Source organism: Sminthopsis crassicaudata, chromosome 3 (genome assembly GCF_048593235.1).
Source record: "Sminthopsis crassicaudata isolate SCR6 chromosome 3, ASM4859323v1, whole genome shotgun sequence".
In the NCBI taxonomy this organism is placed as follows: Eukaryota; Metazoa; Chordata; class Mammalia; order Dasyuromorphia; family Dasyuridae; genus Sminthopsis; species Sminthopsis crassicaudata.
In genome coordinates this window covers 642,596,266-642,735,955 of record NC_133619.1, presented here as the reverse complement: position 1 = coordinate 642,735,955, position 139,690 = coordinate 642,596,266, and the positions used below count along the sequence as shown (strand labels likewise).

Sequence of the window (139,690 nt, the reverse complement as noted above, 5' to 3'; positions counted from 1 at the left end):
GAACAGGGAAGATTGGGATTCATCTTCTGAGGAGAATATTTTAGTAAAAAAAAAAAAAAAAGAAAGAAAGAAAGAAAAAAAAAGAAAAAGAAAAAAGCTTCTACCTCAAAGATTAATGTGAAATGGCTTCCTGTTGAGAGAGAATTTATAGAAGAACTCAAAAAAGAATTCAAAAATCAAATGAGAGACATTGAGGGAAAACTAAAGAAAAAAATTAAAATCATCCAAGAAAAACAAGAAGCTAGCTAATGAGAAAAGGAGGTACAAAGTCTCAAAGATGAAAATAATATTTTGAAAATTAGAATCGGGCAAGGAGATGCCAGTAAAGCTATGAGAGACCAAGAAATAATAAAATAGATTATAAAGAATGAGAAAACAGAATAGATAACAGAAAAACAACAGATCTGGAGAACAGTTCAAGAAGGAAAAATATAAGAATTGGATTGCCAGAAAGTTATGGTCAAAAAGAGAACTTTGAAAAAATAATGCAAGAAATAATCCAAAAACATTGTCTGGAGTGATAGAACTGAGGGGAACAGTAGAAATAGAAAAAGTCCACCAAATACCATCTCCAAGAGATTCTGTGTGGCAAATAGAGAGGAACATTATTGCCAAACTTCAAAAAAAAATAGATCAAATAGAAAATTTTGCAAGAAACAAGAAAAAAACAATTCAAATATGCTGGAGCTATAACTGGAATTGTACAAGACTTAGCAGCTACAATAAAATACCACAGGTCCTGGAATCATATCTACTGACAATCAAAAAAACTAACCCTATGGCCAAAAATATCATATCCAGAAAATTATATAAAATCCTGAATGAGAAAAAATAGACATTCAACAAACTTGCAGATTTTCAGGACTTTTTATCAACCAAACCTGAATGTAACAAAAAATTCAACATATAAGAGCTAATATGAATGATCAGTTTTAAGAAACAACATGGACAATTTGTTTAACATGGACAAATTATTTCTTTTTTATAAGTGTGTGTGTGTGTTTGTGTATGTGTGTGTGTGTGTGTGTGTGTGTGTGTGGAAAGAGCCAGAACTCTGGAGAAGTGTACTTGAAAGAAGTATACTTGAAACAGGTGTTAACTCAAAGGATTTGATGAGACAATTTAGTTTACATATAGTTAGTACTTAGCATAGTGATGTAATAGCTCTCTAATTCACACATAATCAATATGCTGTAATGATGTAATTGTAATAGAGTATATAAAAAGTGGGGACAGGAAGGTGTACTGGCAGACTGGCAGAAAGCTTGAGGAGACTGGGTCAAACTATGACAGACACAGACTGTATGAGACAATAAAGACTTTGGACTTTATTCCTGACTATTCTCATGATGATTATTCTGCTGAGACCAAGGGCTGTCTGAAGGACCTCCAGAAAGCTATCTCAGACATTACATTTATGTATGTATATAAGAGTCACATCACTAATAGGGTAGCTCAAAAGAAAGATTGGCAGAGTTAAGGTAAAAATAGTAATTGTTATACAAATGAGGTGCAGAGGAAGAAAGAGACATTAGAGGTGGGAGGAGGGCTCATAGTTCTGAAAGCCTACTCACTTCAGAAATGGGTTCAATAGGTAACACAACATATATGCTATGTAGGATATGGCACCCTCCAAAATTTATAAAGAAATAAGGAGATGAGCAGATGTGGATGCCAAGGATGAGGGAAGAAGGCAACAAAGGAGGAATCCTTGGGTGGAGGGAGGAAAAGAATTTAATTAAAGAGGCAGCAAGGATAGGAAAGACATGTGTTTGAATGTGGGGTGGGTATGAGTTATAGTGTCTTTATGTAGCTATATATGTATACATAAATATATCTTTTCTTAAATGTAGCTTGCTTCATGTGGTGGGGAGGATGAAAGAGGGAAAAGATAAAGTAAATAAGGTAACAGACAACCAAGAAAAAGTGTGTGTGTGTCTGTATACATACACACACACACACACACACACACACACACACACACACACTTTTTTTGTATATGTATATGTATATATATATATTATATACATATTATATGCATATATTCTTTCTTGATCTGGTAATTTGTTGTCATATATTCTGAATCTTTCTGATGTTCTGCTGGGCACATGACAATATTCTCTTTTGTTTTGAATTTTTGTTTTCCTTTTTTTTCTTACTCTCTTTTTTTTTTTTTTCAAATGAAAGAAAAAGCAGTGTCTTCCTCTTCTTGGGTTCTTGTTGCTACTTAATGAGGACACAAGATTATCATATATTCAGAGTTGCTTATTATATAGTCCCTCTAGCAAGATAAGTAGAACACAAGGGAGTCTCTTGGTAAATGGCTTTATCCTTTATGTCTGCCACATTTAAAAGTGAATCTGATGGGGAATGATGGGGAGCATCCAAGATAAACTGCAACTAACTCTCCACAGGAAAAGGAATCTGAAGAGGAACCGTGTGTACCAGTTCAGCAGGATATGGTTGTACTTCTGCTCTTGCTATATCTTAATATTCTCAGTGACTATTTCAATTGCAAAAGCTAATGGATGATGATTGTTTAACAATAATAATCAATACCCATAGCTGTTGTCATTAGGAACTACCTCTGGACACAATGCCCAAATCAGCCTTGGAAGCCCCCTCCTACTCTGCCCTAGGAGCCAAAACAACCAGACCTGATCTCCTATCTCCATGATCCTCCTTCAGGAATCTTAAAGGTATATGTGTGCCATGGAAACTGACTCAGGGATGGGGTCTTGATGGGATTTTGATTGTTGCTCCAACCTAAATCTGACCCATCCTCAAGCCCCACAGAAATCATTAATCATGGGTCTCACTAGAACAACAAGTAGGTTAAAATATTCTGTTACCACATCACCTGGTTACCACATGATAATTACTACAAAACATAACGCAGAAATCAGTCAATAAGAAAGAAGTACCAACAAAAGGCAGAAAACAATGTTGGATCATAAACCTTTCCCCCAACATGGCACCTGAATAGTTCTCCTTCTTTGATGCCCTTGAGTGAACCTATGCTGATTATAATATCATTAACATACATTAATACTACCCTAAGTGAGTTTTTCTGTATGCATTTTGGGTAACTGTAAGGGTTAAAAAGCCTCTAGAAGTAAGGAATGCAGTTTAAGGCATGTGGGAGGACCTGAGGGATGAGAGGTTCTGAGGCAAAGGGAGTACTATGTGGAGGTGGGGCATAGCCTCAAGAGGCGGTGTCTGACTCCAGGTACCAGGCCTCCCTCCTTAATGTTTTCAAAGCCTAGCACGCCTCCCTCCTTCTTCTCAGGCCAATCCCATTATGCCTCCCCTTTCCCCCAGATCCTCAGGAAGGTATAAATATGTGCTATCTAAGATAAAGTTCTCTTTCACTTCACCCAGACTTCCTGGTGGTCTGTCTCTGTGGGATCTGGGTTGGTGCCCGAAGACAAATAAGTGTGGCCTAGTCATGCTGTCGATGGACGGGTATTAAGAGTAGCTCTAAGGGGAGCTACCAAGTTAGAGTAGTCCATAGGGGTGTAACAGGTAACCATATGAACAGTTCCACCTAGACTTTAGGCCTGGACTGCTGACTTCTTCAGAAAGCATGGTCCACCCACTAAGTGGATAAAATCTCATTAAAATGACTTTGCTTGGGTTGAAGACTAAGTCTTGTTTCAGAGGTGACCCTGCAACATATATTTAATATTTTAACAGTCTCGTTCAGCTAATATTTGTTGTTCTGATTATATACTGTTCTTGCCAATTGATGCTAAGTGAAATGAGCAGAATCAGGAGATCATTGTACACAGCAACAATAATATTACATGACAATCAACTCTGATAGATGTGACTCTTTCCAACAATGAGATGATTGAGGCCAATTTCAATGGTTTCATGATGAAGAGAGCCATCTACATCCAGAGAGAGGACTGAGGGAACTAAGTATGGATTATAATATAACATTCTCACTCTTTTTGTGGTTGTTCATTTGCATTTTGTTTTCTTATTCATTTTTTTCCTTTTTGATCTGATCTTTCTTGTACAGCAAGATAATTGTACAAATATGTTTACATATATTGGATTTAACATGTATAACATATATTAGATTGCTTGCCATCTAGAGGAGGGAATAGGGAGGAGTGGAAAATTTGGAACACAAGGCTATGCAAGGATCAATGTTGAAAAATTATCCATGCATGTTTTGAAAATAAAAAGCTTTAATAATGTTAAAAAAAAAAAAAAGGGGGGGGGGGGAGTAACAAACCAAAGAAATAATCAACAATATCATCCAAGAGAATGACAATGAGACAACACACCAAAATTTATAGGATGCAGCCAAAGCAGTTCTTAGGGGAAATGTTGTATCTCTAGATATTTACATGAATGAAATAAAGAGATCAATGAATTGGACATGCAACTAAAAAAAGCTTTTAAAAAAAATACAAATTTAAAAAAAAAAACAATTAAATACCAAATTTGAAATTCTGAAAATAAAAGGAGAGATTAACAAAATTGAAAGAAAGCTATGGAATTAAAAGTTGATTTTGTGAAAAAAAACCTCTAGTTTATTTGGTTATTTAATTTGATTAGAAAAGGAAAGAAGAAAATCAAATTATCAGTACCAAAAATAAAAAGGGTAAACTTACCACCAATGAAGAGAAAATTAAAGTAATAATTAGGAGCTATTTTGCCCAATTGTATGCCAATAAATCAGATAATCTAAGTAAAATGGATGAACACTTACAAAAAACATAATTAGCCAGGTTAACAGAGGAGGAAATAAATTACTTAAATAGTCTCATTTAAAAAAAAAAAAAAAAAAAGAAGAAGAAGAAATTGAACAGGCCATTAATGAACTCCCTAAGAAAAAATCTCCAGGGCCAGATGAATTTACAAGTGAATTGTACCAAACATTTAAAAAACAATTCCAATATTGTATAAGGCGCTATTTGGGAACACGGGGAAGAAGGAATCCTATCAAATTCCTTTTATGACACAAATATGGTGCAAATACCTTGAAACAGGAAAGGCTAAATCAGAGAAAGAAAATTAGAGACCAATTTCCCCAATGAATATTGATGCCAAAAATTTAAACAAAATATAAGCAAAGAGATTACAGCAATTTATGACCAGTATAATGCATTATGACCAAATGAGATTTGTACCAGGAATCAATGTTGGTTCACTATCAGGGAAAAAAATATCAGCATAATTGACATATCAATAATAAAACTAACAAATAACAAAATAATTATATCAGTAGATGCAGAAAAAGCATTTGACAAAATACAACACCCTTTGCTGTTAAAAATACTAGAAGGTATAGGAACAAATTGAGTTTTCCTTAAAATGGTAAATAGCATCTATCTAAAACCATTAACAAGAATTATATGGAATAGGAATAAGCTAGAAGTATTCCCAGTAAGATCAAGGATAAAACAAGGTTGCCCATTATCATCACTATGATTTAATATTGGATTAGAAATGTTAGCTTTAGCAATAAGAGAAGAAAAATAAATTAAAGGAATTAGAGTAGATAATGAGGTAACAAAATTATCATTCTTTGTATGTGATATGATGGTATACATCGAGAATCCTAGAGAATCAACTAAAAACTACTAGAAACAATTCACAACTTTAGCAACATTGAAGGCTATAAAGTAAATCTACATAAATCATTGGCATTTCTATATGTTACAAGTAAAGCTCAGCAGCAAGAGATAGAAAGAGAAATCCCATTTAAAATATCTACAGATAATATAAAATATTTGGAAATCTGCCTGCCAAGACAAAGCCAGGAACTATATGAATAAAATTACAAAATACATTTCACACAAATTAAGCTTGATCTAAATAATTGGAAGAGTATCAAGTGCTTGTGAGTAAGCTGAGCTAATATAATAAAAATTTTGGGCAAAAATTACTTTGTAGAACTAAAATAATAATAATAATAAAATTCATCTAGAAGACAAAAGGTCAAGAATTTCAAGGGAATTAATGAAAAAAATGCAAAGGAAGGTGGCCTAGCTGTACCAGACTTAAAACTATATAATAAAGCTGCAATCATCAAAGCTATTTGCTACTGGCAAAGAAATAGAGTAGTGAATCAGTGGAATAGATTCCACAAGATATAATAGTCAATGACTATAATAATATAATGTTTGATAAGCTCAAAGACTCCAGCTTTTAAGATAAGAACTCACTATTTGACAAAAATTGCTGTGAAAACTGGAATAGTATGGCAGAAACTAGGTATTGAACATCTAACACTATACCAAAACAAGGTTGAAATGGGCTTATGATTTAGACATAAGAGGTGATACTCTAAGCAAATAAAAAGAACAAAGTATAGTCTATCTCTCAGATCTGTGGAGAAAAGAGAACTTTATGGCCAAAGAAGAACTAGAAACATTATGAAATGCAAAATGGATAATTCTGATTGCATTAAATTAAAAGGGTTTGGCACAAACTAGACTAATGTAATCAAGATTAGAAAGGAAGCAGAAAGCTCAGGGGAAATTTTACAACCACTGTTTCTGATAAAGGCCTCATTTCTAAAATATGTAGAGAATTGACTCAAATTTATAAGAATACAAGTCATTTTCCAATTGACAAATTATTGAAGAATATAAAGACAGTTTTCAAAGAAATTAAAGCCATTTCTAGTCATGAAAAATTGCTCTATATCACTATTGATTAGGAAAATGCACATTAAGACAACTCTGAGATACCACCTCACCCCTCTCAGATTGGCTAAGATGACAGGAAAAGATGATAAATGTTGTAGGGATATGGGAAAACATTAAAGCATAGTATTTTCATCTTTTGTTGTTATTGTTTGGTTGCTTTTTTTTTTCCCCTTTCTCAGATCCTTTTGATCTTTTTTTTTTTTTTTTTTTTTTTTTTTGCACAGAATGACAAATAAACATATTTAGAAGAATTGCATATGCTTAACCTATGTCAGATTGCTTGTTTCTTGGGGGAAAGAGAAGGGGAATAGGGGAGCACAAGGTTTTGCAAAGGTGAATGTTGAAAACTATATTTTCATGTATTTGGAAAAATGCATGCAAATAAATTGTCAGTCTTAAAAAATATATATATGTGGAACAAGGTTTAACTCGTATCAGCTGCTCTGGAACTCCCTGACTAGACACCTTGTGCAGAACCCTTCTTTTTGTTGTCCTCAAAGAGAACCAATAACATCAAGATTGATGTCTTGACTTATGCATAAATTGGATTTCAGTAAGACAGAAACCATTATAGCCAAGCCTTAGGAAGGAATTGCTTGGGGTGGATAGAAAAGCCTCTTTCTTCTCTCCACCCTTCCTCATTGACCAAGAATGACCTTCTGGCTTAAAAGGTCAGAAGATTAAGGATTTTCCATGAGTATCATAAATGTCCCCAAAACAGCTGATGGCAATTGCATTGAGAACTGAATATAAGCCAATCAATAAACATTTCAGTACCTACTATGTGCCAGGCACTAATAAATTGGGCACACTGTGGAAAGCATCCCCAGAATTCTAGAAGGATCCTAGCAAAATCTCTATTATCTTCAAGGGATCCCCACAAATTTATGTTTACTAAGTTTGACTCTACTTTCCCCTGGACTATATATATGCTTTGGGAGAGTGTACCCCTTGTTTGAGGAGTGGAGGAAGTGGAAATGTTTATATCTACAGTTCTTATTCTCTACCCTTAGTAAATATTCCCTACTGATTGATACCAACTGATAATCAATCCCAGTGTACCAGTAAGGACTCATGGCCTATCACATTAGAAAAAACAAAACAAAAAAACTCCCCTATACCTCAGTTATACTTAGAACTCTATATTAAAAAAAAAAAAAATTAATAGTATTTTATTTTTCCAAATACTAGTAAAGTTAGTTTTCAACATTCATACTTGTAAGATTTTGAGTTCCAATTTTTTCTGCCCCTCTCCCTGAGATAGCAAGCAATCTTATAGATGTTAAACATTTAATTTTTTGTGTATGCAACTGACTTGTTATGGTTAACTGTCAATTGTTTTGATAAGTCTTGGCAGGTTCTCGGTTTTATCTTGAATACATGGCCCAAAAAGATAAAGGGCTTCTCAACTGCTGTTATCAGATGGATCAATAGCAACAACTACCTTGGGATCCCTGAGAAGGAAACCCTCAACTACCAACCACCTGATTCTCTTCTCCCCTTTACAATATGGCTTCTCACCTAAGAGCACAGTGCTTGGTATGCCACAAGCACTCATTAAGTGCTTATGCATTCCTCCATTCCTCCATTCATGCTGTGGTTCCACTAGCAGCTGCCTTCTCCTCAGAGTACCACCCACATTTTCTCTTTAGGAGGAGTCTCAAACCTAGCTTGAAGCTCTGAGTCTACAACTGTCCTGTCCTTTCCCCTCTGTGTAAAACTCCCATCTACTCTCTTCCTTTTTTTTTTTTTTTTTGACCCCACTGGAGCTTCTTTCCTGCTTCCTTGGGAACACTTCATTGGCCCTAACAATCTGGAAGACACCCTAGGTCCCCTTCATCTTCTCCTCCATAGGAAGGATCAGCCTGCACTTGGAGCATGGAGACCCCATAGACAACTACTCCTATTTGGTAAAAAGGAAATTTTCAGTTTTACTCTTTTAACTATGTATGGGTATGAGAACTTGGCCCAAAGCATTATTTCCCTTTCCTCCATCTTAAGATCCATTTCCCTTTTCTATTGTTCACCTCGACTGACTTCACTGCTAGAGGGAGACACCCTCCAATTGTTCCACTGACCTTTCCTCATATTCCTTGTCTGGCTAACAATTTCCTCCCTTCCCTTCCTGGGTGTTTCTTCTTCGGAGTCTGACTCCTCAGTCTTCTAACTTAGTCCTCCTCATCTACATCTCTTGGTTTTTCCAGACTCCTTCAGGTTTTAACTAAAATGCCTTCTACACTTAAATAGAAAAGAATGCTTGAAGACCATATATCACTCAGACAACTACAAATTAACATTGTCTTTTTATTATATGTTATTTGTTTTGTTTAACATTTCCCAATTGCATTTTAATTTAGTTCAGCCCCACTGTTGAGTTTAATAGTTCTGTTCTACAGGAAGTCTTTCCTAATCTCTCCTTCATTCCTTTTTTCAAAGAGAATCAATGACCTCATGGGCAATGTCTTCTTCCTTCTGTTGATTGACTCCAACTTAGCCTGTAGATAGCTCATTTGTCCACAGTTATTTGCATGTTGTCTTCCAATTATATTGTAGCTCTTTAATGGTAGGAACTGATTTTTTTGTACTTTATGTCCTTTGTATTTGCCTAGCACACAACAGGTGCTTCATAAATGTTTTTTTGTTTTGTTTTGTTTTGTTTTTTACTGACTTGATCTTATTCCTTCTCCTTCAATCCATTCACAGAAGCCAGAAGTATTTTTATTCTGATAATTTTTTTTCCAATTTCACCCAAATTTCCCCTCTCCAGCTTCAATCTGGATTACCTAGCCATCCTACCTCTCAATATACAAAGTTCCATCTAATCCAGCCCATCTTAACATACTTAACAGCCAGTCATCCAGTCTTTCATAGGTACCTTTGGTATCAGGGCACCCACTATCCACCCAGATAACACTCCATTTTTTTCTGGATGTCTAGCTTTTAGTGTTGGAAGCTAAATCTTGCTCTTTGCAGCTTCCATGCATTCATTGCTTCCAATTTTACTCTGGTTGGGTGTATAGCATGATGTTTGGGGAAGAACAGTACCTCTAGTGTAACTCACTAGAAAACAGTGATGGCTTTCCAACTTTAGTGCCTACCTGATTCACCCAAATCTCACCTGTGCCTTCAAAAAGCTATAGCAGGCAGAGCAGTCATACTCCCACTAAACCATTTTGCAGATAGTGAGTCAAGAGGTTGTCTACCCAAAGCATGTGAAGTTTGTTGTATTCCATAAATTAAAAATAAAATAATTTTTAAAACTCAATTTATGCGCAAATCAGAAGACCTCACTCATAGCATTTTATCATTTTTACCTGCCTCAAAGTCCTATGCCAATGAGCAAGTAATGAAACAGCAGGTACAAATACAATGGGAGCTGAATATAGGTGGTCCAGGCCCGGGCCATTGTCTTCTCACTGGACTGAAGCAACAGTGGCATTCAACAGCCCTCTGGGTGTCTGAGCAGCCTTTTTTTAAGGATCTCCCTGCTCATTTTCTGGTATGATGAAGGGGCTAATTGTTTCATTTAACCATGGTCTGCTTTTCTCAATAGGAGGTATACCATCCTGTGGTTAAAATACCAAAAAAAATGTATGAAAACTTTCACAAAGATGATTCCCCTCATCATTGGTACATGGAATGTGTACACACATATAGACACCCCAAAATCTAGGAGCTGGTGTGTTTTGCAACCAAAACTAATCTAGTCAACAGCTTGTATGCCTCTCACGGGAGCGAACGACAGGCTCATGACAATGAGATCACCACTTGCACCATTATCAGTGCCTATGCTCCCACCGTGACAAATCTTGATGGAAAATGTTATGGAGGCCAGAATCCTCCTTTACCCTTAAAGTGCCAGAAGAAGATAAGCTTATAATTCTGGGGGACTTTAATGAAAGAGAAGGTACAGTCTTCAAGATCTGACAGGGAGTCTTTGGAGGGGTGAAGTCAGAAACACACAGCAATAGCAACAGACACTTACTACTGATGACTTGTGCATGACTTCATCACCAATACTGTCTTCCATTTGCCTAAATGCAATAAAACTTCATGGATACAGCCTCATAGCACAGGCATTTAATAGTCTCTGTGATTGTTAGAAGAAGCAGACAGGATGCGAGAGTGACAAAGGCAATGTGAGGCGCAGAGTGCAGAACTTCTGATCACAGACATGCTCTCCAAGCTAAATATTTGCATTTGAAAAAATGTAGCAACCCCAGAGCAAGACAACTCCCAGAAAGTTAATGTCAAAACTTCATGTAGTTCTCCAAACAAAAACAGTTTGTTGTTAACTTGGAGTGAACGCTGAGCCAACACGTGATTGGCAAGAGTGGTGGTGTACAACACCACATTTACTCATCTGGGCTAGAATACCTGAAAACATCAAGACTCATTTGACGAAAAAGATGAGAAAATTCAGAAACTGACAAACTAAAAATGAGAACTCCCCAGGTTTACCAGCAGGATAGTTAAAACATCTCTAAGGCAGGGTTTAACTCCATCAAAAGTAAAGTGCAAGTGAGCTTAGAAATGCAGGATTCCGGGCTCAGCAAGAAGGCAGTTTTATACTGTAAAGAACAACCTAAAGTGCTTTTATGATGTCCTGAGGGTTATTGATGCGCCACAGACATATGCCGTATCTCATCTTCTCAGTGCTGAGGGAGCCACATTGATTAGTAATAAGGAATAATGCTGAAGAGAAAGGCTGAACACTTCCATAATATTCTCTGAAGCCACCAACTGGTTATCTCTGGTTCAAGTCAAGACCTCTCCCGCAAAAATTTCAACTGAAGAGTTTTCAAATGCCATTAGGATCCTCTCATTTGGCAAGGCACATAAAGGTGATTCTATTCCAGTTGAGATTTACAAGGCAAGAGGTCCATTGCTCAATGAAAAGATGACTGAAATTTTCTGGGTTATATGATTGTCCCCCAGGAGTTCAGGAATGCCTCCATTGTCCATCTCTATAAAGGTAAAGGAAATAGGTTGTCTGTGACTGTCATTGATGGCCACACTCCTCTTTGATAGACTGACCTTTTACCTGGAAGGAAATCTACCTGAGAACCATTGTGGTTTCAGAAAGGACCAAGAGAGGGTCAATATGATTTGTGGTCCAGCGACTTCAGGAGAAATGCCAAGAGCAGAGCAGAAGTCTATACACGATGGCCAAGTTACTGTCGGTCTTGAGGGCTTATGAAAACTGTGTCAGAATCTGGTTGCCCAGAGAAGCTCATCATCAGTATTGATCATCAGTATTGTATGTCAGTTTCATGATGACAAGCTTGCCTGGGTTCTGTATGATGCTCTCAACACTTGCCAGTCTCCAGTGAAGTGTGCTTGCTCCTATGCTTTTTAGCATGATGTTTCCATGCTAAAAAATTTTCAGTGATGCCTTCAGCAAGGGTGAAAATGGCACCCAGGTCAGGCCCCTCACTGCCAGTAAATTATTTAACTTGAAAAAGCTCCAAACCAAGACTAATGTGGAAGGAGATTTGGAGCACAACTTTTGGGTTGTTCCGGATTGCACTCAGTGTAGACTCTGAAGCTAAGATGAAACAAAGGATGGATTACTTCTCTTCCTCTTGTGCTAATTTTGGCCTGACAACACAAATAAAATGTAAGTTCTCCACTAGCAAGCACCATGCCATCCACATGTAGACCTATTAATTAAAGCAAACGGAGACATTTTGAGTGTGGTAGATAAGTTCATCTACCTCCAGGAGTGTCCACATATGGCCAGAGCTAGCTCAGTGTTTGGGTGACCTCAAAGGAAAGTGTGAGCAAGAAGACATATTAGGCTGCCTACCAAACTGAAGGTCTACTGAGCCCTTGTACTGACCTCGTTGTTGTACACCCATGAAACCCGGACCATCCATCAACGCCGGGCCAGAAAACCTAGTTGCTGCCATTTGAATTGTCTTAGGAAGATTCTGAAGATCGCCTGATAAAGTGCCAGACACTGAGGTGCTTCCTGAAGCTGAACTGCCAAGCCCGGGCACTCTACTGCAGAGAGGACAGCTCTGAGGCTGGTCACTTGGTTTGAATCCCAACATACATTAGCCTAAAAGCCTTTAACAGAGAACTCACAAAGAGGTCAGAAGAAACAGCAGCAGAACATGCTCAAAGTCTCTCCAAAGGACTTTGGGGCTGATTGGGTGACATGGGAGACAGTGGCAAAGGACAGGCCAGCATGGAGTGCCCACATCAAAGGAGCTGTGCTTTGAGCAAAGCAGAATTGCAGGAGCTCTGTAAATGTGGAAAGAGCTCCATTCCAAAGTTCATCTGGACTATTTGTTCCCGACTATGGCAGAGCACTGGGAGCTCTTATTGGTCCGATAAGCCAGTTGGATACTATGCCTGGACTCCAACACGGTGCCATTTTGGTTTTAAAGAACTACCCAGCCGGAACCAGTGACCAGGCAGAACAAATCTAATTCCTTTTTCTCACTGTAACCTGATTCTTTCCCTCTCCTTACAATCATATGAGCAAAATGCAAATCTATTATTAAAAGGGCAGGGACAGGAGTACTATCAGAGAATTAAATGAATTATCCCAAATATATATAACACATTTTATTAAGTGGGTTTAAAAAGTGAAATGGATTTTACTTCCTCTGAGCAACATGAACAATAAGAAATTATCAGAAGACAGATCAAATGTATTACTCGTAAGTGTGAATGGTTTAAATGCCACCATTAAATGAACAAGAGCCTGGCCCCTGGCAGCTCACAGACTGTCCAGCACATGGTAGGCTTGTTGTCAACACTTGTTGATTGAAGATGCTCTTTCAGAAAACACATTGCCGCAGAGATAAAGCTGGACTAGCTTAGACGTGGCTAGCTTTTCTCTCTGGAGTGAATCTTTTGATGACGGGTTAGGTTGGTGCTCCGTGTGAAGGTTTTCCCACACTCTTCACAGCTGTAAGGCTTCTCCCCGGTATGAATCTTCTGATGTTTACTGAAGTTCGAGTGGTGCCGGAAGGCTTTCCCACACTCACTGCATTCATAGGGTTTTTCTCCAGTATGAATCCTCTCGTGTTCAACAAGCTCTGACCGGTGACTAAAGGCCTTGCCACACTCTGGACATTTAAAAAGCTTCTCTCCACTGTGAATCTTGTGGTGTTTAATGAGGCTGGACCACTGCCTGAAGGCTTTCCCACACTGGTCACACTGGAAAGGCTTCTCCCCCGTGTGAATCCTCTGGTGCTGCACCAGGACGGAGGATTTGCAAAAGGCTTTCCCGCACCGCTCACACGTGTAAGGTTTCTCTCCCGTGTGGATCCTCTGATGGACGATAAGGTAGGAGCTACTGCTGAAGGCTTTCCCACACTCGGTGCACTGGTAAGGCTTCTCTGCAGTGTAAGTTCTCTGGTGCACAACGAGTTCTGAATGGTGGTTGAAGGTTTTCCCACATTCGCTACATTTGTGGGGTTTCTCCCCCGTGTGGATCCTGTGATGTACAATGAGGTAGGAGCTGTTGCTAAAGGCCTTCCCACATTCAGTACATTTATAAGGCTTCTCTCTTGTATGAATCCTCTGATGGACAGTGAGGTAGGAGCTGTTACTGAAGGTTTTCCCACACACACCACATTTATAAGGTTTCTCTCCTGTGTGGATCCTCCGGTGGACAGTGAGAGCTGAGCGGTTATTAAAGGCCTTCTCACAGTCGCTACATTTATAAGGCTTCTCTCCAGTATGGATTCTCTGATGCACAGTGAGAGCTGAGCGGTTATTAAAGGCCTTCTCACAGTTGGTACATTTATGTTTCCTTCCCATGGGGACTGTATGATGTTTGACTGTTTGCTTCATGTGTCTCTCCTCCCCCTGAGGTCTCACCGTCTGGCTCCCACATTCCCCATCGATCCACAAAACAGATCGGTGAGCACGCAGTCTGAGGCTTTCCACTGGCCCCTCGCTGGACATTTCTTCTGCAGGGAGATTCCCCTTTGAACCTTTCTCCTGGGTCTTGTGCCTAATCTCCCAGCCTAAAAGAGAATAAAATGAAGGGTGAGGATCCCTGGTGAATTGAACTGGGCAGCTTGGATGAAGTAAGGCAATTGTCAAAGGTGAATGAACATCCCAAAACATGTCCTTTGCTCTCTGGGAGGAGAATGGGAAAGGGCAAGAAGGGGAAAGTGAGGACAGCCAGAGAAAATGCCCAGAATAAGAAAAACAGCAGACCACCTGAGGTTTAGGAAATTGGTTTTGGTGACTGAATGGAAGATGGACTGGAGTAAGAAATGCCTGAGGCAGGCAGACCAATGACCCTGTCAGGCTATCCCAATAATCCAGATGGTAGGTGTTAAATGATAAGGGTCTACACTAGGGTGGAGGCAGCCAGAAAGAAATGATTCAAATATCATGGAGTCACGTCAGGATAACACAAGACTTAGCAGCTTCTACACTAAACAATCTGAGAGCTGGGAATGCAATATTCCAGAGAGTAAAGATTACAACTGAAGAATCGCCTAACCAGAAACATTGAATATAATCCTTCAAGGGGAAGATGGATATTCAGTGAAAGAAAGGACTTTTTTGATCAAAAGACCACGGCTAAACAGAAAATCTGACTTTCAAATACAAATGCAAATGGGAGGAAGGAGAAGGAGCATATGAACCTTACTCTCATTAGAAATGGTTTAAACATGGCCCTCTTCAACAATGAGATGAACCAAATCAGTTCCAATAGAGCAGTAATGAACTGAACCAGCTACACCCAGCGAAAGAACTCTGAGAGATGACTATGAATCACTGCATGGAATTCCCAATCCCTCTAATTTTGTCTGCCTGCATTTTTTATTTCCTTCACAGGCTAATTGTACACTATTTCAAAGTCCGATTCTTTTTGTACAGCAAAATAACTGTATGGACATGTACACATATATTGTATTTAACTTATACTTTAACATATTTAACATGTATCGGTCAACCTGCCATCTGGGGGAGGTGGAGGTGGAGGGAAGGAGGGGAAAAGTTGAACAAAAGGTTTTGCAATTGTCGATGCTGAAAAATTACCTATGCATATATCTTATAAATAAAAAGCCATAATCAAAAAAAAGAGAGAGAAAGAGAAAGAAATGGTTCAAAAAGGGAATAACCTACCCACTCAATTGGGTGTAAAATTCTATCTTTCCCTACAAGGAAGTAGAAAGATAAATGCATGAGAGGAAGGTGAAGGGGAGGTGGGAAAAGATAGAAGGGAGAGGGATTGAGGTAAAAATAAGAAGCAAAACATTTGAGGATGGACAGTAGAATAAACAGGAAGAAAATAAGATGATGGAAAATACATAATAGTCATAACAAAAAATTTACAGTATTTTTCTCTGAGAAAGGTCTCATTTCTCAAATATATAGAGAACTAAGTCACATATAGAAATAAAATCAAAGAATATGAAGTAACCAAAGCTATCTATAGTCATATGAAAAATTTCTAAATCATTACTGACCAGGAAAAAGCAAATTAAAACAACTCTGAGCTACATTTTCACCCTTCAGATTGGCTAAAATGGCAAAAAAAAAAAAAAAAAAAAAAAAAAAAAGGGAAATGATAGATGCTGAATAGATGTGAGAAAGCTGGGACATTAAAACTCCACTGTTGGTGGAGTTGTAAACTGAGCCGACCATTTTGGAAAGTAATTGGAACTATGCCCAAAGGCCTATAAAACCTTGTGTTCCCTTTGACCATGCAATACTGTGACTAGGTAGGTCTGTGACCCAGAGAGATAAAAACAAAAAGAAAAAGGATCTATAAGTACAAAAATATTTAGAATAGTCATTCTCCTAGTGGTGGCAAAGAATTGGAAATTGAGGAGATATCCACCAGTTGGCAATGGCCGGACAAGCTGCTGTATCTGATTGTGATGGAATGCAATCAGAAGAAATGAGGAGCAGGCAGATTTCAGAAAAATGACTTATATGAACTGTCGCAAAGTGAAATGAGCAGGAGCAGAACACTGTCTGATGACCACTTATGAATGACTTAGTTATCTCAGCAATACGATATCTTCAAAGAAAGATAGAGTCTAAATGCAGATGGAAGCGGACTTTTTCTTGAGAGTTTTTTGTCTGTATTTTCTTTTACAACGTGACTGACATGGAAATACATTTTGCATGACTTCACCTATAAAACCTATGTCAAATTGCTTGCCTTCTCAATTAGGAGGCAAGAAGTGGGAAGAAGGGAGAGAAACTGGGAATCAAAAATTAAAAAAAAAAAATGTTAAAAACTGTTCTTGCTTGTAATTGGGGAAGAATAAAATATTAAATGTGATGTACAATTTGAGAGCCACCTTTTACAGAAGATATGACCCCCTGGACATGTATCTGTATAATACAGCCAAAATTCTATTTCATTTTCTATGTGTACATATATGTATTTGTGTATCATTCACAAATACATTCAAAATTATACTTAATCTTCTGTATGTGTAGGTACATATGTATGACACAGCATGACATGGCCAAAATTTTATTTTATCTTCTGTGTATTTTGTTTTTCTTGTGACACTCTCAAGAATAGATGCTCCTCCATAGCCAGAGCTGTTTCATTTTTGCCTCTGCCTTCTCCACAAAGAGCCTCTGACACACACACACACACACACACACACACACACACATACACAAAACCAGATAGGCATGAATGCATGCAAGCACATATGCACAGGAATGAAAAAACAAATGAGAAAATTCCAAAATCAAGGACTAAAAACTAATAACTGAAGCTGAAAGAATTTTTCCATAAAAGTTTGCAATAAAAGCAATCCCTAAAGTAATAGAAGAACTTAATGAATTTATAAATTCTTCCTCCAAACAAAAAACTTGTTACTTACAAGGCACACTCATCTAACTTACAAAAAAATAAAAGTAAAATTGAAGCTGTTCACCCATCTACGTCAGAATACTTACAAACATCAAGATGTATTTGAAGAAAATGATGCACAAATTCAGAGTATGCCAAATGAAAAACAAGAACTCCACAGTGTGTAACAGCAGAATAGTTCATTCATCTCTAAGAAAGAGCAATTAACTCCATCAAAAGTAGCACAAGTAAAGCTACGAGAGATTCTTGGCTCAGTAAGACCTATGAAATTCCATTTTCTGCTGAGAGTAATAATCCAAAGCCTTTTTGTGACGCACTGACGGCTATTTATGGGCCAAAGTTCTGTGGTGCATCTCAACTACTCTGTGCTGATGGAGCCACATTGATGAATGGTAAGTTCAAGATCCCAAAGAGATGGACTGCACACTTTTTATAGTGTAAGAAACTGAAGCCACTGACCTTTTACCTTGAAATCAATCCCTCCCTTAGCTGAAGTCCCAGCTGATGAAGACGGTTTGAACATCATTAGGCCTTATTCCGGCCACAAAGTACCTGATGCTGATTCTATTCCAACTAAGATTTACACGACGGGGGGGATCTATTATTCATGCAAAAGCTGACTGAAGTTTTCCAGATTGTATAGCAAGAGGAGGTCATCCCCCAGGAGGCTAAGGATGCCTCAACTGTCCACCTCTATCTATACAACATGGGGGAAATGACCTAGCAGTACTGATTGGATTAAATTAAAACAATTCTGAGTTGTTACCACGTACCTATTAGATTGGTTAATAGTACAGAAATTAGATTGTCTTCTCTCTTACTCAATGATCGCAAGATTCTTACCAGGCAGATCCTACACCTGGAAAAAGGTCATCTACCAGAGAACCAGAGAGGCTTCAGAAAAGGCGAGGAAATGGTCAAACTGGTATCAGAGAAATGCCAGGGCAGAACAGCTGCACGTACTTGCACACACACACACACACACACACACACACACACATACACACACACACACACACACACAAATACATGCCTATGCATGTGTGTGCATGGAAACACACACAAGCACATATATGCACATATACACACATGACCAGAATACGGGTTTGAATGGCTGCTTCCCCCCAAAAAAAGAACAAACTCAGGTAGAGCTAGGTCTGAAGTCTGAGGACTGGGAGATACATATATCCTGTAAATAAAAAGCTATAATAAAAAAAAAGAGAGCGAACCTCTCCCTCTCCAGAGGTTGGGCTAGTCACTTTCAAGAGTCTTTAGGTTCTGAGTATATGTGTGGAGAGAGAGAGACAGACAGAGACAGAGACAGAGACATAGAGAATACCCCCAAGATACCTCTCAGACTCTACATACGCACAAAAAAAGATGATCCTAAATCTACACACACACACATATGCCCACTCACATCTGGACCTCTACTCCAAACTCAGCCTCCTCAGACTCCCAGTCCTGCTCCTAGACAGGAAACAAAGAGCAGCAGATATTGAATTATGGGACCAAGGGGAGAGGGGCTGCCTTACCCAAGGAGACAAGGTTCTGGTAGGTCTCCAGCATCACGTCCTGGTACAGCTGCTTCTGAGCGGGGCCCAGATGCTCCCACTCCTCAAGGGTGAAGTCCACGGCCACATCCCTGAAGGTCACGGGCTCCTGAAAAACAAGCACATGCCTGCTAAGGGAGCACAGGAGAAAGACTTCTAAGTCTTTGGGGCTTCATTTCTTCCTTTTATAAAATGTGATGCCATGCAAAGTCCCTGCCCAAATGGATAAGCTAAGTGAGAAATTAAGGCTGGCACTTACAATGGAGGGGTCTGGGAAAGGTCTCTTGAACAAGATGAGATCTGAAGCAAGTCTTGAAGGAAAAAAGAAATTCAAGAGTTGGAAGAGACAAAGCATTCCAGACATAGAGGATAGCCAGGACAAAGGTATGAAGGTGAAAGGTGGAGAGTCATGTGAGGACAGCAAGAAGGTGAGTGTTGCTGGATCTTGGTACCTACAGAGAGAAAGAGCATGTGTGAAAACTGGAAAGGTGGGAAGGAGTCAGAGTAGGAAGACCTTTAAATTCTAAGCAGGAAAGGTGGTCAAGAACTTGGTGGATAAGAAGTAGACATGATAAGATCACTCATGGCTGGATGAAAAATGGACTGAAGAAGGGAGAAACTTGAGGCAGGGTGGGAGCCAATAGCTCTTTCTTTTTTTTTTTTTTTTTTTTCCCCTGAGGCTGGGGTTAAGTGACTTGCCCAGGGTCACACATCTAGGAAGTGTTAAGTGTCTGAGACCAGATTTGAACTCGGGTCCTCCTGAATTCAAGGCTGGTGCTCTGTCCACTGCACCACCTAGCTGCCCCCACCAATAGCTCTTTCAATAAGCTAGGTGTCAGGTGATCAAGGCAAGCACCAGAATAGAATCCATGTCAGAGGAAAAAAGGGGAAGCACTGAAGAGATGCTGCAGGGGTGACATGGACCAGTGATGGTGAGGAGGTGACATGGACCAGAGATATAATAGAGGTGAAATGGACCAGAGATGCTACAGAGGTGAAATGGACCACAGATGGTGTGGCGGTGATATGGACCAGAGATGGCGCAGAGGTGACATGGAATAGAGATAGAACAGAGGTGAAATGGACTTTAAAGGATTCTTGATGAAAAGACCAGAGCTTTTTGAAATTTTGACTTTCAAATACAAGACTCTAGAGAAGCATGAAAGGGTAAAACAGGAAAGGGAAATCATAAGGGGACTTAATAAAATTTAATTCTTTACATTTCTACATGAGATGATACTTGTAACTTCTAAGAACTTTTTCATTATTGGGGCATGAAATATATATAGACAGAGGGCATAGGTGTGAATTGAATGTGAAAGGATGATATAATAAAACACAATAAATAAACAATAAAAAAGCAATTAAAGGGGAGATGGAATGTATTGGGAGAAAGGAAAAAACAGAGGTATAATGGGATAAATTATCTTACATAAAATAAGCAAAAAAAAAATTTAATAAGAATTGGTTCAAAGAGGGAATCATACACACACTCAATTGGTACAGAAATCTATCTTGTCCTACAACAAAGTAGATGGGGAAGGAGATACAAAAAGGGGAAAGATGATAGAAGGAATGGCAGATTTAAGGAGGGGATGGTCAGAAGCAAAACACTTTTGAGGAGGGATAGGGTGAAAGGATAGAGAGAATAGGATAAGCAGAAGGGAAATACAATTCATAAGTGCTATTATAGGAAGACAATTGCAGAAAATTTTCTGATAAAAATCTCATTTCTCAAATATATAGAGAATTGAATCAAATTTATAAAAATAAGATCCATTCCCCAACTGATAAATGATTTAAAAGATATAAATAGTTTTCAAACAAATTAATGAAAGCAATCTATAACAACAATGCCCTAGCAGTACTGATTGGATTAAATTAAAACAATTCTGAGTTATATAAGTACCTATTAGATTGGGTAATAGGACAGAAAAGAAAAATGAAAAATGGTGGAGGGGGATGGGGAAAATGAGACATTAGTGCAGTTGTGAAATGATTCAATCTTTCTGTAGAACAATTTGGAACTGTGTCCAAAGGGCTATAAAATCATACATGCTAACCTTTGATACAGCAGTGTCTCTATTGGGTCTGTATTCCAAAGAGATCATAAAAGGAAAAACAGGGCAGATAGGCAGTGGATAGAGCATCAGCCCTGAAGTCAGGAGGCCAGATGTCAAATCTGGCTTAGACACTTAACACTTCCTAGCTGTGTGACCCTGGGCGAGTCACTTAACCCCAATTGCCTCAGTGGAAGGGAAGGGAAGGGAAAGAGGAAGGAGAAAGGAAAAGGGAAGGGGAAGGGGAAGGAAAAACAAAAAAATGTTTGTGGTAGACCTTTTGGTAGTGGCAAGGAACTGGAGAGTGAGTGGCTTCCCATCAGTTAGAGAATGGCTGAATAAGTTATGATATATAAATGCTATGGAATATTATTGTTCTATAAGAAATCAACAGGATGATTTTAGAGAGGCCTGGACAGATTTACATGAACTGATGCTGAGTGAAGTGAGCAGAACCAAGAGAACATTTTACACAGCAACAAGAACCAATGATCAGTTCTAATGAGGTGGCTCTTTTCAACAATGAGAGGATTCAATTCCAATGCATTTGTGATAGAGAGAGCCATCTAAGATGCATCCAAAAAGAGGACTGTGGGAACTGAGTGTGGATCACAACATAGTATTTTCAGCTCTTTTGTTATTGTTTGCTTGCTTTTTAAAATTTCTCCTTTTTTCCTCTTGATCTGATTTTTCTTGTGCAGCATGATAAATGTAGAAATATATTTAGAAGAATTGCCCATATTTAACTTATATTGGATTACTTCTCTCTAGAGGAGGGGGGAAAGAGAAGAGTGAGGGAGAAAAATATGGAACACAAGGTTTTGCAAAAGTGAATGTTGAAACTTCTTTGTATGTATTTTGAAAACAAAAAGCTATTTAATTTTTTTTAAAATCATGCATTACTTTTGACCTAAATACCACTACTAGATCTGTATCCCAAACGAATTATTTTTAAAAAAGGAAAGGACCTATACATATTAAAAAAAATTTTAAAAGCTCTTTTCTGGGGCAAAGAATGGAAATTTGAGAGGATGCCCATCAATTGGGAAATGGCTGAATAAATAGTGGTATGTGATTATGAGGGAATACTCTATTGTGATGGAATCCATTATAAGAAATCATAAGCAGATTGCTCTCAGAAAAAAGGGGAAGGCGTTCCATGAGCTGATACAAAGTAAAGTGTTCTGTGTACAAAGTAATGGCAATAATGCCAGACGTTCATGTATGAAGCTATTCTCAGTGATACAATGATACAAGGTATTTAGTATAAAGCTATTCTCAGCGATACAATGATGCAAGATGTTCAGTGTAAGCTATTCTCAGTGATACATTGATGCAAGATGTTCAGTGTAAGCTATTCTCAGTGATACATTGATGCAAGATGTTCAATGTAAGCTATTCTCAGCGATACAATGATGCAAGATGTTCAGTGTAAGCTATTCTCAGTGATACATTGATGCAAGATGTTCAGCAGTGAAGGACTCAGCCACTCTCAGAGATACAATGATGCAAGAGGACAGACTTCTGATGAAAAACACTGTCCATCTCCAGAGAAGGATCTGGTGCTATCTGACTACAAACTGAAGCATACATTCTTTTTACTTTATTTTTCCAGAGGTCTTTTTATGGGGGGAGGAGGACAGGGGTCCATGTTTTCTTTTACAACATGACTTATTTGGAAATGGTGTGCGTGGCCTGAATTGCCCGGCCTACTCAATGAGGGGGGAGGGAAGGAATTAAGGAAGAGGATCTAGAATTCAAAGTTTTCAAAATGAATGTTAAAAATTGCTTTTACCTGTAACTAGGAAAAAGCAAAATAATAAAGAAAAAGAAAAAAAAATGACGTCTACTGGATGCCCAGTTGGAAAGGTCTGAAAGACTGCTGGGAGTCTCTCCAAAAACACAATGATGAATTCCTCAGAACCAGGGAGGTCCCCAAGAGAGCAAACACTGAGCCCTCAGCTTGGCCCCTACAAAAACACACAGATGCCCAGCTCCAAGCTTTTGTTCACACCATTCTCCCCACTACAAGTGCCATCCCCAAAGCCTTCCTTGATTGCGTGGCAGCCCTTAAACCCAGTGCCTGACCCTTGTTTGCCCACCCATGCTTATATTTGGGCTGCCCTCCTCCTGGGCTAAAGCCCTGTCTCTCCGGGGAGATCACAGCTCCCAGAAGACAAGGGCCAGCCCTCCAACCCTCCCTCTGAGGCCCACAGAAGGAGTGGGATCTGTGGAAGAGAGGAAGGAGGAGCAGAGTGGAGAGAGTGGGACCCAATCCTTACCTCTGTGCGAAACAAAATTCTGAACCCCAAAATGGGCGCACATTCACTAAGGGTGAGTGGAGCAGTTTAAACTCCCTGGGGGTGAGACAGAAAGGAGAAGCACCTTTTCTCCTCTGGCTCAGTCCTACTCCTCCCTTCTGAGGCCTGGCCCAGCCCAGCCTGCCAGCCTTCCTCCTCCCCCCCTTCCAGGCAGCTCTGGCCAGACCTCTCAAGGTCAAAGACAGCCTCTCTCCTGGCACGGCTTCATAGTGTGAGGTTCAGGAAGCTTCTCATTTGCCTCTAGTTCTGCCTCTGAGCCCAGCCAGGCTAGCAGCTTTAGAGCTGGTGCCCTTAGCAGAAGCTGCAGCCGAGCTAGCTCCCAGACTCACCAGGGGTCTGTCTGGGGGGAGACTGCACCCCCCACCCCAGTTCTTTACAAAGTTTGGGGAAACCTATCAACATTTCTTGCACCCTCAAGGAGTGTCCATTCAGACAGGTGGTGACCAGGGATGGATCTATCTACACACCAAAGCCAGAAACCTACCTGGGAAGGGACTGCTCCATCCTGCTCCTCTTCTTCCTCCTCCTCCTCCTGGGCTGGGGCTGCACCCTCAGTGGGCAGAGCTAGGGGAAGACATGGGAGTCATGGGTGGGAGGCCAGACCTGGGCAGTACTAGCTCCTGAGGCCTCCTCACTCTTTGTTCCCCCCTTCCCCTTCTCCCCTTTCTTCCTCCTCCTCCTATTCTTCCTCCTCTCCCTCCAATGGGTTATGCCCTCAGTGAGCAGCACTGGAGAGGGACCAGGCCTTGCCAGTGGTGGCTAGCTGTCCTCCCCCTCTCTCTTCTTCTCCCTCCCCCTCTTTCTTTTCCTGCCCCTTCCTTCTCTCTCTTCTTTTTCCTGCTCCTCCCTTCCCCTTCCCCCTCTTCTTCTTCCATCTCTAGGGTACCAAAGGAAGAAAAGGAAGCCTGGCCATAGCCCTACTCCACCAGTGGGAAGAACTATTGGGGCTACGGTGTAAGGAACCCTAATAAGAAATCCTAAGTGAGTCCGGGCCATGCCTTTTGTATAACTGTTTGCTGAGAACATGAGAAAGTGCTTGTGATACCCGTAGTGGTCCTTTCAGATGGATTTATTCCTTTCTGATTCCCAACCCCTCCTAGCTGATCCATTCAAGAAGCTAGGACTTTTGATTCACAAATCCTGGTCAAAAGCACCCTTTTGAATTCCAACCCTAACCCTAACCCAACTCTAGATCTCATCACTTGCAACCATCTCACAAAATGCCAGGGAAGCACCCAAGAACGACCGGCCACCTTTGTGGTGCCATCGTCAATGAGCATCCTTTATGACCAGCCAGGGTTTTTACCCTGGAAACCTGGCCAGTGTCTTGAGTAAACCCAGTTCTCCTAAAGTAATCAACGCATATTCTCCTTGGTGGGCCTTTTGTGAGGGAGCAGTCCCTGGAAGGCCGCTTGGTCTCAAGGGTAATGTATCAAAGGAGGACATTTAGCTCAGAGCCTTCTTTGTTCTCAGCCTGTAAAAACCCCTTAGTGAAAGGGACTTTGAGAACTCAGCTAGAAAGCCTTAGACAACTTGTCTAGGGACATTTCAACATCTCTCACTTGAGATGCCAGGGACTCAGATGTTGGTACTTCCTCATGGCAGTGATGGTATCTGTTGTATGGTGTGTGTTTGTTAGTGTCTTTATTGTGACCCCTGTAGTTGTTAATTTTCTATTACTTTTATGCTTAATGGTGATGATGTTTATTTATTTTTTGCTTTTTAGTATCTTTATTGTGGCCATTGTGGTTGTTAATTTTGTATCACTTTTATGCTTAATGTTGATGTCTATTGGACTTGTTTGTTAGTGTCTTTATTGTGGCCACTGTGGGTGTTAATTTTGTATCACTTTTATGCTTAATGGTAATGATGCCTATTTGTTGTTTGCTTTTTAGTATCTTTATTGTGGCCATTGTGGTTGTTAATTTTGTATCACTTTTATTCTTAATGGTGACATGTTGTACTTGTTTGTTTGTGTCTTTATTGTGGCCACTGGGTGTTAATTTTGTATCACTTTTATGCTTTGAGTTTCCTCCTCCCTTATTTCAATCAAGGCTCGGAGCAGTAATAAACTTAGACCCACATTTTTTAAGACTAGGCCAGCTGAAATTCGAATCCCACACCTAGATTAAATTTACACACAAAGATGGGGTGGGAATAAACCCAGGATTTAATCCCAAACTTTCTGACCCCAAACTAAAGCTTTCTCTCCGAGTCCCAGGCTCCTGAACTGGGGAAGAAGTGGGACAAATCTGCTACTAGCCCTAGAGAAGGGACAATTCCCCCCTATTCCCACCCAGAAGACAAACAGGAAACAGAGATGACTCACATCTCTACAGCCTCAGGAGGACCATCCCTACCTGAAAGATAGGGAAATCAAGGCCATGCCCCAGAAGGGAGGGACCTTTCTATGCCCTTAGGTTGGAAAGATAGGAGTGGGAAAAGAGGGTCAAGGCCGAGAACCAGGGCTCCCAGAATGAGGAGAGCCCCTTCTTCCCAGGAGCCCTTCTTCTTCTCCTTGTCTCTGTAGTCATAGGCCTCTGAAATCCTGGAGGCCAGCTCAAGCAGAAGAGGGAACCTGCTGGGGGCCAACCCCCAAATTCCCTTCTTACCCCCCTCCTCCAACATTGGGGCCACCTGGGCAAAGCCGCCCTCAGTGGGGGCTCAATCCTCAGGTAGTCCTAGGATCCCGGGTCTTGGGCGGCTACTCTGCTTACTTCTGGGGGTCCACACACCCTGGGGTTCTGGGGATTGTGCCTTTGAGGGTGGCTGCTGTGGGCAGAAGTACAGAGACATCAGTGAATCAATACACCAACATACATTTATTAAGTTCCTACTGTGTGCCTTGGCCCTTTGCTAACAGCTTGGATTGCAGAGATAAAAACAAGCTTACCCTGGCCTGTGAGGCATAGGAAGCTGGGAGAAGGAAGAGCAACTCTAAATACCAAGGAGGGAACGCTTAGAGTTCATTATGGAAGCAGGCAAGAGCCCCAGGAGCTTCCAGAATGAAGAGGGGCTCTGGTTTCAGCGATAAAAAAAAGAATTTAGAGGGATCTGAATGGCCAGGAGAAAATAAAAGCTCGTTCCATGCAGATGATCTGAGAAGGTGCTTCAGGAATCCTAGCTCATCCAAAAGCCTTCTGGAAATGATCCCCAGCTTTCGCAAAGCTGCAGGACAGAAAATACCCCTTCCCCCCAGATCAGCAGCATTTCCATATGTGGCCCACAAAACCTGGCAGCAAGAGCCGGAAAAGGAAATTTCACTTAAACTACTAGAATGAAAGGGGATCATAACCAGAAAGTGCTTTGGTGGGCAAATGGGGGACAGACTGGGGGGGGGCAGAAACCCACCCCCAATAGCTCCTGAAATGGTCCAGGTGTAAAGTGATGATGGTCTGAGGGAAGGGGAAAGGGCAGTGTCAGAGGAGAAGAGGGGGCCAGAGAATGAGGGGAAGGCAGTGACAGGGGAAAGGAGGGAGCCAGGATGGAGGGGGCAGTGACAGAGCAGAGGAGGGGGCCAGGGGATGGAGAGGTGGGGCAATGTCTGAGAAGAGGCGTGGGAGTTCACAAAGAAAAACAGGCCAGCCCATCACCACTTGACCAAGAGGCGGCCGGTACCTTGGACAGAGACCGGGGTCAGCTGGAGCTGCTCTCAGAGAGGTAAGGGCTTCGTGGGTAGAGCAGGGCGTACCAGGAGCCTGCAGGTCCCAGGGAGGGCAGGGTCACACATGCCCACAAGGGAGGTCCGAGGGAGGGCGCTGAGAACCCCAGGACTTATGGCATGGGGCTCCTCTCTACACCCCAGGGAAACAAGGTGGGCGCACTGTCTGGGGTCCACAAGAAGAGACTGAGGGTCAGAGGGCACCACCTGCCCAGACTCCCGGGGCCCGGAACTCCGATTTGGAGGCGCGCATTCAGCCTGGGTGAGAGCATATTAAGCGCCTGCTGCGAGGCCGGGCATTGGAGACCACCGAGCCCCAAAGACTGGTGACGTCGCCAACCCCTCCTCCCTCCCTGGCCCTCTCTACCAGGGGCTCCGGCGGCGCATTACTTTCCAGAGCCCAGCTTCTCTGCCCGGGGCCCTAGCAACAGCTGACGTCACCTCCAGGCACGATCCCGCAGCAGCAACGAGTGACGTCACCCAGTCACGTCCCCTCCCCGGGCGCTGGGGCTCCTCCCCTCCCCATGCCCCGGACGCTAAGCACTAGCCAAAAGAATCGGGGTTCAGAGACGCCGGGGTCCGCACGTACCGGCTCCGAAGGCGCTGCCCCGGGGTGCGGGGAGCCAGGCACGCAAGGGCCGCCGGGGAACGGGCGCGCAAGGGGCGGCCTGACAGGGCCAGGGCCAAAATGCGTGCATCCCCAGCCGCCGGGAGCACAGTGCGCCTGCGTCCTGAGTCCCTCCAGAGGCCCACCCCTCGCCGGGATGGGGGCGGGGCCTTCCCACGGGCTGCCCAATCATAAGCCGCATCTGAGCCCTCGCCTGTCTCTGCCTAAAAGCCTACCACCCCGCCGTTCTGTCTCCATGGCAACCACCGGCGTGACTCTTCCCCAGCTCCGCCAACCCGGAGCCCAAGGATTCGGCTGGGCCAGCTTCTGGAGCGACTGGGGATCCTCTTCTCCCGCCCCGGCTTCCCTCCCGCGCTCTCCCCAGATCTAAGATCGCTCAGAGATCCCCCGCGTTCCCAGCTGGTCTAAGAGTGCTTGAGATCCCCCCAGCTCTCATGGAGGCTAAAAGTGCTCAGACATCCCCCAGCTCTCAATGGGGATGAGCGCTCAGAGATCCCCCGCGTTCCCAGCTGGTCTAAGAGTGCTTGAGATCCCCCAGCTCTCATTGAGGTTAAAAGTGCTCCGAGATCCCCCCGGCTCTCATTCACACTGCAAAGAAATTTTGTCGTGGGGGAAAGCCTCCGGTCAGTGCCCCAGCCTTATTCAACATCAAAGGATCCCTATGGAGAGAAGCCTTATAGACGGGATGAAGCTCCTGGGCAGGGGGCTCGCCTCAGGAGCCGGCCCTGGCAGGAAGAGAGAGTCCTGGGAGCGGGGTGAAGAGGAAGAGCAGGCCCCCTGGCCCCCCTGCTCCCCATGGACCCCGGGGCCAGGCTTGCTTCCGGCTTGTTGGATTTCTGTCTCCACTGAAGCAGGGGCTGTAGCCAGGGAGAGAGCTGGGGGGGGGGCGGGGGGGTGGGAGGTCAGGCTGAGCAGGAACACTAAGCAGAGGAAAGGCCCACCGGTGGGAGATTAAAGCTGTCCAGCTTTCTCTGACTGCTACCAACACATGGGCCAAGGGCTGGGGGTGTCCCCGGGGTTTAGTCTTGGCTCTTGTCTCTCTGTGCTCTTTATGGCCTCATCGGCTGCTCTCTCCTGGCCTCCCTGGGTTGCTTCCCAGCCCCCAGCCCTCATCAGCTCTCTTTTATCTGCTTCTGGACACTAAGGGGGCCATTCCACCGCTGAGCCCCAAGACCGGCCGCCTCTCCCCTCTGTGCCATCACTCACAGGAATAGCGGTGCCAAGGGACCCTCCCCAGAGGACCTCTCCTCCTTCACTCCACAATCAAGGCAATGCTGCCTCCCTGCCTCTCCTCTTCCCTCCCCACACTTGACCTTCCTCCAGTTGCCACCATCACATCCTCTGCCCTCCTCTCAGAGGAAAGTGGTCTTTTGCTGCCAGTTCCAAGCCCATCCATCACCACTGTGGGGATAGAAGGTATCCTCTTCAAGAAGGAAGGACCAACCATTGTGCCAAGTATGGTGCCCAACTGGGGATACCAAGAGTCCTTGCCCTTGAGAAGCCATAATCTAATAGGGGAGAGAATGGTACACAAATATACTGAAAGCAAGCTCTCTCTGGGCTCTACAGGATGCGGAGGCAGATGGGGATTACCTGAGGTGAAAAGAGGTCTCCGTCTGATTGAGGGGAGGCCCACCCAGTAATTAAAGCTAGGTAAGAAACGAGCCAGAGAAGGAACTCGTCTACCCAGTCCAAATGGACGTTTCTGGCCACAACAGAAATACTTGCTTATTTAATGCCCTCCGAGGAGCCCGACAGTGACCAAGGGACTATTGTTGGTCAGTTGATAAAAGCCGGAGTGATTTGGACTTAAGACATGATCCTAGGCTCTAAATCTCAAGATATCTTATGAGATTTCAGCAATCAAAGTATACTGTGCTTTGGGCTGAGCGCCTGCAGGTAAGGGAATGATATCTATGTGGACAGAGGGAAGGGAGGGGAAGAAGAGCTTTATAAATGCCCTTTGGCCGGCCTGCTACAGGATAAGTCCTTGTCCTGGGGACCAAAAGATCACTCCAAGAAGTCCTTCCTTTCTCTTCTGCTCACCCAGGACACTGAGACATACTCCAGACCTTATGAACTCACAAGAGTGAGGACTATACCCCCTTCACTCATCATTGGGAGATAGTCATTGAGCTTCTCCAAAAGCATGGAGACAAAGAGGAAACATGGAGCTGACAGGCTGTCCAGCTACCACTTCTTCACCAGGAGCATCAGTGAGAGAATATCTGCACTTCCTATAAATATCATTGTGACTCTCCCAGAAGCAGGAAGCAGCCAGAGCAGCCTTCTACCCCATTTACACATTTAACAAGCCTCTCTCCTGGTTTTCCCTCTACTTCTCTGACTGCTCCTTCTCGATCTGGCCTTCTGGGTGACCCATAAATCTTTTGGCTCCCAGAATTCTCTCTGGCCATTTCCCTCTTCACTTCTCTCAGTTCTACCTTTTTCCCAGTTCTTTCAGCTACAAGTATCCTTCCCTGTGAGATTATTTTCAATTGATCCACTTCAGCACGCCTGTTTTTATGTAATGGTGTGTTTGTTCATTAATTTCTTCCAGAGCAGGGACTGTCTTTTGTTTTTACATCCTTAATTTGGATTCCTATAGTGCCTAGTACACAGTAGGCATTTAAATAATGCTGCAGACTGACTGAAGGCCCCTCCTTTTTGAATGTTTTCATTGATGTTTATTTTTTTATCACTGTAGTTTCCCCCAGTATTCCTTTCCTTCTGTCTCCCAGAGAACCATCCCACTTAATAGTATGGTGAAATCAGCGTAACAGAGTAATACAACAAAAAAAGTCAAAATGTATACAGCCAGCAATCTCTGTGACCTCCAACCTCTGACCTCAGAAGAGTGGGAAGATGATGGAAGCATTGACTTTGGATTTTTTTTTTAAGTGGTTCTTTCAACCTTATCTCTCTGTGCATCATTTTCTTGGCTCTGTTGACTTTACTCTGTGTCAGTTCATGCTTTCCTAAGCTTCTCTATACTACTTTCTTCTCAGCAGTTCATGGAACCTATACAAAAATTGATCATATACTAGGGCATAAAAACCTCAAAATCAAATGCAGTAAGGCAGAAATAGTAAATGCATCCTTTTCAGACCATAATGCAATCAAAATTACATTTAATAAAAAGCCAGGGGAAAATAGACCAAAAAATCATTGGAAACTAAATAATCTTATACTAAAGAATGATTGGGTAAAACAGAAAATCATAGACATAATTAATAACTTCACCCAAGAGAATGACAATAATGAGACGACATACCAAAATGTGTGGGATACAGCCAAAGCAGTAATAAGGGGAAGTTTTATATCTCTACAGGCCTACTTGCATAAAATAAAGAAAGAGAGGGCCAATGAATTGGGCTTACAATTCAAATTGCTAGAAAAGGAACAAATTTAAAACCCCCAGACAAACACAAAACTTGAAATTCAAAAAATAAAAGGTGAGATTAATAAAATTGAAAGTAAAAAAACTATTGAATTAATTAATAAAACCTAAGCTTCTCTAATACTGATCACACACATCAGTCACATCCTGTGATATATTCATGGACACCCTTTGTTTAGAAATTCCCCAATTGCTGGGCAACATCTTTGTAACCAATTTTTTTTTTTTACTATAACAAAAAGTGTAGCTATAAATGTTCTGATGTAAATAGAACTTTCTCCTAATATCAGTGGCCTCCTTCCAGGATGGTTTCTGCTGTGGAAAGTTCTGGCCCCAGTGGGAGACTGAGCTCCCCTACGGATGAATGGAGTCACACACACAGTCCTACCCACTTCCCTCCATTTCTCAATGATCTGAGTGAGCCTCTTTTGACTCACTGAAGTGTTACCACATTTGAATTCTTGGTGACTTGGAGAGTGGAAACACCTGAAATTGCTTTGCCTCTCAAACCTAATTCCTATTGGAGTGAAATTGTTTGTTCCTTCATTTTGGCAATCTTCTCAAGCCTTCATTTTTTTTTTGAGTTGTCATGAAAACCCCCTCCCTACTTTTATGAAACAAATTATGTGAATAATGTTAGTAATTCAAATTTTATTTTAAAATTTGTAACAGACTTAGAGTAAAAATACACATTGATTTAATGCTTTATCATTCAGTGAAACACTTTTGAAGAAAGCCAAGGTGATAAGAAAGAATGGAATAAATGGGGAAAGTGAAGGGAAAGATAGCAATAGAAACTGTGAAAAAAAATTGAAGCAAGTTTCTTCAATAAAGGCCTCATTTCTTAGACATGTATAGAACTGAGTTGAATTTATAAAAATAAAAGCCATTTCCCAACTGATAAATGATCAAAAGATATTAACAGTTTTTAGATGGAGTAATCAGAGTTATAGTATGTCCAAAAAAAAAAAAAAAAGTACCCTATTGATTGGGGAAATGCAAATTAACAAATCTGTGGTACTGCCTCATAACTACTAGATTGGCCAGTAGGACAGAAAATGACAAATGGTTGAGGAGATATGGGGAAAATGAGTCACTAATACTGTTGATTGAGTTGTGAATTGATTCAATCATTCTACAGAGAAATTTGGAACTGTACCCAAAAGACTGTAAAACTATGCATACCCTTTGACCCAGCAATATCACTATCAGATCTGTATCCCAAAAGCGATTAAAAAAAAAGGAAAAGGACCTATATGTACAAAAATATAGCAGCTCTTTTCTGGGGATAAAGAATTGGGAATTGAAGAGAGGGCCATCATTTAGGGAATGGCTGGATTGTGATATGGAATGGTTTGGAATACTGTTGTGCAATAAGAAATGAGTGGAGCACTCAGAAAATCTCTGAAAGACTTCCATGAACTGATGCAAAGTGAAATATACTGGCTACAAAGAAACAGCAATATTGCAAGATGTTAATCTGTGAACAACTTTGCTACTCTCAGCAACACAAGTAGGCAACAGAACTCTGAAGAACTAATGATGAAAGTGCTGGCCCTATCCAAAGAATTGATGGCATCTGATTCGAGACTGAAGCATACTTTTTACCTTTTTTTTGAGGGGTTTTATTTTGGGGGGGTTAATATTTTCTTTAACATGACTAATAAGGACACACATAGCAGGGTGGGGATGCCAGCAAGATGGAGGGAGGACATGGGGACATGAGGGAAGAGGGTCCGGCACAGGGGAAGAGAGGATAGGATGACAGAGGCACCAGGAGGAGGGAGGACATGGAGACAGCATGAGGTGCTTAAGCATTCAAGGAGGTAGAGGATGGGCCCAGAGCTCAGGGGCTCTGGACAAAGAATGACCTGGAGGATGGTGGGGGAGTGCTCGGAGGCCACCATCCCCTTGCTCCAGCCAGGAAATCACATTTGGTTTAGAGACTGGCACCCCTGATTTGAAGGGAAAAGGAGAAACCTTGATTTGTGCTACAGACCAGACCCAGCTTCCACTGGACAGCCCCAGGAAACCTGTCCCCAGGAGGCTGAGCCTCATCCAAGCTCCTCTTTCTGTGGAGCCAATGGAGAGTGCTCAGGCCCTCAGGGTGTCAGGAACCCATGGGGGGGCTGGCAACCTCTGGAAACTGCCCACCCTCCATCCGCTGATACTGAATGATGGGACCAAGGGGCGGAAGGGGGCACCTCATCCAGAGCAACCAGTTCCCGTAGGTCTCCAGCATCACATCCTGGTAGCCGCCTCTGAGCCGGCCCAATCACCCCCACTCCTCAGGGGTGAAGTCCACAGCCAAGTCTCAGAAGGTCACAGGCTCCTGGAACACCAAGCACACACCTGATGGCCCAGGGACAGCCAGGCAAAGACTCCCAGGGGCCCTGGCACCCCCAGGATGGGCCTAGGCTGAGCCTTTAGTAACAGTCTCCTGTGGGGAATCCCAGGGTCTGCCCTGAGGGGCTGACAGACTTCTTATGGGAGGGGAAATTCAGCCAGAGAAACCAGACTGGATACAACGACTGGCCTGAGGGGTGGGAAAAAAAGACATGATTGCCTAGGATTTTCTTGGCTGGGGGGGAGGGGGGAGTGACCTTGGCTATTGTGAACCACCAGGATAAACAGCAGTTAAGGGAGCCTGGGAGCAGCGTGGGGGACAAGGAGCCTCTTGTGCTCTCTCCCCAGGTGAGCAGCCCCTGCTCAGGAGGCAGGGGATAGGCAGGGAAAGGACAGCAGGGAGTCATAGGGCCTCCAAGATGTCCATCACCCTCTAAAGGTATCCACGGGGAGCAGCAGGGGCAGCTGTGGGGCCCTGAGACCTGTCGACATTTCATTAAGGAAGAAACAAAGCCCAACTCACCTTGGAAAAGGCCACTAGGAACCCAGCAGGGGCCATGCCTTCATCCACTTCCTTCCCTGGAATATGGCTGAAGACTGTGCCCTCAAAGAACAGAGCTGGGGTAGCACAAAGGGAGCATGAGGTAGAGCAGCCCAAGACCCACCTGCCCTTCCCTGGAGTTCCTCCAAGGGCCTGGCTCGGTAACTCAAAGGCGGGGACAAGGAGGGGGGACAAATAAGATGTCTGAGGATGGGAAAGTCTAATGAGTTTATGGGCTGCCCCAAGGGAAAGAGATTCTGGAGTCACTAAATCCAGACAGAGAAATGTAGGCCTAGAAGGCAACTATTTCACAGATGGGGAAACTGAGGCTTAACATGAGCAAATTACAATGCTAGGCCACAGGACCAGACTTTGAGACCAAGGCCTGGCCCTTCCCATGATATCTTGAGGTCACCAGGTGGAGCAAGAAGTAGCAAAGGAAGGTCAGGAGAGAATCACTTACTGGCACCAGAGTGAGAGAATACCCTTGAGAGAGACCACCTTGGTCCCTGCTGTGTTTTCCCCTTCCCAGACCCAACCTGGCTAATGCTACCCAGACCCTAATCCAAGGTCAAAGTCACAAAAGCCACAGAAAACCATTCCTCTTCTCTGCTTTCACCCTTATTGTCCTATTCTTTTGGAAGTCTGATGATGAGCTCTGATAAGGAGATGTATCCCCCTATCTTGGGAAGTAACTAGAGTCAGGGGCTCATGACCCACCACTGGATGGGCTGAGGCTTTTCCCCATGCTTTGATAAGCAATTCTTCCTGGAAAGTGGTGGCCATCCCCTTAGCTGTTCCATCAACAAGAACCCTCTATCTCTCTCTGGTCATCCTTCCTACCTGGAATGTTCTCCACCATTTCCCTCCACCTAACATTCTAATAAAAACCTCACCTTTGGTAGAAAACCTTTCCCAATCCCCCTTAAGTTCAGCGCCTTCCCTCTGCCAATTCTTCCATCTACCTTGGATAGAGCTTGCTTTATGCATGTGTTTGTCCACTATTTTTTGCCTCTTTTTGAGTCCCCACAGCTTTACACGGTACCTGGAATATAGCAGGTGTCTAAAGATTTCTTTTCTTGCTTTAATGACTGAAAGTATTCTCTTATCTGATTCTCTGATTATCTTATCCATCCTTCAAAGTAGTTGCCATTATTATCCCTGTGTAACAGATCAGGAAACTGAGGTAGATCAATGATTGCCCAAGGGTGCCCAGCTCTCTGGGCAGAACTCAAGTACAGATCTTACCAATTCTTGGCCTAGGACTATCTACTGCACCACCAGCTCTCTCAAAGCCAGGAATCCTCAGGGGATGGGGAGAAAGGGGTACACCCACCAAATGGTGAGACCTGAGGCCATAGCAGATGGTCAAGAAGACTATTTTTGCCTCTTTTTGTATCCGCAATATGTGCCTGGAAATAGTAAGCACTTAATAAATGTGTAATGATTAACTGAAACAAAACATTTTGCATATCGTCCTAGAGGCAATAAGAATCCATTGATGTGAAATGGACTAGAAATGTTGCAGAGATGAAATGAAACAAAGATGGAGCAGAGATGAAATGCATCAGAGATGAAACATAGGTGACCTGGAGCAGAAATGCTACAGATGTGAAATGGACCAGAGATGATGCAAAAGTGAAATGGACCAGAGATGGTACAGAGGTGAAATGGACCAGAGATGCTACAGAGGTGAAATGGACCAGGTGATACAGAGGTGAAATGCATCAGAGATGAAACATAGGTGACCTGGAGCAGAAATGCTACAGATGTGAAATGGACCAGAGATGATGCAAAAGTGAAATGGACCAGAGATGGTACAGAGGTGAAATGGACCAGAGATGCTACAGAGGTGAAATGGACCAGGTGATACAGAGGTGAAATGCATCAGAGATGAAACATAGGTGACCTGGAGCAGAAATGCTACAGATGTGAAATGGACCAGAGATGATGCAAAAGTGAAATGGACCAGAGATGGTACAGAGGTGAAATGGACCAGAGATGCTACAGAGGTGAAATGGACCAGGTGATACAGAGGTGAAATGCATCAGAGATGAAACATAGGTGACCTGGAGCAGAAATGCTACAGATGTGAAATGGACCAGAGATGATGCAAAAGTGAAATGGACCAGAGATGGTACAGAGGTGAAATGGACCAGAGATGCTACAGAGGTGAAATGGACCAGGTGATACAGAGGTGAAATGCATCAGAGATGAAACATAGGTGACCTGGAGCAGAAATGCTACAGATGTGAAATGGACCAGAGATGATGCAAAAGTGAAATGGACCAGAGATGGTACAGAGGTGACATGGACCAGAGATGGAGCAGAGATGACCTGGACAAGCTTTGGCACCATGTTGGATATGTGTAAAGGGCTAGAACTGAGCGGATGTACTTGACCTAGATGCAAGGTAACCAGCACCTAGGGCTAATTACCAATTGGTCAATTCTCTATTAACATGTTTGGAGGATGACCCTACTCAACTCTAGCTAGCTCGATCTGTGGGTGTGGTGAGAGAAGGGAGGAGAGATCAGCGGGTGGAATTGGAGGAGGAGGATCCTTCTTTTGGCGGTGGGGAGAGAGGAAGGAGATGGAGATTGCTAGATCTAATCCCCTGAAGGCGACCCCAAAAGAACAAGAATAAAGACTTTTGCTTATCCTGACTTCTGCTGAATCTGATATTACAACAGATATGGACAGTAAGAGTAAAGGGTGCAATGTGATCCTGAAGGATTGGAAGAAGGAAAGTGTCTGCTACAATAATTTAGCAGACAGATGGCAGGGATTGGGGAAGAAATAATGGGTTCTAATTTGGACATGTTGAATTTAAGGTGTCTGTCTACTGGACATCCAGTTCAAAATGTCTTTAAGATAGTAAGAGATTCCAGATCAGCGGGGAGGTTGAGGCAGGAGAGGTTGTTTTATGTATGTATGCTGTTATGATGTATCAAGCATAGCAGTGGTAATTTAATTCATGAGAACCAACCAGGTCATCAAGTGAGATAGTATGGAAAAAGAAGAGAAGAGAACCCAGGGCAGAGCCCTGAGGGGAATGGACAGGGTCTGGAGAAGGACCCAGCAAAGGAGACATGGAAGGAATAAGTAGTCAGAGAGAGAGAGAACCAGAGAAGAATGGATGTCCTGAAGATCTAGAGAAAAGAAAGGACTCAGGATGAAAGAGTGACCAACAGTGTTTAATGCCACAGAGCTGTCCAGGAGAATGCCACTGGATCTGGTCACTAAGAGCCTGCCAGTCACTTTGGAGGGGGCAGTTTGGGTGGAATGATAATATCAAAGGTCAAACCATCAGGGGTTTGGAAGACAGAGGAGAGATCCATCACAGATGGTGAATTTGAGTTTAGCCACAAAGGGCAGAGGAGATCTAGAATGACAGTTAGCCAGGTGGATGGGTCAAGTGAGGATTGGGGGAGACTGGTTAGGTTTGTAGGTTCGAAGGAGCCAGGAGCCAGAGAGAGACTAATGATCTAGTAGAGTAGGCAAGAGGGGGAGAATCCCTGGAGCAGGGAGAGGTCAACCTTGGTCAGGAGTCAGACCACCTCAGCATGGGAGATGGGGGAAGGAAGGAGAGAGGGGTAGGGGTTTCTGAGGGAGAAGCAGCAGCTCATGGCAAATGGTCTCAGGTTTTTTCTACAGAACAGAAAGGGTTTCAGCTGAGAGAGGGGGAGAGGAAGGCTTTGGAGGAGCCATCATCAGAGAGGGAGTAAGCTGATGAGGGAGCTACAGTAGGATTGCCTGGTAGCATCAGGGGCCCAGTGGAGTGTCACATAAACCTGTAGGGGGCCCCGTCATTTTCTCTACCTTCATTCACCATCATGTATGCAGGGGTGAAGGAGGAAGGCGGTGAGAGTGATCCAAGACTGGAGCTAGGGGGAGGCACGTTTGGGCTTATGGTAGAGATGGAGGGATTCAGGAGAGGAGCACAAGGGCTGAGCTGGGTCACCAATGGGGAGACGTGGAAGGAGTGGGGGGAGCAGGGGGAGAGGGCCTGAGAAAGGGCTCAGGGGTCGAGAGTAGGGTCATCTAAGGACCAGAGGGACAGGGGAGAGGCCCGTAGTTTGCCTTAGATAAGGGGATTTCAGAGTTCTAGACCATGGAACTAAGTGACCACGGAGGTGCCACGTTTGTGGGTGACAGCAGGATCCCAGGTGTGGCCGAGGTGGGTGGAGCAGATGGAGAAATAGAGAGGCTTGGTCTCTGCAGGAGAGTCAGTGTGTATGTGGAGTCCCCTGGCATGAGAGAGGCCTCCAAGGAGCAGGGGAAGGCTGTGAGGTGCTAATTCATTCAGGAAGGGGGTGTCTTGAGGGTGTCCCTAGATTTTACTTGGGTGGTAGATGTGAACAGCATGAAGTTCAAAGGAGAGGTCACTGAGTGATGACGGGGGAGCCATGTATGACCCTGGGAGCAGGGAGGGATCCAGCTTCACCCCCTCCTCCCCAGGAGCAGAGGAGGGAGGTGGACATGCTGCTGAAGGGGGCAGCTCAGGGGACTGACCATCCCTCTTTGAGCTTTAGTGGGACCTCCACCCCCACCTTTGGGGGCCGGGAAGCTGGAAAGCAGGGAAGGTCTGCTGTCAGGGTCCCCGACTCCAAATCCCCTCCTGACCTCCCTCTTCCAACATCGGGCCACCCAGCAGTCCCAGGCTCAGGTCCTTGGCCGGTTCCTCTGGCCTCGGGGTTTTCAGAGGTCAAGCCCCTGACTTCTAGGGGTCTACACAGGAAGTAACCCTCCAGGGGCTCAGTCTGGGGCACGGGGACGTCCCCCTGAGGGTGGCTGCGATGGCCAGAGGGAGGGAGACGGCAGCAATCCCACAAAGACCTGTCCCAGGTCTCCCCTCCCCCGACCCCCAGAACACTGCTGCTCCAGCTCGGCGGCCGGAGGGTCGCATTCCCAGGCGATGCTGGATCTCGGGGCTCCCAAGGACCCACTGACATGTGGGCGACGCGGAGGCTGCCTTGGAGGCTATCCCATCCTAGGATTTGACAGGCACATATTAAGCACCTGCTGTGTGCCTAGGTGCTTGAGACCACAGGAGACAAAGCTCTACATCTTAGGATCCCAGCGACTGGTGACATCACCAGGCCACGCCCCCTTCGGGCCGTTCCCAAAAACCCCAACCTAGGACGTCACTCGCCCCGTTCCTCCTCTGCCTGAAGCAACAGTAACGAGTGACGTCATTATCTGCGCCCCTCCCCCTGGCCACAGGTGATGTCATCAGGTTCGCAGCTCCTTTGTATCGTGGCCCAGCCTTGTGACGTCACCACCCGCGTCTCTCCCCTGCCTCCCGCCCGGCGAGAGTTCGAGAGTTCGACGGCAGTTAGGACCGCGGAACGTACGGCCCGCGAGGACGGGACGTACGTACCAATCAGAAAGGACTAATTTCCAGCGGGGAGGGGGAAGCGTTCTGTCTCCATGACAACTGCAGAAGCGCCTCTCCTCTCTCAGGCTGCCAGCCCCCCGCGATATCACACAGCCGAGGGGACACCCGAGGGCCGAGGAGCACGTGGGGAAAGGCCGGAAGATGGGCCCTCAAATCGGGCAGACAAGTAGAGCTTCCGTGACCTGCCCCTCGGGGTCCAGAAGCCGAGCTCAGAAAGTGCCTGGAGATCCTTAGGGGGAAAGCAAGGCCCCGAAGAGAACTGAGAGCGCCCCCCCCCACCGCACACCAACCAACGGTCCGCATTTATGAAGCGCCTGCTGTGTGCCCCGCACCCGGGGAGGGGGGAGGGGGGGAAGGCAGGTCGAAGATCCCCTCTTGATTCCCTGCCCCCCCCCAGCGGCCCAGCGCGCCCCTGCCCCCAGAAGGGGGACGGCCACCAAGCCCGGGACTGCCCCGGCCGCCTCCCTCGGGACCCCCTCCGCTGGGGAAGTGTTCACAAAGGGGAGAGGCCCGAGCCTGCCCCTGAGGAGTCAGGGCCAGGAGACAATATACAAGTAGGGCTCTAGCTCTGCCCACTAATAAGATGGCGTCTGAGAAGGCCCCAGAAAGGGGATTTTCACGGGGGCTCCCAGAGAGCATGTCAGCCCGAAGCTGGCCGCAGACGGGAGGAGCTGAGGGCTTCAGATGCCAGAGGGGCTATTGAGGAGGGGGTGGCGGGGCCCAGGCCCGAGGGGCGGGGGTGCAGGGGTCCCAAGGAGGGGGAAGAAGAGGAAGTGTTTGGGGCCCATGTGAATCCCATCCCCCACCCGACCTCCAAGGCAGTGGGGGGGGAGGGGAAGTACTCTGTGTTCCAGGGGCCTAGAGGCGAACCTGGTCTCCCTGGGGAGGGCGGAGTCAGGCTCTAGCTGGGGGCGGCCACTGTGCTAGAATGCAGCCCCTCCCTCCCCCCCCCTGCCCTTTCACCACCTCCATTGACAGAGGAGATTCTCCCCCATTTCTGGGAGGCGAGGGAGTGTCTGCGGGGAAGATCTGCCCTCGGGATTCTACACCCGCAGCCCCTCGGGTTCAGAAATGCTGCCGGACCCTCCCCCCCCAAGGGCCCTCTGCCCACCCGGGGATGACGGCAGAACAAAGCATTTCTTCCTCCCCTTAGCAGGGCTTTAGATCCCCAACCCAAAGGAGAGCTCCAGCCTTGGGGGGGGGGGGGGGGGGGCAGTGGAAGGGAGAGGCTGAAGTCCTCCAAGGCACTGGCCAGGGGAGGGCAGAAGAGGCAGCCAGCAGGGCAGAGAGGGCAGGTCTTCCCGTGGTGCCTGAGAAGGCGAGGTGTTCATCGGACAGCGCCCTGGGGCTGCCTTTCCTCCAGCTCCATCATCTGGGTGGGTTTTCTGGCCCCCTTCCCCACTTTAGAGCAGCTGACCCTCCTCTCCCCCAAGGCAAGCCCGTCTTTGGGCAGCTGAGCTCCTGGGGTGGCCCCCGGGGCCCCTCCCTCCAGGGGCCTGGCTCCTGAGAAGTCATCCTCCTGCTCTCAAGGCTCCCTCTCACTGCCTACATCTCCACCAGCAGCCATCTCAGCTGCTCCCCTTCAGCCCATCCAATAGGAACAGGTGACATTTTCAGTGTGTCTCAGACGGGCCAGCAGGGCCTGAGACGGAGGCCATCCCCAGAACCCGAAGCCCCCCTTGTGGCAAGGACTGAAAAGGCAGAGGCTGCTAGCTCACAGGACTGCTGGCTGGAGAGGAGATGCCCAAGCCAAGCGAGTGACTTGCGCCCGAAGGCGATCCCCGGAGAGGCCCCGCCCATCCCACTGAAAGGTCTGCCTGCAGAGAGACCCCAGGGGGTGATGCAGGACGAGAAGGAGCCCACATTAAGCATCAGGGGCTTCAGGCGGGGATGACGGCCCATTGGTCCAGTGCCTGGGAAAGAGCTGCTCGCACTTGGCTCAGGGCATGCAGAAACCATCCCAGTTGTAGAATGTGGGCAGCTCGCCAGCGAAACCTCGTCCCTGGATGGGCCCCTGAGTGTTCACACTGACAGAGAAATGTGGCAGACGCCTCCCTCTGAGAACAGAAAGACTCACGCTAGAAACCCTCTCAGGGTCCTGGGTGGGGGAAAATCTTTGTCTGGGCCCATCTCTACATCAGAACACGCACAGGACCGAAACCTATGTGGGAGACTTCATCTTTGTGATTGCTATGGAAAACAGGACCGAAACCTATGTGGGAGACTTCATCTTTGTGATTGCTGTGGAAAAACCTTGGGTCAGCACCCGTGCCTTAGCCAGCACCAGAGAATCCATACCACAGGGAAGCCCCTCGGGTGTGCCGAGTGTGGGAGAGCCTCTATTTCCACCAGAGCCCTTGGAGAAAACTCTTTAAATGCAGTGAATGTGGGAAAAACTGACCCAGCACCAGCAAGTTCACACCGGAGAGAAGCTCCACGATGCGCTGAGTATGGGGGAGCCTTCAGCCAGGGGCATCAGCACCAGAGAACTCGCCATGGAATGAGACCCAACGTATGTGGTGATGACGGGAAAAGCTTCAGACTGAGCTCATTCCTTAATGGACACAGGAGGGAGAAGCCCTGTGCTTGTGCTGAGTGTGGGAAGGCCTTCTGGGTGAGCTCAGCCCTCGAACATAACAGCATTCATACTGGAGAGACCCTGCCAGTGTGAGGGACGTGGGAAGGCCTTTACCCATAGCACCCCCTCACTCAGCCTCAGTGGTCCCATCATGGGGGAGACCCTGCCAGTGTGATGGACGTGGGAAGGCCTTTATCCGGAGCATCCCCTCACTCAGCCAGTGGGCCCATCATGGGGAAGACCCTGTCCGTGTGACAGATGTGGGAAGGCCTTTATCCGGAGCGCCCCCTCACTCAGCCTCAGTGGGTCCACCATGGGGAAGACCCTGTCCGTGTGACAGATGTGGGAAGGCCTTTATCCGGAGCGCCCCCTCACTCAGCCTCAGTGGGTCCATCATGGGAGAGACCCTGCCAGTGTGATGGACGTGGGAAGGCCTTTACCCATAGCACCCCCTCACTCAGCCAGTGGGCCCATCATGGGGGAGACCCTGCCAATGTGATGGATGTGAGAAGGCCTTTATCCGGAGCACCCCCTCACTCAGCCTCAGTGGGTCCATTATGGGGAAGCCCTGCTACTGTGATGAAGGCCTTGAGGGCACTCACTTCCCTGAGGGAACCTCAGAGGGTCCCTCCTGGAGAGAAGCCTTTGAGGGTCACGTTTGCAGGAGGCCCTTCCCCTGGAGGACAGACCTTCATTGACATAATAGAACTCACCCACCAGAGGTTGACTCTTGACAGAGCCTTTGTCTGGCCCGGACGCCTGTCCCAGCCCCGAGAACTCCCATGTGAGCAGCACACTGATGCGGCCTCCTGGGATGTTTCCTGACTTTGTAGCAGCCAGAAAGGAGTGGACGGCAGTACTGTCGCTGCTGCAATACTTGCTTCTTAAGGAGATGACTGGAAAAGTCCAGATTTCCCCTCTCCAGATCCCAGGAGAGGCAGAGGGCTTGGGCAGACCTGGATGGGTCACAGAAGCCTGGACCCTGTTCCAGGCCAAAGCTGAGGCTGAGGCTGCTGGGGCTGGGGGATAAGCAGAAATGGCCCTTGTTTCCCACTGCCCCGGAGGTCTTCCTCAGACTCTCCCTGGGCCCCCCTCCCCTCCCACCGCACGGCTCAGAGGGCAGATGTCCAGAAAAGAAGGTGGGGGTCAGGACACTGACAACTGTAAAAAGGCTGGGAGAAGGAATGGGAAGCAGGGTGGGAAAAGCGCCTTTGTCATCGTCATTGTGGGGAGCACTTCTCTGCTGAAATGATGAAAATGAGACCTGATGGGAGGGATGGAAGAGCGGGCCCTGGGAGCAGTGTCACACTTTACAGATAAGGAAAGTGAGACCCAGGAGGCAACACTGGAGAGCAGGGTCCTTTCCACTGTAAACTGGCACTGAGCCTCGCGCTTCCCAGGTGCCCCAAAAGGGAGGGTGGGCAATGAGGCGGTCAGAGCTCCAACCGCCAGGATCTGGGCCAGGGGAGACCCCAACCCATGTGGACCAGGAGAGCAGGTACCTGGCTCACAGTCTCTGGATCTCTTGTGAAACATTGGACTAAGCTGCTTTCTGGAGCCTCTGAGGTAGGCCAAGTCCCTCCAGAAGCTTCCAGGCCTCTGAGGAAGGCCTCCGTGCTCTAGGCGGTCAAAGCCAGGCCGGCCGCCTCCGGCCCAGTGACCCCGAGGGCTGGGCTGAGGGGACCTTCTCAGATGTCGGTCGTGAATGTTAAAGCAAACTTCTGTACCAAGAAGGGGAGCTTCCTGGTGGGCTCTGCCCATGGTATGGTTTCTGGGTGTCAGAAGGGCTTTTTTTGAGGGGGCAGTTGGAATTTGGTGACTTGTCAAGGGTCACGCAGCTAGAAAATGTTAAGTATCTCAGGCCATGTTTGAACTTGAGTCCCTCTAAATCCAGAGCCGGTGCTGTATCCACTGTGCTATCTAGCTGCCCCACAAAGGGCTTTCTTGACTCAATTAACAGGATTATCTTAGGTGGGGGAGAAGGCTCAGAGCTTTCCATATAGCTACTAAATGGCAGAGTCGGAGCAAGGCAGGCAGGAAAAGCGATCCAGGGACCCTCTCAAGGGCTCTCTGAAGTACCTGAGAACCCACTGTATGACGCGACCACCCCGCGAGGCAAGCCGCCCTTAGAGAAGGGGCTGCTGCTGTACCAGAGGAGGCGTGAGAAGCCCCCAGAGGTTCGTGGGGACTACTTGTGTCTGACGGAGCAACTGGAGCACATTAGGTCTAATTGGCCATGCCCGTCACCGGGCGGGCGCCATCACAGATGTGGAGGCGTGAGAAGCCCCCAGAGGTTCGTGGGGACTACTTGTATCTGATGGAGCAACCGGATCCGGCACATTAGGTCTAATTGGCCACGCCGTCACCGGACGCCATCACAGATGTGGAGGCGTGAGAAGCCCCCAGAGGTTCGTGGGGACTACTTGTGACTGATGGAGCAACCGGAGCACATTAGGTCTAATTGGCCACGCCGTCACCGGGCGCCATCACAGATGTGGAGGCATGAGAAGCCCCAGAGGTTCGTGGGGACTACTTGTGTCTGATGGAGCAACCGGAGCACATTATGTCTAATTGGCCACGCCATCACTGGGCGGGCGCCATCACAGATGTGGAGGCGTGAGAAGCCCCCAGAGGTTCGTGGGAACTACTTGTGTCTGATGGAGCAACCGGAGCACATTATGTCTAATTGGCCACGCCGTCACTGGGCGGGCGCCATCACAGATGTCGAGGCGTGAGAAGCCCCCAGAGGTTCGTGGGAACTACTTGTGTCTGATGGAGCAACCGGATCCGGCACATTAGGTCTAATCGGCCACGCCGTCACCGGGCGCCATTACAGATGTCGAGGCGTGAGAAGCCCTCAGAGGTTCGTGGGGACTACTTGTGTCTGATGGAGCAACTGGATCCGTCACATTAGGTCTAATCGGCCACGCTGTCACCGGGCGCCATTACAGATGTCGAGGCGTGAGAAGCCCTCAGAGGTTCGTGGGGACTACTTGTGTCTGATGGAGCAACCGGATCCGTCACATTAGGTCTAATCGGCCACGCTGTCACCGGGCGCCATTACAGATGTCGAGGCGTGAGAAGCCCCCAGAGGTTCATGGGGACTACTTGTGTCTGAAGGAGCAACCGGAGCACATTAGGTCTAATCGGCCACACCGTCACCGGGCGCCACCACAGATGTCATTTTGGTCCTCTTCAAGAACAAAGGGCAACAACCAGCCAGAGGGGTGGGTGGGGAGCCCTGGGGGTGTCCCAGGGAACCCTGGCACAAAGGAAGGGCTGAGTGAGTCGTTCTTGCCTTGACTTACTCTCATGAAATGACCTGTAAGAGGATTCTGGTTCTGAACCTTACAGACTGAGCTCTGGCAGACTTTTCCCTTCCCTGGGACCCAGCTCCTTCCCTGGTGAAATCAGCCAAGCAGTTGATCACAGACATCAGACACCCACAGGGTGTTAGCCACTGTCTGATACACAAGGGATGCACTGACCAAAAGGGGCCAAAGTCTCTGCCCTCATGGAGCACTCAGGGAGTCTCTGAGAGGGGTGAAGTATGTGCTCTGGGGACTTGTTTTTGATGGGGCCTTCAGAGCCCACCCTTCCTGGATTCGAACCCCATTCATTGACCAGTGACTGGATTATTTATCTGTGGCTCCAATGGGTGGGACCGGTCCAGTGTCCTGGGGGTGTCTCCAGCCAAAGGTGAAAGAGCCTAGAGCATTTTTAGTGTTTTATTTTCCCAAATCCATGCAAAGATAGTTTTCAGTACTTACCTTTGCAAAACCTTGTGTTCCAAATTTTTCTCCCCACCCCCCCCAAAGATCTCCAGCAATTTGATAGAGGGTAGACATGTGCAATTCTGAACATTTCCATAATTGTCGTGCTGCATAAGAAAAATCAGATGAAAAAAGGGGGGAAATGAAGGGGGAAACAGGCAGACAAAAGTGAAAATGCTCTGCTTTGGGGGACGTTTAGGCCCCATAGTTCTCCTCCTAGATGCAGGTGGCACTCTTCCCAAGTCTGTTGGAATTGCTTTGAATCAAACTGTTGAAAAGAGCCAAGTCCAGCACAGTCGAGTAGTCCCAGAATCTGATTGCTACTGTGCACAGTGTTCTCTTGGTTACACTCACTTCATTCAGCATCAGGTCATGTAAGTCTTCCCAGGCTTCTGTGAAATCAGACTGCTCATTTTAACCAGGAAAACGAGAAAAATGGAACATAAAACATTGTCATGTGCCCAGCAGATCAGGAAGGATTCAAAATATGTAACAATAAATTACTGGGTTTAAGAAAGGATATATAATAGAAGAAATTATATTCATGAATGTCCATCTTAATAAGTTCTTTTGTTCTCTGCTGAGCACTTTTTTTTACTTTGTTCTCTTTTTCCTTTTCAACCCCACCCCCTCTTCCCCTATGCAGGCTTATAGTTAAGGAGATGTATATATTACATTGTGTATGTATACACACACATCCTTTCCCCACACATTTTTCCTATCTCTGCAACTTCGTCCCCACCCATGGATCCTCCTTTCTCCATCTTCTGTCTATCCTTCCCTATTTATAGATTTTGGAAGCCATATGTGATATGTAGTGTTCCCTATTTTAACCCATTTTCAACACGAGTAGGCTTTCAGACCCATGTCTCTTCTCCCTCTGCACCTCATTTACCTTCTGTTTTTACCTTAATTCTGCCCCAATCTTTCTTTTGAAGTTACCCAATTGCTGATGTCAATCTTAAACGTGAGTATTTCCATGTTTAAAAACAATTTGTCCATATTAAGTTCCTTGAAACTGGTCTTTGATATTGGATCTTAGAAAAAATTTTAAGTTTGGATTTGGTTGAAAGTCCTGAAAATCTACAAGTTCATTGAATGTCCATTTTCTTATTCATTCGATATTCTGGATAATTTTGCTGGTTATATTTTTGGCCACAGGCCTAGTTCTTTTAATTGCCAGTGTATATGATTCCAGGACCTAAGGTCTTTTTATTATGGCTGCTGCTAAGTCCTACACAATTCTAATTGTAGCCCCAGCATATTTGAATTATTTTTCTTGTTTCTTGCAAGAGTTTCTCTTTAATGTGGAGGTTTTGAAATTTGACAATATTCCTATGTGTTTTCCACAAAGGATCTCTTTGAAATGGTCATCGGTGGATTTTTTCATTTCTACTTTCTTCACATGTTCTATCACTTCAATGCAACCTCCCCCTCAGAGGTTACTGATTGCCAGTCTTGCCTAATCCCAGGCCTTCAGAAATCCTTAGCCACTGCCTCTTCAAACAGTGGTTCTTTACTGCTTATCTAATCCTAGGTCTTCTGAGATCTCTGGCCACTGCCTCACTGACCAGTGGTGGTCTTGTCCAACAGAGCGCCCAGACACAGTGGCTTGCCAGCTCAGGTCTTTATTCTACGCGATCACATCCTGCACCACTCTTGCTCTGAACAACTCCTGCCTCCACTTATTTCCAGGTCCCCGCTACTTATATTGGGTCTATGAGGTCATATGCACAGCCAATAAGTGGAGATATCTCCCATTGTTGATGCATTCTCAATGTGACCCAGAGCTCCCCCTCATAAGCGGGTCCCTACTAGCTGCAGAGATCGCATCCGGGTGCCTCAGACATCAAAGCCTCTTTACTTCATATTATGCGAGGTTCCTCTCTAGACCCTTACACTCCAGGACAGTTTTCTTGGCTTATTGCTTGTATTGTGTCAAGACTTTTTTCATCACAACTTTCAGATAGTCTATTTTTTCTTCTTGATTTGTTCTCTAGATCTGTTATATTTCATATTCTGTTCTATTTTTTTCTTTTTATTTTATGGTCTCATAGCTTCACTGGCTTCCTCTTGCCCAATTCTGATTTTCAAAGAGTTGTTTTTATCTTTAAGACTTTCTGTGGATAGAGCACTAGCTCTGAAGTCAGGAAGACCTGAGTTCAAATCTGGCCTCGGACACACTTCCTAGCTGTGTGACTCTGGGCAAGTCACTTAACCCCAAATGCCTAAGCAAAAAAAAGTTTCCTCATTTTCTAGTTAACTTATTTTTCATAATCTTATTTTTCTTGGGGTTTTTTTGCTTGTTTTTTGTGGAAGATTTTTTAGTTTTTCCTCATATTTCATTTGATTTTTAAATTCTCTTTGAAGTTCTATAAATTCTCTCGGGGCAGGGAGCCAATTAGCATTCTTTGGGGTAGAAGCTTTGTGTGTGTGTCTTCCTTTGAAGATGAACCTTGGTCTGTCTTGTTCTCATAGTCTCTATGGTTAGATTTTTCTTTGCCAATTTTTTAAATTATTAGTGCAAGCACCTCTAATCATGGGCTAGGGAGATGATGGCTCTAGCTTTACTTCAATTCCTCCCTCTGACCTGGAACCTCAACCTGCCCTGCCCTACCTTCCATAGCTGCTCCATTGCACAGGCCAGAAGGGCCAGCTCAGGGATGAAAGAGATAGACCAGTACCCACCAAGGAAGGATAACAGCATTGAGATTCAAAGGTTGGGGTCACAGCCATTGTCAGTGTCTCAAAAGTATTTGCAGGATTGAACCCATCTCCAAGTTAAGGTGCAAAGTTTATTGTAATGTCAATTGAAGCCAGCTAAGTACTAAAAGGAGTTAGCAAAGAACCAGGAGCAAGAAGACAAAATTTATAGGAAAAAACAAATCTGGTTCTTCATGTTACTGATATGCTAATTTTGTGGCCCAGAGGTAAAACTGAGGAGTGGTCTGGTATGCACCTCACCATTTGTCTCAGAAACCCATTTTATCACTGACCCACAGATTTATCATCTGGCAATCAGGAAAGTTGCTAGAATTATAGTATTCTGAAAGCCAGTAGACTTTAGGATCATTAACAGATTTTTTAGAATAACACTCCCAAGTTCAGGGGACTGCAGGATTTCTCCTAGAAGCTGTACCCCCTTCAGCAGCAGCTATAATGATAGACATCTAAGAACAATCCTTTTCTCTTCCTTTGGTGGCCTCCAGACCACCTGATTTTCCTTCCTTGGGGGCTCTTTTAAATCACTTTCCTTGTTCTTGGATTCCCATGTTGGTCTGACCTTTTTGAAGACCTTAGTATCCTGAAACTGCTACACTAAGCCAAGATCAGTATGAAATCAAATACTGAGAACAATCATTAGTCAAAACATTAAACATCTATTATGTGTCAATCATTGTGCTAAATGCTGGGGATACAAAGAGGCAAATGTTGGTCCCTGCCATTTAGTAGTCCACAGTCTGAAGGGAGACAGCCTACAAATAGTTACAACCAAGTAATTTACAGAATTTAATAGGAATTTAATAGGAAGTTATGAACACAGAAAAAGCCCTGAAAGGCTTTTTGTAGAAGCTGGGAGTTTAATTGGAACTTGAAGGAAGCCAGGGAGATCAGTAAGTGGAGGAGGGAAAGCATTCCAAACACGGGACTGAATGGAGAAAACAGCCTGGAGGCTGTCACTGCCTAAAGAGTACAATGGGGAGTGAGGTGTAAAATTTTGCTGGATGGTTGAGCTTTTAATGCCAAACAGAGCATTACCTATTTACTCCTAGAAACTATAGGGATCCACTTGAGTGAGCTTGGAGAATGACATCAGATCGGTGCTTTAGGAAAATCACTTTAGTGGCAGAATGAGGAATGGTCTGGAGAGAGGTAGACCCATTCCCCGAGACCAGCCCCTATTGCCATCCACTAGCATCACACTACATAGCTGTGAGGTGATAAAAGATCCTGCAGCAGGGAGGTGACAGTGTCAGAGGAGAGAAGGGGACAATTGCTGCAGAGGTGACATGGACCAGAGATGCTGAAGTGAAATGGACCAGAGATGGTGCAGAGGTGAAATGGACCAGAGAAGCTGCAGAGGTGAAATGGACCAGAAAAGCTGCAGAAGTGAAATTGACCAGAGATGGTGCAGAGGTGAAATGGATAAGAGAAGCTACAAAAGTGAAATGGACCAAAGATTCTGTGGAGGTGATATGGACCAGAGATGCTGCAGTGGTAAAATGGATGAGAAATGGTGCAGAGATGAAATGGACCAGAGATAGTGCAGAAGTGACATGAACCAGAGATTGTGAGGTGGTGAAATGGACTAGGAATGGTGCAGAAGTTAAATTGACCAGAGAAACTGCAGAGGTGAAATGGACCAGTAATGGAGCCGAGATGAAATGGTGGACCAGAGATGGTGCAGAAGTGAAATCAACAGAACTTGACAGCTTATTGGATCTGGGGAATGAGAGTAATGAGAGATAGCTCCTATGGAGGACATAGCAATACCTGTTACAGGACCTTGGGAGTGCCACAAACAATGTTGACTGTCAAATAATCTGTTGGTCAGTAATATCAAAGTTTCTGAGAATTCAGTAGTGGGGTGCAACACTTCTAAGCCCTAGAATTCTATATTCCTCAAGACCATTCTGCACAAGATAACTGTATAAATATATATACATATATTTAACATATTTTAATATATTTAACATGTAATGGAGTACCTGCCATCTAGGGGAGGGGGTGGGGGGAAGGAGAGAAGTAGAGGACCCTTTGCAAGGGTCAGTGTTGAAAAATTACCTATGCATGTGTTTTGTAAATAAAAACCTTTGAAATTACTAGTTGCTAGTATTATATAACAAATTGCTATTAACAATTGCTTAAATATTTGGTATATACAATTATCATTTTTATCAGTCACTGCCACAGGTCTAGTATACTAGGAAGCTTGCCTCATTTCTCAAGTGGACATTTACTTAATGCCTTTCTATGAGCAACTAATAAAATTAATCCATTCATTTAAAAAAACCACTCTGCAATTTTACCTCTTAAGCTATAAAATTTACATATCAGTTACTTGAAGAATCAAGATTTATTTTTCTTGTAAAATTATTTTCCTGCTCCTAATTCTTTGCTAAATTCCCTTGGAATTTAGCCCACTGTCAAGCAGTGTAATCTTTGCCCTTTAACTTGGAGACAAAACTGAGCTTGCAAATTCTTTCCCCATACCCACAACAACCTGGGGACCCTAATATTGTTGGGGTATCTTCCACCTCAACAAGAGAATGAGTCTAGGATGACTCCTAGTTTTGGGAGCCTGGGGGAATGATGTTGCCTTCTATAGTAATATATGAAAGGGGGGAAAGATAAGTTTAATGAGAATAAGTTTAAGATATCTACTGGATTCCCAGTTTGAAATGTCATAAAGGCAGTTGGAGATGGGTGATTGGAGGTCAGCAGAGTTTGGGGCAAGGAATATAGATGGAAGCATGTTCAGCATAAAGATGGTTATTAAATCCATGGGAGTTGAGATCCCCAAATGAAGTCAGAAAGAAAGCAACATAATTTGAGATGGCAAAAATCTGGAAATGAATGCAGCTAATGATTGAAGTAGGATATTTATGGACTGGGATGTTATTGCCCTGGGAAGGACGACAAACGCAAGGAATTAAGAATACAGGAAGACATACGAAATGATGCCAGAGCTTCCCGCGCTGGAGCCTCCCCGCACTCCCCACGCCGGCAGGGGCTTCTCCAAGCTATGGGCCCTCCAGTGGGCGATGAGGGCCGTCCTCCACGTGAAGGCGTAGAGCTTCTCCCTGTGTGAACCCTCTGGTGCTGGCTCAAGTCCGAGCTCTCCTTAAATGCTTTCACCCCACACCGTCGGACTTCTCCCTGCACCCGTACTGCCTGTCCCGGCACTCGTCGGGCCTGTCCCCGCACCCGTACTGCCTCTCCCTACTATACGCCCTCTAGTGGCTGACCAGGGCCGAGCTGCTTCTGTCTCTCGCCCCTGTGAATTCTCCGGTGCTCGGGAGGTCGGAGCTGCCTCTGAAGGCTCGGCCGCGCCAAAGGCTTGCAGAGATCCCTCCTCCTAACCAGTGGTGTTCCTCCTGGTATAGCCCCTGCCCTGCGCACTTGGCTCGGGATTCTGACTCTCTCCAGCCTTTTCCTCGCCGTATGGCTGGCGCAGCGCCGCCCTCTGGGGGAGCTCTAGGGAACAGCTGGTCCGTGGGGCTCCCAGCGGGCCTTGAGTTTGGCGGGCCTTCCCTGGCTGCGGGCCTCGAAGAGCCCGGCAGAACGGCCTGCGGTCTCTCTTCTCCCCCCCCCCCCTTTTATCTCCCAGGCTGAGAAAGGAAAGGAGGCACAAGGCAGGGGGCTCAGGCTCAGGGAGGGCCGGGACTCCTCATCCCCAGCCCCCCGAGGCCCGCCCTCTCGGAGACCCTCCATTCTCGTCACTGTCCCTCCTTAGGAGCTCATGTGGACACTTCAGACTCTCTCATTTTTTTTATTTTTGAGGCAATTGGGACAAGTGACTTGTGCAGGGTCACACAGCTAGTGACAGGCCACCTGACTCCTGTTGGGGCGCTGCCCCTGCATCTCCTCTTTGCCCAGAGGTCACCAAAAGGCTGTGGCCTCGGCCCTCCCCCCTCCTCTAGATCTTCAGCTCCAAGCACTCCCAGCTCCAAGAGCCAGACCCCAGGGTGGGAGGGGGAGCTGAGGGGCCTGGAGGAGCACAGGGCGAGCCCAGCAGGGAGCTGGGAGACTCAGAAGGCACCAGGGAGCGGCCCATCTCTATCTGGCCTGGCTAAGCCCGCTTGGGCCCAGGGACCAGGGCCTCAAGGCCAGAAGCTGCCCAGAGGGGAGGTACTGAACTGGCCGCCTTCTGTGGGGCTGTAGTGGAGGAACAGGGCCCTCACTGGGGAGGGAAGGACTGCCCCCCCAAGCCTGAGACTTTGAGCCGCAGCAGTGTGGATGTGAGGGGGAAGGAAAGAAAACCCAGAAGAAGGGCAGTGGGGAATGGCCCACCTTGGCCTGGGTCGCAGCATCGAGGCCCCCAGATCCCCAGGAAGAGGGAGGACGTGGCCAGATCTACCACCGATTCCTTGTACCCCCGCTCTTCTGCTCCCCGTGGTGAAACGGGGGCTTCCTCAGAGCCACAGAGAGCACCACGAGGGAAAGGGGGAGCGGGGAAAGCCCCATCACCGCCAAGCAGGAAGGGGAGAAGGGAAAGGCGTCCAGCCCAGCTTCCCCAGGGAAGATGAGGCCCATCTGGGTGCCCAGTCCCAAAGATGTCCCTGTGAACAGGCCTCCCCCTCCTCCTAAACCTCCCCCCCACCTGGTTACAAGAGCAGAAAGAGAGGCTGCTGAGAACTGGGACCTGGGGGTCCTGTCCCCCATTAATAAGTTGGGAGAGGGGAGAACCCCAGGCTGAGAGCTGGAAGGTCTAGGAGGCCATGTGCAAGCCCTTCACTTGGGAGAAGTGGAAACTGAGGGGCGGCCTCCAACTCTCCCATTTTCAGAAAGGCAGGACTTCAAATAACAAAATTCATATGGAAGAATAAAAGGTCGAGAATTGCAAGGGAACTAATGAAAAAAAAAGTCAGATGAAGGTGGCCTAGGTGTACCTGATCTAAAGCTATATTATATAGCAGCAGTCACCAAAACCATTTGGTATTGGCTAAGAAATAGACTGATCGATCAGTGGAACAAATTAGGACAAAAAAGGGTACATCTATAGCAATCTAGTCTTTGACAAACCCAAAGATACCAATATTAGGGATAAAAATTCATTATTTGGAAAAAACTGTTGGGAAAACTGGAAATTAGTATGGCAGAAATTAGATATGGATCCACACAACACCATATACCAAGATAAGATCAAAATGGGTCCATGATTTAGGCATAAAGAATGAGACCATAAATAGATTAGAGGAATAGAGAATAGTCTATCTCTCAGACCTGTGAAGGAGGAAGGAATTTATGACCAGAAGAGAACTAGAGATCATTATTGATCACAAAATAGAAGATTTTGATTACATCAAACTAAAAAGTTTCTGTACAAACAATACTAATGCAAACAAGATTAGAAGGGAAGTAACAAACTGGGAAAATGTTTTTAAAGTTAAAGGTTCTGATAAAGGTCTCATTTCCAAAATATATAGAGAATTGATCCTAATTTATAAGAAATCAAACCATTCTCCAATTGATAAATGGTTAAAGGATATGAACAGACAATTCTTAGATGATGAAATTGAAATTATATCCACTCATATGAAAGTGTTTCAAATCACTACTGATCAGAGAAATGCAAATTAAGACAACTCTGAGATACCACTACACACCTGTCAGATTGACTAAGGTGACAGGAACAAATAATGATGTTGGAGGGGATGTGGGAAAACTGGGATACTGATGCATTGTTGGTGGAGTTGTGAAAGAATCTGGCCATTTTGGAGAGCAATCTGGAACTATGCCCAAAAAGTTATCAAACTGTGCATACCCTTTGATCCAGCAGTGTTACTACTGGGCTTATATCCCAAGGAAATACTAAAGAGGGGAAAGGGACCTACCTGTATGTGCCAAAATGTTTGTGGCAGCTCTTTTTTGTAGTGGCTAGAAACTGGAAGGTGAATGGATGTCCATCAATTGGAGAATGGTTGGGTAAATTATGGTATATGAAGGTTATGAAATATTATTGCTCTGTAAGAAATGATCAGCAGGAGGAATACAGAGAGGCTTGGAGAGACTTAAATCAACTGATGCTGAGTGAAATGAATAGAACCAGAAGATCTCTGTACACTTCAATGCTGTATGAAGATGTATTCTGATGGAAGTGGATATCTTCGACATAAAGAAGATCCAACTCACTTCCAGCTGATCAATGATGGACAGAAATAACTACACCCAGAGAAGGAACACTGGGAAGTGAATGTAAATTGTTAGCACTACTGTCTATCTACCCAGGTTATCTATACCTTCGGAATCTAATATTTAATGTGCACATATACACACATATATTGTATCTGGGTTATATTGTAACACATGTAAAATGTATGGGATTGCCTGTCATCAAGGGGAGGGAGTAGAGGGAAGGAGGGGATAATTTGGAAAAATGAATACAAGGGATAATATTATAAAAAAAATTACTCATGCATATATACTGTGAAAAAAAATTATAAATAATTTTTTTTTAATTATAAAAAAAAAAAAAAAAAAGAAAAGAAAAGAAAAGAAAAGAAAAGGAAGGCAGGACTTCGTCCCAAAGTCACTGAGAGATCAGGCAGTCCAGCCTCCTCCCCTCCCACCCCCCGCCAGTCTCACAAAGAGACAAATTGTCTCAGAAGCCCCCAAGCTCAAAAGTGGACCAGACCCGCCGTCTAGTTCTGCAAATAGATGGAGGTGGCAGAAGCAGGAGGGCTGCCCCTGGCCCCAGCACACGCAGCTCCTTCCCCTGTCAGCCAGCTGGGCAAGGCTGGGGACTGAGCTCTGGGCCTGAGTTCAAATCCAGCCTCAGACACCCTGGCTGAGTGACCCTGGAGAGATCACTTCACCACTACCTGCCTCAGTTTCCTTATCTGTAAAATGGGGATCATAATAGCCCTGGGAATCATAACAGCCCCTCCCTCCCAAGGTCACTGTGAGGATTAAATGAGATCATAGCTGCAAAGTGCTTTGCTGGGGGCTGAGGGCATGTACCTGAGAGGAGGAGGGCCACACCCTGCTGGACAGGCTCAGCCCAAGTCCCGCCATGCTCAAACTAGCCCCTTGCTTCAGTTGCTCCAGCAGAGGGCCTTTGGTGTCCCAGAGCACCCCAGGGTGCAGAGGGCCAGAGCCCCGCTGCTCCCAAGCTTCCCCACTCTTGCTGTGACCTCTCCCCCACACAATGTGGCCACTTGCTGAAGTTAGCCTGAGACCTGGAAGACAGAGGGAGGCAAGGAAGAGAGGGGAGAGGGGAGAGCACAAAGGGGAAGGGGGGAAGAAAGGAGAGGGGAGGAGAACCTGACCTCTCACCCTATTTCCTAGAGGAGGAAGGAGAGAAACATTTCACTCTAGATTGAGGTTCGTGGCCCAGGTGGGCTAAGCATTTATTAAGCACCAACTGTATGCTAGACCCTATGCTTAGTGCAGGAAGTCAAGCTAAGCAGCTGGACTGTCTCTGCAGAACCTCGAGTGGACCTCAGTTTCCTGCTTGAAACAGAAGAGGCCCCAGCCCTGGGGCGCCATGGCTCCTGGATGCCAAGGCTGACTAGTTTGGAGAGGGAGGGGAGGAGGCTGCCCCTGTCCAGGGAGTGGAGGCCATCTTGCAGGTCCCCTTTCAGAAGGGAGAGCCCTGGGAGGAGTCAGCCAGGATGGACAGAGCCCGGCTCCCGTGGCACATGAAGACACAGAAGGAGCTGGCCATGTTTAGGCTGGAGGGGCCAGAGCTGGAGCAGAGAAGGGTTGCCAGAGGCCCCTTTGGCTCCTTGTCGAATGGGCAGGATGCTGGCACGGAGGGCCCCAGCCCTCAGCCCCTTCATCAGGATTGATGAGCTCTGTCCTGCTCAGCTGGAGCCATGGAGGATCGTCAACGCATACAGCCGGCCACCGGTCTGCCGGCCATGGAAGGGGAAGGAATAGTTGGGGGGGGGGGCGACTGCATGGCCGTGGGCCCAGCTCAGAACCAAACAGCAGCATCCCTGAAAAGGAGCCATGCAGTCCCTGCCTCCTCGGAACAGCTTCTGGAGGCCCCCTGACACTCGCCACCCCACCCCAACCCCCATGGAAGGGTTAGGGTTAGATTCCAGGACATTGAGAGACTACTGAGCTCCCGGGCATGAGAGGAAAGGCTGGGGGACGCTCCACAAGGACCCAGCGATGGCGGCAGGCCGAGCAGGGATCTGGAGCTCTGCAAGGTGTCCAGGAAGCCACGGCCTGATGGACCTGGGAAACCGGCCCCTGGTGGAGGACAGAAGTCAAAACAGGAGAAAAGCAGGCCCGAGATGGGGCTCTGGGACTTGGCCAGCTAAGAAGCAAGGAGACAGGAGAGGGGTCAAGAGAAAGGTCACAGTGGTCCAACCCCAAAGCAAGGGGGCAAGAAAAGAGAAATGCAATTAGTGTAAGTGGTCGTCTGGCCGGGGAGGGCACTAGAGAAGGGGCACCCTGGGAGGAAATGCAGGGCAAGCACTGAGAAACAGCAAAAGAAAGGAAGGGGAAGGGACAGCAGGAAGAGAAGGAAGACAGAGAGAAAAGGGGAGAGAGAAGGAAGGAAGGGGAGGGGAGGCACAGCGGGTGGAAGGAGGGAAAAAGGAAAGAGGGAGAGAAGAGAGGAAGAAAGAAGGGAAGAGATGGGGTGAAGGAGTGAAGGGAGAGGAGTGGAGGGAGGGAGAAGTAGAGGAGAGCTTGAGATAGGAACCATGCTGAGCCTCTGTTCTCTCCTGTAGAGAGGGGAGATCTGGGGATGTTTGGGAAAGAGGACCAAGAAGCAGTGGGGAGGAGGCTAGAGGGGAGACTTCATGAAGAGATGGAGGCCTCATTTCTGAGATGTATTGTCAATTTTATAAGAATACAAGTCATTCCCCAATTGATAAATGGTCAGAGGATATGAACAGATAATTTTCAAATGATGAAATTAAAGCCATCTATAGTCATATGAAGAAATGCTCTCAGTCACTATTGATCAGAGAAATGCAAAGTAAGACAACTGAGGTACTATCTCAGATTGGCTAAGATGACAGGAAAAGATGATCATTGTTGGAGGGGATGTGGAAAAACTGGGACACTGATACATCGTTGGGGGAGCTGTGAATGGATCCAACCATTCTGGAGAGCAGTTTGGAACTAGGCCCAAAGGGCTAGCAAACTCTGCATCCCTTTTTGATCCAGCAATCTTTCTACTGGGCTTGTAGCTCAAAGAAATTATAAAAGAAAGAAAAGAAGCAAATGTTTGTAGCAGCTCTTTTTGTGTTGGCAACGAATTGGAAAATGAGTAGATGCCCTTCAGTTAGGGAATGGCTGAATAAGTTGTAGTATATTTTTTGAAATGATGGACAAGCTGATTGTAGAAAAGCTGGAAAGATTTACAGCAACTGATGCTGAGCAAAACAAGCAGAACCAGGAATCCATTGTACACCGGAACAAGATTGTGCATGATCAGCTATGACAGACTTGGTCCTTCTCTGCAGCTCACTGATCCAAGGCAATCCCAATAGATTTTGGATAGAAAGTGCCATCTGCACCCAGAAAGAGACTTATGGAGATTAAATGTAAATAACACATGCTATATTCATTTTCTTTCTTTTTTTTTTTTTCTCTCATGACGGTTCCATATTGTTCTGATTTTTCTCTCCCAACATGATTCATAAAGAAATGTGTATTTAAAAAGTGAATATAGGGGCAGCTAGATAGAACACCAGTCCTGAAGTCAGGAGGATCTCAGTTCAAATCTGGTCTCAAACATTTAATATTTCCTAGCTATGTGACCCTGGGCAAGTCACTTAACCCCAATTGCCTCAGCAAAAGAAAAAATATATATATACATACATACATACATATATATGTATGTATGTATGTATGTATGTATGTATGACCAGAAAAAATAAAATAAAACAAAGAGAGAGAAATAGGGTTCCTGGTGTGACTAGTCTGGGATTTCAGAGACAATGATATCCCTCCAACTATTCCCTAGTGTGAAGCTTGTGATGCTGGATCAGGTCCGAGCTATAGCGAAAGGCTTTCCCACACTGGTGACACCCATAGGGCTTCTCCCCTGTGTGAATCCTCTGGTGCTGGGTCAAATGGGATCTCTGGACGAAGGCTTTGCCACACACACCGCACTGGTAGGGCTTCTCCCCGGTGTGAATCCTCTGGTGCTCGATGAGGTAGGAGCTCACGCCGAAGGCTTTGCCACAGAAACCGCACTGGTAGAGCTTCTCCCCGGTGTGCGTCCTCTGATGCTGAGTGAGGTGGGAGCTCTGGACAAAAGCCTTCCCGCATTGGGGACACTCGTAGGGCTTCTCGCCGCTGTGGCTTCTCCCATGCGTGACGAGGGCCGTCTTCCACATGAAGGCTCTCCCGCACTCTGTGCACTCGTAGGGCTTCTCGCCGGTGTGAACCCTGCGGTGCTGGCTCAGGTCCGAACTGCCCTTGAAGGCCTTCCCGCACTCGGGGCACTCGTAGGGCTTCTCGCCGGTGTGGACCTTGTGGTGCTCGATGAGGGAGGTGCTGCGGCCGAAGGCCCTGCCGCAGTGGCCGCACGGATAGGGCCGCTCCCCGCTGTGCGTCCTCTGGTGCTTGCGGAGGTCCGAGCTCCAGCGGAAGGCTTTCCCACACTCTGGGCACGTGTAAGGCTTCTCTCCCGTGTGCACCCTCTGGTGCAGAGCCAGAGCGGAGTTTTGCAGGAAGGCTTTCCCGCATTCGCCACACTCGTAGGGCTTGTCGCCGGCCCCTGGGACACCCCGGTCCAGGGAGTACGAGCTCGGGCACAAGCTGCTTTCCTCCCCCCGGGGGCTTTTCTGGGGTGAAACAGGCACCTCGGGGGGCCACACTGCAGCCTTGGGGGGCGCCTCTTCCCTGCTCCTCCCCAGTGCTTCCCATCCACCAGCCTCAGCAAACCCAGGGCCCAGGGCCCAGCTCCCCTCCAGTCTCTCCATTGCTGCCCCGGGTCTTCTCGTAGAGCAGGTGCTGGGTCTCAGTCCCAGCCTCCCCGTCTGAAAGAGATCGAAAATGGACATGTCACCGAGGTGGGTGCTGGGGAGGGAGGGACAGCAGCCCCAGGAAGCTCGAGTAATTGGAGCACGGCAGAAAGGGGGGGCTGGGCGGGGCCTGGCCAACCTGGCCACCCAAAGAGGGAGAGGCGGCTGACGGGCTGTGGGGGAGGGGGGGGAGAAAGGTGTGCTTCTCTCCCCAAGGGATTAGGCATCCTGCCTGTGGCGGCCCAGCGGCCACAGAGGTCTCCAAACTGAGGAGGAAGCACCCCCATGCCGGACACTCTGGCCCACCCGGCTACCCACAGAATGAGACGTTCTGCTGTGCCCATTTCCCAGATGAGAAAATTGACTCCCAGGGAGTTCAAGGGCCCAAGGCTAGCAGGAGGCCAAGTGGGTTTGGCAGTCTGTCTTCGACCATCTCCTTCACAGATGGAAGAAGCATGAAAGATTTTGGATGAAAGCCTATGGAGCAGGTTTTCCCAAGGGCCCTGTGGAAGGGTGGGGGAAAGAGGCAAAGGGAGATGGAGAAAGCAAGAATGGAGAGAGTAGGACAGGGGAGTTTTTAATCATTGGTGAATGGAATGACTCTAGGCTTGGCCTCCAGGCCCACTTTGGGAATTATATAGCTCAGGTGAGAGAAAAAAGCTGACTTTTCTCTTCTCTCTCAGACAGACCAAACTAGAAGTGGGATTATCCCTTGGGAGACCAGATCCAGAAGATCACAGGGATCACATGGGCAGCTCTGTGGCTCATAGATCCATCAGGAGCTCATAGGCTCCTAGCTCAAACCAAACCTGGGTAGGAAACTGCTGAGCCCTGGATCAGACCTTCTTGTGAGCACTGAAAGCTTGCAGGTCTCCAATCTGAGCTGTCTCTGACATCTTGGAATAAGATGATACTCAGAACCCCCAAGAAATCAGCAGCAAGATCAGTCCAGCCATTCGCTCTGAAAGTGTGTGGAGCCCAGTCCTAAAATCACACACAAAAAGAGAACCTCACCCCCTCCAACAATAACAACAAAAAGGTATTATGGAGGTAGGGAAACTCAACACACAAACCCAGAAAAGAATGATTCCTAAACTTCTACAAGTAAGCCTCAAAAAAAAAAAAAAAAAAAAAAAAAAAAAAAAACAGCTCAGGCATAAACTCAATTGGAATTCTCTGAAAAGATAAAGAATTTGTAGATATGGACCCACACTTAACACCATATACCAAGATAAAATCAAAACGGGTCCATGACTTAGGCATAAAGAATGAGATCATAAATAGATTAGAGGAACAGAGCATAGTCTACCTCTCAGACCTGTGGAGGAGGAAGGAATTTATGATCAAAGGAGAACTAGAGATCATTATTGATCACAAAATAGAAAAATTTGATTACATCAAATTAAAAAGCTTTTGTACAAACAAAACTCATGCAAACAAGATTAGAAGGGAAGTAACAAATTGGGAAAATATTTTTACAGTTAAAGGTTCTGATAAAGACCTCATTTCCAAAATATGTAGAGAACTGGCCCTAATTTATAAGAAATCAAACCATTCTCCAATTGATAAATGGTCAAAGGATATGAACAGACAATTTTCAGATGATGAAATTGAAACTATATCCACTCATATGAAAGTGTTCCAAATCACTACTGATCAGAAAAATGCAAATTAAGACAAATCTGAGATACCACTACACACCTATCAGATTGGCTAAGACAGGAAAAGATAATGATGAATGTTCAAGGGGATGTGGGAAAACTGGGATGCTGATGCATTGTTGGTGGAGTTGTGAAAGAATCCAGCCATTCTGGAGAGCAATTTGGAACTATGCCCCAAAAGTTATCAAATTGTGCATGCCCTTTGATCCAGCAGTGCTACTACTGGGCTTATATCCCAAAGAAATACTAAAGAAGGGAAAGGGACCTGCATGTACCAAAATGTTTGTGGCAGCCCTTTTTGTAGTGGCTAGAAACTGGAAAATGAATGGATGCCCATCAATTGGAGAATGGCTGGGTAAATTATGTTGTATGAATGTTATGGAATATTATTGCTCTGTAAGAAATGACCAGCAGAAGGAATACAGAGAGGCCTGGAGAGACTTACATGATCTAATGCTGAGTGAAAAGAGCAGAACCAGGAGATCATTATACACTTCAACAACGATATTGTATGAAGATATATTCTAACTGAAGTGGATATCTTCAACATAGAGAAGATCCAATTCAGTTCCAGTTGATCAATGATGGACAGAAACAGCTACACCCAGAGAAGGAACACTGGGAAAGGAGTGTAAAATGTTTGCACTATTGTCTTTCTACCCAGGTTACTTATATCTTCGGAATCCAATTCTTACCATGCAACAAGAAATTTGGTTTTACACACATATGTTGTATCTAGATTATACTGTAACACATTTAATATATATGGGATTGTCTGTCATCTAGGGGAGGGAGTAAAGGGAGGGAGAGGAAACTTTGGAAAAGTGAATACAAGAGATAATGTAAAAAAAAAATTACCCATGCATATGTACTGTCAAAAAAATTATAATTATACAATTAATAAAAAGATAAAGAATTTGTTTTTAAGGAATTTTTTTTATAAATGAGAGTGCAAGAGGAAAAAAAGGAAAGAAACAAAAGCTATGAAAGAAAGAACTAAAAAGGAAACCAACTGTTCCTTTCTAGTTCTTTCATAGCTTTTGTTTCTTTAAGTACAACACCTTAATCACAGAACAAATTCCCTGAAGATTAGAATGGACCAAATAGAAGACAATGACTCTATGACAAGAACCACTAAAGCAAAAGAAAGGTTCTGGGAAAATAGAAGAAAATAGAATGTATTACAAAGAAAAACATGGAGATTAATTTAAGAGATTGGGGGGAAAGTCATTGAAGAAAACGTGGACTATGTGAAAATTGATGAATAATTTAAAAAATGAGTCCAGGCAGCATATTTTAAGAAATCACAAAACTGCCCAGATCTCTTGGAATCAGAGAAATAGATATTAAAAAAAAAAAAAAAAACAGCCCCTTACTGAAAAGAAGCCCACAAATGAAATGTCCCAAGAATATCATAGCCAAAATTTAGAACTCTCAGGTCAAAGGACAAATTATTGCTAGCAGGCAGAAAGAATTCAAATATGAAGGCCCCAGTGCAGATCACACCTGATTTATCCGCCATTACTATAAAGAAATGGAGAGTTTGAAATTTCGAACTTCAGAAGGCAAAATGTCTAGGTTTATAACCAAAAGGTTTGCCCAGCAAAATGATGTGTAATCCTCCAGGGGGAAAAGTGGCTCTTTGATGTAATAGACTTCTAAACATTCCTGAGAAGACCAAGGAAATATAAAATGTTGAAATGCCAACAAGGAGGCAAGAGAAACAGAAAAAGGCAAAAATAAGAAGAGACCAAGCTGTTTGCATTCTGATGGAGAGAAATGAGCTGTGGGTTCCCTTAGAACTCTCACATCATAGAGCATCACAGAGGGAGAAGTAGACACAAGGCTCAGATTTTTTTTTTCTATCTTATAAAAGAGGAGGGAGAGGAAGGATGGGGGAAATCCTCTCATCCTTAGGGTATCCACATCTGCACAAACACGGGGGAGGGTGGGGAGAGTGGGCAAGATGCTCAAAGGGAGAACTTGCTCAGTTGGTACAGAAACACATTCACTTGTGAAGGAATATTAGGGCGGGAGATTTCAGAGAAGCCTTCACAGAGGGAATCATCTGCGGACTGACAACAAAACCTTGGAAAGTCTTAACTCTGAGCAGCCTTGGGACTTAGCTTGGTGCACAGGGAAGGCTTGGTCAGTTTTTATTTGACATGATCAATGTGGAAATAGTTCCTGCTATACATGGTTAAAACAGGACTTGGTTATTTTATCTCAATGGGAAGAATCTGTCTTACTGACAGATAGAGCCTTTCTCCACTGTGCATTCTCTGATGTCTAATGGGGTGGGGGGAGCTCCACCTGAACGTTTTTGCCACATTTACTGCATTTGTAGGGTTTCTCTCCAGTGAGAATTCTCTCGTGTTTCCTCAAGTCTGAGGTCCCCCTGAAAGCGTTCCCACAAGTCTGCATAAATTTTGCATCTTGGAGTCTTCATTTGTTTCTTTCTGCATTTCCACCATCTGATCCCTTGGAAGCCCTCCCCTTGGGGTGCACCACATGCACTGAACTGGATCTGTTTTATCTGCCTAATCATGACAGCCTTGTGGGACACAAACACATTTCTCTAGGGCTGTCTGTGTCTTTTCTGTATCTTTTCCATACCCTTGAATTCAGTTCTTCTATCTGCCTCCATCCTCTAGTATGAGTGCCTGGCCCTTCCCTCTGGATGGCAGCACTCCTGTTTAAACAGGGCCAGGCTCCAGAAAAGATCTGAATTGTCAATGTCTTGGTCCTAGGGAGCTTAGCATCCTCACCCAGAACAGAGACCTCTGCTCAGCCACACAAGCATCATCCTAACCGACGGTGAGCTGCTGAGGGCAGGGCCCAGGTCTGAGTTCCTCCTCCAGACTTTCCCACATTCTCTGACCCTCAACCCAGGGTGAATTCTTTGGTGCAAAATAATACTTGCCTAGCTGGAGGACATGTGAGGCTAGTGTAGGGGCTCCCTCTCCTCCTGTGTGGGACAACCTGGCTTGGGACACCAAGCCCAACTCCCCTGAAGGAGGATTCCTGCACCTCAGCCACCATGCTAAGCCTTTTACAAATATCATCTCACTTGATCTACACAAGAGCAAGGACACCTTCATATCTCAGCTACTCTCTGGGTTGAAGTGGTGGCGAATCAGGTAGAAACATGACTTTCCCACAGACACTGCACTCGTAGAGCTTCTCCCCAGTGTGAGTCCTCTGGTGCTGAGTGAGGTAGGAGCTCTGGACAAATGCCTTCCCACACTGGGGATACTCATAAGGCTTCTCCCCTCTGTGACTTTTCTGATGTATGATGAGGGCCACATGAAGGCTCTCCCACATTTGTCACATTCATAAGGCTTCTCCCCAGTGTGAACCCTGCGATGTTGGCTCAGGTCTGAGCTGCGGTTGAAGGCCTTCCCACACTCGGGGCACTCGTAGGGCTTCTCGCCAGAGTGGACCTTGTGATGCTTGCTAAGGGAGGAGCTGCGGCCAAAGGCTTTGCTGCACTGATAGAGCCTTTCTCCACTGTGCATTCTCTGATGTCTGATGGGGTGGGGGGAGCTCCACCTGAACGTTTTTGCCACATTTGCTGCATTTGTAGGGTTTCTCTCCAGTGAGAATTCTCTCGTGTTTCCTCAAGTCTGAGCTCCCCCTGAAAGCTTTCCCACATTCTGCATGAATAGGACTTCTCTCCAGTGAGTCCTCTGGTGCACTATAAGAGCTGAATTTTGAATGAAAACTTTCCCACAATGACCACATTCACAGGGATTCTCTGTGGTGTGAACTCTCTGGTGGGCAATGAGAATCGAGGGTACCTTGAAGTCTTTTCCACAGTCCTCACATTTATGGGCATTTTTCTTCCTTGCACGTTGGATTGGATGTGAACTCGATGTGGAGTTCTCCTCACCTGGGGCCATGGTCTAGGGCTTGTCTCCCACAGGCCCCCTCTCCTGGGTGACAGGACTTGAGCTTCTCCCCAGTTCCTCCCTTGCACCACCTCTCTCTCCAGCTCGGGTGTCCTGGCAGGAGCTGGACACGAGTTGCCCTTAGTGTCCCAGTGGAGTGCTGTCCCTGTAGGCTTTTTCAAGTATAAGGTCTTGGGGAACATCCCCTCTGAGCCTTTGAGTCTTTAGAAATGGTCTGCGGTTGGGTTGTCTCGATGGGACAGTCTGAAAGACATAAAAACCGCACATGTTCCCTGGGCTGGTAGTAATGAAGGAAAAGCACATGACAATGCAGGCAGGCATCCCACACAATGGCAGCAGAGGTGGCCCCGATGGGAGAGAGCCCAAGGAGGGCAGCTGGGGGAGCCACTGACCAGGCACTGAACAGAGAAAGAAGAGGAAGGCGGCAGCCAGAGGTGAGGCTGGCCATGTCCCATCCCTGGCCCTTCCTCTATCTCATCCTCCTGTCCCGGGGTGGGGTCACTACGTCCCCACTCTCCCCACCCTGCCTTTTCCCATTGAAGGACAAAACCCACAATTCTTCTGGTTTCTATTGATATTGCCAGATTTAGCACAGTGCCCTGCACATAGTCAACATGCTGACTTCCCTAATTCCAGCACCTCGGGCAGGTACCACAAGGTCTGCTAAGAACTACTCTGGACCAGAGGCTCCAGCATCTGGTGTTAGCCAGTATTAACTACAGGGGAATATCACTAAGGCACAGCCCCAGTGCTGGATAGCATTAACTCCAGGGGGACACCACTAGGGGGCAGACCTGGTGCTAGGCAGCATTAACTCCACGGGGACACCACTAGGGGGCAGACCTGGTGCTGGGCATTATTAACCCCAGGGGGACACCACTAGGGGGCAGACCTGATGCTAGCATTAATAACTCTAGGTGGAGACTACTAGAAGGCAGACGTGGTGCTGGGAGGCATTAACTCCACGGGAACACCATTGGGGGGCAGATCTGATGCGGGGGATCATTAATTCCAGAGGGACACTGGGGACAGACCTGATGTTTGGCAGCATTAACTACAGAATGACACCCCTCGGATGCAGACTTGATGCAAGGTGCAGAAAGACACCAGTAGGGGGGGCAGACCGGATGCTAGGCAGCATTAACTCCACGGGGACACCACTAGGGGGCAGACCTGGTGCTGGGCATTGATAACTCCAGGACCAGGGCAGACCTAATCTTGGGAGGCCCCAGGGTTACTCCTAAAGACCCACATCCCTTACCCGGAATCCTGTTCCCACTGCTCCAGTCCCCCGGAGGAAGGTGACAGGGCAGCCTCACCACCACGGGCCCAAAGCCGGCTCAGACCCGCCCCATCCCCACTGTTGGGTCCGAAGGCCCACCGGCTGACAATTACCCATTCTCTCCTAGTCCTGACCCACAGGGACCTCAGGAGGAGGCATCTGTCCCGAGGGTCTCAGGGCTCTTTCCCACTGGCCCCTCCTGGGGAATCTGGGGGTCCTAATAATGGGGGCAGAGGAAGTGGGAGCGCCCTGCCCCCGTGTTGGGTGGGCCAAGCTCGGACAGCGGGTGAAAGTCTTCGAGGCACCAGGGGAGAGCTGGTCTTTCTTCCCCACAAGGTGCTCCCCTGGATCCTTTGGGGGACTTGGGGTCAGGCTCTGCCTTGGCCGACCAGGTGCGCTCAGCAGCCCCGGGCTCGGTAGCGTGGGGTGCCCGGCCCGCTTTGGCCATCTTCTAGTGATCTTCGAGGCACCTCGTGGAGCTGTCAGGAAGGCCCGAGTCTAAACGTGGCCTCAGATACTCACTGTGGAGCCCTGAGTAAGACACTGCCTCTGTTTCCACAAGTGTAACATGGAGGTCAGAACAGCCTTTCGCCAGGATCAGAGAGATCTGCAGAGCCTCACAGATCCTAGTCCCAGGAGGCGCTACATAAATGCTAATTCCTTACAAAGGACTTTGAGTAGGTGGGAAATCTGGGGTACTCACCCTGTGAGCATTATTATGCACCTACTGTATCCCTCCTCCAAGCAGCCCATCCCAAACTGCCAGCAGGCCACACTCCCAGACCCCCCAACCCAATTGAGATGGCTCCATTCAGTTCACTCCCAGCAGGCTCTTCAGGTTCACCACTGGTTTCCCAGCCCCTTCTCTGGCACTCTCTCCCAGTCGTGTCCCACAATGCTCCTGGGGTCCTGGACCCTCCCAATGAAACCTTCCCCACCCCTTCCCCCAGAGCAAATGCACACATGTCACACTCCCCCCAGCAAAGGCACTGGGGGCTCCTGGAACCCTCAGTCCAAGCTCCTCCAGGCTCCAGGGAACCTTTCCTGACGCCTCCTGGAGGTGCCCAATGGGGGTGTGGCCGAGCAGGGGGAAGCAGGCAGAAGCAGGCAGATAACCCAGTTCCCGTCTAGCCCCCCACGCTTTGCACCCTGGCCCCCCTGGCCTCCAGCCTGAAACGCCCTCCTCCTTCCCCTCCCTCCCCCAACCACGGAGCATCCCATCTAGTCACACTATTCAAAGCCCTACCTATACCAGTAGCATAGGGCCCCCAGCACACCACAGATGCTGAATGAATGCTTGGGCCCCCCAAGAAGGACCCTCCAGCCCTGGAGCCCTTCAGGAACCTGAAGACACAGACACAGCCCATGGATTGTGGAGAGACAGAGGATGACAGGAGGGGGAACTGGGAGGAGCCACTAGAACAGCATTAAGCATTTAGGAAACACTGGCTGTATGCAGTCTCCCGGGGACGGACCTCCCCAGGCCCCCAAAGGGGCTTCAAAGACTCAGAACATTGCGCCAAAGACAAGGGAGGAAACATACTGTTAGGCCAGCAGGTCGAAGAGGATCGAGGGGTCCGAGTGCTTGCCACCGGCTCCGGGTAGGGGGCAGGGGGTGTGGGAGGAGGCGTGGCACCCAGGCCTAAAGACAAAGAGGGAGCTTGAGAGGCCCAGATATGAACCACCAGGGGGAGGAAAGAGCTCCCCTAGTCTCCCCATACTGGAGGAAGAAGCCTGGGGAGAAGGGAGAAGGGATGGCTTCAGCCAGGCTTTGGGGACCTCCTACACTCCACAAGCAGGGGCTCCCCTGGGCCCAGAAGCCCTAAGTTCAAATCCAGAGTCAGAGGCACACTAGGTGTGTGCCTGCCTCAGTTTCCACATCTGTAAAATGGGGATCAAAATTGCCCTTCCATCCCAGAGACGTGGGGGAATAGAATTCAAGCAGTCGGCACAGTGCTCGGCACATAGTAGGTGCTTCACAATGGCATGTTCCCTCCCTTTCTTCTGCCTCTCTGCAGGGAATGGCACCGGGCAGTCCCGGCTTCCAGGTGCTCCCGGTCTAACCAGGAGCTAAGAGATAGAGAACAAGCATCTATGAGGCCCCTACTATGTGCAGGCACCGGCTTTGGGGGGACGAAAGACTAAGAGGAGGGTTTTGCGGCTGGGGGAAGGAGATGGGGAGGGGGCTACAGGCACCCGGCACTCCGTTTCTCAGCAGACGGGGGCAGGGGGGGGCCGCCGGGACGCTAGTAAGGTGACCCCCAAGCCCTCATTTTCCACCTCCCACGGCCATCCGCCCCGCGGTGCGGGGCAGGACTCACCCCCTGCCAGCCCCGAGCTGGACAAAGCGGACAGCGCCAGACTCCCAACGCACTGCGCCTGCGTGCAGGAGGCTCGGACTACGACTCCCAAGATTCCTCGGACCCGCTCTTACGCACAAGAGGCCGCTTGACCCTCCCCCACTATCTTACTGAGTGACATCACTTTCCGGGTGACTCTGAGGCCTGCTGGGAAATGGAGTCCTGCCAGAGGATGGCCGGCGCGGATGAGGCAGTGTGGAGTGGGCGGGCTGCAGGCTCTGGTCTCCATAGTAACCGGGGCGATGCAGGGCGTGGACAGTGGCCAGCGAGGCCCCTCATCTCCCCAGTGGACTGACCCAGGACATAGGAGCCCCTTTCTTTCCTACCCAGGCCCCACCCCCACTCTAGGCCTGATTAAGCACCTACTGCATGCTCTGCTCCCAGCCTTCTGTGCATCCCCTCCCCTCCTTGGATAAGGCAGAGCCCCGACTTGTGGTTCCATTAATTTCTCTCCTACCCTTAGTGATCATTTGGGTGAGTTATGGCCTAAACATGTGGGGAAAGCCACCCCCCAGCTCCCGCTTGCGTTCAGTCCCTGCCTGGGCCCTAGCGCCCCTTCCATCCCTGCTGACTCTGGTCCCAGGATGGCGTGTCTCCGCTCCCTTCCTAATCCCCCATTCCATCCCATGTGCCTCCTCCGGTGACCTCGGAGGGCCACATGCACCGGCCTTTGCTCAGGCCCCCGCTTACAGCCCGGGGCGCTCCTCTCTCCGGGCTTGGGGACCCCCGTCCCACTCCCCACTCCTCGGTCTTCCCGGCTGGACTTGCCTCCAGATCATCATCCCCTCCGCTCCTCCTCCTGGCGCCCCCCACTGTCTCGGGACTCCCCCTCGTGTCCCTAAAGTCCTCCAGGAAGGTGGGCTCCCAAAGACCCGCTCCAGGATCGGTGGCGGCCGGCTCTGGCCATGGGTGGGGGCAGGGCACCGGTATGGAGGGAGGGCAGACACCACGAGGACGGAGAGCTCCGCAAAGACCCGCGGAGTAAGAAGGGGGCTGATTTGGGGGAGCATGCCTACACGGGGGCTGCGGGGGCTGGGCCCTGCCTCCTCCAAGAGCCTCACCAAGGGGATTCTGACATTCGGACCCTGCTCCAGGCAAGGGTCCGGCTCCTACCCACAATCCCAGCAATATGGCCCAAAGGATCACGGCCACTGTGACCTCAGGTCTGAGTCCCAGATCCCCTCAACCCCCACCCCCAGCCCCTGCCACTCCCGGCTCAGGGCCAGCCTAAGTGGGGAGAGGAGTGCCCCGGTCAGCCCCCCCTCCCACACTCGGCTACTAGAGCTGACCCCAGAGGATGCCGGACAGATACAGCCTCTCCCGCCCCCTCCCCCAACGCGGGCGTCCCCCTAGGAGGAGTGCTCCCGGAGACCCCCGCCAAGGCCCGTCGGAGGCACAGCAGCGCCACCTCCCTCCTCTGCGTGTCGAAGAATAAGGGCAGGGAGGGCGGGCTCCTTCCTGGGCAAAGGATCAGAGGTTTCGGAAGGAAGATTGCGCGCCTGGGAAGGGGAACGAGAGAGTAGGGGGAGTGGGGCTGGGGCTCCCACGCTGACCCCATCCGCGGGGAGCGTCTCAGGTACGGCCGGGGGAAATAACGTCACGGGGGCGGGCCTACGAAGAAGCTCCTCCCTTCACCCCCACCATATTCCACTCGCTCCAGCCCGGCCGAACGCAGCAGCGCATCCCGCTCCGAACTACATCTCCCAGCAGGCAAAGGAGCACCGAGCGCAGGCGCAAAAGTACGCCAAAGAGCCGCCCCTAGCCTCTTTTTCCATCTCTCACCTCCCTCGCCCCTCCCACCGAGACTTAGGCCTCGGTGCAGGGTTCTTGGCCGCTAGGGGCCGCTCCAGAGCGCGGAGCTACTGGAGAGGCAGGAAAACGGGAGCTCAAATGCGGCCTCAGTTTTCTCTTTGTAAAATGGGGATCCCGACAGCACCTTCCTAAGGTGGTTGTGAGGATCAGAGAGAGAAGAACTCAGCGCTGGGCCAGCCGGCTAAGGCAGTATACAAATGGTGCTGTTATTTATTATTGCACATCCATCCATCCAGGCCCAGGCCACTTTGCACTTTGCCTCCAGGGCACCTGGCTCGGCCCCCACAGCAGGCCACTCTTTGGGAGGACAGGGAGCAAATACAGGAACATGCCAAAGGCGCGGAGGCTGATCGAGGCACAGTGGGGGCCAATGCAGCGCCTCTCCCACGCCCCAGCACCGGCGATGGGCAAAGGCTGGGAGGCTGTCCCACGCTCACTCACTCGAGGCTCTGGGACCGGAATGGGATCAGCGTGTGCCTCCGGTGCTCCTCGGAGTATTTGCACACTATGCACGCGTGCTCCCAGTCGTGCCAGCAGAAGAACAATAAGGGCTCCATGTGCAGGGCGCAGTGGTTCGGGGGAAACCTCACGGGCGGCTGGGGCTGCATGCGCAGCAGCAGGGACAGCACGTTCTTCAGGCGCAGGTTGGTCGGCAGCTCCTTGGAGGCCTTCCCAGGGAAGCAGACCCGGCACCAGGTGCGGCCGCAGGGGCTCGTGACCGGGTCCAGCAAGACGAGCTTGCAGATCGGACACAAGAGCTCCTTCTTCAAGGCCCGGATCACCAGAGCCATGTCCATGGTCCTGTGGGAAATGAAGAGACCGGGTAGGGCTTGTCGGCCCACCACTGGCAGGCGGGACCCCAGAGGGACGGGGGAAGGGGAGCTCTGGGAGAGTCGTGTCTTGGACCGGAGCGGCTGAGGTCAGAGCAGGGAGCCCCAGCTAGTGCACTGGGGCAGACCCAAGCCAGCCAGACTCCAGCCCTGCCTAACCCTAAAGTGGCCACTTTGCACTTTGCCTCCAGGGCACCTGGCTCGGCCCCCACAGCGAACTCTCCCCCTAGAAGAGGGGTCCCCAGCCAAGATAGACCTGTCGCTGGCCTGACTGCTCCCCTCTCCACCACTCTAACCCTACCCCTGACACCTTTGCACAGCTCATCCAAATCCAGTTCACCGGAGAGAAACGGGAAGACTAGTGGGAGGGGGGAGCTCCGGGAATCCAGGGGAGGCGCTGTTGTGAAGGTGGAAGGAGCCAGCGTGGCAGCACAGTAGAAGGGAAGAGCTGGTATTAGACCAAGTTTGAGCTCAGGGATGGATGGGCAGAAGGAAGGAGGGACAGAAAGATGGGAGGAAGGGCGATTGCATGGATGGACGGAAGGATGGATGGATCGAAGGATGGGCAGATGGGTGAATGAATGGATCAGAGGAAGGATGGATGAGGAAAAGCTGGGTGGATAGATGGAAGGATGGAGGACAGGATGGGTGACAGGATCAATGAATCGATAAATGGATGGCTGCATGAAAAGGATGGAGGGAAGGTTGGATGGACAGAAGGGCTGTGATGGTCTCTCTGGTGACCTCCAACAGCTTTTCAGACCTCTGCATGTCTGGTAGACATCGTACCCTCAGTGTCCAAGAGAACTTCTTTTTCCCCCAAGCCCTCCCCACTCCTCTACCTTCCCGATTACTCTAGAAGGTACCACCATGCTACATCCTCCGGATTTTTCGGACTCCCAACCTCTTAACAACTTCCAGTGACTCTATTGTCTCAAGATCAAGTGCAAGGCCCTGTGCTTGGCGTTCAAAGCCCTTCCTGGGCAGCCCCCACCAGCCTTACCTGCCCAGGGAAACACTGGTGTCTGGGGTCTGCTCTGGAATCCTCTCCGCGGCGTCCCTCAGGCCCGGCTTTTCTAGCTTCCGGGAAACCCCAACCTCAGCCTCACCTCTTTCGCCGGGGCCCAGCCCTAGGAGAGGCTCCAGTTAATCCCATCCCACTAAGGCCATTTGCGCGGAAGAATTAGTATTTTTATCTCTCCCATTAGAGCTCAAGCACCTGGAGGCCAGGGCGTGCATTCCCAATTCCTTCTTGTACCAGTGCTTAGCTCAACTTCATGGCACACAGTAAGTGCCTAATAAATGCTGGCTGACTTAGGATCGCGCCAGTCACCTAACCTCAGAGCTTTAGACCAAGGGGTGGAAAGAGCCCTAGAGACTGGGTCCTTGCCTAAGCCCTGGACAAGCCCTTCCCGGATCTGGGCCTTGCGCATGAAATGCTTGCAAGAGTCTGGGCCCTCCCAGCCCCCCCTTCTCACCCCCCCCACCCCCCCACCGGCCCCAGGTAGAGGGGCGGGCTCCGGCTCCCGCGGGCCCAAGTTCTACTGGTCTTGCCCAGGCAGGGCCCCGGGCCCGGGGCAGGCACCCAGCCACTATGCGGCGGACTCACCTGGACAGGAAGCCTGGAAGACTACAGGGAAGAGGCGCCGGTCTGAACTGGGGCGCGGGTCCGCCCCCACCCTCACCAGCTCTGCTCCCCGCCCCGCCCCACCCCGCCGCGTCCCCCAGGCTAGGGCAGGGCGCGCCGGACTCCCAAGCCCCACCCCAGTGGCCCCTGCCTGAGGCCCCCCGAGCTGTGGGCCCGGCCGGACCCCCCTCCCCCCCAGCTGTGGCGCTGGGCCCTTCAGGCCGGACCCGCCTTCCCGACCTCGGGGGCTTTTCCCAGGAGCCCCGGCCTCTTGAGGCCGCAGCAGGAGAGGAGCCTCCCTGGCCACCGCACCTCGGGCCTTCCCCGGGCTAAGCGCTGCAAATGGAATAGAAAGGAGGCCCCCCTCCCTAGTTCGAGGGCCCTGCTCACCCGGAGACTCTGCTTCTGGCCCCTGCCCCAGAGGGTGGGGGTGGGGGCGGGAAGGACCCTGCACGGCCCCCCCTCGCTGAAATCCTACCCAGACGCTCCAGGGCCTTCGGGAGCTGGGAACTCACAGTCCCCTGCCCCATCCCCAGAAGCCTGAGGCGGGGCCCTCACACACCTCTCTCCCTGCTCTGGGGGAGGCGGTGCCCCGATGTCCTGGGGCCACTTGGAGAAGCCAGGAGGACTGCCCGGAAGCAGCTTCTGTACCCCTCCCTGCTGCCAGGGGTGGAGGACTGAGGGGAGGGCTGCACAGAGCCCCGGCCCTTCGGCAAGCCCCTCCTCCCTTGAGCTCAAAGTCCCTTCAGCTCCTGGCACTTGTTTCCAGAGCAAGCTGAGTGACCCTGGCAGAGTCCCTTCCCCGCTGCCCGCCTCGGGCCCCACTTCCATCTACTGCCTTCTCTCCAGAAACGATCACGTCGCCATCTTGGGGTTCCGTCGGCCACACCCAGAGAAGCGCCCCTTATTGGAAAGAACTTGTGAAAACAGCAGAAAACACTTCGGCAAGGAGATCAATGATTGAAAAAAATCTGGGGCTTCCACACAGCGACCCCCACCTCTGCTAAGAAGTGCGGGGGGGGGGGGGGGGGGGGAGGAGGGGGCAGGGCCTTCTGTGGGCCAGGCTCCTCCACAGAGTCCGCGATGCTGGCGGTTCTTGTCCAGCGATGCAGAGACCCAGCGGGTCAGGTTCTAATGCTCCCCCGTCCTAACGCTGACCTGGCCATTGTGTTTTATGGGGCAGGCACCAGGGAGCCAAAGTTCCTGTAGAGATGGAGTGGGCAGCCAAGGGTTCTGAGATCCGGTGGTGGGGGCGGTGGGCAGGGTCCCCTTCAGGACTGCCTTTTGCTGCTCCTACTCCCCAGATCAAGGGGCCCCCAAAAGGTATAACCCGATCCTGTTGTCACTCAGGTAGGAGATCTCCAGGCCAGGCTTAGCTCTGGCCACGGCTGCCAGCTCGGCCTTGTCAGCCTCACTCAGGGCTGTCCGGAACAACCTGCCGAGATCCAGAGCGTGGGACTCAGAGGGGCTCCAGCCCCCACCCTCTCCCTCTGGAGCCCCATACTGCCCCCCAGCAGGCTGCCCGGAACAACCTGTCGAGATCCAGAGCCGGCCTGAGAGGGGTCCCACTGCTGCCCAGTCACACACCTGAGGCTCTGCAGCCGACAGCCTGGCTGAAGCAGGGCCCGGCCCAGCAGCTTGGCGCCTTCCTTCCCCACGCGGCTGTCACTGAGGTCCAGCTGCCTCAGGCTGGGGCAGCTGCTCAGCACCAAGGCCAGTGTCTCACAGCCCAGCCCAGTGAGCCCGCACATCTGGACCCTGCAGGGTGGGGAGAGACAGAGGGAGAGACATGCAGGAGGGGGACAAATAGGGGCTGTGAGGAAGACCTTGGGCTGAGATGGGGAAAGGGGGAGTGTCCAGCTGTGCACAGAGCAGGACGGGAAGGGGCTCCCGTTAGAAGGGGATTGCTGGGGCCTGAAGGGACACCCTCGAACCCCAAGGTCTCTGCTACCTGTCCCAAACCCTGTGTCCGCTCCTGCCCTGCCCTTCCCAGGCCAGCAGACTCCTGTTCTTGGTGAAGCCTTCTAACCCTAAGAAGGATGTGGGACAGGACTGGAACGCCCAGCTCAGAGACTGGGGACCCCTAACCTCAGATCCCTTCCCAGCAAGGGGACATCCAGGAGCCAGCCCCACTTCTGGGTCTCAGAGTCCTATCAAATCCCCAAGATAATAGCATCTCTCCCCCTTCCATCATGTTGGGTGGAAGGGAAGGGGTGTAATAATGAATGTGAATGGGCTGAACTCTCCCATAAAGTGAAAGCAGATGGCAGAATGAATTAAAAAAGAGAATCCTATAAAATGTTTATAACAATCATTATAAAGGTAAAAGGCTGCTCCAGCTGAAATGAAAAAGAAGGGTAGCAAACCTGATCTTACACAAGGCAAAAAGAAAAATAGATCGAATTAAAAGAGATAAGGAAAGAAGCTACATCTTTCTAAAAGTTCATAGACAATGTAGCGATATCACTACTAACCATGTGTGCACCAAGTGGTACAGCATCCAAATTCTTAGGGGGAAAGTTGAGTCAGTTACAGGAAGTAGTTTGCAGATGAAGAGTTAAAGCTATCATTTCACATCTCACACCTATCAGTCAGCTAATATGCCAGAAAAGGAAATGATAAATGCTGAAGGGGACATGGGAAAATTGGAATACTAATGCCTTGGTGGTGGAGTTATGAATTGATCCTATCATTCTAAAGAGAAATTTAGAACTATACCCAGAAGGCTGTAAAGCTGTGGATGCAACTGTATTTCCACTGGGTCTCTATCCCAAAGACATCATCAAAAAGGAAAAAAGACCCATGTGCAAAAATATCTCTAGCAGCCATTTTTGTAGTGGCAAAGAAATGGAAACTGAGGGGACGCCCATCAGCTGGAGGATGGCTGAGCAAGGTATCGGACATGAAGGTTAGGGAACATTATTGTTCTACAAGTGACCAGTGGGATGATTTCAGAGAGACCTACAGGACCTGATGCTGAGGAAGTGAGAATCAGGAGGACACTGAATGCAACAACATCCACATTGTGCAGTGACCGTCTCCGATAGATTTAGTTCCTCTCAGCAACACAGTGATTCCAGACAATTCCAAAAGACTGGTGATGGAAAATACAATCCATACCCAGAGAAAGCCTTCCAGGATCTGATCACAGATTGAACAGACTCTCTTCACTTGGCAGGGGGAGAGGGGGGCCATGCTTGTGCTTTTCCCCTTTGCTGATTCTTTGTTCAAACATGTTTACATATGGTTCTACAGGTGGAAATGTTTAAGTGCGCTTCTACATGTATAACCTGTGTCAGATTGCTTGCTGCCTGGGGAGGAAGGAGGAAGAAAAAATGGAAGTCAAAATCTTAGAAAAGTGAATGGTGAAAACTATTGATATGGCAATGGAAAAAAAAATAAAATACAATTAAGTGACTGCAATGGAGGCTGCAAGCTGGCCCCATTCATCAACAGAGGCTGGAGGGGCCCATGGTGCTCAGTGCAAAGACCTGACACCCCAGAGGAAATCCCCTGAAATCCTGCTCCTCACCCTGCCGGAGGAGAAGCCAAGAAGGTGAAGGCTACAAAATAGGCCATTCGACTGCTGCAACCTTCTCCCCAATGGGGCCTGAGAAACAAAGAAATTAGGAAATGCAGAGGGAGGCCGAAAGATGGCCAAAAGTGGGGGAAGGCAAGTGTTCTGATTCTTACAAGGGACTAAGTCAGTGGAATGGATAGAGACAATAGTAATCTCATTTAGCATGGTTCAGTATGGTTGATCTGACCCTACAAGAAGATGTTATAGGCCAGAACTTGAAACAAAGTACTGAGTGGAATTGAGGAGACAATGGTTAAATCTAGTTTACCATCGATTTCATCCTACAACAAATAATGGTTTCCTTGTGATATAATGATTGGTGTCTTCTCAGTGTACAGCATATAAGCCACAAGCTCTCAGAGCCAGAGAGCACAAGTACACTGGAAGCTCTCAGAGCCTCAGCTAGGATTCAGTCAAGGAGATTCACAAGCCCGAGAAGGCAGCTTAAGCTCTTGGAACCAAGGAGAGAGATAGGCCTCTGTTAAAGCTAACCAGGCCCCAGGAAAAGAAACAAGACTTGGAAGGAGAAAATAAAGGATTTGGACTTTAACTCCTGGCTGCATTTGTGATTACACTGAACTGAAAGCAAGGCTGCCTCCAGAAGCCCCCCAAGAAATTTGCTCCCATTACGTTTTAGAGAAGAACATTATGGGCAAGGGAGAAAGAGGAAGGGAGAAAGAAGAGGAGGGCAAGGGCGAAGGAGAGAGGGAGAAAGAAGGTGAAAGAGGGGGGAGAAAGGCAAAAGAGAGATGAGGGCAAGGGAGAAGGAGAGAGGAAGAAAGAAGGTGAAAGAGGGGGGAGAAAGGCAAAAGAGAGATGAGGGCAAGGGAGAAGGAGGGAGGGAGAAAGAAGGTGAAAGAGGGGGGAGAAAGAAGGCAAAACAGAGATGAGGGCAAGGGAGAAGGAGGGAGGAAGAAGGAGAAAGAGGGGAGGGGAGAAAGAAGAGCCAGAAAGGGGCCCTCTCTCTTGCCCCTGTGCACCAAGGGGTAGGTAGATGATGTCTGGGCATCCATAGGGCTGGAGCAATTGCCAGGCAAGAAAGGCAAAGTGGAGGCCCCCCCAGAAAGCTGGAGCAGACCCTGCTGAGGAGGAAGAGCGGCCTGGGGACACTCGTGGAAGGTCTGAGGCGCTGGGCAGCCCCGGGGCAGTGGCCGGTCCCCAGGTCTCCCCGAGCCCCACAGAGGAGTTGTTCAGGGTTCAGAGGAAGGTAGTTGGGACAAAAGGGACCGCAAAAAAACCTGTCAACCTGGACAAGAGAAGGCTGGGGGCAAGGGGGAAGATGAGGGAACCTCCTCTTGAGGGTTCAAGGTTAACAAGGGGGATGGAGGACACAAACAGAGTAAGTCTCTGCCCTCCTAAGGGAAACTGTGGAAGTTCTTGCTGCTCCCTCCTCCTGATTGGGTGGTCCACTCAGGCCCTCAGATCTGCTTTGGGGACTTCTGTCTTGTACAACTTGCTGTCACCCCAGGGGAGAAGGGGCACTTACTTCAGCTCCTGCACCTTACAGTTGGAGTGCCTCAGGCCCTGAGCCAGCTCCTGAATCCCCACGTCTTCCAGGTCGTTGCCACTAAGGAGCAGGGACTCGATGCTATTGGAGGCACTTAGGACAGAGGAGATGCTGGCACAGCAGGCGTGGGTAAGGCGACAGTTGGCCAGGCTGCAGGGCAGGGCACCGGAGGGTCAGGGGCAGGCAACTAGCGGTCTCGGGGCCAGACCAGGGGAGACCTGAATGCCCTGGCCACCCTCCCCCAGAGGAGGCCTCCGCTGGGGCACCAGCCCCGGGCAGGCTCTGGCCCCTTGCTCCCCTCCCTGAAGCCACCCGGAGGGGCCTCGCCTTACCTGAGTTCCCTCAGCCTGCAGTGGGGGGCCCTGAGTCCCTGGCACAGCTGCTGCACCCCTGAGTCTCCCAGGGCATTGTTGCTCAGGTAGAGACAGAGCAGCCTGGCCCCCAGGCTGAGCACCAAGGCCAGGTCGAGGCAGCATTGGCAAGTGAGGCCACAGTTTCCCAACCTGTACGGGAAGCCCAGGCGCTGACAGAAGTTCCTGGGGACTTCTGCCCAGATCCCCCTCCCGAGTCAGCCAAGGCCGGACCACCCAGGTGCCCCCCAAGGCGGGAACATCAGGCAACCCCCCAGGGTGGGAACACCACTCCATCGACTTGAAGGTGCCAGAGTGAGAGACAGTGTAGAGTGGTGGTTAGAGCGGTAGTCCCAGAGACAGGAAGCCCCGGTCCCACCTCAGGCTCCCATTGGCTGGGGGACGCCAGCCCAGTGACTTCCCCTCTCTGAGATTTTCAGGTGCAGAGCAGGTGGAAAAAGCATTTCTCTGGGGGTGCCCCTCCCCAAAAGAAATCCCTGATCAACTTGACAAAGAAGTCAGCACATGACTCCCTGGGAAAGAGAATCCTCCACCTGCTGTAGCCTTTCGAACCCCCGTACCATCAATTCAGACCAGATATTCCCTACCCCAAGAGTCAGGAGAGGGACCTTCCAGCCTGGTCTGGAATACTTCCAGGGATGGAGAACTCACTTTCCCAAGCCTCCATGCCAGGGAGGACCCCCGATGGAGGCTCTGGAAACTGACCTGAGTGTCTGCAACTGGCAGTTGGCCTGGCGCAGGCCCCCACACAGCAGCCCCACACCGCAGTCTCCCAGGACGTTGAAGCCCAGGTCCAGCCATTGCAGGGTCCGGCTGATGCCCAGGACAGAGCCAAGATTCTCACATGACTTCTCGGTGAGATGGCATTTCTTCAGACTAGGGGATGGACACACAAGGAATGGGGAGCCAGTGATTATTCATCACTTAGCAGCAGCAGCCGCTGCCACGATCCAGTAGAACTCTCAAGGCTGCTAATTGTACATATTGTATCATTAAGCCTTTAAAACAGGCCTAAAGTGAGTGCTCGCACTATCACCCCACTTTATAGATGAGAAAGCTGAGGCCAAAAGAGAAGGAAAGGTACTTGTCCAGGATTAAACAGCTAGTAAGTATCTGAGGTAGGACTTGAATTCAGCTCTCTCCTCACTTTCAGGTCAGTGAGCTGCCTATTGAACCATATGGCTATTTCTCAACAGCTCCTCTTCCAGCACAAGAAGGGAAAGTCCACTACTGGGTGTCCCTGGTCCCCCATGAGGCTGAGGACCATGAACGTCTCAGACTCTGGCTATGACTCTGATGCCATTTCATGTTAGCAGTTTGGGGGCAGCCAGAGATGAGGTCCTAAGGACTCCAGAATAGAAGGAAGCTTTCCTGCCACTGAAGATCTGAATGTGGAGGGTGCCATGGTCCTGCTGGGAGGCAATGCCAAAGGGGGTTGAGTCCCAAAGCTGAGAGAGATTCATTGTGCGGCTCGCCTGCATGGGTCCTTTCTTCCTCCTTATTTTATAGATGAGGGCCCAAAAGGAGGGCCCTGGTCTTCTTCCTGGAGGACAGATGCTAGTGGGGAACAGACAGCTATTTCTGCCTGTATCCCTCCTTGGGGTGTCCTCAGAAACAATCTTGTAGTCACTTGCAGAATAAAGTTCAATAAATATTAAAGGAAGAAGGATGTCCCTCATGCAACTCGACCTCCAGACATCTCAAACAGGATGTCCAGGAGACTTTTTAGACTTAACATGCCCAAAGTCAGACTCTTTCTCTTTCTCCCTAAACCTTTCCCTTTTTCTCTCTTCCCTATTACTGTGAAGGGCACCATCATGCCCCTCATCCTTCACACTTCCAATACAGAAGTCATCCTGGATTTCTCACTATTTCTCACCTATCCAGATCCAATTAATACTGTTAATTCACACCTGTTGATTTCACCTCCACAGTATCACTGGTCAATGTCTCCTCTGCATCACCTCTGTCCATTTCACCTCTGCAGCATCTCTGGTCCATTTCATTTTGTATCACCTCTGGTCAATATCACCTCTGTAGCATCTCTAGTCCATTTCACATCTGCACCATCTCTGATCCATTTCACCTCTATACAATCTCTGGTCCATTTCACCTCTGCAGCATCTCTCCAATTTGTCCCCTTTTCTCTTCTGATGCTGTCCCCACCCTGGTACAGACCCTCATCACTTCATATCTGGACTATTACAATAGCTGCTGGCTAGTGAGTGATGGGGGGAGGTCTGCCAGCTTCAAGTCTCTACCTAATCTAGTCCGTATTCTACTTAGCCACCAAAATGGTTTTCCTAAAGTATGGGCTTGAACATGTCACTCCCATATTCAATAAACACCAGTAGCTCCCTATCATTTCCAGGATCAAATATTGGTTAATCAATCAGTAAACCTTTATTTAGTGTTTACTATGTTCTCTGTTTATATTAGTGGAAGCAGTGAATTCTAGGTTCCCCTGCTATCAATCAATCATTCAATTAATCAACATTTATTAAGCATCTATTATGAAGTTTCTGATACTCAGGACACTGAGGACTCAGTACAGGTAAAAAGAAGATTTTTGGGAAGCAGGAGGAACAGTTCCTTCTGTGATGTAAGAGATAAGAGGTGGAGGAAGCAAAGACTGGGCGCTTATAGCCAAAGCAGAGGAAGTGCCCTATGGCCTTGCCCATGAGGCAAGGCTCTTACCACAGCTTCTGAAGCCTGCAGCTAGGATGTTCCAGTGCCCTGAGGAGCAATGCTGCGCCTTGGTCTTCCAAGGGGTTGTAACTCAGATCCAGGCTCGTCAGGGTATGGCTCACGTTGAGAGCACAGGAGAGGCTCTCAGCAAAATCTGAAGTGAGCCAGCAGTTCAGCAACCTGGGAAAATGCCACATTAATGGCCTTTCTCCATACACCCTCCCCCTGCCCCAAGCCAAAGCCCCAAAGAGTCAACGAATGCATCCCTCTGACCTTGAATACTGGGTGTCCCTGGCAAGCCCTGGGAGAAAATGACCCCATGCTGGTCTTCTGATGCCCTCCCTTGATCCCTTAGTCCCAACAGACAGAATCACAGAACGTCAGAAAGTTGCCCTTGGAGGGGAGCCTTTGCCCAAGGCCACAGGCGGCTAATGGTGCCGTAAAGCTCAAAGCCAAGTCTCTTGGCCAATGCAGCACACCAGGTCTGCACACTGCTTAGACATCATCAAGTCCAAAGCTCCTTTTTCAGATGAGAAAGATGAGCCCCTAGATAGAGGAAGTGACCTACCCAGGGTCACATGGGACGGAGCGTGGACCCTCCTCCTTTGTCCCTTTGCTGGGAAGAGAAGGAAGCCGGTCAGGACTTACCTGAGTGACTGCAGCGGACATCGGGGCTGCTGGAGATCTTCACATAACCATCTCATTCCGGAATCCCCCAGGGCGTCCTCCCCCAGCCCCAGCTCAGAGAGACTCCTCTGCACCCAGAGCCCAGAGGACAAGTCTTGGCATATGTCCTTGAGGGAATAGGTCCCAGTGTCTCGGTCAGCGAGACCCGGCTCTTGGAAGCCCAGGCTGGCTGCTCCCAAGCCCAGCCCGTCCAGCTCCACCGCCAGGGTGCTCCGGGAGGCTCGCAGACAGAAGGTGGCCACCAGGCCATCCATCCTGGTGTGCACTCTCACCTTCACTTCCCTGAAGCAGCCCATGGCCCTGCGGACAAACTCGGATTCTTGGGTCTCAAACAAGCAGTACAACAGCTCCAGGGTCTTTGCCCGCCCGGGGCCCTGGGCTGCCTGCTTCTGGATCCATCTCAGCAGGACGCGCTGGCTCCCCCGGGGGACAGGCTCTCCCACCATTGATTCCAGGGCACCACCCCTCTCCCGGCTGGAGAGCCCAAAAAGGAAACGGATGGTCAGGGGGAGGTCAGCCTGCAAGCCAGAGGGGCCCTTCAGCAGCGGCCCCCAGCCAGGTTGGCGGAAGGGCCAGCGCGGCCGCTCCATCACCAGGAACAAGGCCGTGAAGAACTCCTGGAAAGTTGAGTGGAAGAAGCTGTAAGTGGCCCGGCATTCGGTCTCATGCTGAAACTGATCCATCTGCAGAAAGGTGGAGACCGTGGCCGCGTCCAGCCCGTGGCAGGCCAGGTCCCTCTCCTGGAACCAAAGCCTGCGCTCCCGCTGGCCGGCGGCGGCCAAGGAACAGAGGCCCCGGAGGCCGGCGGCCGGGATCCTGGGCGGGCCGTGCCGGTCCGGGCGCACGAGGCTGGAGAGGAAGGCCACATAGATGGCCGTGGCGGTTTGCGCAGACTGGGCGGGGGCCTCGCCCCGCTCCATCTGCTGCCGCAGCCCGGTGCACAATACCCAGCACACAAGGGGCACGAAGCACATGGTGAAGAGGACCTCGTTGGCCTGGACGGCAGCCCAGGCTCTGGCAGCCTGCCCCGGCGCCAGGAAGTACTTCTCAAAATAGGCCCTCCTCTCGGAAGCCCGGAAGCCCAGGACCTCGGCCAGCCGGGGCTGCTCCAGCAGTGGCTGCAGCTTCTCCAGCGCCGTGGGCCGCGTGGTGATGAGCAGGGAGGCCTCGGGGAGCAGCCTCTTGCTCAGCAGGCTCCTCAGGTGGACGTCTACCGGCTGCTTCTCCTCCCCTGGGACATGGGGGCCAGCCTTCTGCTCCCACGGGCCCCACAGAAGCTCATCAAAGCCATCAAAGACAAAGAGCAGGCGTTCGGGCCGGGCCAGCAGGGCTGGCACCGGGGCAGGCCCGGAGCCTGGGCCTGTGGCTTCCAGCCACCCTGACAGCAGCTCGGCCACGCTCAGGGGGGCCAGCACCTCCACGGTCCGGCAGTTGACATAGAAAACGTAGTCAAAGCGGCCGGGGTAGAGAGTGCCCGCGGCCCAGTCCAGCAGCACCTTCCGGGCCAGGGTGGTCTTGCCAATGCCGGCCACCCCCTGCAGCACCACGGTGGTGATGGGGCTGCCCGCCTCCCCCATATCGGCATCAAAGAGAGTCTCCAGCTCGATGGGCCTTCGGTGCTCCTCCCTGAGGAGGCCGTGCAGCCCTCCAGAGGCCAACAGCTCCTTCTCTCGGTGCCAAGGACTGGCGTGGCCCTTCACTAGCAGTAGCCGTGTGTAGTGCTGGCTCAGGTTGACCCATTCACCCAGGCGTGCGTTCCTCTCCTCCAGGACCTGGAATTTCTTCTTCACCCGGGCCCGGTACTTTTCCGCATGACCTGATTTGAAGGCAGGAAGAATGAGTGGGCCGGTCTGGCCAGCCAAGCCCCCCTATTTCGCCATTTCCCAGGCAGGTGATTCTGGGGGGGGGCTGGGCCATCATGAAGGGTTTGGAGGACCTTCCCTGCCCCCTTCCTGGGGGGCCCTCATCCCGCAGCTTTGACCCCCTGGACCTCCCCGCCTGCTTCACTGAACCTTAGGACCCCAAAAGAAAAAAAAAGCTGGGAGTTGTAATAATTGAATCTTCAAACATAAAGCTAGAGGGGTGAGAACACCCCATTTTGTAGACACTGAGTCACAGAGAGAGGAAGAGGTCGACCCGAGCCACTCGAAGCTGTGATTCAAACTCTAGGCTTCTGACACCATAGTGGCGTTGCGCTGAACTCCCCGGGCCGCGGGTTCCTCTAATCAGAATAGCCGCAAAATCCTATGCTTCTAAAATGAGTCTCATCTCACAATGAATTAAACAAGAGAGAATAAAATTAAAATAAAGACTCCGGGGGGGGGGGGAAATGGAGAAGAAAGCACTGGGAACAGAAGTTCAAAGGAAAAGAAAGATGAGAAAAAAACCCCAAGAGAGAAAAAAAAGAATAAGGCAGGTGCCGTGGGTCTGGTCAAGCCCACTTCCCAGCAGATCTCTCCTGGACACACCTTGTCTTGAGCAGTGCAAGGACCATGCTAAGAGAGCACAGCCAGTGGTGCGCTTCAGCCCAGACACTAAGGTAAGGAAACCCAAAGGGAGGCAGGACCCAGAGAGCAACAGGCCCATCAGAGACACGGAAGGAAGAGTGCTGGGCAAACACGGGAGCCAGAAGGAAGAGTGATGGGCGAACACAGGAGCGGGAAGGAAGAGTGATGAACAAACGTGAGAGATGGAAGGAAGAGTGATGGGCGAATGCAGGAGCCAAAAAGAAAAGTGATGGAGGAACACAGGAGTCAGACGAGTGATGGGCCAACAGGGGAGCTGGAAAGAAGAGTGATAGGGGAATGTAGGAGCCCGTTTAGGACCTCTTCTTTTCAAAAAAACAGAAAGCTGAGGAAATGACATTTTTCTGGCCTCTAAAACCCTGTCCAGAATCCTCAGAATATCTTCTTGTAAAAGAAAGATGGCTGCTGGTTAGGAAACAACAAGGCCTTTCTCAGGGAAATGGGTTAAAGCTGATTACCTATAATATCCGGGCTACCTTTCTGGAGATCCTTCGGACAGGCCTTGGTCTCAGCAGGATAAATACCACGAGGATGGTCAGGAATAGAATCTAGTGTCTTTATGGTCTCCCTCACTGTCTATTCATTCTTACTGACAGACCTGTCCCCAGTTCTTTCAGCCCTTAAATCCCCTAGTACAATTACATCATTACAGCATATAAGCCAATCTAGAGTGAGTAAATCATTATATCAGATTAGAGTGACTGTACCATTATATCAGACTAGAGTGACTGTATCATTATGTCAGACTAGAGTGACTGTATCGTTATATCAGATTAGAGTGACTGTACCGTTATATCAGACTAGAGTGACTGTACCGTTATATCAGACTAGAGTGACTGTATCATTATATCAGACTAGAGTGACTGTATCATTATGTCAGACTAGAGTGACTGTATCATTATGTCAGATTAGAGTGACTGTATCGTTATGTCAGATTAGAGTGACTGTATCGTTATATCAGACTAGAGTGACTGTATCGTTATATCAGACTAGAGTGACTGTATCGTTATGTCAGACTAGAGTGACTGTATCATTATGTCAGACTAGAGTGACTGTATCGTTATATCAGATTAGAGTGATTGTATCGTTATATCAGACTAGAGTGACTGTACCGTTATATCAGACTAGAGTGACTGTATCATTATATCAGACTAGAGTGATTGTATCATTATGTCAGATTAGAGTGACTGTATCATTATGTCAGATGAGAATAACGGTATCACTATATCAGACTAGAGTGACTGTACCATTATATCAGACTAGAATGACTGTAATGTAATATCAGATTAGAGTGACTGTACCGTTATATCAGACGAGAGTGACTGTATCATTGTGTCAGACTAGAGTGACTGTATCGTTATATCAGATTAGAGTGACTGTATCGTTATATCAGACTAGAGTGACTGTATCATTATGTCAGATGAGAATGACGGTATCACTATATCAGACTAGAGTGACTGTACCATTATATCAGACTAGAATGACTCTAACGTAATATCAGATTAGAGTGACTGTACCGTTATATCAGAGTAGAGTGACTGTATTATTATATCAGACTAGAGTGACTGTATCGTTATATCAGACTAGAGTGACTGTATCATTATGTCAGATTAGAGTGACTGTATCGTTATATCAGACTAGAGTGACTGTACCCTTATATCAGACTAGAGTGACTGTATCATTATATCAGACTAGAGTGATTGTATCATTATGTCAGATTAGAGTGACTGTATCATTATGTCAGATGAGAATAACGGTATCACTATATCAGACTAGAGTGACTGTACCATTATATCAGACTAGAATGACTGTAACGTAATATCAGATTAGAGTGACTGTACCATTATATCAGACGAGAGTGACTGTATCATTGTGTCAGACTAGAGTGACTGTATCGTTATATCAGATTAGAGTGACTGTATCGTTATATCAGACTAGAGTGACTATATCATTATGTCAGATGAGAATGACGGTATCACTATATCAGACTAGAGTGACTGTACCATTATATCAGACTAGAATGACTCTAACATAATATCAGATTAGAGTGATTGTATCGTTATATCAGATTAAAGTGACTGTATCGTTATATCAGACTAGAGTGACTGTATCGTTATATCAGACTAGAGTGACTATATCATTATGTCAGATGAGAATGACGGTATCACTATATCAGACTAGAGTGACTGTACCATTATATCAGACTAGAATGACTCTAACGTAATATCAGATTAGAGTGACTGTACCGTTATATCAGAGTAGAGTGACTGTACCATTATGTCAGACTAGAGTGACTGTATCGTTATATTAGATTAGAGTGACTGTACCTTTATATCAGATTAGAGTGACTGTATTGTTATGTCAGATGAGAGAGACTATATCGTTATTTCATACTAGATATATATGAACTAGAGAACCATGATCACATCAGTTCCACTGACTTAACCCCTTGTTGCAAGCACACTTGTCCAGAGTTCCGTCCCTCTACACTCCCCAGCCTTTCCAGCCCAGATCCCTGGCCTGGCTGCCATCCTTGTCTCCTGGGCCCCTGGAAGGCATCGTGCTATCCTTCTCCCTTGCAGAGGCCCCTTGGTTCATTTCTGAAGGGAGTTAGGGGACTAGTCCTGGGCAGAGAGGGAAGATAAGCTGGTAATGGAATATTCTTCAAAATTCACCTATTTTCATGTTTTCTGTTTCATGTTCAAGATTCCCATAAATAAGGCTGTGGAGGCCCCGGAAGTGCAGGAAGCCCTGGAGGCCATGGAGGCCCCGTGCTGGCTCCTTCTGCCCAGCTCTCACCTGAGGCTGAGTGGAGGAGCCGGGCAGGGGGAGAACGTGCCTGGGAGGTCACAGGTGCTGCCGGGATCCATACCCAGCTTAGGGCTCCCTACTGTTCCACCTGGACCCTTGGAGCCCCCCAAGGCACAGACTCACCTGGCTCTTCTGTCCTTGGAGACGCCTCGTCCCCCGACTGTGATCTGTCCCCACCGAGGGCCTCAGCAGCATCTGAGACAGAGGGGACAGGGGGAGGGGGGAGACAGGCTGGAGGTCCGGCAGGCTGGGGGTGGCCCCGGCCTCGGCCACCCCTCTCCCCCCGCTTGCCCGCCCAGCGCCCGGCACTGAGCCGAGAGGCGGATGGAGCTGAGCGGACGTGCCCAGGGTCACCCGGCTGGCCAGCGTGGGAAGCCTCCCTGGTCCTGCCTTCCTTCCAAGGGTCCTCAGCCGGGTCTGGGCCCCACAGCTCCCGGGTGAAGCGGGTGGGCGGCTGGCTCCTGACTCGGGGACGGCAAACACCCTCCCTTCAGTAACTGAGCCCCCAACCCCCACAGAATCCTACCCTGGGATCATGATGACCCCCATGTGGGGGGACTCAGGTAGGGGAGACCCGGGGCAGGGGGGCTCTGAGGCAGGGGACACCCGGGGCAGGGTAAGCCAGGCTTCTAGACTCCAGGCTCCCAGGGGTGTGGAATGCCAGCCTCCGGGCCCAGGCCTGAAGCCAAGCGGCTTGTGCTGGGACCCTGACCTCCCGCCCCAGGGGCTCTGGGACCAGACTCTGGGGCTCCGAGGGCAGCCCCGTCCCCTTTCCAGGCCTGTATTCCTGTGTTCCCTGGAGGAAGGCTGGGGGCTCCCACGCCCCTCCCGCCAGCCCTTCCACCTGTCTGGGATCTTCTGTTCCATGGATAACTGACCCCCAAGGTGGAGCTGCCTCAGACAGGGCTGCTCTGATCCCCCCCAGCCTTTGACAGCCCCCTCCACCCAGCACCAGCTCCAGGGCAGGATGCTCAACAACCTGGAGACAGGGCCTCGCCCCCTTCTTGGGAGGGGTTCCAGCCTGGGGTGCTCCCACCCCTCCTCCCCAAGTATTCCAGCCTGGGGTGCTCCTCCCCCTCAGGGTCCCAAAGTCTGGAAAGTGGGCAGGTTCCCTCGTGGTGCTCCCCACCCCTCCCCCCATTCCTGCCTGTCTCCCAGAGTTGACAAAACCGTTGCCCCCCCCCCCACCCCCCCCACCCCCCCCCCCCCACCCGGGTTTAGGATGTTAACCCTTTCCATTTTTCACTTCTCTCCCAGGAAACCTCAGCCCAGCCCCCAGCGGCAGCCCAGGAGTGGGCCCGACTGGCTGGGCGGGGCGGTCCCTCCCAGAGGGCGGGGCTGCCTTACCTGGGGCGGGGCATTTTTGCCTGGGGACCGCGCGCCCATCCCTCCCTGAGGGCGGGGCTGCCTTACCTGGGGCAGGGCGCCCGTCCCTCCCTGAGGGAGGAGCAGTTTGCTTGGGGGCAGGGCGGTCCCTCCCCGAGGGCGGGGCTGCCTTACCTGGGGCGGTGCGGTCCCTCCCCGAGGGCGGGGCAGCTTTGCCTGGGGGCGGCGCGCCCGTCCCTCCCCGAGGGCGGGGCTGCCTTGCCTGGGGGCGGGGCGGTCCCTCCCCGAGGGCGGGGCTGCCTTACCTGGGGGCGCAGCCTCCTTCCTGGCCAGCTCCCAGAGCCGCCTCAGGCCCATCTGCCGCCAGGCCCGCAGGGCCAGTCGCCAGGCGCCCCCGGCCCCGTGGTGGGTGACCAGGAGCCCGGCCAGGTCCGCGGGGTCCGCCTTCTCCAGGCGGCCCCGGGGGAGCCCCCCCGCCGCCACCGCCAGCTTGAACTTCTTGAACTCCTGGGCCGTGAGCTCCTCCAGGTAGCTGGCCAACAAGAACGCGCTGCTCCCCATCCCGGCGGCGCGGACCGAGCAGCGGTTCCTCCCCTCTGTGTCCCAGCGGGGCCCTTCCTCCCTTCACTGGAGGGCCGCGTCCGCCCCTGCACTCTGCCCGGGGGGCTGGGCGGTGTCGGGGCGGCCGGAAAATGAGGAAACAGCCTAGAACCCACATCTTCCCTTCCCGGTTTCACAGCGGACAGAAAAAAAACAGCGCCCCCCACCCCCCCCTTCCCGGCGCCCCCGCCCCCCACTGGGCAGCCGGCTCCCGGGGCCTCACCCTCCCCATTGTCCCTGCCCCCACTCCCAAGGGCAGAGGTTCAGGGGTTTCTGGCCCACGGGACAGCCCCCCTTCCTGGGTCGCTAAGTGGGCCCCCTCTTTGGGCCAGCTCAGCCACCACTCTGGCTCTTCCAGGGAGCACGCCGGAGCCCACCCCAGCCCCGCCGGCTTATGGCAGTTACTAACAGTTCCTAAATTCGGCGGGGGGGGGGGGGGGGGGGTTCAGAGGCTGGGCCCCAAGAGACTCCAACGGTGGCCTGACCCTGAACCCGGCCCGAGGGGCTGCTGGCTGTTTTTATTACCGGAGCCCGTGGGGAAGCGGCGGCCCCCCGAATGGGTGGGGTAGAAGCCTTCTCCTGACCCCCGCGGCCAGAAGGAGCCCCGCTCTGGGGCTGGCTGGGGGAAATCAGGCTTTGACTCGAGAGAGTCCCGAGTGGGGGGGGGCTCTCAGAGGGGAACCGGGCCGCACTGACCGAGCCCCCTCCCCCCACCCCCCCACTGAGCCCTGGCAGGCGCACTTATTAATCACCAACCATACACCAGCATGAAGAGCCTGGCTTCTAAGACCTGAGTTCACCCCAATATCTTTGCCAAGAAAACCCCAACTGGGGTCACAAAAGGAACCCCCTGAGCCAAGCACCGAGCTGACCACTGGGGACGGCAAAGGAGGGGGCTGAGAGCCCCGGGAAGGGGTCCTCACCAAGTGGGATGCGCCGGAAGCTCCGCCCCAGGACCCAGCCCCCCCCCCCCCCCCCGCCCCCCGTGGAGCTGCCCTGTGGGTGCCGGTTTGCCCCACGGGGGTTTCGGCCCCTCTGCCTCAGTCTCTCCCAGACCCACAGCGGGAGGCCAGCCAGCACCATGCCGGAGCCAGCTCAGAGGGCCCAGGGAGGCAAAAGGGACCCCTGCTCAAGGGGGCCCCCCGAGGCCTGGAGCAGGAGGGAGCCCTCCACCTCCCAGACTCTCCGTTGGAGCCCACGTCCACCCCTTGCCCCCTCTCCCTTCCTCGTCCCTTATTCTAGATCGAGTGCCCCCTTCCCCCCCACTGCAGGGATGCCCTCCATCCTCCTCCCCCCAGATGGCCCTCCATCACCCCCAGCTCCCACTTGCCCTCCATCCCTCCCCGGGGCCCTGGCGCCCCTTCCATCCCTGCTGACTCTGGTCCCAGGATGGCGTCTCTCCGCTCCCTAACCCCTTGGACTGCCTGCTGCCCCCCCATTCCATCCCAACTGCCCCCTCCAAGTGACCGGAGGCCTCAGAGGGCCAGATGCACCGGCCTTTGCTCAGGGCCCGTCCCCCGCAGCCCGGGGCGCAGCTGGGCCCTCTCCTCTCGAGGGGTTGGGAGAGCCCTCCCTGGCCATCGTCCTCCCAGCTCTCGGCCGCCCCCTTCCCGGTCTCCTTGGCTGGCTTTTCCTGCCCTCTAACCCTGGGCGTCCCTCAGGACTCTGGCCCGGGGTGACTCTCCGCCAAAGGGGCTCCAGCATCCCTTTCCCTCCCTCTCCCTCTGCCGGCTCCCATCCGTGCCCCCATGTCCGGCTCGATGGCCAGGAGACATCTTACCCTCAGAGGGTCCCAAATGGAACTCGTTCTTTCCCATTTAATCCCCCTCCTACCCCAAAGTCCTTCAGCTCCCACACAGAAGTCATCCTGGGCTCCTGGGTCGCAGCCATCAGATCCAACATGGCGCCCCGGGCTGTGGATTTCCCCTCTGCAGCCTCCCTCCCCCATACCTGTGGCACAGCATCCAACCAAGACCCCTCCGTGACCTCAGTGGCTCCCCATCGCCTCCAGAAGCAGACGAGCCATCCTCTCGGCCCCTTCCTGAGCCACCCCTCAGCTTGCCAGGCTCCCCACCCCCAGCAGTGACCCCGGCCTCCTGGCCCTCCCTCCATCACCGGCTCTTGGCATTTTCTCCGGCCAGGTCCCACACCAGGAATGTCCACCCTCCTCCCTGCTGGCATGGGGCACATGGGCGCAGGCGTGTCGTCCGTGTCATCTGCCCCCCCCCCCATCAAAGCAAAACCAGTCTGACCCATTCCCCCGACGGACAAAAGCAGGAAGGTTCGTCTGGCACAACCTCGTAGTGTCACCTTTTCACAGGGCTGCCAGCTCTGTAAGGAACCGGAGTGCAGGCTCTAGAACCCAAGCAAGCATGAGGTCCAGAACCCAAGCATGGGAACCAGAACTCAAGCGTGGGGTCCAGAACCCAAGCACAGGGTCCAGAACCCAAGCATGGGAACCAGAACTCAAGCATGGGGTCCAGAACACAAGCATGGGATCTAGAACCCAAGTATAGGGTCCAGAACTCAAGTGTGGGGTCCAGAATCTGAGCACAGGATTCAGAACCCAAGTACAGGGTCCAGAACTCAGACACAGGTTCCACAGTTCCCCAACCAAGGCACGTCCGAGGCTCTCCCGCACCCAAAGGACCAGCCAACAAGGGAAGGAGCTCCCTCAGGACCACATGAGCAGTTTAATAACCCCAGCGGGTTCCTCACATAGGGACGGTCCCCCAGTGCATTCTGGGACAGACTGTTCAGCGGATCCCCCCAAGGACCCCCGAAGGTTCCCCAGTCATTACAGAAGGCGAAGGGAGGAGGAGCTGCCAATCAGGCTCAGCAAGCAGTTCCGATTTGGGGTGTGGGTTCCCAGGCTCCAGTGCACGTGGGGTGAGCACCACCCACCGAGCTCGTGAGGGGGACGCAGTGAAAGAGGGTCCTGGCCGCCCGCACCCAGTTACCGCATCCTGCTCATGGCTCTCCCCTGCAGGACCCCCCAAGGCCGTGGGTGGTTGGACACATGGGGGGTTCTCTGCCAGGCACCCCCAAATCCCCTTTGCAATGGCTTCTCCCACAGGACCCCCCCAAGGAAGGCTCAGGCACTTGCCTGGGATTTGGGGGAAGGGGTGCAGCCTGAGGCTCTGAAGGGGCCTCCTTGGTCAGCGGCCCTTCTCCAGCCTGGGAGCGGGGGGCTGGCCCCCCATCTGCCCACACGCCTCCCCCTTTGTGTCCGGGGATGACGGCCTAGGGAAACGGCCCTCCGGGTGTGAGTCACGTCAGGCAGACACCGGCCAGGCTCAGCGCCTGCTGCTCCCAAAGGGCGCTTTCTGGCACAGAGGTGAGAGGGTTATGGCCTTGCCGATCCCCGAGCTGGAAGGGGAGCCGCCGAGGCGGCCTGCCCTCTGACCCTCTGGCCACAGTGGGAGCCTCCTCCACTGCCAGGCCCAGCCCAGAGTTCTAGGGGTGGCCATGAGGAGTCCCCGGGGACGAACCAGCCGGCACCGAGGACGCTTACTGAGAAGGGGAGACCGGCCCTGTGCTCCAAGAGCCCCCAGACTGGACCCCAAGCAGCCTCCGGCCACTCCCTGCCAGACTCTCCTCGGGTCCGCCTCCTCGCTGCATCCGCTGCTCTGATGACCAGCAGGCTGGCCTGCCAGGGTCATCACTGGTCCGGTCCGCCTCCACTAATCATCTGCCTGCGATCAGGGTAGAAAGAGACAAAAATCAACAACGGCGTGACTTGTTCCCAGTGGACAGAGGCCCAAGCGAGAGATGGGGCTAGAGAGGCCTCTGGATTTCCTCCGGCCTCTGGACTACCTCGGGCCTCCGGGACTCCCTTCAGCCTCCAGACTCTCTAGCCTCTGGGAAAAATGCTGGCTGTTCCCCCCAGAGTACCCCCCACTGTGGACTCCCTACCCCCAGACCTATCTATGGGACAGAGCCAGGAAGAGCTGTCACCCCCTAAGCTGCAGTAGCAGCAGGCCACGAGAAAATGGGGTGAGCCCCTAAGAGACTGAGCCCCCCAGACAGCAAGTACTGCAGGCGGCTGGGAAGGGGGCGGCCACCAGGGCACATGCTTCTGGTTAGGGAACAAATGGGTGGACCTTGACACCCCAGGATCAAGCTGGGGCTTCTGCGTCCAGAAAGATGTGACCCAGGGAGACCGAGGACTGGGCGGGAATGACTGAGGAGCGAGGTCCCGGGCCACAGGGAAAGGCAGGACCGGCCACAGAGGCCCGGCTCCTTTCTCCACGTTGTGCTCTCCGCACGGGCCTTGCCACAGAGGGGAAGCTTCCAGGCGGCCAGGGAGGGAGGACTCTGGGTCATCCACCATCTGGGGACCCAGGGCGGAGGAGCAGCGGGCTGCGGGGAGGAGTGGAGTTGGATCCTGGGGGCCTCAGGGGATTCATGGAGGTGGGCTTAACCTGCACGTTAGGGAAATGACTGTGTTCCAAGCATCGCAGTAGAGAGTGCTGGCAGGGCCCGGCCAGGAGGCCGCCCTGCTCCAGCCGTAGCCCCAACGGGTCAGAGGAAAGCACAGACGGCTGCACCTAGGTCATAGGGAAGGGGCCACGTGTACGGACATATCAGCAGCTCCTCTTTCTGGGGGGGCCCCAGCAGTTGGGCAATGGCCGGACAAGTGGGGGTCTGTGAGGAAGACTATAAGGAATGAAGAACCCGGGATTTCCAGAAAGCCTGGCGAGACTTCCGGGAGCTGGGGCTGAGAGACCTGGAGAGCCGGCCCGAAACCAAGACTACTCCACGATGACTCATGATGATGACTCGGATCTCCTCAGGGATGTGCCGGCTTGGGCGATCCCAGAATGGGCCATCTGCATCCGAGCCGGGAGCCCGGCTTCCTTGCTCCGTGTCCCCTGTTCTGATTCCCTCCTCAGCGTGTGCAGCCGTGTGGGAAGTGACTGCTGTCTTGTGGAAGGAGGGAGGGAGGGAGGGAGGGATGGGGAGAGAAATCTGGCCGTCCGGATTGGACACAAATGAATATCAAAAACGCTCTTTATGCGTGATTGGAGAAAACCACTCAAGTGCAAAAAAGCCCCGAAAAGCCAGACGGCAGCTGGGGGCGAAGAGGAGGGCCCCCCTCTGGGGCTCCCAGAGATGGGAGCCGGGAGCCTTGGAGACACTCAGGATGGTGGGGGTGACCCGCACAAAGGTCCCGCAGGGCACTGGGGAGGGGGAGACGGGGAGTGCCGCGGCTGGAGCGCGAGCCTGGAGGGCCGGGGAAGCCGGGCGTCTCAGTGGCCAGCTCACCCCCTTCACCAATCGGCTCCAAAGGAAGCTCTCCTGGGGCAGGAATGGCTCCACCTCCCCAGGGCCGAGGCAAGGAGTGAGAGGGAGGGGGCTGGGCTCTGCCCGCTGCCCTTCTAGAGAAGCTTGGGGGCCTGCTGCGGCTGGCCAGCAGGGGATGGAGGGGGGCCCTGAGACGGAGGGAAGGAGCCGAACAAGAGGCTGAGGGGCCTGCGGGGGGTCTCCCAGCCCCGTCCTTGCCTGACGATAACCTGGAAAAGGCAGGGAAGCTAACAGAAATCGAGGGATGCAGATACGGGGGTGGGCTGGGCAGCATGGTAAACCTCACCTTTCCTGTCTGGAAATTGGGGATAAATCTGAAGGACTTCCTTCACAGGGCGAGTTTGGGGCTCAATAAGGCATCTGGAATGCTCTAAGGTGGGGCAGAAGTCAGCCATTCTGAAATCCCCACTAATGGAAGCCCTGGGGCCGCCATTCAAGTCCTGCTCCCTTGCTTCGGTAGACACCCCTAGGCAGCTCTCTGAGGGAAAGGGGAAGAGCCCCGGAGTTTGGGAGTCAGCTATGGTTAATCCCTGGGAAGATACGCAGGATTGCGAGTCGATGCCCGAGATGAGGGGAAAGATGGGGGCGCTGGAGGACCGGGGATACGCCCAGGCTTCTTCCCAGACGGGCTCCCCGGCTGCAGCCAACCTACCTGTGGAAGACGGCTGAGGAGGGGAGCTGCTCGGCGGTATCGGCTCCGGAGGCTTGTGCGGACCGGCCGAGGAGGGACCCCTCCCACACTCTGGTGGCATTTCGGCTGGGTTCGGGTGGAAGGAGCCGGCCGGGAGGGTTCCTGCCTCCTATGGCGGGCGAGGGAGCCTCCCCCTCGGCTGGCTGGCCGGCCTGCGCCCAGCCTTTCGGATCACGGCTTCAGCGGCAGCCCCGCGTGTCTCTTCTGGTGCTCGTTGAGGTTGGAGCGGTGGCTGAAGGGCTTGCCGCACACGCCGCACTTGTAGGGCCTCTCCCCGGTGTGGATCCGCCGGTGGCTGATGAGCTCCGAGTTGCGGACGAAGGCCTTCCCGCACAGGCTGCACACGAAGGGCTTCTCCCCGGAGTGAAGCCTCTGGTGCTGTCTCAGCTCGGAGCTCCCGCGGAAGGTCTTGCCGCACTCGTTACACGCGTAGGGCCTCTCGCCGGTGTGAATACGCTGGTGGTGGACCAGGCCGGAGCTGCCCTTGAAGGTCTTGCCGCACTCGGCGCACTCGTAGGGCTTCTCCCCGGTGTGGATCCTCTGGTGGCTGATGAGGTTCGACCGCTGGCTGAAGGCCTTCCCGCACTCGGCGCACTCGTGTGGCTTCTCCCCGGTGTGGATGCGCTGGTGCTCCGTGAGGTTGGAGATGAGGATGAAGGCCTTCCCGCACTCGGGGCACTCGAAGGGCCGCTCCCCGGTGTGGATCCGCTGGTGCTGGATGAGCTGCGAGCTCTCGCGGAAGGTCTTCCCGCACTCGTGGCAGGGGTAGGGCTTCTCGCCGGTGTGGATGCGCTGGTGCTGCCGCAGGCCGGAGCTCCTCATGAAGGCCTTCCCGCACTGGCGGCACTCGTGGGGCTTCTCCCCCGTGTGGATCTTGAGGTGCTCGATGAGGTTGGAGCTCTGGCTGAAGGCCTTCCCGCACTCGTTGCACTCGTGGGGCCGCTCCCCCGTGTGGATGCGCTGGTGCTCGATGAAGTTGGAGTTCCAGTTGAAGGCCTTCCCGCACTCGTTGCACTGGTAGGGCTTCTCGCCTGTGTGGATCCTCTGGTGCTGGATGAGCGTGGTGCTCCTGCCGAAGGATTTCCCGCACTCGTGGCACTGGTAGGGCTTCTCGCCGGTGTGGATCTTCTGGTGGTGGATGAGCTGCGAGTGCGCCCGGAAGGCCTTCCCGCACTCGCCACACTCGTAGGGCTTCTCGCCCGTGTGGATCCTCTGGTGCTGGATCAGGTTGGAGCTCCAGGCGAAGGCTTTCCCGCACTCGCGGCAGGGGTAGGGCTTCTCGCCGGTGTGGACTCTCTGGTGCTGGAGGAGGTACGAGCTCTGGCTGAACACCTTCCCGCACTCGTTGCACCTGCAGGGCTTCTCCCCCGCGTGGAGCTTCTGGTGCTTGGTCAGCTCGGCGCCCACCTTAAAGCTCTGATTGCACAGCTCGCACACGTGCGGTCTGGCTGCCACGGGCCCCCGCCTGCGGGCGACCCGACCCGGCTCCCCGCCCTGCCCCACGTGGGCCCGCGCCTTCTCGGCCCTCTCGGGGGGAGGCTTCCTGAAATCTCTTTCCGAAGACGGGGACCTCTTCAGCTCCTCCTCCAGGAAGGGCCCCCCCCCACCATCCCAGGCTCCTCCGCACTGCACGCCCTGGGAAGCCTCCCACCTCCCTGCCTGTGACTCTCCTTCTTCGGACACTTCCTGCTTGGGAGCCCATTTCTGGTCCTTGGTCTCCGTCCCACAACCTGAAAGTAGAAACAGAAACGGCCAATGTTCCCCTGGCCTGGGCGGTGTTGGGGCTACGGCGAAGCACAGGGGCAATGACTGCCGGGAGAGGAGGGTGATGGGCCTGGGTGTTCACACACAAGAGGGAAAGGGTCACAGGGGCCAGCGGCCCTCAGAAAGGAGAGCGGACAAAAGGGCCCCGGCAGTGGCTCCGCTGAGGGACGCCCCCCCTTCCTCCCTCACCCACCTGCACTCCTGTCTCCAGGCCGGTCCAGAGCCCCCAGCTTGTCCCCTCCTTCCTGACTGATGGTCACCTCAGAGGTGGAAACTGGAAATGAGGCAAAAAACAGAGAGAGCACAAGGATTTGTCTGTGCTTTGTCCCCAACAGCTCGAAGGCCCCCCGCAGGAAGAAGCTCATTGTACATGTCACCCCCCACCAAGGGCAGAGCCAGCAGCCTGGAGCTGTTGGACTGGACAGGACAACAGAGATCGGAGCACACCGGCCCTCCGACGTGGGGCTGAGCCTCGGGGAGGGGGCAGCCACCCCGGCCGCCAACTGTCCTCCCCGCTGCCCTGGCCAGGCCCTCCCGCAAACACAGCGACCCGTCCCGGGGACGGATGAGTGAGGGGAGCCCCGCCTGGTCTCCCCCATGGTTTCCCTGCTGCCTGGGCCGGCAGGGAGCCCCAGCCCCCTCCTCAGGTGCATTTTTCGTCAGCCAGAGGCCTGTCACTAAGGGCACGTCCACAGCTAGACTTAGGCCCTCGCCACCTCAGGGTGCAGGGGCTCCTGGGAAGCCAAATGAGGTCGGGAGACCAACGATGGATCCCACAAGTGATTCCCATGGGGAGACTCCTTCCCCAGGCAGGAGAGAGCCGGACTAAAGGGGAAAGATTTCTGACCCAGCCATGTTTCACCTAATTAGGCTCACCCAACACAGGGCTCGGGTGCTGAGTCCAAGGTCAGCCCCGCCCGCAGCGGGCCATCCCAGGGCCGGGCACACGGGAGGGGCCGGAGGAGCACTCTTTGCCAGCGGATGATCTAATCACCATTAAGGCCAACAGGAGCACCAGAGGGCGCCCCCTTCTCTGAGCCTGGCTTGGGGAAGGGCTGAGGGGGGAGGGTGCAAGGAATGGAGACCCAGGGTTTGGAACACTGGACCGACACCCAGCCCTCTTGCCCCGCCCCCGCGATCCTCCAGGGCTCTCCTCCTCTTTCCTGCCCCTCCCTCTTTTTCTCCATCTCCTCTGTCTCAGTCTCTCTCCTGCCCTCCCCCTCTTCCCAGCACTCCCGGCCAAAAGCAGGTCCAGCAGAGACTTCCTGGTGGGACAGCCAACCAGGGCAGACGCTGAAAGCGACGTCGGGCCCCCAGGCTTAGCGAAAGCCTCGAGGCGGAAAGAGGGAGAGAGAAGGGGGGCCTCGGCAAGAAGCAGCCGAGGGGGGACCGACCAGGGAGGCTGGAGGTCCGGGGCAGCCCCCGGCACCTTCCCTGACCGACTGCCCCCTTGGCTCAGCGAGGGAGGCCCTGGGAAGCAAGGATGGTCCTCCCAGGGAAGGAGAGGCGGTGCTGCCGCCTAGCCACGCCTACCCAGCCAGTGAAGAGCAGCAGGGAGCCTGGCCCCGCCCTGAGGGAGGGGCCTGCTACCTGACCCCTGTCCCACCTCCCTGGAGGGGGAGCCTGCTTCCTGACCCCGCCCCCAGGAGCCTGAAACCCGGCCCCGCCCCAGCCCTGAGAAGAGGAACCTACAACCTGGCTCCACCCCCTGGAGGAGGAGCCTGCGGCCTGGCCCCGCCCTAACCGTGGAGGAGGACTCCGCAACTGGCCCTAGAAGATAAGCGCATTCCTTCTGGGCGGGGCCCCCAGCTCAGGGGTGGGAATTTGCAGGAGGTGGCTCCTGCCAATTTGAGGTAGAACGGGCTGCTCCTGGATCCACCGGCCTCCCGGCAGTGGAGCCCCCGCTATTAATCAAAATTCATTAATTTTGCACCTGGTAGTTGGCAGGAGTGTCCAGAGCGCGGAGCCCGGAGCGCCCTCCAATTCTTTGCAGCGATGTGGCTCAATAAAGTCCCTGCGCCTCTGTCTGCCTCAGTTTCCTCGGCTGTAAAGCACTTAGCACGGAGCCTGGCACACAGTAGGTGCTCTATGCACCCCAGGAGGGGAGGTTGAGGCTCTGGAACAAGGGGCTGAGGGCAGGAGTGACCCACGTACCTGGTGGGCGTCCCAGGATCCGGCTGAGCGGCCCGGGAGAACTGGGCCATGCAGAGGCCGAGGAGCCGCTGCTGACCCTGGCGTCCGCCTGGGGCACCTCGGGGGTCTCCTCCACCAGCACCTTCTCCCTACGCGCACCGACCGCGACCTGGAGACCAAGAAGGCAGGGATGTGGGGCGGGGCTCTTCGGGGCTCAGTGCAGCCCCCCCCTCCCGTCCTCAGCCCCAGTATCCCACACCTGCAGGCCCTCCACCAGGCTCACAGCCTCCTCGCCAGTCTCAGGACACTGCTCTCGCACCCAGGCCTGGATCTCGGGGGGCAGGACGCTCAGGAACTGCTCCAGCACCAGCAGCTCCAGCATCTGCTCCTTGCTGAGGCTCTCGGGGCGCAGCCACCTCCAGCACAGCTCGCGCAGCCGGCCCAGAGCCTCGCGGGGGCCCGCCGCCTCCTGGTAGCGGAAGGTCCGGAAGAGCCGGCGGCACGTCTCGGGGCCCCAGGTGGGGGCCTCCTGCTTCCAGGGACCCCATGGGGCAGTCTGGGGGTCCTGGGGGGCTGTGGCCCCCCACCCTACAGACATGGTCCTTCGTGGAGGCAGTGGAGGCTTTGGCAGAGCAGGCCTGAAGAGACAGGGAGAAATGCAAGGTTAGAGGGGGCTCCCCAGGGCTGGGGGAGGGGGAGGCCCTGAGCCCTCCCAACACGGTGGGAGGGGAGGGGGGAGCAGCTGGGAGAAATGTGCAGAGATAGAGATGGAGAGATAGGGAGATGAGAGATAAGGAGATACAGAGACAGGCAGAAATAGGGATAGATGCAGAGACAGTGATGGAGAGATAACGAGATGAAGAGATAGGAGGATGCACAGAGATGGGGAGATGCAGAGACGCCCCCCGCCCCCTCTCGCGCTTTCCTCACCTCAATTTTTGCTGTCCCGCGCCGCCCGGAAGTCGCTCCTCCTGAGCCCCGCCTCTTGGTGACGTCACTTCACGATCTAGCGCCGCGGTCGGTCCCTAAGTCCCCTTCTATCGCCGTCCCGGTCCCGGGCCGCTCTGGGCGCTCGGGAGGACCAAATGTCTCGAATCCTCCAGCCCTGGCGTGGAGGCTTCTGGGAAGACGAGGTACGCCCGCCCCTCCCCTCCCCTCCCCGGGGCCGAGCACTTGGAGGGCGGGGGCGGGGCTGCCCCTGGCTGTCCTGCCTCCCTTTCCCCGGGAATCCCCCCTGCCAAGTTCCCCTTCCTCCCGGCCCCGGAGGCCGCGGTGGGTCCCGCAGGGAGAGCGCCCTCCGCTCTCCAGCCCGGCTTGCAGCGCTTCTTGCTTTCTTCCCGGGACTTGGGCAGAGAAGTCTGCGGGGGTCTGCTTGTTCGTTGCCGGGGTGGGGGGGCGCTGCCATCCCTCCGCCAGCCCCCGACCCTCCCCCCCAGACGCCTGCCGTCCTCCCCGCGCCGGGGGCGGCCCGCCCAGCAAGGGCTCGCCCGGCCAGCTTCCCCCTAAAGACTTTCAAGGGGATGGGACATCTGTGAAATGGGGGCAAGAATTGCAGCCTCCCTCGAGCGCCTCCCACTTGTGGGACGGGCTTCTAGCTCTGCCCTACAGAGCCAACGGGAACCGTCTGACCTCCTCCTCTGTAGGACATTTGCTAGCGGGTGTGCCGGACTTCCAGAGATGGCACCCACTTGGTGGCTAGTGGGCGTTGAGTGACTTGCCCAGGGTCACACAGCTAAGCAGTTCTGTCCCGACTTCAGGGCTGGTGCTCCATCCACTGCGCCGCCTAGCTGCGGCTATTTTAAACCAAACTCGTTTCTTTCCCTCTGGATTTGGTGATTGTCGGGTAGAAATGCTGTGACGTTCTGGAGCGTTAGTTGGGTTTTTCCCCATTTTATTTTATTTCGATAATAGCTTTTTCTTTTCCAAACACACGCGAAGCTCATTTTCAACATTTCCCCTTGCAAAAGCCCGCGTGCCCAATTTTTCTCCCTCCTCCCTCCCTTAGTTGGCATGTGATCCAAAATAGGTTAAACATGTGCAGTTCTTCCCAATATATTTCCATAATTATCCTGCTGCACAAGGAAAATCCGATGAAAAAGGAGAAAGAAAGCAAAACGCCGGCGAACAACGACAAAAAGCGAGAATGCTGCGTTGTGCTCCACCTGAGCTCCCACCCCTCTCTCTGGGTGCAGATGGCTCTCTCCATCACAAGGTCATTGTTGTTGTTCGCTTTCGGAAAATGCTCCAGCTAACACCACACCATGCGCGGGAAGCCCTTCCCAGGATCTCTTAATTCCGCTGCCTTCTCTCTGGGAACTCTCTCTCTCATTTACCCTGCAGCTCCTTCTTCTCTCTGCTCGTCTTCCCAGAGATAGGGAGCCCCTCGAGGGCAGGAACTGTGTTTTCCTTTTTCTTTATATCCCCAGCACTTAGTTCGGGGCCTGACACACACGAGACTATTAATGCCTATTGAGTGGCTGATTTAGTTGGATGCCCACCTGTCACCCTCCCCACTTTCCCTCCCACCTGGGACTTTGTCCATGCCGTGCATATCCCCAGACTTAAACCTGCCATCAGTTTGTCATCTATCAATACATCCATCATCAGCCTCCTTAGAAAGAAAGAGGTTGTTGGAGTGAGTGGGATCCCTCCAGGGGCTGGGGTTCTGCAGGGGGGGGGGGGGCTCCTTCCTTTCCTAGCTTGTTTTCATCATCTGTGAAGGGGGGAGGCTCTGGTCATCCTGCTCCAACACCCACACCTTCTCCGGCCTCAGGATCCTGACAGCCAAGTCCTGGGTGGCCACGCCTCACACGGCAGAGTGCCCAGAACCCCTCCTATGGGAGCTTCCATTGGCCTGCATTGCTGATCTCAGCACCACGGCCAGAGCCCGCCTCCGCCTCTTCCTTAAGAGGCACTTTTCCAGTCTGGCCGCCAAGCTGTACCAAAGAAAGAAGTCTCTCCAGTTAAGGAGGATACTGAAACATCAACACAAGCATGGCAAGAGGAAGAAAAAGAGAGCGGAAGCGCAATGGAGGAAGGACAAGACACTGGGAATGACTAGAAGGAACCTCCCTGAGGAAGCAATGAGAAGGTGAATCCTGGAGAAGGCAACGAGGTGCCTCCCTAAGGAAGCAACAAGGAGGAACCTCCCGGAGGAAGCAATGAGGAGCCTCCTGAAGGAAGCAATGAGAAGGTGACTCCCTGAGGAATCAACAAGTAGGAGCCTCCTGGAGGAAGCCATGAGAAGGTGACTCCTAGAGAAGGCAACAAGGAGCCTCCCTAAAGAAGCAACAAGGAGGAGCCTCCCTGAGGAAGCAATGAGGAGACTCCTGGAGAAGGCAACAAGGAGCCTCCTGGAGGAAGCAAGAAGAAGGAGCCTCCCTGAGGAATCAACAAGAAGGAGCCTGCTGGAGGAAGCCATGAGAAGGTGACTCCCAGAGGAAGCAATGAGGAGTCTCCTGGAAAAGGCAACAAGAAGAAGCCTCCCAAGGAGGCCACCATCAGTGAAGGGAGTCTCAGAGTCAACTGCAGAGTCCAATGGCAAAGACACTGAAAGGGAGTGCTCCAGGCAGGGGGACACTGGGCCAAGGGCAAAGGGGCACGAGGCCAGAATTGGAATGGTGGGTTTGGTTGGAGCTTGGAGTGCATGAAACTGAGATATTTGTTTGGAAAGGTGATTGGGAGGGCCGAGGAGCAATCCTCCCTTTGATCCCAGAGGCAGAGGGGACCCATTGAAGGAGGCTTCTGGACATGCAAAGCTGGTCATGGTCTGATTTGTGCCTTAGAAAGACCATGTGGGACTGTGTGACGGGTCAGAAGCAGAGAGAGCAAACAGAAGGCTGAGCCTTAATCCAGCAGAGAAAGAAAGAAGGCTGGAGGTCCCATGGCTCATTCTCTGTGGCAGTGGAGAAAAAAAAGGACAGAACAAGGAGAGATGTGGAGGCCGGATGGGCAAGGCTGAGAGGCCTTCATAATGTGCAGGGGGTGAGCAAGTGTAAATGAAAGTGGAGAATCATTCAGTGGTCATGTTCATATGGAAGCGTGCAGAAGGTGAGCAAGCTCATTCCCTGGCTTGGGATGAAATCTGAACCTCCATTGGCAGGCCGAGCTGAGCTTCCACCTTGTTCTGGCTTCTTTGGGTAGGTTGGCCTAAGATGATGGCAGCATTTCCCATCCTCGTTGTGTCAGAGACCTGTGGAACTGCCTGATTTTGCAGAGGCCGAGGCACCCTTCAGTGCAAGATGGCAGCAACCAAGAGGAGGGGAAAGAAGAGAAAGGAGGGGAAAGAGGAGGGTTTGGGGGTTCTCAGAGAGAACTTCCACGGTCCGCCAGCATCAAGGCTCGCTCGCCAAGCTCTAGGCCTCGTGCTCTCAGTGGGCAGGGAGAGCCCCCGTTTTGGGCAGCTGCTGTCGTCCCAGGGGACCCTTGAAGGAAGCTGGGTGTCCTTAAGGGAAGCACGGGTTCCAAGCTTGTCGGACAGACAGCAGGGGTGGGGAGGGACCAATCTCCAGGGGCGGGGAAGCGACCTGAGATCAGGGGGCTCTCCTTTCTCAGAGGCTTCAGGCAGAAGCTGGCCTACCACTGGGGTGCTGGGTTTGTGGCATTATAGGGAGTATTGCCTCTGGTTTTTCATTAGTCTTAGACCTCACTCCCTCGTTCCTAGCGATCAGGATTATCTTGGGGGTCAAAGGAAAATAATTAAAAAGGAGAATCAGATTTTCATTAATGTGACTTCTAAATTTCTGTCTGAACCAACTGAGCACAGCCAGGAAGAAAGAAGATGGACAGAGAGCTCCTAAGCAGCTGGGTGGTGCACTCTACAGAACATTTATTGGAACTGGAGTTCCCATTCTGCCTTAGACACTATAAAACCCTGGGCAGGACACTTCACCACCATCTACCTCCTCTAATGCTCGTGCCAGCCTCCCATGGTTTTAATAAGAATAAAATAGGATAACATCCATATGCACCTGTCTGTGTGTACACACAAATGTATATAAACCATGAAGTACTATGTAAATGCTAGGTATAGCTAGTGTTTGGAGGGGCAGGTCTCTGGGAGCTGCAGGGCCAGGGCAGAGGCCCGCAAACCCCGTGTCATCTGGGGAAGGGATTGCCAGTACCACTGAGGAACAATGGAAGGCAGCTATCGGCAACCAAAGGACTGACCAGATTTCCCACTGAAAAGTTCCCCCAGCACCCATTAAGAAAAGCTCCAGGGAGCTGAGGGTTTGACAGGGAAATCGAGAGATGGACTATATGGGACGGCAAGCAGAGGATCTGAAGTCTCACTTGATTTCTCTCCATTTGGGTATAAAAATCTATCCCTCAATACAGGAAAAATGGCACCAAAAGGGAGTCCGTGCCAATGTGCACGAGTATGGCCAAAGTTCTGGCGAGAGGGAGCTGGCTTTCCAGCAGTCTAGGTATGAGACCCCACACGGCCACGGCGCCAAGGGGCGCACATCGGCAGGAGTGGCTCCCCTGGAGGCTGCCTCGTGATTCTAACTCACTTGCTACTAGAACACAGAGAAAGGATTTGGGGCTCTGCTGGAAGACAGAGGACAATGGGCTGGGTGGGCCTGTAAGTGGTGCTGAAAGGCTTACAGAAAGCCTTTCCTGATCCTGTCAATCAGTCAATGTACATTTATCAACCACTAGAGTGTCACAGGGGTGACAGGGAAAATCACTTTGGTGGCCAGAGAGGATCAACTGAATTGGGGAGAACCAGGAGGGAAGCAGACATCCCCAGGCCATGTTGTGATAGTCTAGTATGAAGTGAGGAGGGTCTGTACCAGGGGGTGGGCAACGTTAGACAAGAGGGTGCACTGGAGAGAAAGTGCAGAGGTGACATTGACAAGAGATGCTGCAGAGGTGACATTGACAAGAGATGCTACAGAGGTGACATTGACAAGAGATGCTACAGAGGTGACATTGACAAGAGATGCTACAGAGGTGACATTGACAAGAGATGCTGCAGAAGTGACATTGACAAGAGATGCTGCAGAGGTGACATTGACAAGAGATGCTGCAGAGATGAAATCAACAGAGATGCTGCGGGGGTCCAATGAGCCTGGAGAGCTCACTCTGACTACTGAGCTTCCTGACTTCAAGTCCTAGTTAAAATACCACTAATAATGAAGATATATTCTGATGGAAGTGGATATCTTCAACATAAAGAAGATCCAACTCACTTCCAGTTGATCAATGATGGACAGAAACAACTACACCCAGAGAAGGAACACTGGGAAGTGAATGTAAATTGTTAGCACTACTGTCTATCTACCCAGGTTACTTATATCTTCGGAATCTAATACTTAATGTGCCACAAGAAAATGGTATTTACACACATATATTGTATCTAGGTTATATTGTAACATATGTAAAATGTATGGGATTGTCTGTCATCAAGGGGAGGGAGTAGGGGGAGGGAGGGGATAATTTGGAAAAATGAATACAAGGGATAATATTATTTTAAAAAATTACTCATGCATATATACTGTGAAAAAAAATTTAAAAAAAAAAAGATAAAATACCACTAATATTGGAGGGGCTGTGGGAAATCTGGGTCACTGATCCATTGATGGGGGAACTGGGAACAGATGGAGCCATTCTGGCTCTCTTCAACAATGAGCTGATTCAAACCAGTTCCAATCATTCAGCAATGAAGAGAGCCAGCGAGAGGACAGTGCCAGGTGAGTGTGGACACAACACAGCACTCTCCCTCCTTGCTCTTGTTTGCTTGCATTTTGTTTTCTTGTGCAAGATAACTGTAGAAATATGCACACATACATTGGATTTGACATATATTTTAACATATTTAGTGTACTGGACTACCTCCTATCTAGGGGAGAGGGTGGGGGAAGGAGGGGACAATTTGGAACAGAAGGTTTTGCAGGAATCAGTGTTGAAAAATTACTCAGGCATATATTTCATAAATAAATAAATAAATAAAACCCCAGCGTCTGCAGAGAGCATCGGGTTGGAATAAGCCCCAAGATCCCGCTGGCCCTCTGGTGCGAGAGCTCCTCGGGGGCATCCAGGGAACATCACCCCCCATTCATTAATTAAGACGAACGGGATTCGGTAACCTTCTTCGTTCCCGGTGCCCAGCACCCACTGCCCGACGGCTCCTCTTTCCCTGCACGTCTCTCTCGGGTTAGAGAGGCAGCTTCCCAAAGGCGGGGCCACTCCCCAGCGCTAGGCCTGGGCCCCCTTCCCCAGGTCCTGTGGGACAGGGGGACGTACGCAAGAGCGCTACCAACGCGGGCCAGAAAACCGGAGTGCGGCTCAAACGGCCCCGGAGGGGGGAGTCGTCCCGGACGCGGGGACCAGCAGAGGACGCGGACACGCGGGGGAGGGGGCGCAGGGCCATGGGAGGAGGGAGGGAAAGTGCGTGGCCCCGCGGGGGAGGGGCCTAAAGGTAATGGAAACATAAAGCTTTCTAAACTGTGGCTCTGGTCGCGGACGCATGCGCAGTCTCAAAGCCTGCGTCCCACGTGTTAATAGGAGCGGGCTCCCGGCCTTTCCGGGTTGCTCAGCACGCTTGCGCACGGTCGTCCCTAGCTGGCGACCCGGAAGCAGTCATGGCTCATATAAAGTCCGAGACCCCGCAGGCGCGGCCTCTTTCCTGTTCCGGCGCCTGAGTGAGGCGCGTGGAGTAAACGCGGCAGCACTTGCAGACCCCGCGCCCGGCGTCCGGAGACCCTCCCCCTGCCCCGCGTGGACCGAGGACCGAGGACTAGTACCGAGTGAGTGCGGGCCTTCGCGCCTCTGCCTGGCGTCTGCCGCCCCCCGTGCTCCCCCCCCAACGCATTGCACGGAGGAAACTGAGGCACGAGCGGAGAGGGCCGTGAAGGGCAGGCCGGGCCTTGAGTTTCCCAGCCGGCAGCGGCTTTGCTGGGGAGGGCACGTCCCCACTGGGATGATCGCCCCCCCCCCCCCAATAACTCCCCTCATAGCTGGTGGGGGGAGGGCAGCTGCATATTGGAAGGAGGGTCCCCCAGTGATTTCCTGTGGATGCAAGGGGGGGCATCTCCACACTGGAAGGACTATACCTGCAATAACCTCCTTGTGGCTAGTGGGGGGAGGGCAACTGCACACTGGGAGGACTGTTTCTCTTCCCCCTCCCCCCCAGGAACTGCACTGGAAAGACTCTTCCCCCAATAACTTCTTTTTTGTTGTTTATTTTTTTTAATTTTATAATTATAAACTTTTTTGACAGTATATATGCATGATTAACTTTCTTTTATAACATTATCCCTTGTATTCATGTTTCCAAATTTCCCCTCCCTCCCCTAGATGGCAGGTAATCCCATACATTTTACATGTGTTACAATATAACCTAGATACAATATATGTGTGTAAATACCTTTTTCTTGTTGCACATCAAGTATTAGCTTCCGAAGGTGTAAGTAACCTGGGTAGACAGTAGTCTAACAATTTACATTCACTTCCCAGTGTTCCTTCTCTGGGTGTAGTTGTTTCTGTCCATCATTGATCAGCTGGAAGTGAGTTGGCTTTTCTTTATGTTGAAGATTTCCACTTCCATCAGAATACATCCTCATACAGTATTGTTGAAGTGTACAGCGATCTTCTGTTCTGCTCACCCCCAATAACTTCTTAATGACTGGTGGGAGAAAGGCACCTCCACACTGGAAGGACTGTTCCCACACTGATTCCCTATGGATGCAGGGGGGGCATCTCCACTCTGGAAGAATTGTAGCTGCAGTAACTCCTTGGGGCTAGTGGGGGGGAGGGCAACTGCACACTGGAAAGACTGTCTTCCCTGCCATAAGCCCCTCATAGGTCATGGAGGGGGCATCTCCACACTGGAAGGACTGTAACTGCAATAACCTCCTTGTGGCTAGTGGGGGGAGGACAACTGTACATTGGGAGGATTGTTTCTCTTCTCCCCTCCCCCCCCAGTAACTGCACTGGAAGGACTCTTCCTCCAATAACTTCTTAATGACTGGTGGGAGAAAGGCACCTCCACACTGGGAGGACTGTTTCTCTTCTCCCCTCCCCCCCCAGTAACTGCACTGGAAGGACTCTTCCTCCAATAACTTCTTAATGACTGGTGGGAGAAAGGCACCTCCACACTGGGAGGACTGTTTCTCTTCTCCCCTCCCCCCAGTAACTGCACGGGAAGGACTGTTCCCCCAGTGATTCCCTGTGAATGGAGGGGGCATCCCACACTGGAAGAACTGCCCCTGCAGTAACTCCTTGTGGCTAGTGGGGGGAGGGTAACTGCACACTGGAAGGACTGTCTTGTCCTTGGTGGGAGAAAGGCCTGCCCCCCACAGCCCTCCATGTCTGACGGGGAGGCAGCTCTGCACTGGAAGGACTGCTCCCCCATAACCCCGAGCCCTCCTTCCCCCAGCATGACCGAGTGGGAGACAGCGGCGCCGGCCGTGGCCGAGACCCCGGACATCAAGCTGTTCGGCAAGTGGAGCACAGATGACGTGCAGATCAATGACATCTCCCTGCAGGTGAGGAGCCTCCCCTGGCCAATCCCGGTGGGACCCCAGCCCGATTTGGGGGTCCCAGGGCTGTTCTGACCCCTGTGTCCCGTTTCTGTCCTGCCCACCAGGATTACATCGCAGTCAAGGAGAAGTACGCCAAGTACCTTCCCCACAGCGCGGGGCGCTACGCAGCCAAGCGCTTTCGCAAAGCCCAGTGCCCCATCGTGGAGCGCCTCACCAACTCCATGATGATGCACGGGCGCAACAACGGCAAGAAGCTCATGACTGTGCGCATCGTCAAGCACGCCTTTGAGATCATCCACCTGCTCACAGGAGAGGTATGGGGGGGGGGCTGACCTGGCATGTGATCCAGGGGGCTGGTCTGAGGGATATTGGGTGGGGGGACTGACCCATAGGACAATTGTTGAAAAGGGGGAGCAGACCTGGTGGGGGGGTGAGGCTTGGTCTGTTCTCAGGAGAGCTGTGGAGGTGTGGTCAGGTATCACTAGCCTGGTCACCCCAGAGATATTGGAGGGGGCGTGGCTGGGCAGTCCCTGGCAGAGATCATCAGCCTGCTCACGGGAGAGGCATTTGGGGGTACAGGATGTGTCTTGAGGAGTCACCCCCTGCTCAGAGGAGAGGCATGAGGGGCGGGCCCCCACCCACCCTTTGAGCTGTCCCTGACCCTTGGGCGGGGGTCTTTGCCCCTCAGGCTTTCCTGGGTGGGCACCCCAGGCCTCTGTCTTTGGGGAAGGGGAGCGGGGCCTGCCCAGGTGCCCGAGGGGCCCCGATGGGTTCGACGCCTCAGCTGTGGCCTCCTGTCTCCAGAACCCTCTGCAGGTTCTCGTGAACGCCATCATCAACAGCGGGCCCCGGGAGGACTCTACCCGAATTGGGCGGGCAGGGACGGTGAGGCGACAGGCCGTGGACGTGTCCCCGCTCCGGCGGGTCAACCAGGTAGGGGTCCCTGCCGGGAGGGAGTGAGGGTGGGGGTACCAGGCCATGTCTGGTGGGCTCATGCGCCCTCTGCTCCCCAGGCCATCTGGCTCCTGTGCACCGGGGCCCGAGAGGCGGCCTTCCGCAACATCAAGACCATCGCTGAGTGTCTGGCGGATGAGCTCATCAACGCTGCCAAGGTGAGGGGGGGGCCCTGCTGGGGAGGGGGTGCCAGGGGGGCTCTGGGAGCGGGCCCCCCCCTCAGTAACCCTGCCTGTCTCTCCTCTCCAGGGCTCATCAAACTCCTATGCCATCAAGAAGAAGGATGAGCTGGAGCGAGTGGCCAAGTCCAACCGCTGAGGCGGGCAACTTCTGTCTCTAATAAATGTGCCCTCCCCCTGCAATGGGGCAGGGTCCTTCTCTGTGCCTGTGTCTGCTGTCTGCTTCTCTGGAGCTGGGCTGGGGGGATCTGGGCCTGCACACACATGGCAGAGGGATGGGGGGCATGGGCTGGGTCTATGTGCACCAGCAATGGTCCCAGACAATGCTAGAAGGCTGGAGGCACAGACTGTGGGGGAAATGGGCTGGGCCTGCACTCAAGGAAGCACAGGCTGGCATGGGGGGGGGCAATCTGGGTCTGTGGACAGACACATGGCAGAGCGTGAAGGGGGCACAGTGTGGGGCTGGCTGGGGGCTCTGGGGCCTGAGCTGGCAGCATCCCCAGAATGCCAGGGGACCCTGGTGACCCACGTGCCCAGCATTCCTCTGGCTGGAATAAGGGGGGGGTTGTTGAGCCTTTGGCCCTGCTGCCTCCCCCTCAGAGGCTCTGAATGCCAAGGCCGCAGGTCACAGGCATTTGGGGTGCCAGGCTTTCTTGGAGCAGCTGGGCCAGGACACACCCCCTGACGCCGCTCCTGGAGCCTGGGGGGGTCGGCGGTACCTCTGAGACAGGCCGGCATTCCTGGCCGCCTCCGCCATCCGGGCCGGCCCGAGGGGCGGGGCGGCGCCCACAGGTGCACCGGCTGGGGGGGCCGGCCCCGGGGAGGTCCCGCCCGCTCCCCCCCCAGTAGGGAGGTGGCCCAACCGGTCGGGCCGGGAGCACGGGGGGCGGGCCGACCCGGTCTGGCCTGGGAAGCCAAGCCGGGGTTATGAGTGGACCCCACCCCGCCCCGCCCCCTCGAAGATGATCTCGGAGAGACCGGAATGCCAGGCTCGGGATGGGGCCGGGCCGGGGCGGCCCGGGCGGGAGGGGAGTCGGGCGGCCAGCTCGGCGGGGGCCAGAGTGCCCGCCGCTTTCCCCCGGGACAGGTAGGTGCCCCCCCTCTCCGACTGGAGCGGCTCCCCGGCCCTCCTGGCCCAGCATTGGGTCCTAGTCCCCCTTGTCTCCTCAGGGAGGGCTCGGGCATCCGGCCGCCAGGAACCCCGGCAGCTTCAACTCCAGGAGCTCTCTCTCCCTCCCCCGCTGATCACCTCCCAGCGAACCCCCCCCAGCCCGCCTGGGTTCAGCCCCCCTCCCCCCCCGTCCCCTAGAGCGGGCCCCGGGGAGGGGGCGCATGCTCGTTGGACCGCCCGGCAACCCAGCCAGGGAGACCTGTTGGGGGCAGCTTAGGCGAGCCAGAGGGGCTCGGCCGGATTGGAACCGGCTTTTCTGGCGGGACGCTCGCCATAACCTGCCTCTGTCCCCTCTGATGTTGGCCTCCACCTGGGGCCCCTGTCTGCCTCTCCCTTGTACCCCCCTGTCTCCCGTGTACCCCCCTTCTCATCACTCTGTCCCTGTCTCATGTACCCCTTTTCTCATCACATGTCTCTATCTCCCCCCTTATCATTCTCCCTGTCTCCTTATGTCCCCCCTTTCTCACCACTGTTTCATGTCCCCCCTTTCTCATCACTCCCTGTCTCCTTATGTCCCCCCTTTCTCATCACGCCTCTATCTCCCCCTTTCTCATCACTCTGTCCCTGTCTCATGCCCCCCTTTCTCATCACTCCCTGTCTCCTTATGTCCCCCCTTTCTCATCACTGTTTCATGTCCCCCCTTCCTCATCACTCTGTCCCTGTTTCATGTCCCCCTTTCTCATCACTCCCTGTCTCCTTATGTCCCCCCTTTCTCATCACTCCTTGTCTCCTTATGTCCCCCCTTCCTCATCACTCTGTCCCTGTCTCATGTCCCCCCTTCCTCATCTGTCTCTGTCTCCCCCACGTCCCCCTTTCTCACGCCCCCGGGCTCATCCGTCTCCATCTCCCCACGCAGGTTTCCGATGCCGTGCCCTCTGTCCTGCCTGCGCTGGCCCCGGGGCCCCTCCCGCTCCTGGTCCGTCCCCAGCTCTCCGGCCCCCAGTTCCACCGCGCGCTCCCCCCGGGGGGAGGGAGAGGAAGAGGATGAGGACGGGGGGCCCGGGCCCGGCCTGGCGGAGGCGGAGTCCCCCATCCTGCCTCCGCCCTCCCCCCTGGACTGCCTCATCTGCGTCTCCCCCTTCGACGGGGTCTTCAAGCTGCCCAAGCGCCTGGCGTGCGGCCACGTGTTCTGCCTGGAGTGCCTGGCGCGCCTGTCGCTGGCCACGGTGGGCAGCGGGGAGGCCGTAGCCTGCCCCATGTGCCGGGCGCCCACCCGCCTGCCCCCCCGCCGCGGGCCCCCCGCCCTGCCCACGGAGCCCAGGCTCCTGCCCCGCGACGCCCAGGGCCCCGGCCTGGGCCCGGACTCGGTGCGCTTCGACCGCCGCCGCGGCCTTCTCTACTTGCGGCCGCCCTCCGCGGGCCCGAGCTCGGCCAAGGCCCGCCAGGGCCCCCCGCTGCCCGGCCCTCTGCGGCTGGGCCGGCCGCAGGTCCGGCCGCTGGGCTGGGACGGCTCCACGTGGGCCTTCCACGCGGCGGTCACGCTGGCCGTGCTGGTGACCGCGGGGCTGGTGGTGTCCGGCGTGTACATCTTCTTCCTCATCCCCCACGCCACCTCCCACGCCGTGGTGCTCCCGCACCTGCCGCCCACGCCCGCCAACGCCTCCTGGTTCCTGGCCCCGGGGACGGCCCCGCCCCCGCCCCCGCCCCTGGATCGGACCCGGCCCGGAGAAGAAGGCGGCCCCGGAGAAGAGGAGGGCCCGGGAAAAGACGAGGGCCCCGAGGAAGACGAGGGCCTCGAGGAAGAGGAGGGCCCCGAGGACTTGTCTGGACCTCCCCCAGGCGGGGCTCAAGCGGACGCTCCGCCCACCCAGTCCCGGGAAGGAGAGACTGCTGATGGTGACCCCCTGGGGGGCTGAGAGCCGTCCCGAGGCTCATAGATGGGGAAACTGAGGCAGCCCGAGAAGATGAACAGGGTTGGCTGGCACGGTCACCGTGGGCCCCACGTCTGGGCTTCCACCCCTGGAATGATCTGGTACAATTCCCCCATTTTCTAGAGAAGCAAACTGAGGCCCAGAAAAGGCCTCAGGGGCTGCAGGTAGTGAACGGAAGACGTACAGTGGCCAGAGTCAGGGGAGAATTAGCTTCCTCTCCGGGTTGGGGGTGGGGCGGGGATCGCTGAGCTGTGCCCCCGGCCCTCCTCGGGCGCAGGGGGAGCCCGTACCCCACTGCTTTGCCGCCCCCTCCCCTCCTGGGGGCACGGCCGGGAAGCCCTGTGACCCCCCCACCCCCCAAGCCCCGGTTCCCTTCGCACAAGCCAAGAGCTCTGCAAAGCTGGGGAGGATCGGGTCGGCGTTTGTAATAAAGGCCTGTAGACTGACTGACGGATTCCCGGCTGCGTCTCTGCGGCTTCCTGGCTCTTCCTGCGCTTCTCTGGGAACATGCAGGGTCGGGGGGAGCGGGGGGGGGTCGGGTCTTCTAGCGCCTTCTGAAGCCTAGAATGTCGGACCCAGAACCACCTAAACCACAGAGCCGGGGGTGGGGGGAGGCCACACGCACGCGCACAGGAGTCCTTAGGGTTCCTCCATCGGACTACCTATCCCAGGAGGCTTCGCGCGCTCGATGAATGACTACGCAGATGCAGGCGGTTGCTATGGCACTGTCTTTGCCGGTGCACCCCTACCCCCGCAGTTGTCATAGAAACGAGTAGACCCTTGCTCTGTATCGGGGGGAAGACTGTGGGCGGGAATACAGGGTCGCGCCCCGGTAATAGAGGGGCTGCACCCCGAGGCCATTGGAGCAGAGGCTAAAGAGGCTCCCGGAGAGCGGGCGTCCTGGGGCAGAGCCTGGACCTCCACAGCGTCTAGAGCGGCCCCGCGAGAGAGAGCAGAAAAGAGGCAGACTGCGCTTCCGGTTCTGTCTGCGCCCAGGTCCACGGGAGGCAGGAGGGGCGCTGCAGGCATGCGCCCTTCTCGCCCGCTCACCCTCCCTCGCGAGTCCCAGCTGGCAGAAATGGAGGAGTGGAGGAGGAGCACGTGCCCGGACCGAGAGGTCTCATAACCCACTCGGCCCTCAGTTTACCTAACCAGACAGGTCTCATAGCCCATCCAGGCCTCAGTTTACCCTTCTGTCCAGAGAAGTTTCAGCCCAGCCAAGCCTCAGTTTACCCCTCTGTTCAGAGAGATTTCAGCCCAATCAGCCCTCAGTTTACCCATCTGACCAGAGAGGCCTCAGCCCAATCAGCCCTCAGTTTATATCTATAGAACTGTCCCCATCTCTTCTACATGTATTAAGCACCTAATATGTGCCCAACACTGTGCTAAGTAGAAGGTTTCTGGGCGCTCCGTCCAGTGGAGGCTGCATCCAAAGCTATACTTGCAACCAGCATGAACAGGGGGTAATTAAGCAAGGCATGGAGTGCAGGAGAATCAGGGAAGGCTTCCTGTAGAAGGCAGCCAGGAAGATCAGGAGTCAGAGAGGAAGAGGCACCGGGCACAGCGTGGCCAAAAGCATGGAAGCGGGACGGGGTCCCCAGAGCGACCAGTAAATTCTGGGGAGGAAGGAAAGCCTGGAGCTGCCGGACTCGGGGTTGTTTCCTCGGAGATACCGGGGAGCCTCTGGTGATTTGGGAGCACAGCGGTGACTCTCAGAGCCCAGTTCCCCCAGGGACCTGAGGCTGGACAGCTCCGGGCAGTCACAGCTTTAACTCCACTCCCCCCTCTCCCTCACTCCCATTGGGAGGTCATCAGAACCAGCTACACAGAGAGGGAAGGGGAAGTCGTCTGCTGCTATCAGGCAGCAATCTTTCCATTTACAAAGAAGGAAACTGAGGCAGCCCAGAATGGAGAAACAGTGGGTGTAGGGGGGTGAAGTCCAGCTTTGACTTCCACTTTTCCATCTAGAAAACGAGTGGGTGACACTAAATGAGTTCTATGGTCGCTGGGAGGTCCTGAGGACCCCAAGGGAAGGACTAATACCCTCCTCCCGCGCCATTGACTGGTGGGGACCCCTCACAGCTGCCCTTCTGTTCCCTTGGGTCCTTTCACTGTCATTTTCCAGTCTCTGCTGCAAATCACTGGGGGCCTCGGGAAGCTGCCGGACAAGGGACAGGGACAGGACATGGTGGTGGGTGGGCCTGGCAGGGGGGAAAGGAAGTATATCGCTCCCCTGGAAAGGAAATCCAAAACGATGGCTGCGCTGGTTCAGAAGAGACTCAGCAGGTCGTGTGTGCCGCGTGTGGTCAGAGCACCCCTGAAACTTCGGGAGACCGCAGATTCACAGTGAGAGGAAGCCCCGAGGAAGCCTTGCCTGTAGGAGATCCTTTGGGGTGGGGAGAGCTGTCCTTAACTGACATCAGAGACTTCACCACCAGGGGGAGCTCTGAGGCAGTAAGAAAGCCTTCGGGAACAGCTCCAGCCTCAGACTGCCAGAGTTCACTCCAAAGAGCAGTGGGTGTGGGTGGGTGGGTGTGAGTGTGAGAAAGTGTGTGAGAGAGCGAGTATAAGTGTGAGTGTGTAAGAGTGTGTGCGAGGGAATGTGTGTGTGAGAAAGTGTGTGAGAGTATAAGTGTGTGTGTAAATGTGAGTGTGTGAGAGTATGAGAGTAAGTGTGAGTGTGAGAGGGTGTAAATGCGTGTATGTGAATGTGTGTGTGAGAGTGAGTGTGAGGAAGTGTGTGTGTGAGTGTGTGTAAATGTGAGTGTGTGAGTGAACGTGTGTGTGAGAGTATGTGTGTGTAAATGTGAGTATGTGAGAGTGTGTGCGAGGGAATGTGTGTGTGTGAGTATAAGTGTGTGTGTAAATGTAAGTGTGTGAGAAAGTGTGAGTGTGTGAGAGGGTGTAAATGCGTGTATGTGAATGTGTGTGAAAGTGAGTGTGAGGAAGTGTGTGAGTGTGTGAGGGTGTGTGAGAAAGTGTATAAGATAGTATAAGTGTGTAAATGTGAGTGTGTGTAAGTGAATATGTGTGAGAGTATAAGTGTGTGTGTGTGTAAATGTGTGTGTGAGTGTGTTCGAGGGAATGTGTGTGAGTTGAGTGTGAGAAAGTAAGTGTGTGTGAGAGGGTGTAAATGTGTGTATGTGAATGTGAGTGTGAGAAAGTGTGTAAGTGTGTTGGGAGGGTGTGAGTGTGTGTGACTGTGAGTGTAAGTGTGAGGGTGTGTGTGAATGTGAGTGTGTGTGAGAAAGTGTGTATGTGTATGAGAGTGTATCTTGAGTTTGAGTATGTGTGTGTCTGAGTGTAGGAGAGAGTGTGTGTGTGTGAGAGAATGTGAGAGCATGTGTGTGAATGTGAGTGTGTGAGTGTGAGTAGGCATCTGTGAGACCCGTCTGACCTGGTCTGTGTGCCCCGGCCAGCTCAGGCGGGGCTGGAAGGCTGCTCCCTGTGGGTAACGGGCGGGGGAGGGGAGGGGGGAATGGAGAGCTGACTTCCTCTTGGAAGCTCAGAGCTTTCCCCGGAGCAGACTCGGGGCTGAAGGAGGGACTGCAGTGGGGGAGGGGCCGCTAACAGGAAGCTGGATCAATGATGGATAGTGCTAGTTATATTTAGGGTTAGGGTGGTTAGGGTTAGGATTAGGGTTAGAGTTAGGGAGACATTTAGGGGTAGGGGTAGGGTGAGGATTACAGGGTGATTTGGGGAGCATGGTGAACCAGCTTGGGCCTTGTCATTTCAAATTCAGATTGACCCAAGTGGGAGGGAGCTCGGAGGTCTATGTCAGGCACCATGCTCAATTTACAGAAAAGGAATCAGAAAGCCCCAGGTTCCAACCCAAATCCGACTCACATTACATGGTTGCTCACACGACTCATGCGGAATTCTAAAAACCCAGAGCTGTAGGAGCTTAGGGAGGCAGGAACTTGCCTAGGCCAGTAGGTGCAACCCCCTCATCTTCCAAGTGAAGAAACTAAGGGTCAGATATTACCCGCAGCCAGGAGGTGTGTGGTTTACACTCACATGTGCCCTCTGCTGCACCTGCCAGCCAAAGGTCCTCCAGGAAGCTGTCCTGCAGTTTCAGGCTGGATGATGAATGAATGAAGTCTTGGGGGCCATCCAGTGTAACCGACTCCAGAAGGGTCTCCCTCTGTGAGCCACATGGTGGTCCTCTGATCTCTCCTGGATAATCCCTATGGACAACCTCTCTTCCCCACACAGCCTTATCCCATGCTGGGGCAGCTGGAAAGGTCTTGTAAAGCTTCCTCCCCTTGCTGCTCCTGGTTCTGCTCTCCAGAGCTACTTACTTAGCATCCTCCCTTGCCCTAGCCCCCAGTTCTCTTCCCCAGGTTGAGTCTGCCAAGTAGCTTCACTGATGATGTCCCTTTACCCTCCAGGGTGTCTTTTTCTAACTCTTTGATATTCCTTCTGAAATGTGGCACCCGTGGATAAGGTCTGAGGATGACAGAACCGGAGGGATCTCATCTCCTTCCACTCCAGAGCGCACAGGACCTCTCCTTGTCTTCAGAGCTTTCTGCAGACAGACTCCTGCCAGATCACTGCTCTCCACATTGAGCTTGGGGTTTTTTTTTGTTTGTTTGTTTGTTTGTTTTGTTTTTTTAATATTTATTTTATGTTACATTTTGAGTTCTGAGTTGTCACCCTCCTTCCCATCCCCCCTTTGAGCTTAGTATTTGTGTGTGAGAGATTTTGGGGTGTGTGTGTGTGTGTGTGTGTGTGTGTGTGTGAGAGAGAGAGAGAGAGAGAGAGAGAGAGAGAGAGAGAGAGAGAGAGAGAGAGAGAGAGAGAGAGAGAGAAGAGAGAGAGAGAGAGAGAGAGAGAGAGAGAGAGAGAGAGAGAGAGAGAGAGAGAGAGAGAGAGAGAGAGAGATTGAGAGAGAGAGAGAGAGGAACTATGCAATACATGCACCTACAGATCAGCTCTTTCTCTACTGGTGGGCGGCATCTTCCTCCCTTGTAGTAGATTTGAGCTCAGATTGGGTTTTTAGCTACTCTTCAAACAGCGTTGCTCTTATTGTCAATAGCCTTCTGGGAATTATTTCATGCGACTCCTTCCATGTTTTTCTAAAATCACTCACTCCATCATTTCTTATGACAGTAGCATTTCATCACAGTCCTTGATCACAGCGCACATTGGCACTCCCCAGTTTATGGCTATTCCCGCAATTTCCAGCTCTTTGTCTCCACAAAGAGAGCTGCCATATATGTTTTAGAATATTACCTTCCCCCACCCCCCAGATCACCTTGGGAAATGGATCAAAAAGAATGTACACACAGTTTAGGAACCCTGGGCATAATTCTAGATTTTTTCTAATATGGTGGGATAATTTCACAGTTCCACAAAGTGTAATAGTATGCCCATTTTTCCATATCCCCTCCAACATTTGTGATTTTCCCCTTCTATCCTGTTAGCCATCCAGATAGGTGTGAGAAGTTGTTTTAATTTGCATTTCTCCAATCATTAGAGTATTTTTAATATGGCTATATATAGTTTTGGTTTTTTTCTTCCAAAAACTGTCTGTTCCTATCCTGTGACCACTTATAAAATAGGGGATGATTCATATTTTTATAAATTTGACTAGTTTATAAGTTTGAGATGTGCCTTTATCAGAGAATTGTTCTATAATTCCCCTCCCCTAATTTTCTGCTTTCCTTCTAATTTTGGCTACGTTGATTTTATTTAGGCAATAATTTTTCATCTTTTTAATCTAAAGTAAGCAAAATTATCCACTTTATATCCTTCTATGGTCTCTATTTCACATTTATTGATCAATTGTTTTCTTATCTATAAATCTAATAGGTAATGTGCTTCTCTAAATGTACTTATGCTGTTTTTCTATATGTCTAAATCATGCATCCATTTTAATATTCCCTTGGTAAATGGTGTAAGATATTAGTCTATACCTAATTTCTGTCAGATGGCTTTCTAGTTTTCCTAACATTGTCATCCCCAAATCTTAAATCTTTACATTTATCAAGTATATGATTACTATAATCATTTCCTACTGTGTGTTGTCTACCTATCCTATTCCTCTTATTCCATTATTCTTTCTTAACCAGTCCCACATAGTTCTGACAATAACTGCCTTATAATACAGTTTAAGATCTGGTAATGCTGAACATCCTTCATTTACATTTTTATTAATTCCTTTGTTATTCTTGATTTTTGGTTCTTCCAAATGAATGTTATTTTTATAGCTCAATAAAATAATTTTTAGTAGTTTAACTGGGATGGCACTAGATAAGTAGATCAGGTAGAACTGTCATTTTTATTACATTGACTCTGCTTACTCAATTATTTAAATATGATTTCATATAAAAAGTATTTCATAATTATGTTCATTTAGGTTTTGGCTTGGCAGGCACACTTTTAAGTGTTTTATATTGTCTGTGGTTGTTTTAAATGAAATGTGACTTCCTATCTCTCCCTGCAGGGCATTGTTAGTGTTATATAAAAATGTTAATGTTTTAGGTGGATCATTTTTTTCCTACTATTTTGCTAAAATTATTAGTTATTTCTACTCTTTTTAAAGTTGAATCTCTAGGGTTTTCCAAGTATACCATATATCATCTGCAAAAGGAGCCAGTTGTATTGCCTCATTGCCCAATCTGATTCCCTCCATTTCTTTTTCTTCACTTACTGCTATTGTTAGCATTTCTATTACAATATTGAGTAATATTGGTGATAATGGTCGTCCTTGTTTGACTCCTAATATTATTGTAAGTCTTCTAGCTTATTCCCATTACAAATAATACTTGCTGGTGGCTTTAGGAAGATGCTTCTTATCATTTTTAAGGAAAAATCCATTTATTCCTTTTCTTTCAAAATTTTAAAAATAGAGATGGGAGTTGTATTTTGTCAAGTGCCTTTTCTGTCTCTATTGATATAATCACATGATTTTAAACACTTCTAATTCATGTAATCAATTATGATAACAGCTTTTTTTTTTTTTTTTTTTTTTTTTTTTTTTTCTATTGAGGCAAGCCTAAATTCTTGGTATGGTCTCAGTGTCTAAAATGTGAATTAGACCAGGCTAGGAGATGCCTTGAGTGTGTTTCCAAAGAGAAGGTGTCTCAGGAGCAGCTCCTCCAGCCGGGAGTTAGGGAAGCCCAGTGTTCTCCCGGTGCAGTCCATGCTCCTGGGGAGAAAGGGAGATACATGCCTTGGACTAATTGGTGGTGAGCTTCTGGCCATAAGCTCTCTCCCCTCCAGTCCACCCTACATTCAGCTCTTAAAGTGACCTCCACCTTCCTTCCTCTTAGTTTCCGGGGGCTTTCCCACCCCTCCAGGACCAGAGAATCCTCGGTAGTCCTTCTTAGCTGCCTTCTTTCCTCTACCTTTTTCCAGCCTCGATCGGCTGTCAAAGTCCCAATGTCCCCTTGCTCCAGGGACACTTGGCCTCCTTGCTCACGTCACTCGAGCACTCGACGCGTCCTCTGGCCGTCCCCTCCGCCGGAAAGCTCTGCCCCTCCTCTGCCACAGCGTGTGATCCGCCTGAATCTTCGCTCTCCCCACGATCCGCTCTCCCCCGTCCACAGGGTTAGTGTCTCGCGTTAGACAGGGCGCTCTTTGACGCGTCCGCGGCGTCCGGCCCCCGGGAGGTGCTTAATAAATGCCGGTTCCTTTCCTCCCTCCCCTCCCGCGCCTCCGCTCTCCATTTTGGCGGGAGCTCCTCGGAAGCGGGGCCCGACTTTCCCCGTGCATTGCACTCCCAGCACTTAACACGGTTTCTGGCACGTAGTAGAAGCGTAATAAATGGGTCTGGATGGCCGCCCGCCTGCTGGTGGGGTCGGAGCCTTCCTCTGGCGTTGCTGCCAGCGCCTTCCATCCCCTCCGGACAGGGGCTTCCGTTAGAGCCTTTCCCCTGCCCCCCGCCCCCCTCAGCCCCGGGAGCTCAGGCCGGCCGTGCGGGGGGCGGCCAGCGCCCGGCGCAGGGCCCCCTGCATGTCCCGGTTGCGCAGGGTGTAGATGGCCGGGTAGAGGAGGGGGGTGAGGTAGATGTAAACCAGGGACACCAGCTTGTCCTGCTCCAGCGAGCGGCCCTCCAGGGGCCGCGCGTACATGGCCGTGGCGCAGCCGTAATGCAGCACGGCCACGGTGAGGTGCGAGGCCACGGTGCCCAGCGCCTTGCGGCGGCCCTCGGCCGCGGCCCCCGCGCCCAGGATGGTGGCCAGCACGCGCGCGTAGGACAGCAGGATGAGGGCCAGGGGCAGCACCAGCAGCAGGAGGCAGGCGGCCAGCAGCGCGCGCTCCTGCAGCGCCTTGTCCCCGCAGGCCAGCTCCAGCAGCGCGGGCAGGTCGCAGAAGACGTGGTTGACCAGGTGGCCGCGGCAGAAGGGCAGCTGGAAGATGGCCACGGTCAGCGCCAGGGCCAGCGCGGCTCCGCCGGCGCAGCACGCCGCCAGCAGGCGCCAGCACAGGGCGGGCGTCACGAGCTGCGGGTAGCGCAGCGGGCGGCAGATGGCCAGGTAGCGGTCCAGGGCCATGGCGGCCAGCAGCAGGCACTCGGCGCCGCCCAGGGCCACGAAGAGGCCCATCTGGGCGGCGCAGGCGGCGGCCGGCACCGCGTGGCCCCCGGGGGGCAGCAGGAAGCCGGCCAGCGTGCGCGGCGTCAGCACCAGGGTGTAGGCCACCTCCACGGCGGACAGCGAGCCCAGGAAGAAGTACATGGGCGTGCGCAGCGCGCGGTCGGCCGCCGCCAGCGCCACGATCAGCAGGTTGCCGGCCAGCGTGGCGGCGTACAGGGGCAGCCCCAGCGCGAAGAGCAGGGCCCGCAGCCCCCGCGGCCAGCCCGAGAAGCCCAGGATCACGAACTCGCGCGGCAGCCGGCCCGTCCAGTTGGCCTCCGGTCGCAGGCTCATGGCGGGGGCCCTGGGGAGGAACGGATACGAGGGCTGGGGCGCGCGCTGGCGGGGACGGGGTCCGGCCCCGGACCGACCACACACCGGCACTTCGGAGTCCCAAGCGGGGGGGCTTAGAGATCCCTGACCTCCTGCTGGAGCCTCCCTCCCCCCACCTACACAAGCCAAACAGGTCTGGCCAGGGCCCCGACCTCGCTCAGCCGCCCAGGGAGCCGGCTCGGAGCTCGGCGAGCGAGCAGCCTGGCTGGGTGCGAAGGGGCAGCCCGCCGAGCCCCAAGCCCGTGCCGCGGGGGCCGCAGCCGCCCCCGGGTTCCCTGCGACGTTGCCCCCAGTGGGCAGCCCCGCAGGCTCTGTCGCGAGCCTCCCAGGACGGGGAGCTCACCGCACCCTTGGGGGGTTCTCCCGGCGGCTGCCGGAGCCCCCATTCCCATCGTCTCCCCCCTCCCCCGGGGCGGGAGCTTAGCGCCTCCGGTCACTCCTTCCCCGGAGAGTCCCTCACGGGTGGAGGCGGGGGAGTGGGGCCGCTCCTTAGAGCTCCCCCACTGCCACACGGGAGCGACCCCCGGGGGGGGGGAGGAGTAGCAATCCCTCCCCAGCACCTGTCCCAGACTGTGGGGGAAGGAAGCTTAAGCTCCCACTGGGCGCCGGGCACTGGGCTGATGCAGCCTCGGACCGGAGACCGTGGCCCAATGAACAGCTCGGGGTTCAGGAACGGGGAGAGCGCCTCCTTCCCAGCCTCGTGCTGAAGACCCAGTGTGGCGATAGCCGTGGAAAGCACCGGCTCCGGAGACTGGCACCCAGTGGGAACCATGTAAATGCTTATTCAGCCCCCCCCAACCCCGCCTGCCTCCCACCCCTCAAGCCAGGACCGCGCCCGGACCCTCAACGTCTCTCCTCTGCTTCTGCTGGGGTGCCAAGGCCTGTCCCTATCATCTCCCCAACAGGAGCCCCCTTACCTGCTCTGACGCTGCCCCTGGCGCCTCATGTCTGGACTGTGGCAAGCCCCATCCACCCCATCCTTCCTTCAGCCCAAAGCTCAGGTCCAACGTGTCACTTCCTACTCACTGGGCTCCACCGGCTCCCCCTTGCCTCCAGGAGCAAAGCCAGCCTCCTGGCTCCTCACTCTCCCCCCCTCCTCCCATAACCCTCCGTCCCATGACCGTGGTCTCCCGGCTGTTCCCGGAAGCAGACGACGCTCTATCCTTCCACTCCGGGGGTTTTCGGCGGCTGTCTGCCAGGCCTGGAATGCTCTCCCTCCTCACCTTGGCTTCCTGGTCAGTTCCCTGGCTTCCTTTAATTCCCAACTAAGACTCCAGCTGGAAGACTTTCTCCATCCGCCTCCATTGTGACGCCCTCTCTGACATTATGTCCAGTTCTCTGCATCTACAACTTTTCCATAAGTAATTTTTCTCCACCTTCAGGCTATGAATTCTTGAAGGCATTTTGTCTTTCTTCATAGCCTTAGCACAATTCAGCGTGCAGTAGGCGCTTAATGGATGCTTGCAGACTGATGCTCCGACTCACCTTTCTCCCCACAGACTGCTCTGCCAACCCCAGCCCAGTTGCGGACATTTCCTCTGAGTCCGAGTCATTGGGGGGGGGGGTCTTGCTCAGTGTTCTAGCCTGCCCAGGTCTTTGTCCACTCTGATGCTCACCCTCTATGTGTCTGTCGTCCCTCCACTTGTCCCCTTGAGAGTGGAGGCAGAGTCATCTCTGCCTTTATTCAGGACTGGACAAAATGGTGGACCGGAAAAAGCATGAACAGACACAGATCCCCGGTCACTCCACTGGAGACCTCTTCGGCTTTGGTCCCAGGGGATCATATTTTGATCGACCCATTGGATTCATGGGTAGAAGCTGCAAAGGGACACCATGTAACAAACTGTCTAAAAGTGTCCCAGGCTACCTCGGGAAGTGGCAGGGATTTCTTTTGGATACAAATTGAGCTAAACGGACATCCAGCCATGAAGGACTAAATTTCAAGGGGCCAAACTATTCTACAAAACCTTTCACTTGGTTCCCTTTCCCCACCAGGTCTCTGACCTATGAGCCTTAACCAAGCATGCTTAGGCCAGGGTAAAACGACTGGGGGGGGGGGTGTCCTGAAAACCTGATTGGTCTGTTCAGGGATCTGAAGGGTCAGGAACAATGGGGGAGGAGAGGGGCCGGGGTCTGCAAACACCTGAAAGGAGGGTTAGGGTTAGATTCGCACCTTCACCACAAGACCTCCAAAGAGGCGAAAAAGGTGGGCTCTTCCTCCTGGGAGGTCTCAGAGCAGGGGCACGTGGGAGGACACTCAGACCCGAGGCCATGGAGGCCACTTCTGGTTCTCTGACGGCATGCTTTAATAAATTTAATAAAAACCACAGACTGGCCTGAGGGGTTAGTGCAGGCCCTATACAGTGCTCAGTGAGATGCAAATGCTGAGCACCCCCTTCTCTCAGCTCAGGGGGCTTATTTCACTGCGGTCAGTAGCGACCTGTCAGCCTTTGCACATGGTCCTAGGCAGCAATGGGACATTTTATTTTCTCCTCTCTTCCCGAGATGGTTTTGGAAGACATTTGGATCTGTCAGGAGTCATGTCATGACAGTCAAGCTGGCTCCTAGTTGTCTCAGTGGGCGAGCACCACCAGTGCCCGTCTGTGTCTTCTCTGAAGGCTTCTCAGCCCACTTTTCTAGGCCCCCTCCCAGGTGGTGTGGAGGGAACCTTGGGTAAAAGATAAGTCCTGGAAAGGACCTTCAGGCACAACCTCCTCTCTTGTTATGGATGGAGAAACTGAGGCCCAGAGAAGCATTTGCTTCAGAGCATCATGGGGGCACGGGCTTGACCCCTGCTCTCCTGACATTTGGCCCTTTGTGAGCCCCAGTGACTGGGCTTAGCTGGGGCTGCTTTGAAGGCCCCAGGGCAGGGGGATGAGCTAAGCAATGGGCCAGATTCTGAACTTGGCATCGCAGGTAACTAGTGCCCCCTTTCTCTGGGGGTTGTTCTTGCTCGGTAGTGCCAGGCTGGCCTATGGCAAATGTTACATAGGAAACAACAAACAGCGAGATAGTAACAGCCGGGAAGGAGGAAGAGAGAGAGAGAGAGAGACCAACAGACTCTCATGGAGGCAGAGTGACAAAGACCAATGGATGAGACAGGGACACAGAAATGAGAAAAAGAGAGGATGAAAGACAGAAAATGGAGGAGACGGTCAGAGGTGACCAGGAGCCCAGGCGGGCACAGGCAGAGGAAGTGGGAGGGACAGGGAGCCCCATCCACAAGCTCCCTCTTGGCACCCCTTGCCTGCCCAGCTGTGCCTGGGCAGGGGCAGATTTGCCCAGAGCTGACACTTACGTGAACCCTCCAGTGCTCATGGCCGCTGAGGTCTCTGCAGAGGGCACCGGCTCCAAGTCCGGCCTTTAGCCCCCTGCTCCCACCGGCTCTGATCTCCGTTCTTACCTCTCTCCTTCCTCCACCTTCAGCTTTGGCCACCTCTGGCCTGGCTCGCTCAGGCCCTGCCCTCAATGGGTGGGGAACGTCAGCTCCGGACTGAGCCTCTATAAGAGCGACCCTTCATGCTCTCCCTACCCCAACCTAACTCATAGTCCCCTGGGGAAGTTGATGGGCTTAGGGACTCAGGGGGGACTCAGGAGGGGAGCAGACAGGCAGGCAGAGAGGGAATTTTCCAGCCTCAATTCCCTGGATCTCTGGGCACAATTGGATCCACTAATGAGCCCCCGTGAGCCTTGTTAGGGTCTCTGTCCCCAAGGCCTCATTAAGACTGACAGAACCCAGTTGGACCCGAGGGGCTGAAGGGAGAAGGGAAAGAGCCCAGGGAATGCCAGAGTATTCCAGGATTGTGGGGAGCTCCCAATCCTGGGATCATTAACCAAGACTATTAAATGGTCAGCCAGCCTCCAGCCTCTCTCACCAGTCCATCCTTCATATACACCCTCAGGTGCTGTCCCCCTGCCCCCTCTAATTGGGTCTCTCCCCTCCTCAAATCTTTTGGTGGTACCCCAGTCTTCCTAAGAAACTTTAATCCACAGGCATTCAAAGCCATCCACCATCCAGTGAGAGCCTTTCAGTCTTGTTAATTCCCACATTTCCTTTCCCAGATCCTGAGCTCCAACCCATAGGGCTGCCTCTGTCTGGGGGTCTCTCCTAGGTGTTCTGTAAATCTTAAAGAGATAAACCAATAAGAAAGCACCATTCACGGCCACTCTTTGCCCACCCTGAAATCAGGAAATGCTTCATCATGATTCCTCTGCAATGGTGGAGTTCCCAAGTCTTTCAATTTGTTTATCTTTATAATATTGTTGTATAAAGCATTCTCCAGCTTCTACTCACTTCCCTCTGTGTCAGTTCATATAAGTCTTCCCATATTTCTCTGACCCCTTCTTTATTTCTTAAGCACAATAGATAGTATTTTATCACAACCATATATCACTGCTTGTTCAGCTATTCCCCAGTTAATGGGTGTCCCCTCATTTCCAATACTCTGTCACCACAAAAAGAGCTTCTAAAAATAGTTTTGTACATACAGTTAATTTTCTCTTTAAAAATCTCTTTAGAATACAGACCTAATGGAATTGCTGGGTCAAAGGGAATGAATGCATAGTTTTTAAAATTATTACTTAGAATAGAAAAGAAAAAAACAGAAAAGGAAAATAAAACAAAACAGAACATTGTCATGTGCCCAACAGAACATCAAGGAGGATTCAAAATGTATAACAATAAAGTACCAGTTCAAGAAAGGATATATAATAATAGAAGAAATTATATTCGAGTGTCCATCTTTTCTTTGCTAACTTGGTTATTCTTTTGTTCTCTGCTGTGTACTTTTTAAAAATTTATTCTTTCCCCCCCCTTTCATCCCTCTCACATCCCCCAAGCAGGCAGTAGTTAAGCACAGATAGAGATAGAGATAGAGATAGAGATAGAGATAGAGATAGATATATGCAGAGAGAGAGAAAGAGAAAGATATGTGATATACACACGTATACACACTCATATCCACACACCTACATACCCAATCCACACAATATGTATGTGTGTGTATATATATATATATATATATATATATATATATATATATATATATATATATATATATATATATACACATACATACACATTCACAACCACCCACAGACCCACTCACATATATCTATATACACACAAACACAGAGTAACATGAATATATAGCTACATATATTCAGATACACATATATAGACATGCATTTACCCACATATAAACATGCATCTAGAAGGCACATAATGTAGATTTCTCTCTTGATGGAATCTTTAAGTTTGACTTATCTCTTCTTTCCTATCCTTGCTAACTCTTCTACATTAATTCTGCTTAACTTGCCTTGCTATTACTTAAACTCCCCTCATCCATGGATCTCTCCCTTGTCTTCTTCCTCCACCCTTTGATTTCCCTCCTCTGCCCATACTTCCCCTTTATTCCTTTATAGATTTTGGAGGGTGCTATACCCTTTATAGTGTATATGTAGTGTTGCCTATTTGACCCATTCCTGATGTGAGTAGATTTTCGGACCTATAAATCCTCCTCCTCCCTCTAATGCTTCTGTTTCTATTTTTCCTTTGCACCTCATTTGTAAAATATAATCCATATTTAGTTTCTGCCAAACTTCTTTCCAGTTTTCCAAGTTATTTTGTCAAATAGTGAGTTCTTGTCCTTTATTGAATCTTTGTGTTTGTCAAATACTAGATTATTATGGTTTTTTACTACTATCTTGTGTACCTAATCTATTCAACTAATTCACCTATTTCTTAGCCAGCAGGAGATTATACTTTGTAGTATAATTGAGATTTAATACTAGACTACCTTCTTTCATATTCTCCCCCCCCCTTAGTTCCCTTGATATTCTTGACCATTTTTTCCTTTCAGATGAAATGTGTTATTTTTTTTCTAGCACTACAATAAATACTTTTTTAGGGGAGGAGGTTGTTTTGTATACCACTGAATAAGTAGATTAATAAAGGTAGTATTTTCATTTTTATTTTATTGGCTCACTGTACTCACAAGCAATTGTTTCTCCAATTTTTAAGGACTGTCTTTATTTGTATAAAGAAAGTTTTATAATTGCGTTCATATAATCCCTGGGTTTGTCTTGTCAGCTAGGCTCCCAAGTATTTTATATTGTCTACAGTTATTTTAAGTGGAACTTTTATTTCTATTTCTTCCTGCCAGACTTTGTTAGTAATATGGAGAAATGTTGATGATTTATGTGGGCTTATTTTATATCCTGTAATTAAGCTGAAGCTGTTAATTATTTCAAGTACTTTTTAAATTTTCTCTGGGATTCTCTAGCTGTACTGTCATAGCATCTGTCAAAAAGAATATTTTTGTTCCCTCATTTTCTACTCTAATTTTTTTCTTCATTTATCATTATAGTTGGCATTTCTAATATAAGATTGACTAATAGTGGTGATAATTCATATCCTTGCTTTGCCATGATCTTATTGGGAAGACTTTTTTAGCTCATTCATGTTGCATATAATGCTTGTTGATGGTTTTAGATAGATATTGCTATTTTTAAAATTTCTTCTTTTCTCTCTTTTTTATTAAAGCTTTTTATTTACAAAATATATGCATGGGTAATTTTTCAACACTGACCTTTGCAAAACCTTTTATTCCAAATTTTCTCCTCCTTCCCCCATCCCCTCCCCTAGCTGGTAGGTAGTCCAATACATGTTAAATATTAAAAAATATATATGTTAAATCCAATATGTGTATACATATTTATACAATTATCTTGCTGCATGAGAAAAATCAGATCAAGAAGAAAGAAAAAAATGAGAAAGAAAACAAAATGCAAGCAAACAACAACAGAAAGAGTGACAATGCTAGATTGTAGTCCCCACTCAATTCCCATGGTTCTCTCTCTGGGTATAGATGGCTCTCTTCATCACTGAACAAGTGGAACTGGTTGAAATCATCTCATTATTGAAAAGAGCCATGTTCATCAGAATTGATTGTTGTATAGTCTTGTTGTTGCCATGTATAATGATCTCCTGGATCTGCTCGTTTCACTTAGCATCGGTACATGTAAGTCTCTCCAAGCCTCTTTGTAGATATTACTATTTTAAGCTCTAGTTATTCCTGGGCTTTCTTGGGTTTTTAATATAAATGAGTTGTATTTTGTCAAAAGCCTTTTCTACTTTCATTGATATAATAATTTGATTTTTGTTGTTTCTGTTATTGAAATGATCAACTATGCTGATAGTTTTCAGGTTGAACTAGTACTACATTCTTGTTACAAATCCCACCTGGTCAACATGTATGATCTTTGTGATATATATCTGTAATCACTTTGTTAGTATTTTATTTAAAATTTTTGCATCAGTAGTCATTAGAGAAATTAGTCTAGAGTTTTCTTTCTCTGTTTTAGCTCTTCCTGGTTTAGGTATCAGCACCTTATTTGTGTTGTAAGAGATATTTTGTAGGACTCCTTCTTTGCTTATTTGCCCAAATAGTTTTATAACATTGGAATTAATTGTTCCTTAAATGTCTGTGAATTTATCTGATTCTTGGGGATTTCTTCTTGTGGTTTGTTCAGTTTCTCAAAAAAAAAAAAAAAAAAGATAGGGTTATTTAAAAATTCTATTTCCTCTTCTGTTAATCTGGACAATTTATATTTTTTAACTAATTTTATAATTATAGCATTTTTTGACAGTACATATGCATAGGTAATTTTTTTTTTACAACATTATCCCTTGTACTCCCTTCTGTTCCAAATTTTTCCCCTCCTTCCCTCCACCCCATCCCCTAGATGGCAGGCATTCCCATACATATTAAATATCTTATAGTATATCCTAGGTACAATATATATATATGTGCAGAACCGAATTTTGTTGTTGTTGTTGTTGTTGTTGCAAAGAAAGAATTGGATTCGGAAGGTAAAAATAACCTGGGGAGAAAAACAAAAAATTCTAACAGTTTACACTCATTTCCCAGTGTTCCTTTTCTGGGTGTAGCTAATTCTGGACAATTTATATTTTTATAAATAGTGATCCGTTTCACTTGGATTTATAGGTGTATGATTGGACAAAATAACACTTAAAATTGACTTATTTCCTCTTCATTGGTGATGAATTCATTCTTTTCCATTTTTGATATTGATAATTTGATTTTCTTTTTTTAAAAATCAAATAACAATTTATATCTTTTGTTGTCTTTCCCCCACAAAATAGCTCAATTGTATTTATTAATTCAATGGTTCTCTTATATTCAACCTTACTTTAGGATTTCTAATTTAATGTTTAATTGACAATTTTTAATTTGGTCTTTCCCTACTTTGAGATGCCCAATTCATTGATCTACTCTTTTTCTATTTTATTGATGCAACTTTTTAAAGATACAAATTTTCTTCTATATACTTCGTTGTGTGAATCCCATAAATCTTGACATGTTGTCTCATTATTTTGATTATATTTAAGGAAATTATTGTTTTTGAATTTGTTCTTTGATTTTTTTTCTTTCTGTAGAATTCTTCAGGAATATATGATTTTCCCCCTATTTTTTCCCAATAATTTTTAATCTGTTTCCATTGCCCTTTATTAAATTTGGGTTTTTTTGCATTATAATCCAAAAAAGATGAATTTAATATTTCTGCTTTTTTGCATTCAGTTGTGAAATTTTTATGCCCTAATATATGGTAAATTTTTGTTTATGTGCCATGTACCACAAGTAGCACATTCTTGTGCTATGTAATTTTCTGTAGCGGTCTAAGTTTTCTAACTTTTCTAAAATCTTATTTACCTTCTTCCTTTTTTGGTTAGATTTGTGGAGTTCTGAGAGTTATTGAGGTATATTTTTACTATTGCCTCTTGTATCTTATTTAACTTTTCCTTTAAAAATCTGGATACTCACCATTACTATTCAATATAGTACTAGAAATGCTAGCCTCGGCAATAAGAGCCAAGAAAGAGATTCAAGGAATTAGAGTAGGAAATGAGGAAATCAAATTATCACTCTTTGCAGATGACATGATGGTATACTTAGAGAACCCCAAAGACTCTGCTAAAAAGCTATTAGAAATAATTCAGAATTTTAGCAAAGTGGCAGGATACAAAATAAATCCACATAAATCCTCAGCATTTTTATATATCACCAACAAAATGCAACAGCAAGAGATACAAAGAGAAATTCCATTCCAAACAAATGTTGAGAGTATAAAGTATTTGGGAATCCATCTACCAAAGAATAGTCAGGAATTATATGAGAAAAATTACAAAACACTTGCCACAAAAATAAAGTCAGATTTAAATAATTGGAAAGACATTCAGTGCTCTTGAATAGGCTGAGCGAATATAATAAAGATGACAATACTCCCCAAACTAATCTATTTATTTAGTGCTATACCAATCAGACTCCCAAGAAACTATTTTAATGACCTAGAAAAAATAACAACAAAATTCATATGGAAGAATAAAAGGTCGAGAATTGCAAGGGAACTAATGAAAAAAAAGTCAGATGAAGGTGGCCTAGGTGTACCTGATCTAAAGCTATATTATATAGCAGCAGTCACCAAAACCATTTGGTATTGGCTAAGAAATAGAACGGTAGATCAGTGGAACAGATTAGATACAAAGGACAAAAAAGGGTACATCTATAGCAATCTAATCTTTGACAAACCCAAAGATACCAACATTAGGGATAAAAATTCATTATTTGGAAAAAACTGTTGGGAAAACTGGAAATTAGTATGGCAGAAATTAGATATGGATCCACACTTAACACCATATACCAACATAAGATCAAAATGGGTCCATGACTTAGGCATAAAGAATGAGATAATCAATAGATTAGAGGAACAGAGAATAATCTACCTCTCAGACCTGTGGAGGAGGAAGGAATTTATGACCAGAGGAGAATTAGAGATCATTATTGATCACAAAATAGAAGATTTTGATTACATCAAACTAAAAAGTTTCTGTACAAACAATACTAATGCAAACAAGATTAGAAAGGAAGTAACAAATTGGGAAAATATTTTTACAGTTAAAGGTTCTGACAAAGGTCTCATTTCCAAAATATATAGAGAACTGACCTTAATTTATAAGAAATCAAACCATTATCCAACTGATAAATGGTCAAAGGATATGAACAGACAATTCTCAGATGATGAAATTGAAACTATATCCACTCATATGAAAGAGTGTTCCAAATCACTACTGATCAGAGAAATGCAAATTAAGACAACTCTGAGATACCACTACACACCTGTCAGATTGGCTAAGATGACAAGAACAAATAATGATGAATGTTGGAGGGGATGTGGGAAAACTGGGATACTGATACATTGTTGGTGGAGTTGTGAAAGAATCCGGCCATTCTGGAGAGCAATCTGGAATTATGCCCCAAAAGGTATCAAACTGTGCATACCCTTTGACCCAGCCGTACTACTACTGGGCTTATATCCCAAAGAATTACTAAAGAAGGGAAAGGAACTCTATGTGCCAAAATGTTTGTGGCAGCTCTTTTTGTTGTAGCTAGAAACTGGAAGATGAATGGATGTCTATCAGTTGGAGAATGGTTGGGTAAATTATGGTATATGAAGGTTATGGAATATTATTGCTCTGTAAGAAATGACCAGCAGGAGGAATACAGAGGGCTTGGAGAGACTTACATCAACTGATGCTGAGTGAAATGAATAGAACCAGAAGATCGCTGTACACCTCAGTGCTGTATGAGGATGTGTTCTGATGGAGGTGGATATCTTCAACATAGAGAGGATCCAGCTCACTTCCAGTTGATCAATGATGGACAGAAATAACTGTACCCAGAGAGGGAACACTGGGAAGTGAATGTAAATTGTTAGCACTACTGTCTGTCTACCCAGGTTACTTATACCTTCGGAGTCTAGTACTTGATGTGCAACAAGAAAATGGTATTTACACACATATATTGTATCTAGGTTTTATTGTAACACATGTAGAATGTATGGGATTGCCTGTCATCGGGGGGAGGGAAGAGAGGGAGGGGGGATAATTTGGAGGGATGAATACAAGGGATAATGTTGTGGAGAAAAATTGCTCATGCATATATACTGTGAAAAAAAATTCTAAAAAAAAAAAAAAGAATCTGGATACTATCCCATTTAGTGCATATGTATTTAGTATTAATAGAGTTTCACTGTCTATGGTAACTTCTAAAATAAAATTCTGGAAGAGGGAGCACTGAGTACAGAAGTGGGAGAATCTTTATACTTGCTAGTGTGATGCAGCCTCTCCCTTCAGAGAACAGATTGGCCCATTTCATCCGGGTTACAATCTTTCTGATATGCCCACTACATGTTACATATTACATGCATACACTACATATATATTAAGGGATATGTATAAAATATGTCCCCCTCTCTCCAGCATACATCCCATGTTCAAAAATGTTGGAAAACTCCTCTTACAGGGTGTGTTGTTTAATATTCAATTAACCTATTAAGCAGGGGCAGTAGTGATTTGGTCAAGTAAGATCATTGACTCCAACTGCTTTGGGCTGGATGGGCTATTATCTTAAGTTTATGGTTTTTTTAAAACCATGAGACTCTTTCTGATTAGTTGAATCCATCTCCCCTTCTGCCCCCAATTCCTTGTTTTCTCAAAACTTCTTATTGATCTGTGAATTAATTGTTTGGTGAATCCTAACCTTCCTTATCTCTCGAATTCTGAAAACCTCTTGGTCAGTGGTACCCACTATCCCACACTACCTCAAAGTTTGCAACACTGTGGAAACCCAACTTTTCAGCATTTCTCACAAGACCAAGAAATAAGACAAAAATAAAGAATGAAAAAATAGAACAGAACATGAAACACAAAAAATAACAGATCTGGAGAACAGATCAAAAAGAGAAAATATAAGAATAATTGGATTACTTGAAAGCTGTAACCAGAAAAAGAACCTTGATATAAGAATGCAAGAATAATTCAAGAAAAATTTCCTGGAGTGATAGAAAATAGAAATAGAGAAAATTTATTGATCACCATCTCAAAAAGATCCTTTGTGGAAAACACAGAGAAATATTATTGTCAAATTTAGCCCAGATCAAAGAGAAAATTCTGTAATAAACAAATAAAACAACCCAATTCAAATATGCTGGAGCTACAATTAGAATTGTAGAGGATTTATTAGCAGACACAATCAAAGATCTCAGGTCCTGGAATCATTTACTGGCAATCAAAATAACTAGGTCTGTGGCCAAAAATATTATATTCAGCAAAATTATCCATAACATTGAATTTTTTAAATGGACATCCATTGCAAGTGGAAAAATTTTAAGAAGCCCTGGTCTAGATGATCAACAAAATAAATAAATCAAAAAAACAAACTTGTAGATTTTTAGGACTGTGTTTCAAACAAACCTGAACTAATAGAAAATTTAATACATAAGAGCCAATATCGAAGTTAATTGCAAGGAACTCAATATGGACAAATCATTTATGTGTTGTGCATGGAAATGTATACCATATATTTAAGATTGACATCAGTAACTGGATATCTCAAAAGAAATATTGAGGAAAGTTGAATATGATCTGATTTTTAAAAGCAATACTGTCTCAGAAAAGATAAAAATAGTAATTATGTTATACATATGAGGTGCAGAGGAAGAACCTATACAGAGGCAGTAGAGAGGGAAGGAGGGCTTGTAGTTCTGAAAATCTACTCACATAGGGAACATTATACACACATACATATACATACATACAAAAATTGAAGGATATAGCACTCTCCAAAATTTATTTTTAAAAAAGGAAGAGGAAATGGGGTAAGTTGAGGTATAAAAAGATGTGTAGATTTATGGCAGTAGGACAAGTTGTATAGATTAGTGTGCAAGGCATAAAAAAATTAGGTGAAGTACAGAAGGGTGTTTAGATGAACAGAAATGGAATAAGGTATGTTGATTAATGAGAATGGGATAAAGAGAAAGAAAGGGTGGGGGAAGAAGATAAAGGAAGGATGGGAGAAGAGTTAAGTAATAGCAAGGCACATTAAGAAGCAGAATTAAAGTAGAAGAGTAAGCAGGGACAGGAAATAAGAGATTTACAGAAACACTATAAGGACCTTCAGGAGTAGAATTTATTAGAAAAAAAGGAGGGCTAGTTATCATTGATATTAGACAAAGTCAAACAAAAGATTCAAACAAGAGAAAAATCTACATTATATGTAAGCCATATTAATATTGTTTAGATCCATTTTTATATATAGGTAAATGTATATGTGTGTATATATATGTATCTGTGTGTGAATGTGCATGTATGTGTGTGTCTACGCATGTAGGACTATGTATGTTTGCATATAGATATATGTGTATTGTGTGGGTCTGTGGTGGATATGAATATATATGTGTGTATACACATTATATGATAGTTAAGCATAAATAAATAGATATTTATCTGTATTTAACTGTAGCCTGATTGGAAGCAGTGGGGGAGATGAAAGGAGTAAAAAGAATTATGTAAAAAGTGACCAGAAGAGAACAAATGAACAACCTAAAAGGAAACAGAGATGGACACTCATTAATATAATTTCCTCTCTTATTATTATATATTGATTCTTGAAATAGAAATTTGTTGTAACTATATTTTGAATTCTCCCTGATGTTCTGCTGGCCATATGGCAATACTTGTTTGTTCTTGTTTAGTTTTATTTTCCTTTTATGACTTTCTTTTTTTCTTTCTTTCTTTTTTTTTTGACTTTCTTTTTTCTATTTTTTCTAAATTTTGTATGTAGTTCAACAAATAAAAAACACATAAGTAAATTTTTTTTTTTTTAAAGAAAGTTAATTATGATGACAGGGAAGATCAAGACACAAACTCAGAAGAACACAATGAAATCAAAATTACTATATACAAAGCCTCAAAAGAAATTTGACTTGGTCAAATTTGTCTGTGCAATCCTTTTTAAATTTAATGTAACCCTTTTTAAATGTATGGCCAAATCATCCCAAAAAAGAATTCCTTAAAAACTCAACAAGGATTTTTATTTAATTTTTTATTTTATTTCTTTATTTATTTTTTTTTTTTTGTCAAGGCAATTGGGGTTAAATGACTTGCCCAGGATCATGCAGCTTAGGAAAAGTTAAGTGTCTGAGATTGGATTTGAACTCAGATCCTCCTGATTCCACTGTGCCATGTAGCTACTTCTCAAAAAGGATATTTTAAGTCAAATAATGGAGCCATAGGAAAAAATTGGAAGTGAAATGAGAATGATGCAAGAAAATGAGGAAAGAGAGCCAACAGCTTGGTAAAGGGAGCACAAAAAACCAAAAACAAACAAACAAAACAAAACAAAAAAAAAAAAAAAAAAAAAAAAAAAACAAGAAAATAATTTTTAAAAAAGTACAGAAGCCCCCTGAAGAAAATAATAACTTAAAAATTTAGAATTGGGCAAATGGAAGCTAATGACTATAACAAAATCAAAAGAATGGGAAAAAATTGGAGGAAATATGAAATTTTCAATGAAAATAGATCCAGGAGAGGAAACCTAAGAATTTTAGACAACTCCAGTTTCTGAGATAAAAATTCACTATTTGACAAAAAACTGCTGGGAACACTAGAAAATAATATGTCAGGAACTTGGCATAGACTTACATCTCACAACCCATATCAAAATAGAGTCAAATTTAAGCATAAAGGGTGATACTATAAGGAAATTAGGAGAGCAAGGGATAGTTTACCTGTCAGATCTTCAGAGAACAAAGGAATTTATGGTCAAAGAAGAACTAGAGAATATTATGCAATGCAAAATGGATAATTTTACATTACATTTAAAAAGAGTTGCACAAACAAAACCAATGCAGTCAAGATTAAAAGGGAAGCAGAAAACTGGGAGAAAAAAATTATAGCCAGTCTTTCTAATTAGAACTCATTTCTAAAACCATTACTTAGTTCAAAAATTCAGCTGACCTGCAATGACTTAAGCTTAGAAATCCAGTTCTCCTGGTCGTCACTGTTTTATTCTCACCTCAAGGAAATCTGCTATACTTGAGAGATGTCTGAGGACACCTGGGAAGTCCCACTATCACCAAGCTATCCTTCAAGAATGTCTGGCTTGTTATCCAAACTGGGTTCATTATCTTTAACTTTAAATAACAAGTGTTTTTTAGTCACAGGAGGGAAAGGGGGGTTGTTGCTAGCTTCTCATTCCCAATTTCCAATAAATTATGTTGTCCCCTGTGCCTCAGCGAGGTAACCAATCATTATTCCTCACAACCATGGTGTAATGGTTGTAAAACCACTTATTTCTTCACCTATCCTGTTCTGCTCTTTGTTCTAATCTTATAAAAAGCTGTGGATCTTGGCTAAATTTAAGCAGTCATTTATAAGATGCCCCTGCTAATAAATTATTTCTTGCTCTGGAGAACATGCCTCAGTCTACCTTTGTCAAAATCCACTGGAAATAATTTAGTATTGTTGGCTGAAATACAGAGATTCTTAGCAGAACTCTACTTTAGGGCCTTGGTGGAAATCTTCCACAAAGGCAGTTTTTCGTTAGGGAATCTATGCTTGTGGATTGACTCTCCATGTGATCATTTATGACAGATCTTCTCTGGGAAAGAAGGTAAAGATTAAGATTAGGATTCCTTTGTTGTTGCTGTTTGCTTGCTTTGTGTTGTATATTTTATTTGTATTTAAAAAGTTTCAACTTGTATATTTAACAATAATTGGCAAGACCTAAAATAGGGTATTCCTGAATCATTCTTGGCAGGGTGTTCATCCCTCAAAGATCCCTCCAAATAGGATTGGCAAAATGACCCCTTGAAGGAATTTTTATATTTAGGCTTTGGGGAAGATAAAAAAGTCAGGGTAATTTGAGAGTGTGTCATTATGGGGTTCTCTAAACTTGAAAAATTAGGCCTGTCCTATATTTCCAATCACAAAAATAAACACTGGGTACTTCCAATGACGATCTCCAATTATTTTTTTTTTCAGAGTTGAGAAATGAAGATATTTGTAGCTGAGAACTTTAAGTGTTTTCACTCTCAATGTTTTTCTTCCTTGATAGAACTGAAGGTCCTACTGAAATACCAGTGCCTGGTTCTCTAGTTGGGTTCTTGGGAAATATGGACAAATATGAAGCAAACTGATTATCTGAATAAAATTTTTTCCCTCATGGGTTGATCAGCCTGGTGAATGTTATATAGCAGTCTCTGGTGACATCTAGTGCTCAAAATTAAAATAGCAAAGCACTTGTGGGGTTTTGTTTTTGCATGGTTTTTTATTTAAAAATCTGTGAGGAGAGAGAAAACCTTTAGATTTAACTCCAACTTGCCCCCTATTGGTTTATAAACTGGGCCCCTAGTCTCAGGACAAAATCCATCTAGAACGTCATCCATACTGGGAGTTCAGTCATAGAAGGGAAGGATCAGTGGGGGAATTGCATTCCCCAGGTGGTTTACGTGTACTCCAAATATGGGCAATTTTAAAAAATTTTCTTTTTAAATTTTTTTAAACATTTTCACTTAAAGTTTTGAGTTCCAAATTCTATCCCTCCTCACTGAGATGGTAAGCAATGAGATATAGGTTACACATATGCAATTAGGTAAAACATTTCCACATTAGTCATTTTGCCTGAGAAGACGCAAATAAAAAGGAAAAAAATTAAAGAGTAAAAGATAGCATGTTTCAGCCTGTATTTATTTAATCAATAGAGTTCTTCCTCTGGAGGAACATAGTTTATTTCATCATTAGCCCTTTGGGATTGTCTTGCATCATTATTTTGCTGGAAAATGCTAACTCATTCACAGTTCTTCATCAAACAATATAGCTGTTGCTGTATACAACATTCTCTTGGCTCTGTTCACTCCACTTTGTATCAGTTCATATAAGTCCAGTTTTTTTTCTGAAACCAGATGTTTGTCATTTAAAAAAACAATACAATAATACTCTATTACAATCATATACTATAGCTGGTTTAACCATTCCTCAATTGGTGGGCATCCCTTTGATTTCTGATTCTTAGCCACCACAAAAAGAGCTGCTATTTCTACAAATAGTTCCTTTCCCCTTTTTTGGATGTCTTTGAAATATAGATCTAACAGTGATATGTCTCGATCAAAAGTTACGCACACCTTTATAGTCCTTTGGATATAGTTCCAAATTGCTCTCCAGAAGAGCTGGATCAATCTGCCTTCCACCATTGGTGCAGTTTCCCCACATCCTCTTCAACAATCGACACTTTTTTGTCATTATATCATATTACTCTGATAGGTGTGAAGTATTACCTCAGAGCTGTTTTGATTTGGACTTTCTTTAATCAATAGTGATTTGTAACTCTTCTTTGAAAATATTAGCTTTTTATTTTCAAAATACAGGCAAAGATTTTCAACATTCACTCTTGCAAAACCTTGCATTCCAAATTTTTCTCCCTCCCTTCCTGCACCTCCTAGATATCAAATATGTTAAACAGGTACAATTCTTCTCCATTTCCACATTTATCATGTTGTACAAGAAAAATCAGACCAAAACAAAAAAATTGAGAAAGAAAACAAGAATCAAGCAGTAAACAACAACAAAAAAGATGAAAATACTATGTTATGATCTACACTCAGTTCCCACAATCCTCACTCTGAGTGTAGGTGGTTCTGTCCACCACAAGTCTATTGGAATTGGCCTACATTATCTCATTGTTGAAAAGAGCCAATAATCTTGTTGCCATGTATAATGATCTCCTGGTTCTGCTCACTTCACTCAGCATCAGTTCCTGTAAGTCTCTCCAGGTCTCTCTGAAGTCATCCTGATGATTGTTTCTTACAGAACAATATTCAGTGATATTCACATTTTCCAACTGATGAGCATTCAGTTTTGCACATGTGGATCCCTTTTCCTCTTTTATGATCTCTTTGGGATACAGACTCAGAAGAGACACTGCTGGATCAAAGGGTTTGCACAATTTGAGAGCCCTTTGGGCATATGGAACATTTTTTATATAATTATAGATAGCTTTGATACAGCTCCCAATCAAAACATTAATCAAACTAATTAATGTATGCAATGCACTATTGCTTCTCTGTTTCTTTGTTTGATTTCTATAATTACCATGGGATTTTTTTGGGGGAGGGCATCTTTTTCAGGGTTAGGTTGCAAGAGACTGGCCCCTGCCTCAGACTGGATGATGGGGAGGGAAGATCCATTGACTCATCGGACTGTGATCCCAGACTAGTCCCTATGTAATTAGCCCAGATGCTTATTAAAAGCTGCTATAACTGGAGCTGCCAGCCTTTGCCCTTTTGGTGGAGAGGCCCCTTTGCTTGG

At 49.6% G+C, this 139,690-nt stretch overlaps 8 protein-coding genes and 1 long non-coding RNA gene across 16 annotated transcripts; 3 read left to right on the top strand and 6 right to left on the bottom strand.

The window, feature by feature from the left end:
* Positions 1-10,738: 10,738 nt before the first annotated feature.
* ZNF544 (zinc finger protein 544) lies at positions 10,739-27,807 on the bottom strand. 4 transcript variants are annotated; one of them, XM_074307094.1, is made up of 5 exons: positions 27,678-27,807; positions 26,040-26,199; positions 23,912-23,991; positions 19,029-19,155; positions 10,739-14,659 (listed from the first exon to the last, which is right to left on the bottom strand). In XM_074307094.1, the coding sequence occupies exons 2-5, from the start codon at positions 26,053-26,055 to the stop codon at positions 13,512-13,514; spliced, it is 1,371 nt and encodes a 456-aa protein (XP_074163195.1). In that variant the 5' UTR covers positions 26,056-26,199; positions 27,678-27,807; the 3' UTR covers positions 10,739-13,511. The 4 variants fall into 4 exon arrangements, with proteins under 4 accessions (XP_074163195.1, XP_074163194.1, XP_074163197.1 ...); XM_074307093.1 differs by having other exon boundaries at positions 26,040-27,346; positions 27,678-27,762; XM_074307096.1 differs by lacking the exon at positions 27,678-27,807 and adding an exon at positions 27,046-27,598.
* Positions 27,808-41,833: 14,026 nt separating this feature from the next.
* LOC141564535 (uncharacterized) lies at positions 41,834-50,578 on the top strand. Its single transcript, XR_012488647.1, has 2 exons — positions 41,834-44,500; positions 44,731-50,578. It is a non-coding gene; the product is annotated as an uncharacterized LOC141564535 (long non-coding RNA).
* A 5,966-nt stretch (positions 50,579-56,544) lies between these two features.
* On the bottom strand, positions 56,545-69,770 carry LOC141564528 (uncharacterized). Of its 4 annotated transcripts, none has more exons than XM_074307100.1 (3): positions 68,589-69,770; positions 64,145-65,228; positions 56,545-59,428 (listed from the first exon to the last, which is right to left on the bottom strand). In XM_074307100.1, exon 3 carries the CDS (start codon positions 59,369-59,371, stop codon positions 58,397-58,399), a length of 975 nt encoding a protein of 324 aa, XP_074163201.1. In that variant the 5' UTR covers positions 59,372-59,428; positions 64,145-65,228; positions 68,589-69,770; the 3' UTR covers positions 56,545-58,396. The 4 variants fall into 4 exon arrangements, with proteins under 4 accessions (XP_074163201.1, XP_074163199.1, XP_074163202.1 ...); XM_074307098.1 differs by having other exon boundaries at positions 64,875-65,228; XM_074307101.1 differs by lacking the exon at positions 64,145-65,228.
* Positions 69,771-70,629: 859 nt separating this feature from the next.
* Positions 70,630-72,957, bottom strand: LOC141564534 (E3 ubiquitin-protein ligase TRIM17-like). The gene is made up of 3 exons (XM_074307110.1): positions 72,879-72,957; positions 72,273-72,399; positions 70,630-71,240 (listed from the first exon to the last, which is right to left on the bottom strand). Exon 3 carries the CDS (start codon positions 71,234-71,236, stop codon positions 70,877-70,879), a length of 360 nt encoding a protein of 119 aa, XP_074163211.1. The 5' UTR covers positions 71,237-71,240; positions 72,273-72,399; positions 72,879-72,957; the 3' UTR covers positions 70,630-70,876.
* Positions 72,958-73,048: 91 nt separating this feature from the next.
* On the bottom strand, positions 73,049-89,143 carry LOC141564522 (NACHT, LRR and PYD domains-containing protein 12-like). The gene is given in 10 exon segments (XM_074307077.1): positions 73,049-74,389; positions 74,391-74,453; positions 74,456-74,654; positions 77,963-78,133; positions 78,316-78,486; positions 79,060-79,230; positions 81,052-81,222; positions 81,691-83,545; positions 87,189-87,260; positions 88,697-89,143. Coding segments are annotated over 10 exon segments (3,207 nt in total). The 5' UTR covers positions 88,953-89,143; the 3' UTR covers positions 73,049-74,311.
* A 2,525-nt stretch (positions 89,144-91,668) lies between these two features.
* Positions 91,669-99,978, bottom strand: ZNF497 (zinc finger protein 497). 2 transcript variants are annotated; one of them, XR_012488646.1, is made up of 6 exons: positions 99,817-99,978; positions 99,146-99,524; positions 98,908-99,055; positions 96,947-97,027; positions 94,951-96,719; positions 91,669-92,686 (listed from the first exon to the last, which is right to left on the bottom strand). XR_012488646.1 is itself a non-coding variant. In XM_074307085.1 (5 exons), exons 2-5 carry the CDS (start codon positions 99,482-99,484, stop codon positions 95,161-95,163), a joined length of 2,127 nt encoding a protein of 708 aa, XP_074163186.1. In that variant the 5' UTR covers positions 99,485-99,524; positions 99,817-99,978; the 3' UTR covers positions 91,669-95,160. The 2 variants fall into 2 exon arrangements, 1 of the variants encoding a protein (XP_074163186.1); XM_074307085.1 differs by having other exon boundaries at positions 91,669-96,719.
* Positions 99,979-106,477: 6,499 nt separating this feature from the next.
* Positions 106,478-109,712, top strand: RPS5 (ribosomal protein S5). The gene is made up of 6 exons (XM_074307108.1): positions 106,478-106,637; positions 108,269-108,377; positions 108,479-108,688; positions 109,179-109,307; positions 109,388-109,486; positions 109,578-109,712. Exons 2-6 carry the CDS (start codon positions 108,270-108,272, stop codon positions 109,644-109,646), a joined length of 615 nt encoding a protein of 204 aa, XP_074163209.1. The 5' UTR covers positions 106,478-106,637; position 108,269; the 3' UTR covers positions 109,647-109,712.
* Positions 109,713-110,439: 727 nt separating this feature from the next.
* RNF225 (ring finger protein 225) lies at positions 110,440-112,996 on the top strand. Its single transcript, XM_074307102.1, has 2 exons — positions 110,440-110,594; positions 111,535-112,996. The coding sequence occupies exons 1-2, from the start codon at positions 110,470-110,472 to the stop codon at positions 112,532-112,534; spliced, it is 1,125 nt and encodes a 374-aa protein (XP_074163203.1). The 5' UTR covers positions 110,440-110,469; the 3' UTR covers positions 112,535-112,996.
* Positions 112,997-120,444: 7,448 nt separating this feature from the next.
* On the bottom strand, positions 120,445-121,425 carry LOC141564530 (olfactory receptor 10AC1-like). The gene has a single exon (XM_074307103.1). It carries the CDS (start codon positions 121,423-121,425, stop codon positions 120,445-120,447), a length of 981 nt encoding a protein of 326 aa, XP_074163204.1.
* Between the last annotated feature and the right edge of the window lie 18,265 nt (positions 121,426-139,690).

What these genes read in the sequence shown, in the direction of transcription:
- ZNF544 (XM_074307094.1), bottom strand. An exon ending in ATGGAGCAGTCCCTTCCCAG is followed by an intron (nt 19,156 to 23,911) that starts GTAGGTTTCTGG and finishes CTTGTTTTTCAG; the next exon opens with GAGCCCGTGACCTTCAGGGA. An exon ending in CCAGAACCTTGTCTCCTTGG is followed by an intron (nt 14,660 to 19,028) that starts GTAAGGCAGCCC and finishes ATTCTCTTTTAG; the next exon opens with GCTGGGAGATTAGGCACAAG.
- LOC141564528 (XM_074307098.1), bottom strand. Translation starts at nt 64,976, where the DNA reads ATGGCCCCAGGTGAGGAGAACTCCACATCGAGTTCACATCCAATCCAA. An exon ending in ACTGTGGAAAAGACTTCAAG is followed by an intron (nt 59,429 to 64,874) that starts GTACCCTCGATT and finishes GATCTCTTTCAG; the next exon opens with ACGGGGAGGCTGGGACTGAG.
- LOC141564534 (XM_074307110.1), bottom strand. Translation starts at nt 71,236, where the DNA reads ATGGACATGGCTCTGGTGATCCGGGCCTTGAAGAAGGAGCTCTTGTGT.
- ZNF497 (XM_074307085.1), bottom strand. Translation starts at nt 99,484, where the DNA reads ATGTCTGTAGGGTGGGGGGCCACAGCCCCCCAGGACCCCCAGACTGCC. An exon ending in GCCTGGTGGAGGGCCTGCAG is followed by an intron (nt 99,056 to 99,145) that starts GTGTGGGATACT and finishes CTTGGTCTCCAG; the next exon opens with GTCGCGGTCGGTGCGCGTAG. An exon ending in GCCTGGAGACAGGAGTGCAG is followed by an intron (nt 96,720 to 96,946) that starts GTGGGTGAGGGA and finishes TTCTACTTTCAG; the next exon opens with GTTGTGGGACGGAGACCAAG.
- RPS5 (XM_074307108.1), top strand. Translation starts at nt 108,270, where the DNA reads ATGACCGAGTGGGAGACAGCGGCGCCGGCCGTGGCCGAGACCCCGGAC. An exon ending in CGCTCCGGCGGGTCAACCAG is followed by an intron (nt 109,308 to 109,387) that starts GTAGGGGTCCCT and finishes TCTGCTCCCCAG; the next exon opens with GCCATCTGGCTCCTGTGCAC. An exon ending in AGCTCATCAACGCTGCCAAG is followed by an intron (nt 109,487 to 109,577) that starts GTGAGGGGGGGG and finishes TCTCCTCTCCAG; the next exon opens with GGCTCATCAAACTCCTATGC.
- RNF225 (XM_074307102.1), top strand. Translation starts at nt 110,470, where the DNA reads ATGATCTCGGAGAGACCGGAATGCCAGGCTCGGGATGGGGCCGGGCCG. An exon ending in GCCGCTTTCCCCCGGGACAG is followed by an intron (nt 110,595 to 111,534) that starts GTAGGTGCCCCC and finishes CTCCCCACGCAG; the next exon opens with GTTTCCGATGCCGTGCCCTC.
- LOC141564530 (XM_074307103.1), bottom strand. Translation starts at nt 121,425, where the DNA reads ATGAGCCTGCGACCGGAGGCCAACTGGACGGGCCGGCTGCCGCGCGAG.